This window comes from Ascaphus truei, chromosome 3 (assembly GCF_040206685.1).
Source record: "Ascaphus truei isolate aAscTru1 chromosome 3, aAscTru1.hap1, whole genome shotgun sequence".
Taxonomy (NCBI): domain Eukaryota; kingdom Metazoa; phylum Chordata; class Amphibia; order Anura; family Ascaphidae; genus Ascaphus; species Ascaphus truei.
The window spans coordinates 325,966,240-326,110,418 of NC_134485.1; the positions used below are offsets into that span (position 1 = coordinate 325,966,240).

The window sequence follows — 144,179 nt, forward strand, 5'->3', positions numbered from 1 at the left end:
GAACAAAGGGAGCAGACGCGAACCCCGGAGACTATCCCTACCAGAGAATTTATGCAGGACCTGATGACAGGCATGCTGGATAAACTACACATCTCTATCCAGCGAGACCTGAAGGCTGCAGTGTCGGAGCTGAGGACCGAAATAGCGGGCCTAGTGGAACGAACGACGACGCTGGAAACCAAGATGGAGGAATCCCTCCAAACACAAACGGCCTCAGATAATGAAATTTTCCGGCTGGGAAGGGAAATCAGCTACCTGAAAGATAACCTGGAGGACCAGGAAAACCGCGAGAGAAGGCAAAACCTGCGGATCCGCGGTATCCCAGAAGCAGTCCAACCAGCCCAACTTCAACCATACCTCCTAGGGCTCTTCTCATCACTGTGCCCAGATCTGGACAATAAGGACTTCGAAATGGATAGACCCCATCGCGCCCTTGGGCCCAGATCGGATGACCCAAATAAGTCCAGGGACACCATAGTCCGGCTGCACCATTACCTCACTAAAGAGAAGCTGATGGCAGCCTGTAGGAAAAGAGACCCCTCACATACCAGGAAGATCAGCTGCAAGTATACAACGACTTAGCTAAACAAACCATTAACAAAAGAATGGAACTTAAACCCCTGACCACCCTCCTCAGAGACAATGAGATTAAGTACTGTATAAATGGGGGTTCCCATTTAAGCTTATTGTCACCAGGAATGGGAGGACCCATATTGTCAGGCACCCCACTGAGATGCCAAGAATGGTGAGGGCAGTGGGCCTATCCCCCCCTCCATCGTGGAGTGCTGACCCAGATGACAACCAGGAGCAGGAGAATGAAGGCCCCGCAGTGAGGGCCTCCGAGCGCCTTGCAGGCCGCAAACACAGAAAATAAAGATTTAAAAACGAACCTCTCTGTTCTCCCAGTTCCAGCACCACACCGTCACGAAGCACCTTATGAAGCCTCGGCAAGCTACCGGCACATAAATCAAAACGACCCCCGAGCAGCCAGATGCAGCGAGATCCACACCAAAACAGACAGAGGGGGGCTCCATACCAACCTGAGTCAGCGAACCTGGGAGACCGGCCGTCGGGCTGGAACGACCAGCACGGAAGGCCACATACGCGTCCGGGAAGAGCCAACTGTGAGACCGGCACACAGCTTTTCGTCAGAGCCGCAGCACGGCGTCCTTTTGGTTGGGAGGGGGGGAGGGGCTCACTGTTGCGGGAGGGGGAGGGAAAGGATACTCGCTTACGGAGCACAGTCCGATGGAGACCCCCTTGGATCCCCCTGCCCATGCCGCCCCCCACTCCCCCCCACCAACCCCCAAGCACTGGCCATCGACGGCCCTAGGAGCTCGGCCCTATGAGGGGCTGGCAACCTGTTCCGCCTCAGGTATGAGATCGACCCCCCCCCCCAAACAAGAGAAAACTGTGAGTACAATTCCGCAATGAGTGTGGCCTCTCCGCTCACTGGAACTGCCCCCAACTGCGCTGGCGATCACAGAACCCTCTGAGCCCCCACAAATCGCTATAAGCCACTAGGCCAGGCGCAAAGACAGCAACGAAAGTGACAAGTGCTAATCCTTATCCCTAAAAGTTTAGAGTTTAAAGTTATTAGGAGTTAATAGTAATGCTTCCCTTACCCCACCCCAACCCCTTCGCTCCCCACCCCCACTCCCCCCACCCATCCCCCAGCGTCTCCCCTTCCTCCCCCCCCCCAATCCACCTATAACCCCCCCTCCCCTCCCCTGTTCCCCAACCCCCCTGTCCCCTCCCCACCCCCCTCTGCCCCCCTATCCCCTCCCAACCCGTCCCTTACTAACCCAAAAGCAGGCGCTCCTGGGCTCGCTGAACCTGGAGCTCACCTTCATCACCGAGGGCACCAGCCAGCAGACCGAGGAAAGAGCTGATGCAAAGAAGCTAACGCTAGACCCACTGACGTCAGTGAGACTGACAGCAACTTGCTTAACGATAGACCAAACCGCAGCCACATATACACAATGTGCTCTCTACACAAGACATCAGCAATGCCGACATAACTGCCCCCGCCGTTAGTCTTCCACCTGAATGGCAGACTCCTTCCCCCCCCCTATCCCTTCCCCCCCCCTCGTTCCCCCCCTGCCTACCCCCCCTCTTCTTACCCCCCCTGCCCACCCCCCCCTCTCCTTACCCCCTCCCCTCCTAAACCCCCCCCCCTTTTTTTTGTCCCCAGTAGGCTTCTCCCCTCTCCAACCTACCTCAAAACATACCCCGCCGAGAGACTCCCCCCCCCCTTTTCCTCGTTCTATCCAGCCCCCCCCTCTCCCCCCCTCCTAACCCCTAACCCTTGAAGTGTGCGACCCTAAATATCACAAATGAGGCAACATCAGAGAAATAATACGATTCCACAGGTATACCCCAAAAGTGTCCCACTGTTCCCACATTGAAGAAATACATGTAATGCCTAAGTGTACACCCTGCATATTAATAACCGCAAATACAGTGCCGCAGCACTGCAATGTGTAATGTAAAATGTACTATGACTGGGTTTGAAACTGCTTACAGATGTACTACTGTGTGACGGGATTTGAGCCTGCCTAAACATAGAATACTGGGTGACTGAATTGAGCTTCCCTAAACATGTACAATGTATAAACCTCCACACCCAGGATGCTGAAACACCTATAAGAAAATTACCTAAAACCCACACACAACTCACCAACTCACACAGATAAGCGACACAAGCCAAACCACAATAAACGTGTAATAACAGCATACTTTGTACTATTCCCCGGTTACCACTAAAGAAACGCAACATAGATGTATGCTGATTAATACCACACCAAACACAGACCCAGACCTTCTTAACACATAAGAACTAAAACACAGGATGTATACACCACGATCGATGCAATGTAAAAGAAACACCGTATTACCAAATGTACAATTGAATGGTTGGTCCTCACACCTATTTCAACTGTATTGAATGTACTACTGTATTCAAAAAATGTTCCATGTTTTATATTTATACAAAAAACGTAGTAACAGCGTCCTAAGGTCCACCGCTGACCAACTACAGACCTTGATCTGTCTCTCCCTTTTCCCTCTTACTTGGTCCCCCCCCCCTTCTTTTTTTTTTTTTTTTTTCTTTTCTCTTCTTTTTTTTTTTTTTTTCCCTTTCTTCTTCTTTCTTCTTCTTCTCTCTCCCCCCCCACCCCGGCCCACCTCGTCCCCCCCCCGCCCTACCAAGCACCCCCCCTCCCTCCTTCCCCCCCCCACCCCCCCTCCCCTTTCAAAAAAAAAAAAAAAACCCGAAGGTCGAAGGGTTGAAGGGTAACATCAGCGACAGTGGGCCAGGGCCTCACTGTTGCACCCAGACCTCAGGCCCCGGACCCACCCCCCGAACAGGTAAATTTACCCCAATGCCGGTCTCTAGGAGACAAGGCAAAACCACATTAGGACCTTTACAAGGCCTACTCTCACTTCTTCTCCATCTGCTGAACCTGTCCCAGCAGACCTACTCCCCCCCCCCCCCTACCCCAGCCCCCCCCCCTCGCCTGACCAGCTCGGAAATAGGCCCCCAAAGATTAATACAGAAGCCACACCTCCTACTCCACAAAACTGCAAACCCTTGCACATCACCCCACCAAAAAATAGGAGCAAGGTCTCAGCTAGTGGGAAAGATGAGACCCCGAGTCCACACTCCACAAGATTAAAATATTAAAATGGCAACTGTAGCCCCGATTAGAGTCAGGTCTTTAAATGTAAAAGGGCTACAAAATAACAGAAAACGAAGATTGGCCCTTCAGGATATGAAACGATCAGGGGGGGACATCATATTCTTACAGGAGACGCACTTCACATCCCAGGACCCCCCAAATTTATTCAAAAAAATGTTCCCAATAAGCTTTTTTGCTTCATTCAGTAGTAAGAAAAGGGGCGTAGCTGTCCTAATCAGACAGGGCACCCCATTCAATCACGTCAAAACAACAGCGGACCCAGAGGGTAGATTTCTTGTGGTATATGGCTCCTTAGCGGGCTCGGCAATTGCCCTGATCAACGTATACGCCCCAAACGAAAATCAAAATGAATTTCTACAGACTGTTCTCGAGGGCGTAGACCCGGGATATCTGTCCTCGATGATAGTGGGGGGAGACCTAAATATGGTGCTAAACCCTACCGAGGACAGATCAACCACGAAGGGTCCCCCCCCGCACAACCCACTCCCAGATCAAGGGGAAAAGGTTTAGGGGAATTCTAAACGAATTTTCACTAGTGGACGTGTGGAGATCCCAACATCAGGGCCAGAGAGACTATACTTTTTTCTCAGCTCCTCACCAGACTTACTCTCGAATAGATTATTTCCTGACCACAAAAAACGTGATGGCGGCAACCATTGAATCAGACATTGGCTCAATCACCTGGTCAGATCACGCCCCAATCACCTTGACACTATCACTCCCCTTTGAAAAAACAACAAATTATTCTTGGAGACTCAACGATTCGCTATTAAACCACCCAGAGATAGAAAGAGAAATTAGAGCCTCACTTAAGGACTATTTCTTTTTCAACACAGGAACAGTCTCCTCTCCAGCAATCCTATGGGAAGCCCATAAGGCAAATATCAGAGGGAAATTCATTTCCATCGCCTCCCATAGGAAAAAAGCCCGCCTAACACAAATCAAAGAACTTACAGATAGCATTAAAACCATAGAACAAGCCCATAAGGCCAATCCAACAAAGAAATTATACAAAACGCTGGTCACAGCTAGAACAAAACTTAGGCAGATTCAGCTGGAGGATGTGGAAAAAGCCCTCAAATGGACAAACCAACTCTATTATGACAAAGGGAACAAGGCTGATAGACTCTTAGCAAGTAAACTAAGAGGGGTACAAAAGAGATCCCAAATAACAGCTATCAAAAGTAAATCTGGTGAGATACAATATAGTGACAACAAAATCGCAGAGGAATTTACCAAATACTACACGGAGTTATATAACCTAAGATCTAAAAATGACCGCCCCACACCAATAACTATAGAGAATATAACACAATATTTGAATAAATGCCAACTCCCCACCCTAACGGAGGAGGAAAACACAGTCCTCAACGTTGAGATTACAAAAAAGGAACTGGAGGAGGCGGTCAAATCACTAAAGATTACTAAGTCTCCTGGCCCTGATGGTTTCACCAACGTTTACTATAAAAGATTCTTGCCCACACTATCCAAACATCTTCTAAATGCATTTAATTATTTTATGGAAGGGAACCAGATTCCCACATCAATGTCTCTAGCTAACCTAGCCATTATACATAAGGAAGGCAGAGACCCGATGCAGTGTGGAAGCTATCGTCCAATCTCCCTCCTCAATAGTAACCTCAAATTATATAGTAAAATCCTGGCAAACAGATTAAATCCCATCTTACCGAGGCTAATTAATATAGATCAAGTTGGATTCGTCACGGGCAGACAAGCCTCAGATAATACTCGGAAGATAATTAACATCATTGAACATGTCCACCTCTCAGGGACCAAAGCACTACTGTTAAGCTTAGATGCAGAGAAGGCGTTCGATAGAATAAACTGGCAATTCCTGGACCAAACTATGCGTAAATTCGGCTTCAAAGACGCATACCTAGAGGGGGTCCGTAGATTATACCAAAACCCATCAGCAACGGTAAAATTACCAGGAGGCAATAACCAGAGGTTTGAGATTACAAATGGTACTCGACAGGGATGCCCCTTATCTCCTCTCCTCTTTGCATTAACCATAGAACCGCTGGCATCAGCAATACGACTCAATAGAGACATCCAGGGAATAGAAATTGGACAAAGGCAGCACAAAATATCCCTATTTCCGACGATGTCATCCTAACCCTCTCCAAACCCCAAATTTCCCTACCCAACCTCCATAAAGAACTCTCGGGATATAAGATAAATCAAGACAAATCAGAGGCCCTGAATCTCAGTCTGCCAGAGCCAGAGGTGAAACTCCTCAAATTAAACTTCAACTATCGTTGGAGCTCCTCTTGTATCAAATACTTGGGAGTTAAGATATCGAGGACCTACCAAACCCTATATCATTATAACTATCCGGCCCTGTTCAAAAAAATCAAACAGGATTTAGAAAAATGGGGAGGATATCAAATATCATGGATCGGGAGGATGGTCTCGGTCAAAATGAACATACTCCCTAGGTTACTATATTTCTTCCAGACCCTCCCGGTCCCCATCTCTGGTTCAGAACTAAAAAATATTAAAAAATCAATTTTCCACTTTATTTGGCAAGGTAAAAAACCTAGAGTCGCCAAAACGGTTCTCATGGCCTCAAGGGGGAGAGGAGGACTAGGAGTTCCAGACATGTCAAAATACTACCTGGCCGCACAACTACGGCAGGCAGTGGTCTGGAACGCTAACCCCAAAACAATACTGTTGGCTAGGTATAGAAACACACTATGCCGGGACGCCCTCACTACCAGCTTGCCTTTGGTCCATGAGTAAGGAAGACATGCCAAGTAATAAATTCCAACTAGGCCCGATGAGACACACTTGGGAGATTTGGACGAAATGCAGATATAAATTTAAGCTCACGACACCTCACTCTCAACTTACACCAATTCACAAAAACCCAAAATTTCCACCTGGATGTGAGCCCAGACAATTCGATCAATTTGAAACCAAAAATATCAGAGCAATTGTCGACCTCCTGAGCATTGGGCAGTTCCTGAGCTACCAAAATTTACGAACCAAATATGAGATACGAGAACTAAACGTTTTCAAATACCTACAAATTCGGCACTTTACCCAAACATTATCCCCAACGTTGGAATTTCCCCCTCTCACAGGCTTTGAAAGGCTCTGCAGGGAGTCCGGCCATCAGAAAGGTCTCATAACACAAATATGCGCAGAGCTAGAGAGAGCTTCAGAAGCCCCCACACATGACTATATGCTGCATTGGGCAGCAGAATTGGACATTGTTATAGACCGAGAGGACTGGGAAAGTATTTGGGAAACAGCCTCAGGAACTTCCATATGTACCACAATAAAAGAGAATATTTATAAAATCTTGTTTCGCTGGTATCTTACCCCAGCCAAAATTAACCAAATCTACCCCCTGGCCTCCGACCTGTGCTGGAGAGGCTGCGGTCAAAAGGGGGACATGTCCCACATCTGGTGGTCATGTCCAGAAATTCAAAAATACTGGGAATCTATACACAATCTTATAATAGAGGTCACAGACCTCACAATCCCTGTTGAACCGCTGACCTACCTATTGGCCAGGCCCCTAGAGACACTGGACCGACCAACAGGCAAATTGATCTCCTTTATTCTTACGGCGGCTAGATGTGCGGTGGCAGCCGCCTGGAAGAAGGTGTCCCCCCCCCTCCAGACAGACAGTGATAAACAGAATCAATGAAGTAAAAGAAATGGAGAGACTGTCAGCATTCCTGAAACGATCCACTACCTCCTTCTATAAGACTTGGGACCCGTGGTTCACACGAATGGCCCAGACCTAAAGAACCATCACATGAGAATGGACGTGGGAGTCCCAATGGGAGGTGGAAACTGACCGAGCGGTCCAGGGCAGGAGGGTGGTACACCCACTCCCCCCCACCCCCCTTCCTTCCCTCTTCCCTCTCTCTTCCCCTCCTCCCCTTCTCTTTTTCTGCTTCAACCTTCACGTTACCCCGACTGACCCTGGAGGAACAGGGGGACGTGGAGATTCTTTCTTTCATTTGTTGAAAACTGTATTAGGCCACAAACGAACTGTTTTCGGAAATGTGTTGACTATTACTACTGCCTAATAAAAAAAATTGAAACAAAAAAAAAAGAACCCATGATGGGGGATACCGAGCAGAGCACCCCGCCTAACGCCCACTGGGAGGCAAACTCCGAAACCGTCCCAGCGGACTCGGCGTACGTGAACTCTGCCCGAATACGGGAGTGCACCAGCGCCCGGAATACTGCCACGATGTTCGTTGGGACCCCCCTCTCCAAACACTGCTTCCTGGTCTTGTAAATGGCTACCTTAGCCACTGCCAGGAGCAGGTTGACTAGGAGATCCCTAGGCTTATTGTCTCGGGACACTGGGCACCCAAAAATAAAATGATGAGGAGAGAAGTTTAACAAGAACTTCAGGAGAAGGCTCCTCAAGGTGGATAAGAGGGGCTGCAGTCTGGCGCAGCTCAGATAAATGTGGAATACGGACTCCCGCTCGCCACAGAAGGGACAGGCGGCGGGGGAGTCCGTGAAGTGTGCCAAGTACTCTCCTGTGCTCAGTGCACCGTGGAGGACCCTCCAACTCAAATCCCCAGCGGGACGGGGAACCAAAGCTGAATAGAGCTCTCCACCGGGGTCTCTCGCCCTCGTTCCCAAGAAATAACCGCCTCCAGATGGTATCTGGGCGGGTGACAAGGACGAGGTAGTGCACTATATGGAGCACCAGAGAATACAGGACTTTCCTCGGCATGCCGCGAAAACATGCCGGGGACATATCCCCCAACCTGCTGAGGTTGGGGGAGATAGGAGCCGATGGGGTTGCCGTGGTTTGGGTTCCACGCAAAGATCCGGAGAGCTGAAGTTGATAGGTTGACAAGGCTCTCCGGTCTGCAAAACCCCCTCGATGAAGGTGCGTGAGTCGGGGTGGATTGCATCTTTAATCTCCTGGATCAAACGACGAGGGACACGGGCAGTAAGCATACCCATACGGGGCGCAAGCACCTCTGCTCTTACCCAGTCCCGCCGCTCATAGTCCAGGAGATCCCCGACTCTGGTCACCTGTGCCAGGATTAGCCGGCGACAAATAGAGGGTGAATTCAACATCCGAGCCCCCACTGCCGGATTATACAGCAGGGGCTCGGCGAGGAAATCAACCCCCACCGCCTGTTCCTTCCTGGTCGCGGAGACCAGTTTCCAGGCCTTTAATAAGTCCCGGTAGTATGCCGGCTGCTCCGAGAGGTTTCTACCTAAACCCTCGAGCCTGATGATATACAGTTGCCGGTCATACCTCATACTGCGCAGCTGGCGAAAGAAATTGGTCGCCAGTTGGCACCACTGCGGAGACAGATCCGCGAATAGGTATCTCTGCAGGTATTGGAGGCGGAAAGTGTGTAACTGGGAGCGGACACACACCACTCCCTGTCCACCCTCCTCCAAAGGAAGGCACGCAACCCCTGCAGAGACCCAATGCTTCCCCATCCAGAGAAAATCCATTAATCTCCTCTGGATCTTGTTGATAAATTCGGGGGGCGGACCCATGGCTATCAGCCGGTGCCAAAGCTGACTGGCCACCAGCTGGTTCATCACCAGGGTTCTTCCCCTAAGGGAAAGCATTCTCGACAGATACAACCATGACCCCAGACGAGCAATGACTCGTTCTTCAAGTTCACTGAAGTTTTCTGGGGCTGGGTCCTCCGCAGAAGACAGGTAGACTCCCAGATATTTGAGAGTATCGCTCCCCCATGAGATATTACGAAACGCGGGGGGCAAAGAGTCCACCTGTAAGGGACCCACCAAAATGCCGGAGCACTTGGACCAGTTGATCCGAGCAGAAGAGGCCGCGATGTAGACCTCTTGGCACGCTTGTGCCCGCTCCAGATCATCTAGGTCCTGGGCCACGAGGAGCACATCATCGGCATAAGCCGACAGGACTACCCGCATGCTGGGCTCCCGCAGCACCAGCCCGGTGAGCCTCCTCCTCAGTAGGCAGAGGAAGGGCTCGATGGCCAGCGCGTATAGTTACCCAGACAGGGGACACCCCTGACGTACTCCCCGACCAAACACAAAAGGTGCCATCAGGGACCAATTAATTTTTACCAGACACTCTGCAGAGGCGTACAGCATCTGGAGAAAGCCCACAAATTGTGGGCCAAAGCCAAACTCCCTCAGGGTCTGCATGAGGTAACGGTGATCCACCCTGTCAAATGCCTTCTCCTGATCTAGGGACAGGAGGGCGAGTGACAGACCAGTCCTCTGCACGTGGTGTAGCAGGTCCCGGACCAGAAAAATGTTGTCATGAATGCTCCGGCCCGGGACAGTATAGGACTGGTCGGGGTGAATCACCTCTGCCAGCACGGACTTGAGCCTCAGCGAGAGCGCTTTGGCTACGATCTTATAATCCGTGCTGAGCAGTGAGACCGGTCGCCAGTTAGAGATCTGGCGGAGATCCCCCTTCTTCGGCAGCAGAGACAGTATTGCCCGCCGACATGAAAGGGGCATCTCACCAGTCTCCAAGGCTTCGGCCAGGACCTCGGTGAAATCAGGTCCCAGCATCTCCCAAAAAAACCGGAAGAACTCCACAGTCAGCCCGTCTAGCACCGGCGCTTTTCCGTGGGACATGAGATTAAGAGCTTCAGAGAGCTCAGCCAGAGTCAAAGGTAACTCAAGCCGTTCTCTTCCACCCTCGCCGACCGTGGGAAGCCCCTCCCATAAGACCCGGCACGCATCCGGCTGGATGGACTCCGGAGTGAAAAGATCTACGTAAAACCTCCGGGTTCTGTCCCGGATGCTCTCCGGGTCAGTCAGAGGGGTACCGTCCTCTGCTAGCAAGCAGGTGATATGTTTACGGTTTCCCCTCTTTTTCTCCAGCGCATAGAAGAGGCGCGACCAGCGACCCTCTTCCCGAAGGAAGTGGATGCGGGATCGCACATACGCCCCCCGAGCTCTCCGATCTTCCAAGTCTCGGAGAGCGCACTTCCTCTCCACGTACGCACACTGCAGGAATTGGTCTCCTGCCACAGACAGCCGCCTCTCGAGATCGAGTACCTCTTCCCTAAGGGTCTCGATCTCAGCATCGCACCGCCTGCTGGCACCTTTAGTGTGCTCTTGACAAACGAGGCGCAGATGAACCTTGCCAACGTCCCACCACTGCTCTAACGTGGCAAAGTCTGACCTGCAACCTCTCCAGGCCATCCAAAAGTCTCGGACCAACGTCGCAAACCCCTTGTCCTCCAACAACGTATTGTTGAAATGCCAATAGGCGGCCGAGGGCGCTGCTGGTATTAGCGCCACCGTCACGGGAGGGCCCTCACCATCCGCGGGAGGGCCCTCACCATCCGCGGGAGGGCACTTACCAATAGACCAATAGAGGGCCTTCACTACCAATAAAGTGCCTGCCCAAAACTCCGCACTAAGAGGGTTCAGTTCAGACAACTCCCAGATGTAATCGGAAGTGCTCACCAAAACACCCTCCAAACCCCCACCCACGGGGGTCAGCCCTAACCCATCTCCTTCCTCTGGTGACGCAAACTGGGGCCTTTTATTCCTATGTGCGTCACCCGAAGGTGGTACAACCAGAAGGGGATCCCGGTCGCCCCCGGGTCCCCAAAGACAGGTATCTTTTTTGTGTCCGGTGGGGTAAATTCACCGAAACACAAGTCTCCGGGGGATGCTCTCCAACCCAGAGGGGCGTTGGGAGGCTCCCCAATGTCTATCTCTAGGGGTAAGGCCTCATGCTGTTGAGCACTTTGGCCTTCCACCCCAGAGACGTCGGGTACCTCCTCTTGCATTCCCTCCAGATCTTCGAGGGGGGGGGCTGTTCATTTATGGGATCCGGCTCACACTGATTAATCTCAACCAGTGGGCCGGATGGAGCCACCTTGTGCGGAAATGATGTTGCGTTCCCTTTTGAAGACATCCGTTGGTGAACGTAATCCATTTCACCCTTCTCGACCTCCTCAAACGCCCTCTTGTTTTTATTTTTAAATTTGCTCTTCCTGGGGATTGATTCCCCAGGAGAGGGTGCCGCTGCCTCCCCAGCAGGAGCTTCCTCCTGCTCCCCCGCACCCTGTGCGGTGCTTACAATGGGGGTAAGCTGTTCTTGTGGGGGTACAGCGACAACAGAGGGTGACTGTTGTGGGGTGGCTTTTACATTCTCTCTCTGATCTTTAGGTAGAGGTGCAGATGTCGCCGCCCGAGATGGGGCAGCGACATCTTCTGTGGTCCCAGGGGGGACCTGGGCCCTCGAGGGCTTTACCTTCTCCCTCTGTTCTTTTGGGAGAGGTGCAGACGTCACCGCCCGAGATGGGGCAGCGACATCTCCTATGGTCCCAGGGGGGACCTGGGCTCTCGAGGGCCCCGCTGTGGTAGGCACAGTGGTACCGGGTGTCTTGGCAGAGGGAGGGGCGGGTGCAGGAGCTGAGGTGGGATTCCTGTTCCCTTTGGGTCAACTCCTACGAGTGTGCCCCAGCTCCTTGCACAGATAACACCTAACCCCCTCCGTGCCATAGAAAAAAATATATTGAATGCCCTCGTAGGGCACCCTAAAGGAACCCTCCACAGATTCTGTGCTCCCCGGCAGCAGCAGTTGTACCTGCCGCCTAAATCAGAGCACATGCCTCAGCGCCCTATCCCTGCACCCCAAAGGCAATTTTGTTATAGGAGACTTAATGTCTCCCAGGGTTTGCAGGTGCGGCCGCAAGAGGCTGTCTGGGATGAAGGGGGGCACATTTGAAAGGATGACCTTTGTGCCTAACCCCTCCATGGGTTCTATAGGGATGTAGATCCCCCCTACATTGATGCCTTTCTGCACCAGGGTGTGGGTGGCAGCCAGCGTACGGAGGAAGAAAATGCCCCTCCCATACATCTTGCTGGCCGCCACCACAGCAGAGGGACCCACAACGTCTGCCACAGCCCTTACATAGATCTCCATGTTCAGGCCAGGTGACATTGGGCATCTCACCCCAAGCTTCCTGCTCACACCGGGCGTGGCCCCAGCATTGTTGTTGCTGGGGTCGACGCCTGCAGCTGTTATCTGCGCCCATGTTTGAACTGGGGCCACAGGGGCCACGCTGCTAACATGCGCTGGGGGAGGCGTGGCCAGGGCACTGGAAGGACCAGGCCTAGGGCTGTGACTAATAGTGTTGCTCCTAGGGGCCACAGTTTTTGGTGTCCTGTATCCGGGTGTGGTCCCCGTTGCTACACTACTCCTACCGCCTTTAGGCATGATAATATTAAGTCTTTTAGTCAGGGGAGGAGGTAATATTTAAAGAGAAAGGTGCAAAGAGGAACTGTCCTTTTAAGAACCAATTAACCTCTCTGCAAAGGGAGGGCGAAAAAAAGACAGCTTTTAAAACCTGCTGTAGTTTTCCTCCTTTTCCCCTTATTACTCTCTCTCTCTCTGTTGCAATAAGCCACACAATTTATAAGTCTTTAAAGAAAAGACACAGAGCCTTTAATTGCAGGTGAGAAAAGAGGAATCAAGCTTAAGAAGAAAAAAAAATGAAATTAGAAGTAAAACAACCAGTAAAACAACCAGTGTTTGGGGAGGGGAGAGGGGTTGAAAGCTACAGTTTCCAGCCAGCCAAAGTGCAGCTTGTGCTGGGTTGAAAAACCACTGCAGTCCCTGGGTGAAAAAACAAAAACCGGTTTTTTAAAACCCCAAAAACAACCTTTAAACCTCTACAAAACACACAATCCCCCACAGTTTCACTCCAAAATAACACAAATGAAAAGAAGAATACAACCTGATTCCACAATGCCTAGGAGCTCTGTACATACACTTTTGAGTGACGCAGCAGAAGGTGATAGTGCTGTGGTGAGTGAAGCGGCAGCAGGTGATAGTGCTGAGGTGAGTGAAGCGGCAGGTGATAGTGCTGAGGTGAGTGATGCGGCAGCAGGTGATAGTGCTGAGGTGAGTGAAGCAGACGAACAGTGCGTGTGGTTTTAAATGTTCGAATGAGCGACCTAATGTCTCAATTTTTACATGGTGTGGCGATTTCACTTCTCATTCGCCACACCCGTGGCTACATTGACAAATAGGTTGCCCACCTCTGCTATAAGCTCTCACGAGCAGGGGCCCCATCACCTATTTGTATCTGTTTGTGCATATCTGTCCTCACTTGTATGTAACTGTTTATGTAATATACACCCGCACAGGAGTGAGGAGAAAGGTGTGTGTGTGTGTGTGTGTGTGTGTGTGTGTGTGTGTGTGGGGGGGGGGGGGGGGGGGGGGGGGGGGCCTTCCGACCCACGTGCAACCTCGGACTCAGCCTTACACACATACATACGTCTTATTAATTAATACATAAAAAACGTAATCATTTTCCACAGGACGTTCACTCTAAGGGTGACTGATTTTTTTCCTAAAGAAGTGGATTATATATATGGATGGATGTATTTATTTATATAGCGCCATCTATGTATATATCACAGCAGTATTACACGTGACATAATATAACACATAATGGGAATAAGCACTTCAGACATAAAAGTGACATTTCGGAAAAGGAGTCCCTGTCCCGAAGAGCTTACAATCTAAGTGGTAAGTAGGAAGAACGTACAGAGACAGTAGGAGTGTGTTATGGGAAATGTGTCTGCAAGAGGCCATGGTCGATGTATGAGGCGTAAATAGTTTCAGCCATGCAGCTACCCATACGATTTGTTTAAAGAGGTGTAGGATGGGTCTTAAAGGTGGATAGAGAGGGTGCTAATCGGATAGCAGTTGCATTATTAAGTTTACATTTTTGCCGGCCTGTAATATCGGACGGTCTCTCTCCTCTCCATGAACAACATTCCTGTCCCCTACCTACACGTCCTGCCCCCCCCCCCCCCCTGAACCTGCTTTGCCCCCAATACAGCAAGCTGTTGTGTGCTCCTCCTTCTCATGCAGATAGAACACATGGTTCCCTGTACAGCCAGAGGCCCTTCTCCCCCTCCTTGTCTCACGCCTTCCCCTCTCAGGTTATTTACCTTGCTCTCCTGGGTGATGTCTTGTATGGACAGCTGCACCATGGGGTTTGGTTCCTTTATTACTTTCTTTAACTGATGGGACAAAAAACAATACATCATGCCACATTTCTAAACTGCTTGATCCGATCTGACTGTATGAGTCTCAGTTATAATAGACTATGGAGTTTGTATATCCTCTGTATGTAAAGTAATATCACTGAAATACTTGGAGTTGGAAATCTGTAAATGTGTAAGTTTGTTTTGTGATCATATTTTCTTTAACTGTGAAGTTCCCCCAAAATATGACCAAAATCTTGAAAATGAGCTCAATGTGATTCCTTTTACATCAGATTGTCAACGTCATTTTTACGAGCGTTTTTTTTAATTTGATTTAAATGAAAAGGCGCAATGCCTGCAGTAAGGTTTTCTCACGGCAACCTCTGCTGTTTATTCTCATTTGCTCAACCATAGCAGGCATCACAGAGCTATTATCCATGCAGACCTCAGAGAAACTCATCACAGAAACAGTCTTATGCTGTTTAGCGGTGTCACAAAACAGGAGGAGTTTAGCAGCCATGTCAACTTCCGTCCTGGGCTCACTGTTTTTCTTCTTTTAATACAACATTGAGCTTAGAAATTGGTGAGCAGATGAAAAACTAGAGGACAAAACAGACACCTTCTGTATATTATGGTGCAGAAATATTCTGAAAAATTAAAAAGTGCACCTTTAAATGAACCTTTACATCTTTAAATGAGTGTCTCCTTGAAGCTCTCATAGGACTCGCCCTTTTTTCTTCTGTATGACTTTCCTTCCTATTCTGATATTAAAAAAGTTAAATAAAGTTCACGTAATATTATATATCTATATTAAGCAGGTAAAGGGACAGGTCAACGTCAGTCAACGTAAACATGTCTGTGCAGTACACATCTTTTAGTCAGGGGGATCTTCCGATCAACAGGACTAGTGCAACAATTAACCAGCTGGGTGACCATTCTATAGAAGGACCTATTCTATGTATGGTTACCCAACTACTGTAGTGCTCATCTGCATTGGCTGCCACTTCCTAAATTTTAAAAACCTTCCATTTTCAGTTTGCCATCACGGATCAGGTGCAAATTGTGCATATATTTGAATGACCTATGATGTACTTACAGGGAGGTCCTGTGCCCGGTCTAGGTAGACGATCAGGATAGCAGCAGAGGGCTCCTCTTGCGTCTTTGCAGTTATCTCTCTATTGACCTTCATAATCTGTGTAGAATCAAGGGTGAGGGTAATATGGCAGCCAGAACTTTCTCTTCTCTAACTCACATTGACCAAAGCAGCATGGATCTGTATTAACTCTTTCACATTCTTTTGCATTGCAGGCTTCTCTGGTTACAAAGGAGTTAAGTATAACTATTCAACACCTATCACTATAAACATGGAGCCAACCTGGAAGGGACTCACCTCGGTTTACCTGTCACTATTTTGATTGTAAGATCTTACGTGTAAGGCGGACCAGAAGCAAGCTTTTGTCTAAAGGTCTGATCTCTGAAGTGCCGTTGAGACTCAGTATCACCTACACCTTGTTGTATAAGTAGTAGGCATTGTAGATTATAATGAAGAGGAAGAAAAATAATAAGATGACAAGGGTGACAACGGTGATAAGAAATGCCATCGGAGAGAGAATCGATTTAGCAGGGTGCTTCTAATTGAGTGGGGTTGAGAGATGGGACTTTGAAAGGTTCCTGTAGCTAGTAATTGGTCTGAACTTTTCTCCTTTGGGGGTTGGTACCCTGTGTGCATTCCTGTTGACAAGTATGACTGCTGGACTGCACTGCCGAGTGCTGGATGTTACACTGACAATCACTTTCTGCCCCCTATATCCACATGTGAAGATTCAGTTCAGGGAAAGAGATATTGTGGTGACCTGCGATGACATCACAAATATAAAATAAACTACATCATCCTTGTCACGAGAGACCAGGCAATTGACACCTTTTTACCAAGATCATGCATTGAGCAAAACGAGTTAATGAAATAAATTGTACATTTATTCACAGGAAAAGGCAAACACACCATGTTACACAAACTACAGCAAAAAGACACACTTACTTGGGAATTGGGGTAACACCCTAGCCTCTCCTAATTGCAGGAAATCCTCACCCTGATAACAGTTGCAAAAACAGGACAGAAAATATTCCAGGCAGCTTTCGCTGAAGCGGCCCTTTTCTTGCTGGAGACTTGAATCTGGACACTTAGAATCTGAGAATCTTAGAGGACTGGAAAACTATGAGAGACCTTGGAGAACACCTTGGAGAACTTCCTATCTGATGGGTGCAAGGGGTTATAATACCTCTGACTTTCATTCACAGAATACTGCCCCTATCAGAAGTGAGAGAAATTTCTCCGCATCCAATCCGAGACAAGCTAGTAGAAACAACAGGGTTACCTGGAAATCTAAATGAACAAAGGGTCATGTGCAATTTGGCATCTCTGGCCCTTGGTTCCCTCAATGCCACCCACGGAGACAGGCTCCGGACAGTGTGGTGGCCCAAATGGAAATGCAAAGGGCGTCCACTCATCTGAGGACTTGGGTACTTGACTTCTTCCCTCCTGTCCAAATGGTTTTGACACCTCAGAATTCCTCTATGGCTTTTGATCCCCACTGTATGAGTAGACACAGTGGCATTGTATTTGTAAACATGTATTATTTGTCTTAACTCTGTGCTCAGGACATACTTGAAAACGAGAGGTAACTCTCAATATATTTCTTCCTGGTAAAATATTTTATAAATAAATAAATAAAATTGTCTCAAAGTCGCAGCTCATAGTACTGTGCACAAGCATATGTTTTAAAACACACTGTTCCATAAAATAAACACTTTAAAATTATCTGAAGTCTTTTGGTTATGGGAAATAGAATAAGAAGCTGCACATTATTTCTTACTTGCACTACTCACTGGTGTCCTATGACCCCTTGCTCTTCCTGGTTGCCCATCCTTCTTACAAAATCTTTATTCTCCCCTGATCCTCCTCTCTTTCCTCTGCCTCTGGATCCCGTTCTCCTGTCCCACTTGTCTAATATCCTCTTTTGTTTCTGTCCACTACGGTGAGGTTACACAACGAGCCCATGCAGGGTATTGTACCTCCACTGTCGGTCATGGACTTGAATGGCATGTAATGCTGATCGGGCAGCAATGCCCTGAGTGGGAGCTTAGTGATTCCCGCCCTTAGCTTTCCACTAGGGTTGTGCAATATACCGGTATTATAGTAATATCGCGATAACATCAGACAGTGTGCCGATATGGGAGATGCGTTGTTATCGCAGTATTACCATCACCCCTTAAGTGTCCATTTGACTACATTCAACTTGTAACACCTAGACAGGACTACAGGGCCTTTTTTGATGCTTGAGGCCACTGTACCCAATCTTCTGAGAAGCCCTGATTGGAAGGAGACTGCTGCGACGGCCGTGACGCGGCAGAGTGCCCCCACTGCGGATGAGAGACGTTGGCAGAGGCAATTGCGGTCTGTTCCTGACTGAAGTGGAACGGTCGCATCGGGTGCTGTTATCTAAGGAGAAGGGTTGAAGTGCGTCCGAAGTCACTTCTTGTTTACTTACCAGCGGGGAGAGTGTGAGTGTGTTACCATCCCCTCTGTGTTGTTTGTCATCTTAAAGTAAATGTTAATGCACTATATCCTTGCATTTGTGTTTCTTCATATGAGGGTCTACAAAGAGTCTGCTGATCTGGAGAATCTTCTACTTGGAGTTACAGTATTATGTGTTTTTCAGTGCTAACACTGGGTTCATTTGCACATATTAACTGTTTTATCACTTTACGCCATGAACACTGTTTTGTTTAGACAGGACTACACCCTGCTTAAAGATTTACAAATAGTTTAAATGGGCGTCACATGTGCTAATTGAGCTGAATTTAATTCAGTCAGGTGACTTGTAAGACCTATATAGCTAGATCCATACTGGGGAAGCAGCAATGCAGGGGCAAGCAGCATTCATGTAAAGTAGCATGTTTTAAGAAGAATACAGTGTGGAGTTGAACAGGGAGATCAACAGGAGTGAAACAAGTGGACAACACCTACTGGCCCTGATTCCTGGATTTTGAACGGCACTGGAAAGGAGGACATTATCTATCCCAGACTCTATTTCTTGGCACTAAACTATTGCTGCCATGTCGCCACTACTGTTTTTATTTGCTTTGACCTCACTTCTTTTCAAAATACGCACCTCCTTCTACCAGCCTCATGTCTCTAACTCTATTCATATATCTCCATCTCTCCTTCCTTCGCCACTTCTCCGTTCACATGAACTCCTTTCTTACCTGTGCCCTCTAACACCACACAGCTATATCCCCTGCACTAAAACACACCCCTACAAATCAGCCTCACACATTCTCTTTCTATCCATGCTTCTCCTCGCTTCTGGGGATATCTCTCCCAATCCTGTTCCCTGCCTTATTTCTGTGTGCTCCTGTCCTCGCCTTCCACATACAACTCCTACTCCTTCGGATGTTAATCCCTCTAACCTCATACCCATCCCGTCACCCTCCCTCCCCTCTTCCTTTCTCCTGTGCCCTTTGGAATGCACGCTCTCTTTCCAACAAGTTCCTCTCTGTACATGACTTCTTTTTCTCTCACTCTCTGCTTCTATTTGCTTTAACTGAGACCTGGCCCACTCAGTCTGACTCTGCTCTGGAAGCTGCCCTCTCTTATGGTGGCCTTTCCTTCTCCCACACTCCGCACCCTGATGGCAGGGGTGGAGGCGTGGGGCTCCTGCTCTCCTCTATCTGCCGCTACCGTACCCTTCCTATTCCACTCTCTCGTTTTTCCTCCTTAGGGGCTCACACTGCCCAGATCCCTGCCCCCCACCTAACATGTATTTCTCTCCCCTACACCCTCTTTTCCTCTCCCCCCTCCCCCTCCGTCAATTACACCACTCACTCAATTCCCTCCCCCCTCACATAATTCAACCCACAAAATATATACAGAAAACTTCCCACCCCCAAATACAAGAGGGTGGTTGGTGTACTGCACCGACACACTTTATTCGAGCAAATACCCAGTATGTACCTGGCAGATACCTGGAATGCGCCGCTCCTCACCTCTGACAAGCCCCGTTGCGTTTGCCTTCCCAGCCTGGGTTCATGCCTGGCTGACGGGCGGCTGATCTGTTAAATGATAATGATTAGGATTTAATAGGCTGCAATGCTTCGCGTGTCTACCAGATGGCATAAATTCATGAATTGTAATGCAGTATATATATATATACTGTGCAGTATTGCAGCCAGGGGGAATAAAATGCTTCAATCCCTGAATGGAAAATACCTCAATGCACTCGGGCAGAAAACAGTCACAAACCTCAATACACCCGGGTATACCCGAATTCGTGGGACTAGCCGAGCTCGAATAAAGTGTGTCGCCAGTGTAGATAGAGCACAGCTCCAGACGCCCTGCAATATGAAGCAGGGAAAACAAAACCAGGCCACTCCGCAGTAGTATCAAATTTGTATTTTGCCAACTAACACATACAGGGAACAAAAATAGGACAGATAGAACGCACCTACGCGTTTCGTACAGGGGTACTTTATCAAGGTGAAGCAAGAATAAAATAACAGCCTATTTATACCCACCTTTAGCGCTTCTAATCCAATGGGTTGCGGCGTCATTCGCCGGCAGCTGCGAGCAGTCGCGGCTGTATGACGCACACTCCCAGGGAATAGGGTGCATCAGGTAGTACATGGGGACTGCCACGAGACCTCCGTCGAAACGCATAGGTGCGTTCTATCTGTCCCATTTTTGTTCCCTGTATGTGTTAGTTGGAAAAATACAAATTTGATACTACTGCGGAGTGGCCTGGTTTTGTTTTCCCTGCTTCACATTGCAGGGCGTCTGGAGCTGTGCTCTATCTACACCAACCACCCTCTTGGACTCATCAACGGATGGATTGCACGCTACTGATCCTGAGAGTGCCCCCTGGATGAGCAGGTAAAGTGCCAATGTGCCTTATCTAAATCCTGCTGTTAATGGACATAGTTCCTTCCTCATTATACTGTCAGGGTGATTATTGTGTACATCCCGGTGGTTGTCTCAACTGACTCCACTTGTCACTTCCCCTACAGTTATTACGCAGTTTCATTGCATTATTGAGGGGCACTCCATCATCGCCGGACCACCAAATTAATGGTCTCATTACCAAATATGTCTCATGAAGTTACCTGTTCAATTTTGAGCACCACATATACCACATTCTTCTGAACACCCCCAAATACATACAGAAGAATCCGCAACCCCCAAATACATACAACCCCCACCTCCCAAATATATACAACCCCCACCCACCTCCCCAAATATATACAACCCCTCACCTCCCCAAATATATACAACCCCCCCACCTCCCCAATTATATACAACCCCACCACCTCCCCAAATATATACAACCCCCCCACCTCCCCAATTATATACAACTCCCCCACCTACCCAAATATATACAACTCCCCCACCTACCCAAATATATATAACTCCCCCCACCTACCCAAATATATACAAACCTCTCAAAATACATTAAAAAAAAAAACACCTCCCCAATACATATAACAAAAAAAACAATCCATATATAAAAAGTCCCAATGCATATAAAACCTATTTAATGCATATAAAAAAAGCCCCAAGACATATAAATAAGCCCCCACTCCCTCCCAATATGTATAAAGAGACCCGCCAATACATATAAAAAGACCCCCACTCCCAATACATATAAAAAGACCCCCACTCTCAATACATATAAAAAGACACGCACTCCCCCACTCCCTATACATGTAAAAAAAAGTAGACATACCTTGGGGATGGTCGGGACCTGTGGCTGGTTGGGGGTCTAAGGAGCCGCCTGTCTGGGAAGAGTGTTGGGCGCAGCCCCAGGTCACATGGGCCCACCTGGAACTGGAGCCGGTGGTAGGACTCAGGCGGTGGGCCGCAGAGGATGGTGGATGCCGGTTAGGGGAGGGGGAGAGGAGGGGAAAGTATCCTAGTAGGGACTGAGGGGTGGGGAAGGATGCCGTGTGGTAGGGCCTGGCTGGGGGAAAGCTAGGGGTCTCTGGACAATGGGAGGGGTCTGGGGACAGTGGGGGGGCTGAGGAGCATGGCTGGGGACTCGGGGAGAGACCCGGCCACCCGGGCCCCTACTGCAGGCGGAGCAGCCACTTTTTTTATTTTCTGACGGGCCTGGGACGCTAACCCCGGCAGACCCACCCTGTTGGCGTCCCTGAGGGGGTCCCGAGCTGAAATTAATGGAGTGCGCCCGAAGTCACTTCGAAACCCCCAACTCAAAACCCCCAACTTTAATCCTATGTTAAAAAAATTAATTTACACACTACAAAAATAACACGTCTGGATTGCTCCTTTAATAGCAAAGTCCTTCCCCCGTGTACTATACATACAGATGTGTGTACTATGTGTGTATTGCTATTTGATTTTACAGATGTAGCCAAACTCATCTCCTCCTCCCCCGGCCGATACCCTCCATATACCCAGGCATGCCTCAGTCTCCATAGTAATGTTGCTGCAGAATGCCTGGGCATACTGCCAAGCAAAGTAACGTTAGTCTGGATACATTTTGTGTATGTGCTCCACGGGCACTATATCAGGGCCGGCCTTACCTTTGCTGGGGCCCACGGTGGCATGCCGTCAGCGGGGCCCCATCTTCTGCAGCGTCATGATGTCACAGTGTAATTATGTTGTATTGTCATGGCAATGTGGCGAGACGCCATGACAACACGACAGTGTCAAAGGCCGCTCCGCATGAGGTAAGACCTCCCCCAGCTATATACACATGCGCACACACACCTCCCCCAGATACAGACACACAATCCCCACCTTGGGGTGAGCAGCGGTGAGGTCCTGTGGCAGCTCAGGGACTCCCCTGCTCCCTCCTCCTGCTCTCCCCTCTCCTGCCGGGCAGAATTTGGATCCTGGCACCGAGGAAGGAGAGGAGCGCACGGCCCACAAAGGCGCGGGCCCATGGGAACTGCCCTGCCCTACAGCCGGCCCTGCTTTCTGATACCATAAAATAATTCCAGATAGAGAGAGAGAAACACCTTTATTGAATAATATGGCATTTTGGTCCAGGACACTTAAGGTTGATTCCCGACACCTCACTGCTTAAAGCATAAAAAAAATCTAAACACAAATGGATACAATGTTAAAACAAAACACTTTTGGCTTCTCTTCATTTCCCATTGGAGTTGCAGAGACAGGGAGGATACCGGGGACTGCCCAGCTCCAGGTTACCAGTGAGAGTTTCAGCCAGTTGGATGTTAGACTCATTCTTTATAGCAGGAGATGCACGAAGCGCCAAAGCGGGGTATGGCTCCCCAACCCAACACGTTAACTGCCACTCAAGTCAAGGGCAGGTCGCGCCTGATCGGGGGGGGATACCCCACATCGACGCCTAGTGAATCGGATGAGTGCTTCAGTCCCCAGAGTCTCTGTATGGCGAACTCATATTTCTTTTAGCAATTTGGTGTGTGTTGGATGACTTCACGTTCTTTGACATTTTCCCCAGGGTAAAAGCCAGGACTGCCAGACCCCATCACTGATAAGCTTCTGTCAGAAGGTCACGTTGCAGCAATTAAAAAAGAAAGTCCAACTCTCTGACCTAAAAACACTTATATTTAACCCCGAGGGCCACGTGACGCTGCAACACATTGCTTGGCATGCATGTGTGGTACTGCTGGGTGTCTGTGAACTCATACTTTGCTTGGACATCTTGCCCCATTCCAGTGCAACCATCGCGTCGCTGACACCTCTGCCAGCAAAAGGGGTGAAATGTGCTTAGGCCGAGGCAAGCGCTTCTCAGGAATGTCCTCGCTCTGCTTTGCAGTGTGTTTGCTGACCCTCCCAGCACTGGAGGGGTTAAGGAATGTTTAACACTTTGCATCTTTCTGGCGTGATTTCTGCGCCCTTACAGCCCGGATAGGAAGGTTCCCTCCAACCGGACATCGCCAGCTAACAGCTGGGACACAAACCGATAAAGAACGTGCAAGCTCTATACATAACACTGAAACGTTTAAAAAATACTGTGACAATTCAACTGTTCACCTTTGCTTAGCAGGGATTTCCCCATTGAAAATAATGGGATATTGTTGATTATGGTTTTTTTTGTTTTTTTTTAAACCTCTTCTAGATCTCTCTTAAGGCAAGAAGCAAGGAACACATTTTCACACAATTATAAAATGACAAACAAGCATAGAACGTGTAAATAAAAAAGGAAGATAAAAAAAAACTTGCTAAAATTGAAAATGTTAAAGACGTTTTTAAGGGTGGGTATGTTGATGTGTATATTGTCTATGCATATGTACGAGTAGTAGTGTGTGTGTATATAGATGATTGCATGCGTGTTTGATAATGTATATGTAAATTCATGTGTATGTATATATTTATGTGTAGCAATGCCCATGCATACTTAGGTGCGACAGTGTATGTATATGAGTGTTTGTGCGTATGCACATGAACGCACATACATATGTTTGATAGTGTGTATAGATCAGGTGTGGGCAACTCCAGTCCTCAAGGGCCACCAACAGGTCAGGTTTTCAGGATATCCCGGCTCCAGCACAGGTGGCTCGATCAATGGCACAGTCTTTCATCTCTGCTGAAGCAGGGATATCCTGTAAACCTGACCTGTTGGTGGCCTTTGAGGACTGGAGTTGCTCACACCTGGTGTAGTTGAATGTCTAAGCAAAATTATTTGCAATAGTTGAAGTATACACGTGAACTTGTCAACACGTGTGTGTGCGTGTGCGTGTGCGTGTGTGTGCGTGTGTATAAAGCAGTGCTGGAGGCTGTGGCTGAACATCACACACTGATAAAGCGCTAAGGTGTGAAACATAGGATTACATCATCATGTCACGTGACACTGGCTCTACCCTGCAGCTGCGTGGACGGCACTAGAGATGCAAGCGGCTGCAAATTTAAATAAACCAAAGATCACAAGCTGTACTTGTCCACAGTGGGACCACTGGCAGCAGCTCAAACCTTTGCCCAGCTCTGCTGCCTCTTGGTGACTGTTCTATACACACACGTGTACGTATAAATATGCATATATATGCCTCTGTACATGCAGGTGTATATATGTGTGTGTGGTGTAGAAATCAGTACTAGGGGCAGCACTGAGTGGCTTTGCCTGGACATTTTGCTCCCGTCCACTGCAACCTTTCTGGGAGATTAACCACTTTGCTGCCAGGAGTGCCACCAATCTGGCAGCAAAGGGGTGAAAACATGTTACAGCAGAGGCAGGCAGGTCCCAGATATGTCTCCACTCGGCTCTTTATTAACCGTTTCTCTGCTAGAGACGACTGCTTCACACCATCCCTGGTTAGGATCCTGGGTCCAGCAGGTAGCATTGCTGGGAGGGGGAGAGCTCGCCCACACGGTTACGTCCCTGGGAAAGGCCATTACATGCTGGTCTTCTCATCCTTCAGATTGTACCTGTCAGAAAACCAATGTGAGAGAAAGCGGCGCGGTCACAAGAGGTACATGGCTTTTCCAGGCGTTCATTGCAAGCTGAAGAAGTAGCGCAGGTAAAACGCGGGAACAGCAGTCAAATCCCAGTGTCAGCAACTTGTGAGCCTAGGGAAGTGTCCTTATCTCATTGTGCTCCAAACACCAACATTAGAGTGTAAGCTCATCAGGTGAGGGACGCATTGTGCCTGTGAAATGAGATGTGCACGCTGTGTGCATCGTCAGCACGGAATAAGAAAAGTATTATGCCATCAAAAGCAAAGCTATCTACTACTAAAACATGGACGTGTTAGAGGCTTCAAATGCAAACCTTACATTATAAATTTGAACTGATACAATGACGGGGATGTCACCCTCTTGTAAAATAGGCAACACCTTGTTTTCCCCAATCCTAGCTGGCATTAGACTCTTCATTGCCACTGGGGTCTGTAACACACTATGTCTATCTATGCTTCCCTTTACCTAAGGGGATAAATAGGAAGTACCAAACATCATGACTGCAGATGAAGGTACATCAATATTTAGTTTATGTGCTAGGCTGATTATTTCTCAGTGTGAGAGCATATCTGTGCCGGGGCAGCTGTGTGAATGTGTGCGTGCTTAGCAGTGTTCGGCGTGTATGGCCGGGTAACCGTGTCTGTGCCAGTGGATGGCTATCCGCTTGTGCATGTGGGCACGTGACTGTGAATAACTGCGTGTGCGCAGAGAGACACAAGCACAGGTGCTACAAAACTCACCACTGAGTCAGTCCAACTGACAGATCCACCTGGGAAAGATCAATGTGAACCTGAAAGAGAGAGGGACACCCAAGTCATCAGCATGACAGAGGAACAGTATGTCCCAGAGAGGGTAACGGGGTGGCAGAGAGAAGCCACATTATTGTATGTTACATGTTCAGTGCGAGAGAGAGAGATCGGTAATATGTTGTGCATATGACAATTCAGCATGAAGTTAGCGGGTCGGTGCAGTTGATAGGTGTAGAAATTGGGAAGGGGCTGCGCCTCACCTTTCCAAGCAGCTCCCGTTCCCTTGATATAAAGGACACACTGTTTTTCACCGAGATATCCATCTTCCTTTTTGCTGCTTCCTCCAATGGCAGATCCCACTCAAATCTGTAAGGACAATAAACAGGTGTAATGTATATTGTACACATTCCCCGTCATCCATGAGATGTACCGCAGCTTTGGGATCATTGCCAAGTCATGTGCACTAACCTGTGACTAAAACACTGCGGCCCATATTTACCAACGGGTTGGCAGCCGTCTTCCGGTGCTGGCCAGTGTCCTATGGAATCGCTTCGTAAATATGGGCCCAACACCGAGATTAGCTAAGCCGTGATGCAGCGTACCACACCCCGATCTGGCATTAACTGCCGCTCAAGTCAATGGCAGTAAATGACAGATTGGGAGCGAGGTCCCGCATTGCGGCTTAGTGAATTCTAGCTTAGGTGCCTTATTGCCTTGGCCAGATCACTGAAGGAGTGGCTCAGTGAGAAATTGTGACGCGCTTTGAGTCCCATTGGGAGAAAAGCGCTATATGACATAAAGTTATTATCATTACAGGTAGTCCTCGCTTTATCACGTTATGTTTTCCGACAGCGGCTAATGCAATAAAAAACTGCATTATTCGCCGCAAATGTCACGGATCCGATGGAAATCGCCAACGGTTACAATTGGTTCCGCTTTCCGACAATCTGTTATCCGACAGGGATTTGCGGGACGCATTGTGTCCGATAAGCGAGGACTCACTGTATTATCTCTACGATCTAGAAGTGTCCGCTTTGTATGGGGCCTTGATTAAAAGTTGATGAATCTCAAGGCTCTCCACGTTGGGTGATTGGAGATTAACCCACATTTGTCTACAGGTGGCGCTCTTGTGTTCTGCGGAGCACCTGGTAACCCTTTCCTATGACTTTTGGCATTGATAATGTTTTTTGGTGTGCAGTACCATACCTTGAGTAATAGTACAGGTTCGTTATTCTATAGTGTTGTATCAGGCTGACAGGCAGGACAGAAACCCCTCAGTATGGCACAGAGTGATGTGGGTAAGGTTGGACATTTCATTAGATGCGTGTTAGGAGCAGTGTGGGACTCACTTCTCATTGAACTCCGGGTTGCTGGTCCGCTTCTTCACAGCGGTTTTCCTTTTGGTCCACCGGTTTTTGTCCGGCAGTAAAATCAGAGACACGTAAGGGTCGGGAGGCTCCCCGGAGGAGAGGCACAGTTTACTGACAGGAGAGAAAGCAAAGGAAGATCTAGTTATGCAGAAAATATAGGGCATTTTAATGAATACATCTGACGTTTGTTAAACCTCATCGACATGTGTGTGCCTGTGTTTACAATATGTACATGTGCGTTAGCATGCATGTATGTTTGTGTGAACGCCTGTGTCTACGTGTCATTTGGTCGTAGAGGCACCTTTTAATGGGCTAATACAAACATTTCACGCATGCAGACTGGCACTTCACACTGTGTAAATTGTGGATTTCTGTGTATTAAGTTAGTACAGTGACAGTGACCCAGCAATGCCAGAGTTTATGCTGTATGTTTTTGCACATGAGAAAATGAAATCTAATTTGCGGGGAAACCGGCTTACAAAGTGGCACTATTGCAAAATAGTCAACTCCAATTGCCATCGACAGCCCATTTTAAAGGTGCGATCCAACAGACCAAATAGCACCGCAATGTAATAATGGCACTGATACATTCAATGGGTCTGGAGGAGAGATGTCTTTTATAATAAATACATTAAATCAAGGAAAAACAAGCATCAAATCTTACATATTTAACCCATTAATGTTTCACCCATTAAATATTTACTGCTCACTGTAGGGATAGTTTGACTTTATCTTTAAGGAAAAACGGATTTATTTACCCAAGACTGTTTATATATCGCTTGCTATATAAATAGCTCTTCTTTCACATGAGCTAATACTGTAATTGGACATTTTCTATACTCCAAATTCTAAGTGCAAACCAGTGTGATGGTGGTGCAATAAAACAGAAAAGGCAAAAACATTTGGTATTTATATCCATTGTTCTCCCGCGCAGGCTGAACACACCCACGTGTATATATGTATATTAAACTAAACAACTTACATTTTATTTGCCAAATATACAACAAATATGTAGTCCTCTATAACCCACTTTTTACTTTACCCTTGGAGACTGATATCAAAGGCTTCAGTACGTTGTGAGTGCAATGTGCTGTATGTACACATCTGTATGTAAGTTACCTGCAGCTGTGTATCACGGCCACAAGCTTGCCCTCCTTTGCAGGGTAATACAGGGTCAGACGCAACTGTCCAAGCGGTGAGTCAGTCATCTGCAAATCACTGCGGGAGGAGAGGGCAAACATCTGTACACTCAAAGAAACTTTGAAAAAAACAGGCAGCACTTCCATAAAGAAGGTCCCTGTGATCCCACATCTCCTCATCACATGGTCCCTGTTATCCCACATCTCCTCATCACATGGTCCCTGTTATCCCACATCTCCTCATCACATGGTCCCTGTTATCCCACATCTCCTCATCACATGGTCCCTGTTATCCCACATCTCCTCATCACATGGTCCCTGTGATCCCACATCTCCTCGTCACATGGTCCCTGTTATCCCACATCTCCTCATCACATTGTCCCTGTTATCCCACATCTCCTCATCACATGGTCCCTGTTATCCCACATCTCCTCATCACATTGTCCCTGTTATCCCACATCTCCTCATCACATGGTCCCTGTTATCCCACATCTCCTCATCACATGGTCCCTGTTATCCCACATCTCCTCATCACATGGCCCCTGTTATCCCACATCTCATCACATGGTCCCTGTTATCCCACATCTCATCACATAGTCCCTGTTATCCCACATCTCCTCATCACATAGTCCCTGTTATCCCACATCTCATCACATGGTCCCTGTTATCCCACATCTCATCACATAGTCCCTGTTATCCCACATCTCCTCATCACATGGTCCCTGTTATCCCACATCTCCTCATCACATGGTCCCTGTTATCCCACATCTCCTCATCACATGGCCCCTGTTATCCCACATCTCCTCATCACATGGCCCCTGTTATCCCACATCTCATCACATGGCCCCTGTTAGCCCACATCTCATCACATGGTTCCTGTGATCCCACATCTCCTCATCACATGGTCCCTGTTATCCCACATCTCCTCATCACATGGCCCCTGTTATCCCACATCTCATCACATGGTCCCTGTTATCCCACATCTCATCACATGGTTCCTGTTACCCCACATCTCATCACATGGTCCCTGTTATCCCACATCTCCTCATCACATGGCCCCTGTTATCCCACATCTCATCACATGGCCCCTGTTAGCCCACATCTCCTCATCACATGGTCCCTGTTATCCCACATCTCCTCATCACATGTTCCCTGTTATCCCACATCTCCTCATCACATGGTCCCTGTTATCCCACATCTCCTCATCACATGTTCCCTGTTATCCCACATCTCCTCATCACATGGTCCCTGTTATCCCACATCTCATCACATGGTTCCTGTGATCCCACATCTCCTCATCACATGGTCCCTGTTATCCCACATCTCATCACATGGTCCCTGTTATCCCACATCTCATCACATGGTCCCTGTTATCCCACATCTCATCACATGGCCCCTGTTATCCCACATCTCCTCATCACATGGCCCCTGTTATCCCACATCTCCTCATCACATGGTCCCTGTTATCCCACATCTCATCACATGGCCCCTGTTATCCCACATCTCCTCATCACATGGTCCCTGTTATCCCACATCTCCTCATCACATGTTCCCTGTTATCCCACATCTCCTCATCACATGGCCCATGTGAGGAGGGAGAGAGTATTTGTAGCTGCAAAATAAGCGTCTGTCTGCAGAGTTTGTTTGTAGCTGCAATTTCTGCCTATCGTGTGTGTGTCTGCTGCAGAGTTTGTGTGTGTGTATGTGGCTGCTGCAGAGTGTGTGTCTGTCGGCAAAGTTTGTGTGTATGTGTGTTTGCTGCAGTTTGTGTGTGTCTGCTGCAGAGTTTGTGTGTATAGCTGCAGAATTTGTGTGTGTGTGTGTGTAGCTGCAGAGTTTGTGTGTGTGGCTGCGCTTAAAGTGCTGTCGACACGACGGATACGGTGACGTCACGCTGTGGTCGCTGGAAAAATCAAATTGACGACTTCCAGTGATCGCGACCAAGCCGTCGTGACGCTTCTACTATAAGCGCATGTGACGGCAGCAATACATTTGTTTTGCCGCAATGTCGAGTCAGCGGCACTATAAGCGCATGTGTGTGTGTATGTGTAGCTGCAGAGTGTCTGAAGCTGCAGAGTTCCTGTGCGTATGTGTAGCTGCAGTTTGTTTGTATCTGCATTTTCTGTCTATCGTGTGTGTGTCTGCTGCAGAGTTTGTGTATGTGTGTGTCTGCAGCAGAGTTTGTGTGTGTGTAGCTGCATAATTTGCTGCAGAATTTGTGTGTGTGTGTGTGTAGCTGCAGAATTTGTGTGTGTGTGTGTGTGTGTAGCTGCAGAGTTTGTGTGTGTAGCTGCAGAGTTTGTGTGTGTGTAGCTGCAGAATTTGTGTGTGTGTAGCTGCAGAATTTGTGTGTGTGTGTGTGTGTGTGTGTGTGTGTGTGTGTGTGTGTGTGTGTGTGTGTGTGTGTGTGTGTGTGTGTGTGTAGCTGCAGAGTTTGTGTGTGTGTGTAGCTGCAGAGTGTGTGTGTAGCTGCAGAGTGTGTGTGTAGCTGCAGAGTTTGTGTGTGTGTGTGTGTAGCTGCAGTTTGTTTGTGTGCCTGTGTGTAGCTGAAGAGTTTGTTTGTGTGCGTGCAAGCATGTAGCTGCAGAGTTTGTGTGTGTGTGTGTGTAGAGCGAAAGTGTGTGTGGTGCTGCTGTGTTGTATGTGTGTGTAGCAGCAGAGTTTGGATGTAGCTACAGATTTTGTGTAGCAGCAGTTTATGTGTTTGGAGCTGGTGTGTGTGTGTGGAGCTGCAGTGTGCTGTGTGTGTGCAGCTGTTTGTGTGTAGAGCTGCAGTGTGTTGTGTGTGTGTGTGTAGAGCTGGTGTGTGTGTCTGTGTGTGCGTGTGTGTGGATATAGATAGCTGCAGTGTAAGAGTACATAGAGGTTCTTTAATGTATTTACCATTTTATTTTAATAAAAAAATCTATATAACTATACAAAAGTGTCAATGGAGAAAGAGTGGCTCAGTGAGTAAAGACACTGACTGGCACTGAGAGTTTGAAGCAGGGGAGCCTGGTTCAATTCCCGGTGTCGGCTCCTTGTGACCTTGGGCAAGTCACTTTATCTCCCTGTGCCTCAGGCACCAAAAAATAGATTGTAAGCTCCACGGGGCAGGGACCTGTGCCTGCAAAATGTCTCTGTAAAGCGCTGCGTAAAACTAGCAGCGTTATACAAGAACATGCTATTATTATTATTATTATTATTATTATTAAAGAAAAAAGCCTACATTCAGCCTATAATAGTAATAATCCCCTCAGAACAGGGCATTAGTGGCCAATAATGCCCTGGCTGGGTTAAAGTCCATCGGCTTCACTTCAGGCTATCAACTCTTCCAGCCAGGGCATTATTGGCCAGTAATGCCCTGTTCTTCGGGGATTATTACTTAATAAAACATAATAAGACAGACAATGAATTGCATTAACATACAATGATGAACCCTACTACCTAGACATTAACACAAACAGATACAGTATAGAAACATTCAGTTATGATTTTATCTTCTGTGTCATGGAACAAGAATCACATCTCTGTTTCACCCCCCCCCCCCCCTTTCCTTTGCAGCTTCTGCTTGTCAGGTTCTCATGTGTGTGCATGTATATGTGTGCATGTTTGTGTGCGTGTGCGCATGTTTGTGTGCGTGTGCGCATGTATGTGTGCGTGTGTATATGTGTGCGTGTGCGCATGTATATGTGTGCATGTACGCATGTATACGTGTGTGCATGTTTGTGTGTGTATATATGTGCGCTTGCGCATTTTTATGTGCGTGTGTGCGCATGTTTGTGTGTGCGCATGTATACGTGTGTGCATGTTTATGTGTGCGTGTGCGCATGTTTGTGTGCGTGTATATGTGTGCATGTATGTGTGTGTGTGCGCATGTATGTGTGCGTGAGCGCATGTATGTGTGTATGTGTGCGTGTGCGCATGTATACGTGTGTGCATGTATATGTGTGCGTGTGCACGTGTATGTGTGCGCGTGCGCATGTATATGCGTGCGTGTGCATATATATCTATATCATACAAACACATACATACACACCTAAGCTCTGCAGGGCCCTGTGCCTGCAAAATGTCTCTGTAAAGTGCTATGTAAAACTAGCAGCGCTATACAAGAACAAGCCATTATTAATTTTAATAACACATTGAATTGTACACATTCACACAAAATTAAATATACATATTGTTTACAGTATTATATATACAGATTTGATTTTAAATGAGTTGTTAATATTTAACATTAACTACACACGTGCAATGGAATAAGGTTTAATTAATTAATTCTGAGCTACTCCTTTTCTGCTGCTGCTCTGTCAGTTCTGGGGGAAGATCATGTGACCAGGCAATGACTGATACATTTGTGCTCATGCACGTGCACGGCTGTGGAGGGGGCAGGACTCACAAAGGGGTGTGCCAGAGCCTGTTACATTAAAGGAAGGGGTTGTGCCTTTCTAAAGGGTTGCTATAGAAACAAAAATGCTCGTTACATTAGAATACATAAAAAATTGTCTTTCAAAGTTGTTGTTTTTTAAAAAAGAAAATGCTACAAGTATTTTCTCACAGTACAGAACTGATTTATTAAAAAAAACACACATGCAGGATATTGACTGAACTGCAGCTTTAATAAAACATAATAAGACAGACAATGAATTGCATTAACATACAATGATGAACCTTACTACCTAGACATTAACACAAACAGATACAGTATAGAAACATTCAGTTATGATTTTATCTTCTGTCATGGAACAAGAATCACAACTCTGTTTCACCCCCCCCCCCCCCCCTTTCCTTTGCAGCTTCTGCTTGTCAGGTTCTCATTCCAGCTGCATGTATTTTGCTCTGTACACACACAGTGCCTGTGTGTTAGACACAGTGTTGCGATCCCTGTCTCTGCATTATGCCAGTGAATTGCTACAGCAACCTCAGCCTTTCTATCAGAATGGGCTAGTCTGCTTTCTCCCCCTCTGCCTTGCTGACAGATGGTATGTCCCCAGGCTATCTTGTTACCCAGAATACACTGGCACTTCCTTTTCACATTCAACACTGGCTGAGTGAGTACGTTTCTGTGTACTCTCTACTGGCAAGGCCTCATCCTTTTCACCTGCTCTTAACTACAAAGCATCCATAAAGAAGCACTCTCCCAACACAACATTACATCCACAAGTGCCTGTATTTACTGTTGCTTTTCTAATAAAGTGAAGAAAATATAACAGGACTTGGTGTGCTTTGAAAAGAGGGCTGAGTTGAACCTATCTGGGCTATTCATACCAACATGACTCTGGCCTCATAATATTCTGTATTGGGAGACGCCTGGGGCTCCCTTTCCTCATTTCTTCTATATCCTCCCCCCTTTCCGCTACCTCCTCCCTATTTCTATTGCAGTGTATTGTTCTTTCCTTCATGTTTCTGCCACCAACTGACTTCTAGGCTTTGGGGACATATTATTTACTGACTGGCAGAGTCTGAGAGGCTCCTACCCAAAACAGTATGAGATTAGATTTATGATATTTTAAATTACATATTGTGTGTGTACAGTTCCATTAAATAGCTGTGTTAGCCCACCTATGTCTGGAATGAATGACCTTATTGTTTTATACCCTTGGTTGGTCTTTGTGTTATGGCTCAGAACTGGGTGAGATGGAAGTCTGATCTTCTATAAGTAATAATCCCCAAAGAACAGTTATTATTATGATAGGCTAAATACATATTTTTCTTGTGTATTTTTCAATAAGAACACCGACCTGTCCTGTATCTCCCCCTCACCCCCTTGGATAAGGAGCCAGAGGATAGGAGGGGACGGTATGCGAGAGACCTGCGAGTCGCTGGTGAGTGCGTGACTAGAATTTGACATTTGGTGAGGTGCCAACATTTCTAAGCATTACTGGGCAATTAAAGCCCAGAATTTTAACCTTTTTAACCTTTTATACAGGTTACAACTGGAAACACGGTTTTGAAATCAGGAGTTCAGAAATGCTCCAATCTCAACATATAAACATCCACACATATTTATATATAAATCAAGAGAATTGAGATATCGCACAAGCAATAAAACATCTGGTAACACCCCTATCTGCTCATAACGTCCTCTCTTATCCCCTATCTGCTCATCACATGCCCTCTCTTATCCCCCTATCTGCTCATCACGTGCCCTCTTATCCCCTATCTGCTCATCACGTGCCCTCTTATCCCCCATCTGCTCATCACGTGCCCTCTCTTATCCCCTATCTGCTCATCACGTGCCCTCTTATCCCCCATCTGCTCACCACGTGCCCTCTCTTATCCCCTATCTACTCATCACGTGCCCTCTTATCACCCATCTGCTCATCACGTGCCCTCTTATCCCCCATCTGCTCATCACGTGCCCTCTTATCCCCTATCTGCTCATCACGTACCCTCTCTTATCCCCCTATCTGCTCATCACTTCGTCTCTTATCCACCTATCTGCTCATCGCATGCCCTCTCTTATCCCCCTATCTGCTCACCACGTGCCCTCTCTTATCCCCCATCTGCTCATCACTTCCTCTCTTATCCCCCTATCTGCTCATCACGTGCCCTCTCTTATCCCCCTATCTGCTCATCACGTCCCCTCTTATCCCCCTATCTGCTCATCACGTGCCCTCTCTTATCCCCCTATCTGCTCATCACGTCCTCTCTTATCCCCCCATCTGCTCATCATGTCCCCTCTCTTATCCCCCCATCTGCTCATCATGTGCCCTCTCTTATCCCCCTATCTGCTCATCACGTGCCCTCTCTTATCCCCCATATGGTCATCACGTACCCTCTTATCCCCCTATCTGCTCATCACGTGCCCTCTCTTATCCCCCTATCTGCTCATCACGTCCTCTCTTATCCCCCCATCTGCTCATCACGTCCCCTCTCTTATCCCCCCATCTGCTCATCATGTGCCCTCTCTTATCCCCCTATCTGCTCATCACGTCCCCTCTCTTATCCCCCTATCTGCTCATCACGTCCCCTCTCTTATCCCCCTATCTGCTCACCACGTGCCCTCTCTTATCCCCCTATCTGCTCATCACGTGCCCTCTCTTATCCCCCTATCTGCTCATCACGTGCCCTCTCTTATCCCCCTATCTGCTCATCACTTCCTCGCTTATCCCCCTATCTGCTCATCACGTCCTCTCTTATTCCCCTATCTGCTCATCACGTCCCCTCACTTATCCCCCTATCTGCTCATCACGTCCCCTCTCTTATCCCCCTATCTGCTCACCAGGTACCCTCTCTTATCCCCCTATCTGCTCATCACGTGCCCTCTCTTATCCCCCTATCTGCTCATCACGTGCCCTCTCTTATCCCCCTATCTGCTCATCACATGCCCTCTCTTATCCCCCTATCTGCTCATCACGTGCCCTCTCTTATCCCCCTATCTGCTCATCACTTCCTCTCTTATCCCCCTATCTGCTCATCACATGCCCTCTCTTATCCCCCTATCTGCTCATCACGTGCCCTCTCTTATCCCCCTATCTGCTCGTCACTTCCTCTCTTATCCCCCTATCTGCTCATCACATGCCCTCTCTTATCCCCCTATCTGCTCATCACGTGCCCTCTCTTATCCCCCTATCTGCTCATCACTTCCTCTCTTATCCCCCTATCTGCTCATTACATGCCCTCTCTTATCCCCCTATCTGCTCATTACATGCCCTCTCTTATCCCCCTATCTGCTCATCACGTGCCCTCTCTAATCCCCCTATCTGCTCATCACGTGCCCTCTCTTATCCCCATCTGCTCATCACGTGCCCTCTCTAATCCCCCTATCTGCTCATCACGTGCCCTCTCTTATCCCCATCTGCTCATCACGTGCCCTCTCTTATCCCCATCTGCTCATCATGTGACCTCTCTTATCCCCCTATCAGCTCAACATGTGCCCTCTCTTATCCCCCATCTGCTCATCACGTCCTCTCTTATCCCCCTCATGGTCATCACGTCCTCTCTTATCCCCCTATCTGCTTATCACGTCATCTCTTATCCGCCATCTGCTCCTCACGTCCTCTCTTATCCCCCAAATTGTCATCACTTCCTCTCTTATCCCCCCATCTGCTCATCACATGCCCTCTCATTCTGACACACACGGACCCTGCTCACAACAGCTCCTTGCAGCACTGCCTACCTCTATCATCATGAACCTGCTATGTATTTTAACTTTTTTCTTTCTCCTGGCCTCATGGAGATGTTACTTCCTCTATCCACTACAAACTCCTCCATCCTGGCCCACACCCAACATCACCATACACCCTGGACTACTCAAAAGCCTTTCACTATCTACTGAATGTTGGTGGAGAACTCTAAAAACCAGCACACCAACCACCTCTCACTCAAATGGCAAACATAACAAATCTACAACTTGCAAACAACTACCCAAATTTCTACTCATACTATTACTCTCTTTAGCAGGTGATATTGAACCTAACCCAGGTCCTCCCATTTCAGCTCTGTCCCATGCCCCTGAGAATTCCACCTTTAAATTCCAAAAAGGGCTATCTGTCGCCCATATAAACATCCGGAGCCTGCTGCCCAAACTGGACGAACTAAGGGCATGGTGCCTTATGCATAAACCCAAAGCCATCGTTCTTACAGAAACATGGCTATCCCCTAAAACCCCTGATGCAAATATCGCCATCCAGGGATACTCCATTTTTAGGAGAGATAGGTCAAAGAGCGGAGGAGGGGTGTTATTTTATATTGCAGACACATTACAATTTACACTGCTAAATTGGCCACCAAGCCCACCCTCTTTTGAAATTCTAGTTGGCAAAATCTGCCTCTCCTTTTCTAAGCAAATCTTGCTTGCTGGCATCTACCGCCCCCCTAAAGCCCCTCTACATTCCCTGACTGATATCACCCAATTTCTTGGCTCCATTTCCTCTCTGAATGAGAAGAGTGAGCTGCTAGTTCTTGGGGATTTCAACTTCAATTGGCTTGACCCTAAAAACCACAAAATCCAGATACAACTCAAGTCACTTAACCTATCCCAACTCATTTCCCAACCCACACGGATAAACCTGAAATCGCATAACCATTCCTTGCTAGACTGGATTCTCTCCTCAAACCCCAGCAGAATCCAATCCTCTGGCATCCTTCCTGACATTTTCAGTGACCATGCAATAGTGTACTGTGTAAGGAAAATTAAACCGCACCATTCAAGCCCTAAAGTTCTCCTCACTAGAACATTTAAAAACTTTAACCCACAACAGTTTCTGGATGACCTTACCAACTGCCCATGGCACAGAATCGATTTAATTCCCGACCCTGATTCTGCGCTCGACTATTTCCAATCTGAGTTCTTAAAACTCTGCGATACCCATGCTCCACTACGCAAAATAAGGGTACGGGGGGCCCACCTTCCATGGGTTACACCTGACCTTATAGCACTCTACCAGTTCAGGGATGCCTTGTGGAAAAGCTACAAAGTAACTGGCACTACCAAGGATCTCAATCACTACAGATGCATGAGGAACATGTGCACAAGGCAAACAAGGCATGCAAAAGCACAATATTACTCTGACAATCTCCACCAAAATACATCAAACCCAGCTAACTTCTGGAAGGTTATCAACAATATATTCCAGCCTCCTAACCATCAACAGCCAAGTAATATCACTAAGGGGGATATTACTCTGACAAACCCCACTGACATTGCAAATGCATTCAATGATTACTTTGTGGGGTGTGCCACTAACTTATTAGCGAAACACAGCCCAAACCACAAACCTGAATCTCATCCTAGGAGTACCCCTATAATCCCACCCCCTCCCAACACTGCCCACAATTTTCAATTTGGCCCAGTATCTGAAGAGGAGATTATACAAGCGCTCCTCAAACTAAAACTAAGCAGCCAATGTGGACCTGACTTACTACAATCTAGGTTCCTACGACTTGGTGCCCCAGCCATTGCCAAACCAATTGCTTCCATAGTCAATTCTATCCTGTCTGCAGGCCATATCCCTAAGACCTGGAAAACTGCCAGAGTTGTCCCAATCTTCAAAAGTGGGGACAAAAACACTGTCTCAAACTACAGGCCAATCTCACTTCTCCCAATTCTATCCAAAGTCATGGAAAAATGTGTCCACTCCCAACTAAGCGATTTCTATACCAAAACAAATTTCCCTTGCCAATTCCAATCTGGCTTTCGTCCCAAACACTCCACCGTAACTACCCTGCTAAAAGTTTGCAATGAGATCCAGTGTGGAATGGAACGGGGACAACTCACTGGTGCAGTATTCCTAGATTTTGCAAAGGCTTTTGACACAGTTGATCATGCTATCCTGCTTAACAAACTCCAGAGCTCTGGAATAGAGAAACATGCTTTAAACTGGTTTCAGTCCTACCTATCAGGAAGATCCCAACATGTGTCCATCTCAGGCTCTAACTCCAACCCCCTGGATATCACCTGTGGTGTCCCGCAAGGCTCTGTTCTGGGGCCCCTACTTTTCTCAGTGTTCATTAATGATCTTCCCACAGCTTGTAAGGAAGCCTCAATACACATGTATGCAGATGACACAATCCTATATGCACACAGCCATAGCCTCTCTGACCTTCAACACATACTTCAGTCTAACTTTTTGAGACTCGAAAACTGGATTTCTCAAAACAAACTGTTTTTAAACACTGACAAGACTGTAACAATGGTATTTGGGACCAAGACTAAATTTGTAAAGCTTCCAGTGACTGAGCTCCTGATTAGAACCAATGCTAACACCACCCTAACACCTGTCACTAGTTTTAAATACCTGGGCTTATGGTTTGACTCCCAAATAACATTCGGGATGCACATTAATACCCTGACAACCAAGACCTACGCCAAACTAGGGGTACTTTACAGGAACAAATCCTCCCTAAGTCTCCTGGTCAGAAAGCGTATCGCACAGCAGATGCTAATGCCAATTATTGATTATGGAGACATAGTATATGGCTCGGCACCTGAAACCCACCTTAGCAAACTTGACACCCTCTACAATTTAATTTGTCGTTTTGTTCTCCAATGCAACTACAACACACATCACTGCGAAATGCTCAAAGAACTAGATTGGTCAACACTAGAGTCTAGACGCAAAGTTCACCTTTCCTGTCTTGCCTTTAAATTCTTCATGGGCAAGCTACCCAGCTACCTGAACAAGCTCCTCACCCCTACCACTTGCAGCACTTATCACCTGAGATCAGACTCCAAAAGACTGTTCATGGTCCCAAGGCTCAACAAAGTATCCGGACGTTCCTCCTTCTCCTACTGTGCACCCCAAAACTGGAACAACCTACCAGAGACTCTCACATCCACCACCAGTCTAAATTCTTTCAAATCTAAGGCTGTCTCACATTTTAACCTGGTCTGTAACTGTTTCATACGCTCATAATATATATTTTCTTTACTGTGCATGCAATGTCTTGTATATAATATATACCCTGTTCATTTATGTAACTGTACTTGTAACCATGTATTATTTGTTTTACTCTGTGCCCAGGACATACTTGAAAACGAGAGGTAACTCTCAATGTATTACTTCCTGGTAAAATATTTTATAAATAAATAAATAAATAAATAAATTCCCCATCTACTCATCACGGTCTCTTTTATCCAGTCTCCTGTCCTCTCATATCACCCACCTTCCAGTCTCCCTATGTCCCATATGGCTCTCACCTGTCTGAGTTGGGCAGCCGGTTGCGAAGGTCATATGTGGATGGGTTGACAGGAAAAAGGTCCCCCAACGCAGGCAGGAAGGGGTCTGAGCCCGAATTTTTCAGAGGGCTGGGGGGTCTCGGTGGGAGGGAAGAAGATACAGAGGCGAGGCCAAGAGCGTGGAGCTCAGAGCTGACATTCGGAGAGGCCAAGATCTGAGGGACAGAGGAACGGGATCAGGCAAGGAGATGCGGGATGAAACGTTCTGTTAACTCCTTAAGTAGCAGAAAGCGTCAATATGCCTCTTACCCCACTAGCATTGTAGGGTTTAATGTTAAAGGAAGAGGACAGGGAGGATTTGGAGGCATGATTGAGGAAGGGCAGTAAGGAGCCCCAAGAAGGAACAAGGGAGGAATGGAGGCCACACTACTCTTGGGAAACCCTAGCTCAGGGTGTGTAAGCATTACCGCTCGTCTCTTAAGAAGGGCAGTGATGTATGTGTGTTTATATACTGAAAATAGAGGAACAACAGCGAGGCATGGGGTTTATATGAGAGAAGGGGCAGAGAGGCATGGGGTTTATATGAGATAAGGGGCAGAGAGGCATGGGGTTTATATGTGAGACGGGACAGAGAGGCATGGGGTTTATATGAGAGAAGGGGCAGAGAGGCATGGAGTTTATATGAGAGATGGGGCAGAGAGGCATGGGGTTTATATGAGGGAAGAGGCAGGGAGGCATGGGATTTATATGAGAGAAGGGGCAGAGAGGCATGGGGTTTATATGAGAGAAGGGGCAGAGAGGCATGGGGTTTATATGAGGGAAGAGGCAGAGAGGCATGGGGTTTATATGAGAGAAGGGGCAGAGAGGCATGGGGTTTATATGAGGGAAGAGGCAGAGAGGCATGGGGTTTATATGAGAGAAGGGGCAATGGAGCATGAGAATATCTAAGCAAATAATTAAATGGTGGTTGTGAGTCACTCACCCTCATCTGGGCTCTTAGCATAACCTGGCTTTGGGGTCCAGACGAACTCAGAGGGAACCAGCCATCGAGGGTCAGTGATTCCGCGGTCAGGAGGTCCCAGAGGGGGATCGTAAGAGACCCCAGAGGGTTCTGACTCTCATCTCGAAGCTAAAAATGAAGAGAGATACAGAAACAAACAGGTAGAGAGCGGTAGCAAGAGAAGAGATGGAAAGATGACAGACCCCAGATCTAGGGGTGCACATGAGGACTAAAGAGACAAGAGGACTCTATTTCAGCTCCCACACTTACCTGGAGCTGCAGTGTCTCGCTGTTGGGGTTCTTGATGAAGAATGAAAAGCTTTCATCCCACTCAGGAGAGTTGCTCTTTGTAGTGATCTGTGAACAAAACGCAGAGAAACCTGTTTAACATTCAGACTAAACTCTTTTGGCATCATTTAGGAAAGGGGTTTATGCACTAAAGGAGAGAGGGAGAAATGTTTAAAAAGAAATACCTTCTTTCTTTATAACGCATGTGAAATGGCGACTAGTGAATAAAAAAAAGTAGTGGTACTTCTGCCTGGTAAATAAAGACGTAGTATTGTTACAGTGATCCATAATGAGATACTTTAGCCACATCCTCTTGATGCGTGGAGGTGAGACACATAACAGCACAGCTATACTGTAACTCCACTATCGAGAGCAACACCTCAATCTGCAAAAGGTCACTGAGCAATGACAGAGGACAGAATAGGTAGCACAGCTAACTCTCTATACCAGGGCTGCACAACATGCGGCCCGTCTGGCCTCTCTGTGCGGCCCGCGATGACTCTGGCCGGGCGCCAGTTAATTAAATAAATTTAAAAAAAAAAAAAGTTTTTAAAAAATGGCAGCGATTTATCCCTCCTCCCTCCTTGTCCCTCCCAGCCCCCTTCCTCTCCCTCTCCCTCCCAGCCCCCTCCCTCTCCCTCCCAGCCCCCTCCCTCTCCCTCCCAGCCCCAAGGTTTTGCGGTGCGCGGGGGCAGCAGCAGCCGTGTGTCTTTTTTTTTTTCAATAGCAGGAGATGCCGGGGAGGTCAGAGCATGCAGGGGGCGGGGCTTAGTACCGGGGAGAGAGAGGATGTGCTGAGCTGATCTAGGAGAGAGTGTGAGTGAGTGCGAGTGCGAGTGCGTGTGCGTGTGTGTGAAAAACGGGCTGGTGGGGGGTGGGTGTGTGTGAAAAACGGGCTGGTGGGGGGTGGGTGGGTGGGTGTGAAAAACGGGCTGGTGGGGGGTGGGTGGGTGGTTGTGAAAAACGGGCTGGTGGGGGGTGGGTGGGTGTGAAAAACGGGCTGGTGGGGGGTGGGTGGGTGTGAAAAACGGGCTGGTGGGGGGTGGGTGGGTGTGAAAAACGGGCTGGTGGGGGGTGGGTGGTTGTGAAAAACGGGCTGGTGGGGGGGTTGGGTGTGAAAAATGGGCTGGTGGGGGGGTGGGCTGCTGACAAGTGAGGGGGGGTGGGCTGCTGACAAGTGAGGGGGGGAGGGCTGCTGACAAGTGAGGGGGGGTGGGCTGCTGACATGTGAGGGGGGGTGGGCTGCTGACAAGTGAGGGGGGGTGGGCTGCTGACAAGTGAGGGGGGGTGGGCTGCTGACATGTGAGGGGGGGTGGGCTGCTCACATGTGGGGGGGGGGGTGGGCTGCTGACATGTGAGGGGGGGGTGGGCTGCTGACATGTGAGGGGGGGTGGGCTGCTGACATGTGAGGGGGGGGTGGGCTGCTGACGTGTGAGGGGCAGTGGGGGGGAAGTGATGTGAGGTGCAGGGGTGGGAGAGAGTGATGTGAGGTGCAGGGGTGGGAGAGAGTGATGTGAGGTGCAGGGGGGGGGGAGAGAGTGATGTGAGGTGCAGGGGGGGGAGAGAGTGATGTGAGGTGCAGGGGGGGGAGATACTGATGTGAGTTGCAGGGGGAGGGTGTGATGTGAGGTGCAGGGGGGGGAGAGTGATGTGAGGTGCAGGGGTGGGAGAGAGTGATGTGAGGTGCAGGGGGGGGGGAGAGAGTGATGTGAGGTGCAGGGGGGGGAGAGAGTGATGTGAGGTGCAGGGGGGGGAGATACTGATGTGAGTTGCAGGGGGAGGGTGTGATGTGAGGTGCAGGGGGGGGAGAGAGTGATGTGAGGTGCAGGGGGGGAGAGTGATGTGAGGTGCAGGGGTGGGAGAGAGTGATGTGAGGTGCAGGAGGGGAGAGAGTGATGCGAGGTGCAGGGGGGGGAGAGAGTGATGTGAGGTGCAGGGGGGGGAGAGAGTGATGTGAGGTGCAGGGGGGGGGGAGTGATGTGAGGTGCAGGGGGTGGGGAGATACTGATGTGAGTTGCAGGGGGAGGGTGTGATGTGAGTTGCAGGGGGGGGAGAGAGTGTCATATTGAGGGGAGGGGGAAAGAGTGTCACATTGAGGGGAGGGGGAGAGTGTCACATTGAGGGGAGGGGGAGAGTGTCATATTGAGGGGAGGGGGAGAGTCATATTGAGGGGAGGGGGAGAGAGTGTCACATTGAGGGGAGGGGGAGAGTGTCACATTGAGGGGAGGGGGAGAGTGTCATATTGAGGGGAGGGGGAGAGTCATATTGAGGGGAGGGGGAGAGAGTGTCATATTGAGGGGAGGGGGAGAGAGTGTCATTAAGGGGAGGGGGAGAGAGTGTCATATTGAGGGAAGAGAGACATGGGGGGATTCTGACTTGTGGGGGGGATGCTGACATGGAATGGGCTGGGGGGATGTGGAGGGGGGTATTGTGTGTTTGATGTGGAGGGGGGTATTGTGTGTTTGATGTGGAGGGGGGTATTGTGTGGGAGAGGGGGAGAGATGGGGGTATGAGAGATAGATGGGGAGTATCGTAAAGATTGATAGTGAGGGGTTCTGGGGGAGATATGAGGATGATGATGATGATGATGAGAGGTGCTGGAGGAGAGATGATGATGATGATGAAACCCGTGCGGCCCAAATTTTTTTTCCTTGGAGAAGTTCGGCCCTTCTCGCTTTACGAGTTGGGCAGGCCTGCTCTATACAATGGAACCACTATGTTTCCAATAGCCATAGATACGGCAGGGGATACATCAGCAGAACACCGCTATGTCTCCATACAGGAGAGCAGAGCTCTCCACTTCAGGCTCTTACAGCGGTCAGGGACATGTCAAGCAGCAGACCTATTGCCAGGTAACTACCTTGGTCTTGTAAGTGACTTTCCTCACGGTTATCTCTGCGTTTGCTATTGGGTGTTTGTTTCCTTTCCGCATCTGTTTTTTGGGGGGACATTAAAAAAATGTTAAAAAGACACTGAGGAATTAGAGAGAGAGACTGAGGAATTAGAGAGAGACACTGAGGAATTAGAGAGAGACGCTGAGGAATTAGAGAGAGACACTGAGGAATTAGAGAGAGACACTGAGGAATTAGAAAGAGACGCTGAGGAATTAGAGAGAGACGCTGAGGAATTAGAGAGAGATGCTGAGGAATTAGAGAGAGGCGCTGAGGAATTAGAGAGAGACATTGGACATGATGAACAGAGAGTTGTAAAAAACATATAAGATTGATGAACAGACAAAGAAAAGTTAGAGACAAAGTAAAGAAAAACAATGTAAGACAGAACGAGATCAGAGATCTACAGAGTGGAAAGTTAGAGGACAAGATAGAATGCAGAGGAGTTAGTGACAGGGGCAGCAGTATGTCTGGGAGGGGGATCGGGGAGGATCCAAGAGTGAAAGAGAGACAGAGAACAGCAAGAGAGAGAAAGTAAGAAAATAGAGTCAAAGAAAGTGACTAAGAGAGACACTGGTGGGAGTCAGAGACATACAGCAGCACTGGGAGGTTCTCACCGGCAACTCGCTGGCTCTTTCTAGGTAGACCCAGAGGAGGGCAGTAGAGAACTCCTCGCTGTTTGCTGGCTGCGACAGGCTGTTCATCATCAGCACCTGAAAAGCACACAGCTCTGATCACCACATCCCGGGGATACAGAGCAATACTCATAGCACACGGAGGGGGGCAGCACATACCTGCTCCAGCTCTGCAGCATCCGTAAGGAGACACAGGCACTCGACCCTGACATGCAGCCGCCCAGACTTTACTTCCTCCAAGGGAAGCCACTGAGGTAAGAGGTGTGTAAGGGAATGAGAGAGAACAATAACTCAGTGCAAAGTGACTGCCACTTTCAGGAGGAAATAATGACTAGTTAAAATGACACAGGCACACACACACACACACACACACACACACACACACACACACACACACATATATATATTAGCATGGCACACATTATAGCTTGACTTCGCTGCATTTGTCTTTTTTCTCCTTGTAATCATGATTTCCACAGCTGGTTTGTCTTTTTTCTCCTTGTAATCATGTTTTCTACAACTGGTTCGTCTTTTGCATCCTTGAATAACTATTATGCACCATTATGATGTGATCAGTCAATGAATTACTAGTTAAAGTTTGCTTGCACTAAGTCGCTGAAATCCCTAATGGTCACATGACCCGTGACAAAACGCGTTGGGACTGTTCTCACTGCGTGTTACGTCACCACGCAAGCGCTGGTTGCAGATCTTGGAGGAAGTCTGCAGCTGTTTGTATGCTGTAGTTAGGAGACTTTGCTGGACCTTGGCTGCCAGTCTCCTCACTCTTTCTCCAGATCCATATTGCCTGCACCAAGACCCCTTTCTGCCTCGGGAGCATCGCAGATGACTGCAGCTTGGTGCCGTTTGCCCTGTGATGGACTCATTCCTCACTACCTTTGTGAGTTTTAACATTTTGTTTTTGTTTTAATAAATTTTTATACACAGATTTACGCTATGTGGTACACGCTTTTTGAAGTGAAACTTCTCTGCTGGGACCTAGAACATTTCATGGCTCAAATCTCCTTCACGGAGACGGAAGTGTGTAACGGAAGTGACGTCATTGGACTGTGTTGGCCGTGCATGCGCAGATGATCACTGCACGCACATGCGCAGAAGCGTCCAGCGCTGCACGCACATGCGCAGAAGCGTCCATCGCTGCACGCACATGCGCAGAAGCGTCCATCGCTGCACGCACATGCGCAGAAGCGTCCATCGCTGCACGCACATGCGCAGAAGGCACAGAGTTGAAACTGGCAGTGAACAACGTGCTGTATTATAGTGTATTGGTGTTTTGTCCCCAAACACCCCTCTCTCACACAGGCATAGTTACACAGACCGATAGCAAGGAATCTCCAGCACACACTAATATGAACAAAACCCAAACACTGAAAAAAGTACCCAAGTAATACTACAAAAAAAGCAACATAAGAAATATACACAAAGATAACAAATAAGTGGAACATTTATTCTATCTTGTTCATACCCGGACTCGGTACTAAGATATCAAAAAGCAAGAAAATTCGTCAAAACAAACGGAAAAATGATCAAATAGTGGGCCTGTTATTGGTTTATGGTTGGGAAGCTGGGGGTTCTCCCCCTCCTTGCACCATTGTTTTCATTATTATTATTAGGTGCGGATCCATACCATCATTTGTATAGTTACTAACACACTGACACAGCCACTTATTTCAGAAAGCTCTGCACAGATCAGGAGTTTCCCACCATTAGTACTACAAATAAATAATAATACTATACACTGCTGTGATTTTGAGCGCACATGTTGCTGTGGAAGCGAGTAAGACAGAGACAAAGAAAGCCACTACAGGTATAATAAGCTTCTCCCAAAGGGAGAAGCGCAGGGATTCACTTTCTGTTTTGCACATTTGTATGGCCATTTCCTTCACTAGCTGCATGCTCTTTACATGGAGAAGCGCAGTGATTATCTTATACTATATTAGTGAAAGCACTGTATGTTTGTTTGCCTGCCTGCCTGCCTGCATGCATGCCTGCCTGCTGGATGTCCGGTGTCCCTAGCGGCAATCTCATTGGTCCCTTGGCCCGCCCGCCCCCGCACACCTCTCATTGGCCTCACACACTCACACCACCCCCTTGGCCCGCCCCCCACACCTCTCATTGGCCTGAGGCGGAGTGACGGGCCAAAGGTCCAAAAAAATAAAAAACACACACACACACACACACACACACACACACACACACACACACACACACCTCTCTCCCCTCTCCAAATCACCTTTTCCCCCTCCCCAGCGGCATCACCTCTTCCCCCTCCCCAGCGGCATCACCTCTTCCCCCTCCCCAGCGGCATCACCTCTTCCCCCTCCCCAGCGGCATCACCTCTTCCCCCTCCCCAGCGGCATCACCTCTTCCCCCTCCCCAGCGGCATCACCTCTTCCCCCTCCCCAGCGGCATCACCTCTTCCCCCTCCCCAGCGGCATCACCTCTTCCCCCTCCCCAGCGGCATCACCTCTTCCCCCTCCCCAGCGGCATCACCTCTCCCCGCTCCAAATCACCTCTCCCCGCTCCAAATCACCTCTCCCCGCTCCAAATCACCTCTCCCCGCTCCAAATCACCCCTCCCCGCTCCAAATCACCCCTCCCCGCTCCAAATCACCTCGCTTCCCGCCTCCCCGCTCCAAATCACCTCGCTTCCCGCAGCTGCCACGCGGCGCGTAAGATGGCGGACCCCCTTCCTCCCTCGCGGCGCCGAGTCAGACGGTGGCGGCGCCCGGAAGTACAGGTAGGTGTCGCTCCCCACCTCCGGCGCCAAACGGAACTGAGAAAGGGCGCATCAACTGAGGTGTGTGTGTGTGTGTGTGTGTGTGTGTGTGTGTCACTGTCCACTGCCCCCCCCTCCTGTCCACTGCGTCCCCCCTCCTGTCCACTGCGTCCCCCCTCCTGTCCCCCCTCCTGTCCACTGCCCCCCCCCTCCTGTCCACTGCCCCCCCTCCTGTCCACTGCCCCCCCCTCCTGTCCACTGCCCCCCCTCCTGTCCACTGCCCCCCCTCCTGTCCACTGCCCCCCCCTCCTGTCCACTGCCCCCCCCCTCCTGTCCACTGCCCCCCCCCCTCCTGTCCACTGCCCCCTCCCTCCTGTCCACTGCCCCCCCCCCTCCTGTCCACTGCCCCCCCCCTCCTGTCCACTGCCCCCCCCCTCCTGTCCACTGCCCCCCCCCTCCTGTCCACTGCCCCCCCCCTCCTGTCCACTGCCCCCCCCCCCTCCTGTCCACTGCCCCCCCCCCTCCTGTCCACTGCCCCCCCCCTCCTGTCCACTGCCCCCCCCCTCCTGTCCACTGCCCCCCCCCTCCTGTCCACTGCCCCCCCCCTCCTGTCCACTGCCCCCCCCCCTCCTGTCCACTGCCCCCCCCTCCTGTCCACTGCCCCCCCCTCCTGTCCACTGCCCCCCCCTCCTGTCCACTGCCCCCCCCCTCCTGTCCACTGCCCCCCCCCCTCCTGTCCACTGCCCCCCCCCCTCCTGTCCACTGCCCCCCCCTCCTGTCCACTGCCCCCTCCCTCCTGTCCACTGCCCCCTCCCTCCTGTCCACTGCCCCCTCCCTCCTGTCCACTGCCCCCCCCTCCTGTCCACTGCCCCCCCCTCCTGTCCACTGCCCCCCCCCTCCTGTCCACTGCAGGAAATGCAGGGGGAGGAATCCATGCCTTTGAGGCGCCCCCCCCCTCCCTTTGACGCCCCCCCCCTCCCTTTGACGCCCCCCCCCTCCCTTTGACGCCCCCCCCTCCCTTTGACGCACGCACGCACACACTGACTGACGCGCACACAAAGCCTGACTGACGCACGCACACACTGACTGAGGCACACACTGACTGTGTGTGCGTCAGTCAGTCTGTGTGTGTTTGTGTTTCTGCCTCAGACTCACTGACGCGCGAGCAAACACACAGTGACTGACGCACACACGCTACATGAAGCTGTAAAGGAGGGAGGGGGGGGACTGGATTGATGTGAATGGGGGACAAACAGAGAGAGGGGGGAGGAGAGAGAGGAACGGGAACATTACATCCCGGGCAACGCCGGGTCTCTCAGCTAGTATATTTATAATAAGCGTCACCCTCCTCCCTCTCACCTCATCAACGGTTTTCATTTTAAGGACTTTCTTCACACCGATGTTACAGCTAGAGACGTCGGGAGACATGAAGAGAATAAGGGAGAGACAAGAGATGGGAGCAAAATGGTTCATTTTAAGGCACTATATTCAGCTAACACTGTAAGGCTCTGGCTAAGACCCTAATACAATGCTGTGAAGTGTCTTCCCTGGACAAGGTAAGATTTTAGTCCTATTCATTTAAATGAAGATGAACTTCTCTTCAGTGCTGGGAAGTACAGATGGGCCACGATTCAAATTCCCCCTGTGCGGTACTTGGAGCGGGTGCACTGCGACCCAAGTGCGGCCAAGTGCAGTGCAGGGGGAATTTCCCATAAGGATTAACACAGTGGGGTGCCGCAGTTGGATGAGGAGGATGAGCCTTCATCCTTGCAAAGGTAAAATACACATTGATTGACTATAGGGTGCCCATTGATAGCCACATTGGCAATCTGTGCCCCTGTTGAGTACCTTTAAAACCAGAGACATAACATAAAACACAGACAAAGCTCAGTGCACATCCAGAAAAACTTATATACGGTACAGTGCCTAAATATACATGTATAAATAACTAATAAATAAAATGGTCTTTTAGTTTAACATTTTGGCCAAATTGTTGTAAGCCCTTGAGCCAACTGCACGGCAGACCATGTTTCAAGGGTCCCTACACTAATATAAATTCTTAATAACCTGTGCATTGCCAGGAAGAATGATTTATAATAAATCTGTCATTATTAGTTGCAAAAGTTCTAAGTCTGATTGAAGCTTTTATTAACCTGTACATTACCAGGAAAAGCACTCTGTAATAGATTTGTCACAATCACACTGCATGCAGGCAAGTTCCCCTGAGAGTGGGAGATGCCATGGAGTGAGCTTTTAACCATTTAAATGTGGGAGGGAGTGGGCTTCAATTAGGTAGGAGGTTGCCACCCTCCAATCAGCTAAGACTAGCTGAACAAGAATTATAAAATATACAGAACACCTACAAGCTCATATTGAACCCCCAAAATACCCACAACATATATAAGCATATAAGTTTCACAGAGGAGTGCTACTGAGCATGGCAATATATATATTTAAAACCAGAGACATAACATAAAACACAGACAAAGCTCAGTGCACATCCAGAAAAACTTATATACGGTACAGTGCCCTGTTGAGTACCACAGTGACAATCAATGGATTTATTGGCTAGTGTTTGTTTTTATTGTATTGTAATATGTACAGTATTTTATTTACTTTGTGTTACTTTTTTTTATGCAACACAAATGCGCAAAAGCGTTCTTATCCATATTTGGCTAATAGAACTATTGCCCATTACTGTGTGTGGGGTGGGTTGTTGGGGGTAGAGGGGGTGCCCAGTGGTTGCCAATGTGGCTATCAATGGATTAAATGGCTTGTGTTTGTTTTGATTTGTATTGTCATTTGCATTTTATTGTAATGTGCGGTACTGTATATTTGAATGGGTAAAAGTGTTATTAACAATATTTGGCTAATAGGGCTATTGCCCATTCCTGTGTGTGGTGTTGTGGGTAGAGAGGAGGCGGGGGGATGCAGCTCCGGAGATCACATGCTTAAATCCTAAATATAAAACCAGCACAATCGCCTATAAGAGCTGTGCAAAAAGAAGGACCTCTTCTCTCTGCTCAGCTCTCCCAGACTGGTGCAGCCCGGTAGGATTAACGCAGCAGGAGTCCCATTCAAAAGCATTGACCCCCGCTGTGGTAATCCTTATGGGAAATTAGGCTACTGAGTTTTTGGGCATGGGGAAGCCGCGATCGGGCTACGGTCAGCTTCAGGTTCCTTGCCGCCAAATGAATAATACTCCATCTGTAGCTTCACAGCATTTTGGATCATGGACGACTTCCAAGCAGCAGAGGCTTGAGTTACGCATTAGCAGAATTACAGAGCCTAAGGATAAATCCTAACAAGTGTCAGCAGGCCGGAGGTTAAGCAGATACTGACCTTCCCAAGAAATCATCCTTGTCCAGATCCTTATCAAAAACTTTAAACTCAATGTCTTGTCCTGGAACATCAGTGACCAAAACCTGGGGATAAGACATGCTGTTCTGAGATTACCTACAGTGATATGAGCCTCTGCCTGTGACATACATGACTTGTATATTTATCACGCGATAAAGTGAAAATAAAAAAGTTGTGTATGCTATGTATGCGTCACCTGTTTATGTCAGTATATTATATATACGATAATTTATCTGTATGGAAACCTTTTGGCATCAAAGTTGGGTTGGAATTCACAGACATGTGTATGTGTTACTGGTACTCTGCTTTCCGAGAGGATGTATGTATCTGTTTATATGTGAATCCTCCAAGCTCAGTGTGCATACAAGTGCAGTTTATAAATCTGTGTGACTTATGTTGTGAGTGCTTGTGATTACATAGGTTTATGTGTTATACCTCAAAGGCCTGCTCCCAACGTGGGTTCAGGTTTTCCTTCACCACTCTGCTGTGCATGCTTTTGCCTCCAGCTCGTATCACGGTGTAAGGGTCTGACTTCCCTTTCATCATCCCACCAAGGAAGTTATCTTTAGCAATCAGGTTCTCTGCCTCCAGCAGGAACACACGGAGCACGCTCTGCAGAGATACAGTGTCACTATACACACAGGATGTCGAACAAAGCAAACACTTGTAGATATAGGGGTCTGTCTACAAAGGTAATTTTGGAGAAAAACTGGAGCATTTTCATCCCGCGTCAATTTATCAAAATACGTTGCTCTGATATTACCCCGTCTGGCCCAGCTTGTGACTTTAGCAGTGTCAGTAGGAGGATTACATGGTGCACTTATTATAATGAGATGCATCACATTCTGCATCTCTCTGTGCCGTTCTTCTCTCATTATGTCAATAATCCACCAGCAGAGCCGTGATGTACTGCACCAGATGTAAGAAACGGTTCCAACACCACGCACTGTGCTCCATAAAATGGAGCAGCGCATCAAAACATACTTTTCTCTGCGTTGACACAAACGGCGTACAGAGTATATAACAGGGCTGAGTTCACATTGATCTCAGTCTTGAGAAAGGTCAAACTGGGGACTAAAACGCGGACAATAAATTTACATTATTATTGACGTGTGCCTCTTCCAGAGTTAGCCAGAGAAGTTTATATGCCTCTCCGGTTTAACGTAACACAGAAAACATGAAGGAAAAAATAAGGGCATGAAGAGCAAAACGTGATGCAACCCACTAAGAAAATATGAGCAAAGTAATGCCTATTTCTCCATATGACCATTCCCATGTCATCAGGTAGAGTGTAAAAGAACCATGGCCCATGTGATTCTCTAAATGTTTATATAACAGAGAGAACACCATCTTGGAGCTTGACTTATGGTCACATTTGAACTTCGAGAGTACAATTAAAATCACAAGCGCATGGATAAACAGACTATGTGGTACTAGGACAATGTACAGACACATCTCGTTTTGGTGTCCTTTTGGCCCTATACATTGTGACAAAAACACTGTACATAAAAACAATGGGGGTCTTTCGGATCATGTAACATGCATGTTCCCCCCTCCCCCCCCCCCGAAACAATACAATGTCAATAAACATAATGTATGTTACTCTTCAGTAGTGTAGTTGGTAGGGGAGTATTAGTTATGGATTATTTTGCAGGCAGTGATATCTCTTAATGGACCATCAAGAATTCGGGGGACCTCACGTGTCCCTTCGTCTGGGTGACTTCACTAGTTCCCTCTTTCAGGAGATCCCACAAGTCTATTTTAAGAGTCCGTTCTTGAAATTTTATGTACAACTTATATACATTCACACGAATGTATTAAGAACTCTCCTGACGGATGCCACTACCTGCAAAATTATCCATATGATTAAATCTCCAGGGTTACCTCACTAGCAAACTTCTCAGTAGGGCTGGTTCTCTTGGGCTTGGGTGGCATGTCCACACTGGATCCGACTGTAGTTTCCTCAACCATGGGGCTCTCTGGATCCGGGGTCCCAATCGGGCAAGTGGGGTCCAGATACAGAATCTGTGGGTAATAGGAAAATGGAAAGCTCTCAGATCCTTGGCAGAAAAGTGATGTCTTGCTAGTACCAGATGTAGGCAAGTTAACATTTTGACTGCCTTCTTCCAGGCACAAAAGCCTGCCATGGGGCATCTGGGAGAGGAATCATGATAAAGCACCATAACAGCGATCACATAACCCTCTCTCAAAATGCTTGAGGGACTTTGTGTAACTTTATACATTTCGGTGTTTATTAAAGTGTCAATAGTGTAATGCCCTGCACGTCTGGTGGGAGAGGAACACATTCTGGGGTGCTCGGATGGCCTCTGATAGACTAGTAGTGCACTGCTCTAGAAGTCTTTGTCAGAAGGTGCATTAACTGTGTTGCACAATTAAGGGAAGTGATTAATGGGGTTGGTCTCTGGCGTGGGCTGGTAATTAATGGTGCAAGTTTGTTGCATGGCAAAATGGTTCGATGCTCTGCAGATTTCAAGCTGAGGAGGGCATAACATTGCTGGTCTCTCATTCGGAGGTGTTTAATGGTACAATCCTCTGCAGGTGTCTGTTGGGAGGTGTTAACACTGTTACCCGCATGACGAGTTTCATGTAGATTCGGCTGCTGGATCCGGATTTCTCCAGCTGAAACCACTGGTCTAATATCAGGTGGTCAGCAGACAGGAGGCGGCCCAGCGGGAGGGACAGAGAGCCCAAAGAGTGCTGGCGGTCATCATCTTTCACCTATGAGAGGGGACAGAATTCTGTATGAGGAAACCAGGAGTCCCGCTCACCCAGCACAGTATACAGAGGGAGAGACGAAAAGAGTCAATATTGCTCGCCTCGTAACCCATCTCACCTGGATATCTAGGTCTTGCAGGCTGGGATCTCGCAGGAAGAAGCGGAACGGCTCCTCCCAAACAGGGGAGCTAGTATTGTATACAGTCTGTGGGAAGAGAGAGAAGACGTCTGTATACATTTACTGAGCTGTCAACGGGCAAAGCAGCTGCGGACTACATTGGAATTCAACAGCTGCTCTATGCTGCACCCCACCGCAGTATGTACAGAAACCCTGGAGTGTGTCGTATTCAGACAGACAGAGGGAGAGGCGTAAGGAAGGGGAATGGAGAAAAAAAACAATGTGGGGGAAAAAAATGGGAGTGAGCATAGTAAAACCGCTATTCATCATCTGGAGACGAGAGAAGTTTACTGACCATATGGAAAAGAAAAAGAGGGGAACAAGATGTGTATAGAAAAAGAGATAGATGTACTCACCATATACAGGTAGATACAGGAAGAGAGAGATATAGGGGGCTATTCATTAAGTTGTGATTGTGCCAATCTGGGCTGTCATGGAACAGGATTCCATATTGTCTCCTTTTGCAGCGTATGGGATTCATCTCCCTAGTTTAAGCTGCCTGTTATTTCCCCTGTCTCAGCAGCTTGCTGCATGTGAAAAGGCAACATTTTTGATACACATGTTGTTTACTCAGACATGGCCAGTGAGTTGCTATAGCAACCTCAGCCTTTCTCTCAGAATGGGCTAGTCTGCTCTCTCCCCCTCTGCCTTGTTCACAGATGGTCTGTCCCCAGGCTATCCTGTTACCCAGAATTCCCTCACTGCTTCCTTTTACATTTAACACTGGCTGAGTGAGTATGTTTTCTGTTTACTCTCTACTGGCAAGGCCTCATCCTTTTCACCTTTCCCCACTATCAAGCGCACTCACCATAGAGACATTCTCCCACAACACCATCATCCACAAGTGCCTTTGTAAATCCATGCTTTTCCCAATAAAGTGAAGAAAGACAAAACTTGTTGTGCTTGTAAAAGGAACGAGTTGAACCTATCTGGGCTATTCATACCACACATGACTCTGGCCTCAGAATAGTGAAAAGGAGACCGTGTGTCTTGGAGATACACAGGAGCTGCTACTCAAAGACTTTATGCTAACACAGAGCAGTCTCTGCAGACTGACAAGCAGCAGCCTTACTAACAACAATCAGCTTGCACTGCACACAGCCTGCAGCAGTACAGCTATCAGCTTACACTGCACACAGCCAGCAAACAACCTTGCACACAAGGCAGCAGCTTTGCAGACAGACAGTGCATCTTACACAGGACTTGATTGCCTTTCTCTGTCTGAGTTCACCCACTGCACAGCTCTATAGTGAGGGATTACCATCTCACCTTAGGCTGGGGCCATATAGGGGGTAGCAGGGCTGAGGCGAGCTGACGCTGAGGCGAGCCTGCTGAAATATGCGCGATTTCATGCCCATGCAGGCGAGCCAGCGGGCGCGATCGGGAGGTGGGGGGAGACTGAGGGAGGCGGGGCAGTGACGTCGCTGGGCCAATCACCCGCGACGCATTGACGTCAACATCACGGCGCCGTGACGTTGACACTGCTCCGCGCTGATTGGATGTTTTCAGCTGACAGCGCTCTGAAAAACAGCTTGGCTGTCGGCTGAAAAATCCAGCGCCTCAGCACGCCTGCGGACGCTTGCATGAGCTCCCTCTAAAGACATCCTCATGGAGAATGCAGGGGCTCAGCGCGGAGCGTCCGCACGGCTCAGCGCGGCCTCCCCTGCTATGGACTCGGCCTTACCCTGCGCACGTCCCCACGGCCAGCGCCACCAAGGGCCACGCCAGAGGACGCTCGCCAGGACACGGGTCAGAGCCACCAGACACCTGTGAGTACAGCTACCCCTACGCTGAACGCTGCAGGACACCGCTCGGCATCATCTGAGACAGTCGCCCACCGCTGACGCAGGTAAAAGACCGCATGCCACGCACTGGCTAAAGGCTTACACACACCTACAGCATGGCAGAACTCAGAGCCTCACCAGACATCACGCAGGAGAGTGACCACTCAGACACAGAGACCGCTGCGCATCTGCAACAGGCGCACGCAGATGCAAGGCCTAAACGGACAGTCACACTGACACAAAAGGTACGCGAAAAATATGAGACTGACATTGAAGCGCACCACGCTAAATTAGAGTTGGCCTGGGAAACAACCACACTTGGGATATGCAATGTCGCCGGCGCTGGTAACTATGTACAACAGCTCGAGCAGGCAATAACTCAATTGAAGATAGATCACTCGCGCTACCAAGCACTGTCACAGGCATATTTCACCTATCTAACAAGAACTAACACGGAAGATAGCCTGCGAGAACGCAACCTGCAAAAGGTGATTGACCTAGAACGTGATGGTATCATGTAGACCGCCATCACGGACGCCCAAAGCGAGAGAAAAGAGCTCCTCTTGGAGACCGCGTCACATCGCTCTAGCACATCTAGACACTCGTCTGCCGCCACTGCTACCGCCGCTGCCGCCGCGCGGAGGAAAGCCGAATTTGATGCGGAACTAGAGGCCCTAAATCAAGAGAAGGAAGCCGCTGCCTCCATAGCCCAAGCTGAAGTCCTAGAAGCAGCCGCGAGACAGGACGGCGGGGAGCAACCGTACAGACGGATAGCCTCAGAGGATCCAGCCCAACGCACTGAAGACTACGTAAGGAGCCTCTTCAGTGTAAGTGTAAACACCAGCGCACCATCTCAACACGACGGGAGCGATACCACAGACACCGAAGACTTGCTAGGTTCACGTGGAGAAGACGCCGTTCCTTTAAGGGTACACGCTACCTGGGATAGCCACAGCCGCAACAGTGATCCACATGCCAGCGCGCACACGGATGCACTACAACAGGCTCGCAATCCAGGTACACCCACACGGGAAAGTACAGTCCCTCACACTGACCGGCAGTCATCACACGTCCACGCCAAGAAAGAGGTGACCGCACGGACCCTCCCAGCAACTACCTCAGAATGCGACCAACACGCCGATGTCTCAGGCCTGACAGACCTGGCCAAGTACATGATCCGGCGTGACCTGGTGCAAACAGGACTAACCAACTTTGACGACCGTCCCGAAAACTACTGTATGTGGAAGTTCGCGTTCAAGGACGCAGTCAAGAGCCTGGACATCTCAGTTAGGGAAGAACTCAGGCTGTTAGCCAAATGGCTGGGAAAAGAATCCATGGAACACGCAAGGAGACTTGGTGCAGCAAATGCGAACCACCCCCAAGTAGGTCTTGACCTAGTATGGGAAAGGCTAGAAGAGTGCTACGGCAGCCCCGAAGCAGTCGAAGATTCGCTCTTCAAAAGAGTCGACAGCTTTCCCAGGATCACAACTAAAGACTACTCGAAGTTACGAGAGCTCGGGGACCTGCTGCAAGAGCTGGAGTTTGCAAGAAAAGACCATTCCTTAACAGGTCTCAACGTCCTAGACTCAGCTCGCGGAGTGAGACCCATCTTGGAAAAGCTACCCTACAACCTTCAAGAAAGATGGATTTCACAAGGCTCCAAATACAAAAGGGAGAAGCAAGTCGCCTTCCCCCCATTCTCATTCTTCTTGAGCTTCATCCGTGAAGCGGCAAGGACAAGGAACGATCCCAGTTTCATCTTGGGTGCGCAAACCACACACAGTGCAAGCAGCCTGAGGAATAAGAGACCAGTGGCGAGAAACGGTAACACTCAAACACCCATCTCGGCCCACGATCCAAACTACTCCCGATCACTCGGTCGCCGGAGACGAGGAACCAAGGGACCCAAACAGGGAATGTCCCATACACAAGAAGCCACACTCACTTAACAGGTGCTTTGGGTTCAGGATGAAGTCCTTAGAGGAACGCAAGAGGTTACTCAGAAAATTCAGAGTTTGCTTCAGGTGCTGCGGTTCCACGACTCACCTAGCCAGAGACTGTAAAGAAGAAATCATATGTGCAGTGTGCAAAAGTGACAAGCACGTAACATCTTTACATCCAGAGGCGCTGTCACCCCACCAACTCAACAACCCAGCCTCCATAGCGGAGCATGGCAGGGAGGAAGGAGAAGGACAGCCAACATCTGTCATGTCTCAGCGCACCAAGTTTTGCGGAAAAGGAAGTGACAAAATGTCCTGCTCCAAAATATGCCTTGTCGCAGTGCACCCCCAGGGACAACCTGAGAAGGCTATTCGGATGTATGCAATCCTCGACGATCAAAGCAACAGATCATTGGCGAAGACGGAGTTAACTTATTCAACTCACAGGACAATGCCTCACCCTACACCCTCAGAACCTGTGCAGGGTCAACTGAGACAACAGGGAGAAGAGCAAGCGGTTACGTCATACGTTCAGTGGATAACAGCGTGAAGATAGCTCTCCCCACACTCATCGAGTGCAACCACATGGCCACAAACAGGGACGAGATTCCCACACCAGACATGGCACGCCATCACCCGCACCTCAGAGGAATAGCCAACTACATCCCACCGGTAGAACAAGGCGCCAAGATCTTGCTGCTGCTCGGTAGGGACATCTTGAGGGTAAATAAAGTCCGTAAACAGCGTAACGGACCCCACAATGCACCATACGCCCAAAGACTTGACTTAGGATGGGTGATAGTGGGCAACGCGTGCACTGACAAAGGGCACGGACAAGACTATGTTGACGCCCGCAGAACGGTGATAACAGAATGTGGACACATCCCTCTCTGAACCATGTCTTGGCCATCTCCAAGTGACAGGAGGGCCAAGTGAAGAGAAGAGAAGGTCATACCCCTGAGATCGACAAGAACATCCTCACATCAGGGGGATGTGACAATGGCCTAGGATGCTTAGTGGTTAAGACAACCAAGGATAACGAGTCGACTCCACCGAAGGAAGAAAGTAACCTCCCGAAGGTGACCGACAAAAGGATCTCCCAAAAGAAAAGAAACAATCAGACAGTTCCCTTGAGAGCAATGACACAGCTGAGACGTATAGCCATTCCTCTCCACAGAGTATCAAGCGACAAGGCAGCCAGCTGGCATAGCCGCAAAAGATTGCGCCCTGCAGGTGAAGCCACAGTGGCAAAAAGACTGTCCTCTCGCATGTCAAAAAAGAGACAGTCGCAGAGACATTTCACAAAGGGATTTACAAGGACAAAAGAGACTGTTCTTCATTCTGTCCAAGGAGGAAACAACCTCCTGACGGCAGTCAACAAAGAGACACAAAGGAGTAACACCAAGATACGTGGAGACGTAAACTTCCACTAAACCCAAGAAAACTAGTATTACATCTAACTGGGCAATTGGGCCCAACAATGATCAGACAGAACAGTGCCACCTAAACACACGAGTTCCCTCTCCTAGTTTTATAAACAGACTGCATTAGTATTTTCCCTGGAATTCCCTACCATGCAACATCAGACTCTCACCCAGCTTTCAGACATTTAAAAACTCACTGATAATTCACCTTTTCAAGGAACCCTACTCGCCATACCTCTAACATCCAACTCCAGGTGATAGTGCTGAGGTGAGTGAAGCAGCCTATTTTGATCTGGTTTAATACTGATTGGCCAATTTAGTTAAACAGCAATTCTACTTGTTGCCAAGTAGAATAAAGAAAAACCAGTCAAACAAATATATAAAGGGAACCAACAAGTGCACTGTAAAAAATGCACTTAAAAAAGAAGGGTTAACTCAAAAGAACCCATGATGGGGGATACCGAGCAGAGCACCCCGCCTAACGCCTACTAGGAGGCAAACTCCGAAACCGTCCCAGCGAACTCGGCGTACGTGAACTCTGCCCGAATACGGGAGTGCACCAGCGCCCGGAATACTGCCACGATGTTCGTTGGGACCCCCCTCTCCAAACACTGCTTCCTGGTCTTGTAAATGGCTACCTTAGCCACTGCCAGGAGCAGGTTGACTAGGAGATCCCTAGGCTTATTGTCTCGAGAAAAACATAGGTGCAGGGATGCACCAATATAGGTGCTCAGAAATGTATAAAAGTTGCTGGAGAAATATCTCTTCCAAATATGAGTTGTAGGCATAAGGCAAAGCTGACAGGGCGCCAGGGTCTCTAGTAATGATGTGGCTCCCCAAGAGCACTATAATAACATGTTATGAGACTCACCCTTGACCAGCTGTAGATGCCGTGCCCGTGATGGATGTCCCGGTGTGTAGCACCGCCAACCCTCGAACGACTCGTCCGTCGTGAGGGCGGTCAATGACCGGCGGTGTGTTGAGTGGCCTCTGCTCCAGCAACCCGGCGTGCGACCGCAAATGGCAGATAAGAGGCGTCTTCTCTTATCTGCCATTATTGTCTCGAGACACTGGGCACCCAAAAATAAAAAGACGAGGGGAAAAAAAACAGCCAGAACTGCAGAAGAAGGCTCCTCAAGGTGGATAAGAGGGGCTGCAGTCTGGCGCAGCTCAGATAAATGTGGAATACGGACTCCCGCTCGCCACAGAAGGGACAGGTGGCGGGGGAGTCCGTGAAGTGTGCCAAGTACTCTCCTGTGCTCAGTGCACCGTGGAGGACCCTCCAACTCAAATCCCCGGCGGGGCGGGGAACCAAAGCTGAATAGAGCTCTCTCCACCGGGGTCTCTCGCCCTCGTTCCCAAGAAATACCCACCTCCAGATGGTATCTGGGCGGGTGACAAGGGCGAGGTAGTGCACTATATGGAGCACCAGAGAATACAGGACTTTCCTCGGCATGCCGCGGAAACATGCCGGGGACATATCCCCCAACCTGCTGAGGTTGGGGGAGATAGGAGGCCGAGGGGGTTGCCGTGGTTTGGGTTCCACGCAAAGAACCGGAGAGCTGAAGTTGATAGGTTGACAATGCTCTCCGATCTGCAAAACCCCCTCGATGAAGGTGCGTGAGTCGGGGTGGATTGCATCTTTAATCTCCCGGATCAAACGACGAGGGACACGGGCAGTAAGCATACCCATACGGGGCGCAAGCACCTCTGCGCTTACCCAGTCTCGCCGCTCATAGTCCAGGAGATCCCCGATTCTGGTCACTTGCGCCAGGATTAGCCGGCGGCAAATAGAGGGTGAATCCAACATCCGAGCCCCCACTGCCGGATTATACAGCAGGGGCTCGGCGAGGAAATCAACCCCCACCGCCTGTTCCTTCCTGGTCGCCGAGACCAGTTTCCAGGCCTTTAATAAGTCCCGGTAGTATGCCGGCAGCTCCGAGAGGTTTCTTCCTAAACCCTCGGGCCTGATGATAAACAGTTGCCGGTCATACCTCATACTGCGCAGCTGGCGAAAAAAACTGGTCGCCAGCTGGCACCACTGCGGAGACGGATCCGAGAATAGGTATCTCTGCAGGTATTGGAGGCAGAAAGTGTGTAACTGGGAGCGGACACACACCACTCCCTGTCCACCCTCCTCCAAAGGAAGGCACGCAACCCCCACAGAGACCCAATGCTTCCCCATCCAGAGAAAATCCATCAATCTCCTCTGGATCTTGTTGATAAATTCGGGGGGCGGACCCATGGCTATCAGCCAGTGCCAAAGCTGACTGGCCACCAGCTGGTTGATCACCAGGGTTCTTCCCCTAAGGGAAAGCATTCTCGACAGATACACCCATGACCCCAGATGAGCAATGACTCGTTCGTCAAGTTCACTGAAGTTTTCTGGGGCTGGGTCCTCCGCAGCAGACAGGTAGACTCCCAGATATTTGAGAGTATCGCTCCCCCACGAGATTTTACGAAACGCGGGGGGCAAAGAGTCCAGCTGTAAGGGACCCACCAAAATGCCGGAGCACTTGGACCAGTTGATCCGAGCAGAAGAGGCCGCGGTGTAGACCTCTTGGCACGCTTGTGCCCGCTCCAGATCATCTAGGTCCTGGGCCACGAGGAGCACGTCATCGGCATAAGCCGACAGGACTACCCGCATGCTGGGCTCTCGCAGCACCAGCCCGGTGAGCCTCCTCCTCACTAGGCAGAGGAAGGGCTCGATGGCCAGCGCGTATAGTTGCCCAGACAGGGGACACCCCTGACGTACTCCCCGACCAAACACAAAAGGTGATATGTACAGCCTATTGATCCGGGACCAGGATATCCGTCCACCTCTAAACACTCTAACATAGATGAACTCAGTGGATACCCCGGGATGTTGTTCTCGCCAGACGTCTACCAAGGAGTAGCGGGTGATGACCTCCCGCAAGGCCGACGTAGAACCTGGGTGTGGCTCCGGACCATTCCGGTCCCTCAGAGCCTCGAGGGTGCAGTTAAAATCACCCCCGAGCACCACGTGTTCGTCCGCGTCGACTGTCTCCAGGTATTCGGACAATCTGACAAAGAACTGCCTTCTCAGGGGTCCGGTGGCAGGAGCATACACGTTCAAGAAATTAAACGTGTAGTCCTCGTGCCGGACCCTGAGATGCAACAGACGACCTGGAACAACAGTTTTGGCAAACAGCAGCTCCGGTTGAAAGGATTCAGAGAACAGGGTCACCACCCCACAAGATGTCGAAGTGAGGTGGCTGAAAAAGACCTTGCCTCGCCACTCCAGATGCCAGCTGGCTTCAGCCTCTGGTGTGGTATGGGTTTCCTGCAGGAAACTCACAGAATACTTTCCCTTTTGTAAAAAGGAGAGTACCTGGAACCTGCGAAACCCGTCCTTACATCCATTTACGTTTAGCGTACAGATGCTCAAAGCCATTGGTAATCAAGAGTCTTGCTTCCCATAGGCGCTCAGGGTACTATACCCTGAGAAGCCCTTACGTGCTCTCGCAACACTTTGTTAAACTTTAGGACCCGAACATGTTCAATAGTCCCGGAAAGTTTGGCCTTGTGGTTAGCCTTGATATATACTCTGAGAGAGTGGAGAATGACCGAAACATCCTTCCACCTCTCAAGGGCCAACTGCACCTTCGTATGTCCGTGTCTACATAGGGTAGCATCCAGGAAACTATCTAGCTCCCGGGCAGGGATAACGGGGATCGAGGAGTCCACCGACTCCATGGTGCCAGAGGACTCCACACTGAGCCTCAACTCCTCAGGCTCCTCTTGGCTGGAGAATTCAAGACCCCCGTCCTTCTCTGCGGGGGCCTCTCTCAGCCTTAGATTGGATCCCCTCCTCGGTGTTTCCACGAGGGGGTCCACTGTGCTCTCCACCTCCATCCCCGAGTCAGGATGTTCAGGGGCAGCTGGTGGCGACATGGCAGAGGCAGTGGTCTCCCGAGAGTCCTTGGGGGCCACAGAAGCACACATGCCACGGGTGTTCGCATCACCTGCGGGAGGGCCCTCACCATCCGCGGGAGGGCCCTCACCATCCGCGGGAGGGCCCTCACCATCCGCGGGAGGGCACTCACCCACCATGGGAGGGCACTCATTAGCAAGGACCTCAAAGGGAGGGTCTATCCCAGCATTCACTCCCAATAAAGTGCCCGCCCAAAACTCCGCACTAAGAGGGTTCAGGTCAGACAACTCCCAGATGTAATCGGAAGTGCTCACCAAAACACCCTCCAAACCCCCACCCACGGGGGTCAGTCCTAGCCCATCTCCTTCCTCAGGTGATGCAAACCGGGGCTTTTTTTCCTTCGTTGCGTCATCCGAAGGCGGTACAACCGGAAGGGGATCCTGGTCGACCCCCGGGTTCCCGAAGACAGGTATCTTTTTTGTGTCCGGTGGGGTAAATTCACCGAAACACAAGTCTCCGGGGGATTCTCTCCAACCCAGAGGGGCGTTGGGAGGCTCCCCAACATCTATTTCTAGGGGTAAGGCCTCATGCTGTTGAGCACCTTGGCCTTCCACCCCAGAGATGTCGGGTACCTCCTCTTGCATGCCCTCCAGATCTTTGAGGGGGGGGGGGGCTGTTCATTTATGAGATCCGGCTCACACTGGTCAATCCCAACCAGTGGGCCGGATGGAGCCACCTCGTGCGGAACTGATGTTCCGTTCCCTTTAGGAGACATCCGCGGGTGAACGTAATCCGGTTCACCCACCTCGACCTCCTCAAACGCCCTCTTGTTTTTATTTTTAAATTTGCTCTTCCTGGGGATTGATTCCCCAGGAGAGGGTGCCGCTGCCTCCCCAGCAGGAGCTTCCTCTTGCTCCCTCGCACCCTGTACGGTGCTTACAATGGGAGTAAGGTGTTCTTGGGGGGGGACAGCGACAACAGAGGGTGACTGTTGTGGGGTGGCTTTAACCTTCTCCCTCTGATCTTTAGGGAGAGGTTCAGATGTCACCGCCCGAGATGGGGCAGCGACATCTTCTGCGGTCCCAGGGGGGACCTGGGCCCTCGAGGGCTTTACCTTCTCCCTCTGTTCTTTTGGGAGAGGTGCAGATGCCACCGCCCGAGATGGGGCAGCGACATCTCCTACGGTCCCAGGGGGGACCTGGGCTCTCGAGGGCCCCGCTGTGGTAGGCACAACGGTACCGGGTGTCTTGGCAGAGGGAGGGGCGGGTGCAGGAGCTGAGGTGGGATTCCTGTTCCCTTTGGGGCAACTCCTACGAGTGTGCCCCAGCTCCTTGCACAGATAACACCTAACCCCCTCCGTGCCATAGAAAAAAATATATTGAATGCCCTCGTAGGGCACCCTAAAGGAACCCTCCACAGATTCTGTGCTCCCCGGCAGCAGCAGTTGTACCTGCCGCCTAAATGAGAGCACATGCCTCAGCGCACTATCCCTGCAGCCCAAAGGCAATTTTGTTATAGGAGACTTAATGTCTCCCAGGGTTTGCAGGTGCGGCCGCAAGAGGCTGTCTGGGATGAAGGGGGGCACATTTGAAAGGATGACCTTTGTGCCTAACCCCTCCATGGGTTCTATAGGGATGTAGATCCCCCCTACATTGATGCCTTTCTGCACCAGGGTGTGGGTGGCAGCCAGCGTACGGAGGAAGAAAATGCCCCTCCCATACATATTGCTGGCCGCCACCACAGCAGAGGGACCCACAACGTCTGCCACAGCCCTTACATAAATCTCCATGTTCAGGCCAGGTGACATTGGGCATCTCACCCCAAGCTTCCTGCTCATACCGGGCGTGGCCCCAGCATTGTTGTCGCAGGGTTCGACGCCTGCAGCTGTTATTTGTGCCCATGTTTGAACTTGGGCTGCAGGGGCCACGCTGCTAACAGGCGCTGGGGGAGGCGTGGCCAGGGCACTGGAAGGACCAGGCCTAGGGCTGTGACTAAGAGTGTTGCTCCTAGGGGCCACAGTTTTTGGTGTCCTGTATCCGGGTGTGGTCCCCGTTGCCACACTACTCCTACCTCCTTTAGGCATGATAATATTAAGCCTTTTAGTCAGGGGAGGAGGTAATGTTTAGAGAGAAAGGTGCAAAGAGGAACTGTCCTTTTAAGAACCAATTAACCTCTCTGCCAAGGGAGGGGGGAAAAAGACAGCTTTTAAACCCTGCTGTAGTTTCCTCTTTTTTCCCCTTATTACTCTCTCTCTGTTGCAATAAGCCACACAATTTATAAGTCTTTAAAGAAAAGACACAGAGCCTTTAATTGCAGGTGAGAAAGGAGGAATCAGGCTTAAGAAAAAAAAAAAGTGAAATTAGAAGTAAAACAACCAGTAAAACAACCAGTGTTTGGGGAGGGGAGAGGGGTTGAAAGCTACAGTTTCCAGCCAGCCAAAGTGCAGCTTGTGCTGGGTTGAAAAACCACTGCAGTCCCTGGGTGAAAAACCAAAAACGGTTTTTAAAACCCCAAAAACAACCTTTAAACCTCTACAAAACACACAATCCCCCACAGTTTCACTCCAAAATAACACAAATGAAAAGAAGAAGACAACCTGATTCCACAATGCCTAGGAGCTCTGTACATACACTTTTGAGTGACGCAGCAGAAGGTGATAGTGCTGTGGTGAGTGAAGCGGCAGCAGGTGATAGTGCTGAGGTGAGTGAAGCGGCAGGTGATAGTGCTGAGGTGAGTGAAGCGGCAGCAGGTGATAGTGCTGAGGTGAGTGAAGCAGACAAACAGTGCGTGTGGTTTTAAATGTTCGATTGACCTAATGTCTCAATTTTTACATGGTGTGGCGATTTCACTTCTCATTCGCCACACCCGTGGCTACATTGAAAAATAGGTTGCCCACCTCTGCTATAAGCTCTCACGAGCAGGGGCCCCATCACCTATTTGTATCTGTTTGTGCATATCTGTCCTCACTTGTATGTAACTGTTTATGTAATATACATCACTCTGTTCCCCATTGTGCCGCACTGCGGAATATGTTGGTGCTTCACAAATAAACTATAATAATAATAATTTTCACAATGTAGCAAATGGTCACGCTCGACAAACAATCCAAGGTGCCAGACACACTGACAAACCTTTCCTTGCCAGCAGCAAGTAGCTAGGAAATAACCGTACTTCTAATCCCTAGAAGGTCCGTCAGACCCCAACTAGGAATTATAACTAACACAGCGTGCACAAACATTGTACATTTGCCAAAACCCTTGGACCAGTCCTGACTGAAGGAAGTACTTTTAGTACCTATTAATTTACTTAAATACACAGGAAAAAAAGTCAGTATGATGTATGCAGTAAATTGGAGTAGTGAATACTGACAAATGTATGGAGACAACTGCAGATTGTGAAGCATAATTATAGGCTAAAGCTGTTCAATTCCGGGCATTATTGAAATCCCTGCTCGCACCCTGACACGTTTTTCAGCCAATCAGCTTTCAGTTCTCATCCCCACAGAGTGGGAGCAGCTCTCAGTCAGGGGAGGTGATTGGACAGGAGGCAGCAGCAAGGCACTGACTCCTACCCCACCCTGCGTCTAGAGAGTTCCGCACAGGAGTGAGGAGAAAGGTGTGCGCGTGTGTGTGTGTGTGTGTGTGTGTGTGTGTGTGTGTGTGTGTGTGTGTGTGTGTGTGTGTGTGTGTGTGTGTGTGTGTGTGTGTGTGTGTGTGTGTGTGTGTGTGTGTGTAAAGGGGGCCAGCAGAGTGTTTTATTAGTGTGTGTGTCTGCAGTGTGTGTTCTGTTGGTGTGTATTTTGTGGGTGCAGAGGGGGGCAGCAGAGTCTGCTTTGTTGTTGTTGTGTGTGTGTGTCTGAACTGTGTTTTTTTGTGGGTGGAGGAGGGCTGCAGAGTTTTTGTTGGTGTGTGTCTGCAGTGTGTAGGTTTACAGGCGGCTGCAGTGTGTTTGTGGGTGTAGAGGGGGGCTGCTAGTGTGTGTTTGTGGGTGTAGAGGGGGCAGCAGTCTGTTTTGTTGTGGTGTATGGGTGTGTCTGTCTGCAGTGTGTTTTGAGTTTGTAGAGGGGGCCTGCAGTGTGTGTGTCTTCAGTGGGTGTAGAGCAGCGGTGTGCCAAGTGCGGGGCGCAATATTTTTCCGGGGGGGGGGCGCAGCATTGCGGAGGCCCGCACTCTTCCCCAAGGCATTTAAATTAAATGCCGGGGGATTGCGTGAGGTCTCTGCGACTCTAAACTTACCTTGACTCTGCCAGCGTCAGGACTCGTGTCCATGGCAACGCGGTGGCAAATGACGCCCAGGGTCATGTGACGTCACACACGTCAAATGTCGATGCGGGTCATGTGACGTCACATGACCCAGCGGCATCATTTGACGCCGCATCAAAGTAGGGAGGAGGGGGCGTGAGCACCAGAGGAGAAAAGCAGGGGGTGTTTGTGGGTTTAGAGGGGGGGCTGAAGTGTGTGTGTGTCTTCTGTGTCTGTTTTGTGAGTGTAGAGGGTGGAGGAGGGCTCTAGAGTGTGTTTTGTGGGTGTAGAGGAGGAGGGGGGCTGCAGAGTGTGTTTGTGTATATAGATTTTAACAAATACGTGCAGTAAAAGCAAAAGTGTATGTAGACAATCATGCTGAAAAAAAATCAATATGACTACAAAAGTGTCTATCTTTCTTATGAAAAATGTAAAAAAATAAGCCTACATTTAGCCTATAATAGTAATAACCCCCTCAGAACAGGGCATTACTGGCCAATAATGCCCTGGCTGGGTTAAAGACCCTCGGCTTCGCCTAAGGCCTTCAACTCTTCCAGCCAGGGCATTATTGGCCAGGAATGCCCTGGTCTTCTGGGATTATTACTTAACTATTGTAGGAATATTCAAGGGTTTTAGGACGATGACGAATTATATTGAGACACTACATCATAAAAGTATTACCTTGAGGAAAAATTGCTATTTGAGGTAGCTAATGACCGTCTGGCTTTAGGAAAAAAAACATACCCAAAATGGCACACTTCATTTCGGGGTGCCAAAAAAGGAAACATTTCCTTAATGGATTAACATGTCTATACCATTACTTTGTTAGTTGATTGGATGGGTTAGAGGCCACTTTCCCCTTTAGTTCTGCACAAACAGTCCATACAGGACCAAACCAACCTAGTGACATTGTGGGGCTTATTCATTACAGTGCATCAATGCAGTTTCCGAGCAAATATCAGCAAAGTGTTTCACAGGCACATTTCACAATATTGATCAGACCATTTTTTAGTTACTGGATTTGTGTGCAAATTTGGATATGTCGCCAAATTAAGTATCTGTGTGCTAAATATTTAATAAAATGTGAGCTAGATTAGCAACCAATGGTAGCGCCCCCCGTCATTGCTGCCCCCCCCGGTCATGGCCGCGTTCCCCCTCGCGTCCCATCAGATCGCGGCTTTTACTGGTGCACGTGCCGCCAGGCGTTCCGACCCACGTGCAACCTCGGACTCAGCCTTACACAACTACGTCTTATTAATTAATACATAAAAACGTAATCATTTTCCACAGGACGTTCACTCTAAGGGTGATTGATTTTTTCCTAAAGAAGTGGATTATATATATGGATGCATGTATTTATTTATATAGCGCCATCTATGTATATATCACAGCAGTATTACACGTGATATAATATAACACATAATGGGAATAAGCACTTCAGACATAAAAGTGACATTTCGGAAAAGGAGTCCCTGTCCCGAAGAGCTTACAATCTAAGTGGTAAGTAGGAAGAACGTACAGAGACAGTAGGAGTGTGTTATGGGAAGTGTGTCTGCAAGAGGCCATGGTCGATGTATGAGGCGTAAATAGTTTCAGCCATGCAGCTACCCATACGATTTGTTAAAGAGGTGTAGGATGGGTCTTAAAGGTGGATAGAGAGGGTGCTAATCGGATAGCAATTGCATTATTAAGTTTACATTTTTGCCGGCCTGTAATATGGGACGGTCTCTCTCCTCTCCATGAACAACATTCCTGTCCCCTACCTACACGTCCTGCCCCCTCCCCCCTGAACCTGCTTTGCCCCCAATACAGCAAGCTGTTGTGTGCTCCTCCTTCTCATGCAGATAGAACACATGGTCCCTGTACAGCCAGAGGCCCTTCTCCCCCTCCTTGTCTCACGCCTTCCCCTCTCAGGTTATTTACCTTGCTCTCCTTGGTGATGTCTTGTATGGACAGCTGCACCATGGGGTTTGGTTCCTTTATTACTTTCTTTAACTGATGGGACAAAAACAATACATCATGCCACATTTCTAAACTGCTTGATCCGATCTGACTGTATGAGTCTCAGTTATAATAGACTATGGAGTTTGTATATCCTCTGTATGTAAAGTAATATCACTGAAATACTTGGAGTTGGAAATCTGTCAATGTGTTAGTTTGTTTTGTGATCATATTTTCTTTAACTGTGAAGTTCCCCCAAAATATGACCAAAATCTTGAAAATGAGCTCAATGTGATTCCTTTTACATCAGATTGTCAACGTCATTTTTACGAGCGTTTTTTAATTTGATTTAAATGAAAAGGCGCAATGCCTGCAGTAAGGTTTTCTCACGGCAACCTCTGCTGTTTATTCTCATTTGCTCAACCATAGCAGGCATCACAGAGCTATTATCCATGCAGACCTCAGAGAAACTCATCACAGAAACAGTCTTATGCTGTTTAGCGGTGTCACAAAACAGGAGGAGTTTAGCAGCCATGTCAACTTCCGTCCTGGGCTCACTGTTTTTCTTCTTTTTTAAATACAACATTGAGCTTAGAAATTGGTGAGCAGATTAAAAACTAGAGGACAAAACAGACACCTTCTGTATATTATGGTGCAGAAATATTCTCAAAAATTAAAAAGTGCACCTTTAAATGAACCTTTACATCTTTAAATGCATGTCTCCTTGAAGCTTTCATAGGACTCGCCCTTTTTTCTTCTGTATGACTTTCGTTCCTATTCTGATATTAAAAAAGTTAAATAAAGTTCACGTAATATTATATATCTATATTAAGCAGGTAAAGGGACAGCTCAACGTCAGTCAACGTAAACATGTCTGTGCAGTACACATCTTTTAGTCAGGGGGATCTTCCGATCAACAGGACTAGTGCAACAATTAACCAGCTGGGTGACCATTCTATAGAAGGACCTATTCTATGTATGGTCACCCAACTACTGTAGTGCTCATCTGCATTGGCTGCCACTTCCTAAATCTTAAAAACCTTCCATTTTCAGGTTGCCATCACGGATCAGGTGCAAATTGTGCATATATTTGAATGACCTATGATGTACTTACAGGGAGGTCCTGTGCCCGGTCTAGGTAGACGATCAGGATAGCAGCAGAGGGCTCCTCTTGCGTCTTTGCAGTTATCTCTCTATTGACCTTCATAATCTGTGTAGAATCAAGGATGAGGGTAATATGGCAGCCAGAACTTTCTCTTCTCTAACTCACATTGACCAAAGCAGCATGGATCTGTATTAACTCTTTCACATTCTTTTGCATTGCAGGCTTCTCTAGTTACAAAGAAGTTAAGTATAACTATTCAACACCTATAGTACTAATCACTATAAACATGGAGCCAACCTGGAAGGGACTCACCTCGGTTTACCTGTCACTATTTCGATTGTAAGATCTTAAGTGATACAAAAGTGCAATCTGCGCTCATAAATGGTATTAATAGTGATTTGTGATAGTGTGACCCTTATGGGAAATAAAACAACCTGATTAGGATGAGGTTTGTGCCGCTGTTCTTGTGAGATGGTTCAGCAGTCCAAAGTAGTACAAAACGAAAAGAAAAACAGCGCAAAAAAACCTCCTAGTGTAGTATATTAAAAGATAATATTTTATAACAAAGGTGAGTATTGCATGTACATCAAGATAAAAAATACACAGCATGACATGTTAGGGACATGTTACCACTCGGCGGGACAGCAACACAGGAACACGGTGTGCAGGCTTGGGTTTCCTTCCTCTGGTAGCAGGGACCCAGGATCGAAGAGACCAGCTCGAAATCGAAGTTCCTTCCTTTACAATGGGGATGCCACTTCCGTCGGTTCAGAGGAGGTGATTCTCCTAGCCGTTCCGGGTTAATCCGCGTGTGCGTGTGACGTCATCAAGTGGCGTCTCTCTGTCTGCGTCGCGCCGGATAGTGAAGCAACCAGCGAATGTCCCAAACACAACTGCTCAATAGGGAAATGCCTCAATGGGTAAAAGAGATAAAGAAACGCGTAGGAGAGGGCGCGTTCCTTTATCTCTTTTACCCATTGAGGCATTTCCCTATTGAGCAGTTGTGTTTGGGAGATTCGCTGGTTGCTTCACTATCCGGCGCGACGCGGACAGTAGAGAGACGCCACTTGATGACGTCACACGCACACGCGGATTAACCCGGAACCGGCTAGGAGAATCACCTCCTCTGAACCGACGGCAGTGGCATCCCCATTGTAAAGGAAGGAACTTCGATTTCGAGCTGGTCTCTTCGATCCTGGGTCCCTGCTACCAGAGGAAGGAAACCCAAGCCTGCACACAGTGTTCCTGTGTTGCTGTCCCACCGAGTGGTAACATGTCCCTAACATGTCATGCTGTGTATTTTTTATCTTGATGTACATGCAATACTCACCTTTGTTATAAAATATTATCTTTTAATATACTACACTAGGAGGTTTTTTTGCGCTGTTTTTCTTTATGTTTTGTATAAGATCTTAAGTGTAAGGCGGACCAGGAGCAAGCTTTTGTCTAAAGGTCTGATCTCTGAAGTGCCGTTGAGACTCAGTATCACCTACAGACTGTGCTCGTGGGATAAGCGGTAGGCTTGGTAGATTAAAAGGAAGAGGATGAGGAAGAAGAGGACGAGGGTGGTAAGAATTGCCATCGGAGAGAGAATAGATTTAGCAGGGTGTTTCTAGTTGAGCAGGGTTGAGAGATTGGACTTTGAAAGGTTCCTGTAGCTAGTTATAGGTCTGAACGTTTCTCCTTTGGGGGTTGGTCCCCTGTGTGCATTCCTATTGACAAGTATGACTGCTGGACTGCACTGCAGAGTGCTGGATGTTACACTGACAATCACTTTCTGCCCCCTATATCCACGTGTAAAAATTCAGTTCAGGGAGAGAGATATTGTGGTGACTTGCGATGACATCACAAATATAAAATAAACTACATCATCCTTGTCACGGGAGACCAGGCAATTTAAACCTTTTACCAAGATCATGCATTGAGCAAAACGAGTTAATAAAATAAATTGTAAATTTATTCACAGGAAAAGACAAACACACCATGTTACACAAACTACAGCAAAAAGACACACTTACTTGGGAATTGGGGTAACAACCTAGCCTCTCCTAATTGCAGGGAATCCTCACCCTGATAACAGTTGCAAAACCAGGACAGAAAATATTCCAGGCAGCTTTCGCTGAAGCGGCCCTTTTCTTGCTGGAGACTTGAATCTGGACATTTAGAATCTGAGAATCTTAGAGGACTGGAGAACTATGAGAGACCTTGGAGAACACCTTGGAGAACTTCCTATCTGATGGGTGCAAGGGGTTATAATACCTCTGACTTTCATTCACAGAATACTGCCCCTATCAGAAGCGTGAGAAATTTCTCCCCAGCCAATCTGAGACAAGCTGGTAGAAACAACAGGGTTACCTGGAAATTTAAATGAACCAAGGGGCATGTGCAATTTGGCATCTCTGGCCCTTGGTTCCCTCAATGCCACCCACGGAGACTGGCTCCGGACAGCCTGGTGGCCCAAATGGAAGTGCAAAGAGCGTCCACTGATCTGAGGACTTGGGTACTTGACTTCTTCCCTCCTGTCCAAATGGTTTTGACACCTCAGAATTCCTCTATGGCTTTTGATCCCCACTGTATGAGTAGACACAGTGGCACTGTCTGAAAGTCCCAGCTCATAGTACTGTGCACAAGCATATGTTTTAAAACACACTGTTCCATAAAATAAACACTTTAAAAATATCCAAAGTCTTTTGGTTATGGGAAATAGAATAAGAAGCTGCACATTATTTCTTACTAGCCATATCCCTCACACTCTATACAATAAACTTTGGTCTGGACTTTTAAAAGTCCCCTCACAGTCTTGTAGTTGATTGGAGTAGCCCTTAGAACCCCTATACCGGTTCTGGGTGACCTGGGCATTAAATGAGTATCCCCCTTGACCTAGGGGCCTCTAGACTGTGTCAGGGACACCTCACATCCCTATGCCCCCTTTACCTTTCTGGTCTGTGCTGACGCAGGGAACCTGGCGGTGAGTCACGGAACTGTTTTCCAGGGAGGATTTGGACCGGAAGTCTGTGCCTATATGTCCCCGGGAATCTGACTTGATTCCCGGATACATTTTTGGGGTAGCCAGCAACTCTGGGCCCCGTCTACCTAGACACAATCCGACAACACTTTTACCGCAAAAACCCCCTTAAAACTCATAGCCTGAGAATCGCCACTGGTTGGCACTCCTGGAAAGGTAAAACACACATACATTCTTTATGGTTGCACAATCACATATATTTCATGTACAGCCAATGGGTCCAAGAGCTGACACTCTAAACCCACAAATATGGCTCAGAGGTAACCAGCCGGACATAATACCTTTATTGATGGCCTGGTTACCCCATCACTGTCACAATCATGTAATGCTGGATGATAGAAGAATATAAGTGATGTTGTTTGTGACGTAACGTGAAATGTGATCATTATTTGCTAGTGGTGGCACAAGGAAACAGTGATTTGCCAGGAGCTGCCACTGGGTCTCAGACATGCTTAAAAAAAAAAGGTGACGCCACTAGTGCACGTGTTCTATGCAAATAAAGAGGATTTCATGTGCTAGGTCTCTGCTTACAGTTTCTCAACTTGCACTACTCACTGGTGTCCTATGACCCCTTCCTCCTCCTGGTTGCCCATCCTTCTTACAAAATCTTTATTCTCCCCTGATCCTCCTCTCTTTTCTCTGCCTCTGGATCCAGTTCTCCTCTCCCACTTGTCTAATATCCTCTTTTGTTTCTGTCCACTACGGTGAGGTTACACAACGAGCCCATGCAGGGTATTGTACCTCCACTGTCAGTCATGGACTTGAATGGCATGTAACGCTGATCGGGCAGCAATGCCCTGAGTGGGAGCTTAGTGATTCCCCCCCTTAGCTTTCCACTAGGGTTGCGCAATATACCGGTATTATAGTAATATCGCGATAACATCAGACAGTGTGCCGATATGGGAGCTGCGTTGTTATCGCAGTATTACCATGGTATGGGGTGAGAGGAGCACCTTTGAACTTGCTGCGCTGTGGCGTCTCTCACGGAGCTGCAGACTGACATACTGTTCTCACTCCCTCCTCCCTTTTGGCCCTGCTTCTCACTGCAGGGAGGGATGGGGGAGAAGCGTCTGGCAGCTCCGGGTGAGACAGAGTGAGAGAAGTCAGCGCCTGCAGCATGAAAGGTCACAACCTCTCCTCACTAGCTCCTAACCCCCCCTCCCTGAGACTCTTAAGACCCCCCCCAGCTCCCCTTCCTCTCTGGGACTCTTAACCCTCACCCCCTGGGATTCTTAACTCCATCCTCCCCTTGGGACTCTTAGGCCGCGGTTCCAGTGTACACTGTAGCACGCGCGCTCGGCGGGGGGCGGCGCGTGCACAGCGCTTCACCGTGATCTACGGTCTGGGAGAAGATGGAGGAGTTTGCGACGGGGGGCGTGGCTGGGGTTTTCCAGGGGCGTGGCCATGACCTCACGCGGCTGGTTCGCCCTCATTGGCTGAACCGCTGGCAGGGGCGTGCCCACCCTTCTGTCGCAACTTGTAATTACAATTTTGTTGTATTTAGAAAAACTAGTCGTAGAGCGCGGCTGCTAAATGCGTGCCAAGGCGTACTGGGCCCGGTCTGATTGGGGGGGCGGTGCTGGCGTGCGCTGTAGAAGGTACTGGGGCCACAGCCTTAGAACCTCATACTTCCTCTCCCCTGGGATTCTTAACCCTCCTTTCTCACTTCCCTCCCCCTGGAACCTTTCAGCTCTTGCTCCCTAGAACTCTTACCGTCCCCCTTCTTCCTCCCCCCTGGGACTCCTACTCCCCCTCTGGGACTCTTACCCCCACTCCCTCTCCCCTGGGATCCTTAACCCCACATTCTCTCCCCCCCCCCCTCATTTACAAACCCTTTTCATGTCTGCACTTCACCTTCTCACCACTCTCATTCCTTCACCCCTTGTCCCATCGCTCTCACCCTTACATACTTCCCCTGTTTAACAACACATTTAATTTATAACATGTTTAAAATATATAAGAATTGACAAAAAATATGTTTTATGTATTTTTAACATTTTATAAATTACATGTGTTTTAAATGCAGGGAGAACCTCAGGGTGAGAGTGATTGGATGAGGGTGGATAGATGAGGGGGTTTTAGGGAGATGGGAGTAGTGTAGGTGAGAAAATGTGAAGTGCAGACATGGAAAGGGTCCCTTATTTCCATTGGGCATGATCTTGGTATCATTGTTACCTGTTCAAGTTGTGAAGTATCGGACATAAGACTGAGCCACTCCAGTCTGAGATGTAGTGAGCCTGTCTTAACACTCTTTAGAGGGAACCACTGTAAAGAGAGAAACCAGTCACTCGGGGTTCCTATTACACCGATAAATGTAATATATTGTACACACACACACACACTCAACCTCCCCCTCTAACCTTGTCCAGAACATGTGCTTTCTTCACCTCACCTAGATCCAACTTCATTCTAATACGGAAAAGGAAGAAAATATGATTACATTGAAGAAGAGACAGACTCCTTGGGACTCGGGTTCCTATTGTATTTGTGTCACATGAAGGAATAGATTCACAGACGGGTAATGTATCACTGGTCTGTGTCACCCTGTGGCTGCAACGATATGCTCAGTTTGTATGTCAGTCTGTCGTTAGGGGGACAGTTTTGACAGGCCAAAGCTCATCAGTCTCTGTATCACCACGTCCCTCTGCAGATGGAGGGAAATACTGGGCAGATCCTGGGTCCCTAAGGAGAGGATTTGTCTTTTGTCATTGTGATCCATCTGTGTTATATAGTGAGGATGTAGGAAGGATACACCACAACTCTATAACCTAGCAGACATTTCCAACCAACCTTCCCAATAAATCATCCTGGTCGGGATCCTTGTCAAACAGCTCCACCTCCAGTTCTTGACCAGGCACCTCATTGACAATAACCTGGATAAGGGACAAACATCGGAGATTAAAAGAAGCCTACCAGTGGTTTCAAAAAGACCTTCATTATATACACGTATGTTCCTGTATGAAGTTACAACAGCAAAGATCTACTAGTCACATTGGTCCTGGACAAAGCTACAGGTGTTTTACATTTTTATTGAACAACCCTAACATTGCCTTAACCAGACTCCAAAGGTGGGTATGAAGAATGGAAATATGTTACTAATTTCAGCAATATAACTTGCTACATAGAGTAAAAGGCAGATAATTTGATTTGCCCAATGTCACACTAAGTCTCGGTGGCAAAGATGAGCATTGAACCCTGAACCTTCTCTTTACCTACTGACCTATCCAATACATTACCATTAACCACTACATATGAGAACCTACCGATTCTGAATGTGTGTACTGTAAAGGCAATGTCCTGGCCTATGACTCATACCTCGTACATCTCTCGCCAGACAGGGTTGAGATTCTTATTAACAACACGGCTGGTGAAGACCTGTGTCCCTACACGCACAATGGCATATGGGTCAGACTTCCCTGACATCAGCCCCTTCAGCTGTATATCCATAGCAGACAGGTCTCGAGCTTCCAACAGGTGAATGCGTACAATGCCCTGAAAGAAGGTAGAGTGAGGGGGACTCTGAAACAGAGCAAGTGGGAGAAAGGAAGACAGACCAAAAGGCACTAAAAGGAGGGAAAAGGGATTAAGACTGAGAGAGACCGTTAGAAACATGGAAGCAGGGAGAGTGAGAAAGGGAGGTATAAATACTCTGTAGCATGGACTAACAGATGGGCAACAAGAGAGAAATGCTGGCTTATACCCTGGGTAGGGGGGACCGCAGCTCTGCCATGTGTAGATCGGGTGCTAAAGGGATGGCCAGGCGATTTGGCAGCACCAGGAACGAGGAGATGATATCCATGATCATTGTGTCCGACATTACGCTGCAGATGTGAAAGGGAGGATACAAAGGAAGGGAAGAATTCAAGGCAGCAGAGAAATAAAAGAGGAGAAGGGAAGGGGGGGTAACAGCATTGAAAGAGTGAGAGAGAAAGCAGGGAATGTGGAGGAGAGGGCACAAGGGTAGAAGGAAGAAAAACATGAACACAGAATAGGGATAGAGAGGGGCAGATACAGGGGAGAGAAACCAAAGTGCAGGGTGAGAGGAGAAGGATCATTACAAGAGAAGGGCTGGTATAGACGTAAGAAAATAAGCATTAGGGGAGAAAGGACGGTTATACAGCACAAATAGGGTGATGTTCACTTACTTGAGTCCAGGGATGTCCAGCAGGTTTGTGAGTCCGGTCCAGTTCAGGTCCAACAACTGCCAGGAAAGGGAAGTATTCCGAGTAGAGCAGTGAGAGGGGAAGTCAGGGGAGACATGTGCTAAGAATGGTACATGGAGGTATGGAGGCAGGAGGACACTGGGAAGGTTTACGGGGAACATCCAAAGCCCAATGAACCATTTTGTTCTATTGACAAGATTTTTGGGCGAGTTTTTTAATCATCAGAAAAGTGCATCATTAGAATTTATTTTCGTTCTTCAACATATTCTTTAGTGAAGTCCAATGAAGGGGACGAGGGGGGAATAATAATCATCAAAACTACAACGGTAACACATTGGTACAGTACGGGGGCCACTGCCGTATTTACCACTTCAGCTGAATAACATGGTGAGACAGAGTGGGACACGGCCAGTGTTCGTGGTGGGATTGTACTAGTACTTTGTATTTATTTTTTTACATTTAGAAATACCGCTACTTTTGTATTTAAAATCCTTAATTTCCACATCCCTTTCTTTTGAGGAAACAAATATACAGTGAAGTGACACATTGTGCTGCAGACACAGCTCCCGCGCCCACGGTGTCACTGCGCTATTCCTCTAACCCAGGGGTGGCCAACGGAAGTCCTCAAGGGCCACCAACAGCTCAGCTTTTCAGGCTATCCCTGCTTCAGCACAGGTGTGGCAGTCTTCGTCTGAGCCACAGTGCTGAAACTGGGATATCCTGAAAACCTGACCTGTTGATGGCCTTGAGGACTCGAGTTGGTCACCGCTGCTCTAACCCCTCAGCCGGCCAGAGAGGCCAGCAAAGTATTGCAAAGCAGCTGTATATAGCCGAGGCAATTTCCACAGGACCCAGTCTTTTCTTATAATCGATTGGTAAGGTTATATTGCAGGTCTGTTGCTTTTAATGATTGTGCTACTTTATCTTTGGCTGGACTCACAGCTGCGTCTGTACGACGCCAAAACCCATGGATTGTGAGAGTGCCTGCATAGAGTTATCTTCATGTACACCCACTGAAATCACAGGGATTAATGAAAGCACGGGGGAAATCTTCAGGATTTCAAACATGATTTGTTAATAGTATATTTAGGGGGTAATTCTATAGTGTTCGAAGCTGCGATCGCACGAAAACACCCATTGACGTAAATTGGGGTCTAGGCAAATTGTGGTGTGATTGGCTGCTATGAACAATATAGAATTACCCAGTCTCAGATTTCCCATTAGGTCCGTTAGGCCTGGGCCTAAGGCGGCAAAATTTTGGGGCGGCAAAAATGTCCGCCCCTATTTGCATTTGCCACGCTCTCGGCCCGAACGGGAAGGATTTACTTGTCTGTGCCGGCCGCCTCCGTTCTGCCACTCTGCCTTCTCCTTCAAAATTCGAGCGTCAAATGACGCCACAACCGGCGTCACACGGCGTCCCGTTGCCATGGCAACCATGACGTTATGCCGTCGAGTTACAATGGTAACGAGACGCCGCACGACGTCACGTTGGTGACGTCCGCGGCGTAATTTGACGCTGGATTCTGAATGAGAAGGCAGGGCGGCAGACACAGGCAAGTGCCTAAGGGCGGCAGATATGTAAATTGGCCGCTGGAATTACCCCACTAGAGTTGGAAAGCCATTAGTTTAATTTGGTCCTATGTGGAACTACAGCTTTAAACAAGCAGATGGACACAGCAGGGACACAGCCTGCCTCGAGTAAAATAAGCAATGCTTGTGAAAAAGAGGTGTTGTCTAATAGCGCTCAGGTCTAGAGTGTGATCTTTCAAATAAAAGATCTTAGTGAACAATATAATAAAGCGAATTTACAGTGATTTAAATAAATCTTATAGTATTCAGTGACTACACACAGAAAGAAATATATTTTGTGAATAATTATCTTTGTACGATGCTGCTCAACCTCAATCCAGGATTTCTTTCTTAATCCTCATGATATAGCGATGTCCAAGGTGGTTAGGGAACGCAATGACATGGAAAAGAAGAAACATATACAAAATAGTGCAATATGTCTACAACTTCAGGTAAAGAATCCAAATCTCATTCATCCAATGAATTGAATACTCACAGATTGAACTGTGGCAACATGTATATAAAGGTATCTTTAAAGTTGCAAGTTTTGTTTCTTTACGTCAACCCCAATGGTGTGCGGTTCAGGGAGGTTTCTTTAACGCTTGCAGTGATAAGAGAAAAGAGCAGACATAGTGTAGACTGTATAAAAGTTTATATCTGATTAAAATAATGCCAGATTCACTCACATGGTTCCCAAGTAAATAAAGCAGTTTGATCTCAATGATCTATGCCGCCGACAGAGGCTACGAAGCAGTCTCCTCACTCGATACACTGGAGGGTTCCCGTCTCGCGTCTCTCACGGCTCACGTACTTCCGGGTTGCAGGGAAATCCCGCGGTGGTTTGGAGTCAGTCGGTGATAGCTTTGTTTCTCCTCAAGAAACCTCGGATGAGGAGAAACGCGTAGAGTGTCACCACAGCTATCACCGACTGACTCCAAACCACCGCGGGATTTCCCTGCAACCCGGAAGTACGTGAGCCGTGAGAGACGCGAGACGGGAACCCTCCAGTGTATCGAGTGAGGAGACTGCTTCGTAGCCTCTGTCGGCGGCATAGATCATTGAGATCAAACTGCTTTATTTACTTGGGAACCATGTGAGTGAATCTGGCATTATTTTAATCAGATATAAACTTTTATACAGTCTACACTATGTCTGCTCTTTTCTCTTATCACTGCAAGCGTTAAAGAAACCTCCCTGAGCCGCACACCATTGGGGTTGACGTAAAGAAACAAAACTTGCAACTTTAAAGATACCTTTATATACATGTTGCCACAGTTCAATCTGTGAGTATTCAATTCATTGGATGAATGAGATTTGGATTCTTTACCTGAAGTTGTAGACATATTGCACTATTTTGTATATGTTTCTTCTTTTTCATATTATTGCGTTCCCTAACCACCTTGGACATCATCAAGTAAAATAAGGCCAGAAAAGATACAATGGGGCATAAGACAGGGAGGGTACAGATATTGGAGCACTAATTCTCCCACAGAGTCCTGCTGACTCCCCCTCCCAATCCCCTCTGTCAGCTCTTCGCCTCAGAGGAAGAGTTCCTTGCTGCTCTTCCCTTTAGCAGCGTTAGTCGTTCGCCTCTGACTTACCGGCCGACGGATGAAGAATAAGGTGATGGCTCCGATGAGGGGGATGTCACCCATCAGAGGCTCCAAGATAACACGGAGCATCCCATGCAGCTGTGAGAGGATATTATAGTCATTTATTGTTATATGCAGTAGGTGCAGTGTATCCAGAGATGGACATACAGTAGTACAATTTATAGGCTGTGTGAAAAAGGGAAAGAGAGTTCAAACGAGCAAGAGAGAGAGAGAGAGAGAAATAAACAAAAATAGAGCAATAGCCGAAGTAAGAGAAAGGAGATAAAGCGAGCTAATGGGAGAGAGAGAGAAAAAGCAGATAAACAACATCATTTTTCATCTCATCCAAACGTCCTCTTTCGCCCGCCATGTGCTCCCCTCTGACACAGTATCTCCCTGGCTCACTCACCTGCACCCCCTTAACTCCAGCTTTACAGAAATATTTCTTCACCTCCACATCCACTTCCATGTCCCCAACATAACTAAGTAAAGAACATCTCATGTCAGAGTGCTGCAGGGAGCAGTATAGGAGTGGGGAGAGGAGAGCTGGCCTTGGATGGGAAGGAGGGGCAGTTAAGAGTCAAGGTTATGGAGGGAGTGAAGCAGTTTAAGAGAGCTGGCTATGGAGGGAACAGTGTATACAGAGCTGGCTGCTGAGGCGGCAAACATATGAGCTTCATCTACGGGAGAGCTGTGGAAGGGCCCTATCTATGGGGAGGAGGTGAGAAATCCCATTGGCTGTGGGGAGGTGTATGAGCCTCCGGTATGAAGTAAGAAGTATATGAGTGCTGGCTTATGGATGAACAGTTAAGGCATCATTCTATATACGCTGAAGTGGCCGCCAGGGCTGGTAAATCCGAAAATCCCCATTAAAGTCTATAAGGCTTTTCAGGCAAAAAAAAGCCAAAAAGGTCACACCGGCGTATATATTGAATAAGGCCTAAGAGTCAAGGAAACTGAATTACAGCGCTGACTGGGAGGATGAGAAGTGAAAATGCCCTGGCTACAGGAGGAACAATGTGACAGATTTGGATACAAGGGGATAGAGGTGTGAAAGTGTTAGCTTTGGGGAACACTTCTAAAAAGCACTTGCAGTTACCTGATGTGCAGGTCCAGGATTATCTGCTTCTTGTCCATCTCTGTATGAGCCTTCACTCCAATCACCTTTGGGGGCTGCATAGCACAGGGGGGAGTTACAGAGAGTTTGGGAGCAGATCCAGGGAGAAGAGATATTTTTAAGGCTTCTGTTAATATAATAATTGGATATATTTGTGCCCACGTCATATAACGAAAGATGGGATAAAGTATGCCACAGGCCTGGTTATCTTCCCCAAAATAAAGGCAGTCCATTTATATCACATTCTCAATATATAAAGGGGAAGAGGGAGAGCACTTCAGAGGTTATGTTCTCTTCCCAACACTGCTTTATAACCTCCATTGCCAATCGACTGTACAATTGAATGTAGGGCCCTATAGCACTGAGAGATTTAGAAGCAGAGCAACGTTTTCTAGGTCTCAACCGCATTGAAATAATGAATACTCATCTTGAACAAGGAGATGGAAGGAACGGGAGTTTAGTTACCTTCTCGCCAATGCTGATTTTGGTGAAGTAGAAGGTTGACAGGTGGGTGTTGCTTGAGCGGATTAAAGGCGCTATAGTATCGATGAGCATCTTCTCCAGGTACTGACCGATAAACGGCCAGAGCTGTGCCAAGATCTGAAGGGGATCCAACAGTCAGCGGATTCACATGCCTCACAGATACACAAACTCACACACAGCAGGTCTGCAGGCAGGTTATACAGATAAACAAGTGAAGTATTTGTGGCGCTACTCTACAGGAATCTAAGTGCCTAACATTCCATACAACAATATAAGTGACAACATCTCAGTGTATCTACATCTAAACAAAAACACCACTGGTGCAGCACTCCAATATGCCCTCCAAATTAGCAAAAAGTCCAAAGTCCAAGAGAGTGTGATAAACTACAGCAGTACTGGCCGTACAAGACACGTCTCTTGGGTTCAAATATCACATCGATGCTGATGACACACAAATTTACTTTTCAACCCCTGACCTTACACCTGCTGTATAGACCAAAGTTTCTGAGTGTCTCTCCGCTATATCATCCTGGATGGCCCTCCGCCGTCTTAAACTTAACATGTCAAAAACCGCCTCATATTTCCTCCCAATCCCGGCCCTACTACATTACCGTTGGAAGCACTACTATTATACACGCTGCTTAGGGGTCACATGTGACTCCTCCCTCACATTCTCCTCTCACATTTAAAATGTAGCATTAACCTGTTGCTTTTTCCTCCGCAATATTACAAAGATACGCCCTTTCCTCTGTTGCTCTACTGCTAAAACTCTGACTCAAGCCCTCATTCTCTCCTGTCTCGACTATTGTAACCTCCCGCTGTCCGTCCTTCCTGCCTCTCACCTGTCTCCCCTACATCCTATCCTAAATGTTGCTGCCAGAATCCCTTTACTCTTTCCTAAATTTGCTCAGCGTCTGTCCTGCTGAAATCCCTCTCCTGGCTGCCGATCAAATCTCATAACACATACACACGCAATTACGTAATTACTTTCAACGCTATACACTCGTCTGCCCCTCCTTACATCTCAGCCCTAATTTCTCGTTATACACCATCCCGATTCTTGCGTTCTGCTCAAGGATGTCTTCTCTCTACCCCTTTTGTATCTAAAATCCTCTCCCGCCTTAAACCTTTTCATTCACTGCCCCACACCTGTGGCATGCCCTTCTCCTCAATATCCTACTAGCACCCTCTCTATCCACCTTTAAGACCTATATTAAAACCCACCTCCTTAACAAAGCATATGGGTAGCTCCGTGGCAGATACTACACACCTCATACATCGACCTTAGCTCCTGGCAGACACACTTACCAGAACGCCATCCTACTATCTCTCTGTATTCCTCCCACATACCACTTAGATTGTAAGCTCTTTGTGGTGGGAGTGGGAGCATGGTGATTTCCAGTGATTTGGACTCCATGCACCTATTGCTATTCATCTTCATTTGGTGATGTATATGGGATAACTCCTTTTGCATGATAACTCCTTTTGCATGCTCTGGACATTCATTTGCTTTTCTATGGACTGTTCACGTTTTGTATCTGTGCCGCTTTTCATATGAACTTATTACCAGGACTGTTTTTTTCATTCCAACATTCAAGCGTGCCATACAACATTAACTCATTTATTTGCAGTGAATGTCAATACTTTTCACACAGTGTGTAGTGGGCCCACTCACCTGTGTGTTATGCCTTGTACACCTTCAGATACAGCTTGAGAAACCATCATTAGAATCAGCTGTCTGGTGTACTTATCTTCAAACCACTCTGTTCACCATTTATTATTATTTTTTCATTTGGAGATGATCCCATCCCAGTTGTGTTAGCAATAAACTTGCATTTGTGCTGTTGTCCACTGTGATAGTATTGAGGAACCCTCCACCTCTTTTTAAATTTCTCCCCTGTTTTAATATTACAATAAACGTTGTTACACATTTGGTTATACCCGTGTGCTCCTCTTTGGGATTCTTTCTGTTGCTTTCTATATTCCCTATCCCTGGAGCACCGCTGACTTTCTTGACATGTTTAGAATTATATGTCAGCTTTTTGGGGTACCATCATATTTTTTGGCGTGCATGCGTCAGTCCCTGTGTACTAATATATATCCAATGCACAGCCGGCACACCATTTGCAAGTAAATAAGTTTTGTTGCTTATCCCATAAAGCAATAGCAGACCATACGATACCGGTTGCAACACGACATCAAGGGACAGCACGCAGGTAAGTAAATCATACTTAGCACCACCTTGAGAAAGGTCCCACTGGGGGACTGAAACGTCGGTTTTTGTGTCTACCAAATATAGAAAATTTTGATTTACATACCTGCGTGCTGTCCCTTGATGTCATGTTGCAACCAGTATCGTAAGGTCTATATATATATATATATATATATATATATATATATATATATATATATATATATATATATAATCCCGTTTTTTTAATTCCTGTCCCGGTTGCCGGTCCGTCCCGGTAACGGCCCGGTTTTTGGCCCTGGTCCCGGTTCTTGTAGCAGGATGCAGTGGCGCACGATGCGGGGGCGCTGCGTGATGCGGCGGGGGCAACGCGCGGGCGGTGAGGAGAAGATGTGGTAGCAGGTGAGGATTTGCAGAATGCCGGGGGGTTGGGCTTTTGGAGAATGCCGGCCGGGCCGCAGGGCATTGGTTGAAGGTCGGAGGAAGCCGGGGGTGAGTCTTTGTAGGATGCCGGGCCGCAGGGGATTGGTTGAAGGTTGCCGGGGGTGAGTCTGGTGGTTGGAGAAAGCCGGGGCAGGGCTTTGCAGGATGCTGGGCCGCAGGGGACTGGTTGGAGGTCGGAGGAAGCCGGGGCGGGGCTTTGCAGGATGCTGGGCCGCAGGGGACTGGTTGGAGGTCGGAGGAAGCCGGGGCGGGGCTTTGTAGGATGCCGGGCCACAGGGGACTGGTTGGAGGTTGGAGGAAGCCGGGGCGGGGCTTTGCAGGATGCCGGGCCGCAGGGGACTGGTTGGAGGTTGAAGGAAGCCGGGGCGGGGCTTTGCAGGATGCCGGCCCGCAGGGGACTGGTTGGAGGTCGGAGGAAGCCGGGGCGGGGCTTTGCAGGATGCCGGGCAGCAGGAGACTGGTTGGAGGTCGGAGGAAGCCGGGGCGGGGCTTTGCAGGATGCCGGGCCGCAGGGGACTGGTTGGAGGTCGGAGGAAGCCGGGGCGGGGCTTTGCAGGATGCCGGGCCGCAGGGGACTGGTTGGAGGGAAGAGCACACTGAGCTGTTTCCTTTGTGTGTGTGTCTCTCTCTCTGTGAGTGTGTGTGTATGTGTGTGGCTCTATGTGTGTGGCTCTGTGTGTGTGTGTGGCTCTATGTGTGTGGCTGTGTGTGTGTGTGTGTGTGTGTGTGTGTGTGTGTGTGTGTGTGTGTGTGTGTGTGTGTGTGTGTGTGTGTGTGTGTGTGTGTGTGTGTGGCTCAGTGTGTGTGTGTGTGTGTGTGTGTGTGTGGCTCAGTGTGTGTGTGTGTGTGTGTGTGTGTGTGGCTCAGTGTGTGTGTGTGTGTGTGTGTGTGTGTCTCTGTGTGTGTGTGGCTGTGTGTGTGTGTGGCTGTGTGTGTGTGTGGCTGTGTGTGTGTGGCTCTGTGTGTGTGTGGCTGTGTGTGTGTGGCTCTGTGTGTGTGTGTGGCTCTGTGTGTGTCTGTGGCTCTGTGTGTGTGTGTGTCTCAGTGTGTGTGTGTGTGTGTGGCTCATTGTGTGTGTGTGTGTGTGTGTGTGTGTGTGTGGCTCTGTGTGTGTGGCTCTGTGTGTGGGTGTGGGTGTGTTTGTGTGTGTGTGTGTGTGGCTCTGTGTGTGTGTGGCTCTGTGTGTGTGTGGCTCTGTGTGTGTGTGGCTCTGTGTGTGTGGCTGTGTGAGTGTGTGTGTGGCTTTCCGAGTGTGTGTGTGTGTGGCTCTGTGAGTGTGTGTGGCTGTGTGGCTGTGTGTGTGTGTGTGTGTGTGTGTGTGTGTGTGTGTGTGTGTGTGTGTGTGTGTGTGTGTGTGTGTGTGTGTGTGTGTGTGTGTGTGTGTGTGTGTGTGTGTGTGTGGCTCTGTGTGTGTGTGGCTCTGTGTGTGTGTGTGTGTGTGTGTGTGTGTGGCTCTGTGTGTGTGTGTCAGTGGCTAAGTGTGTGGGTCAGTGGCTAGGTGTGTTGGTCAGTGGCTAGGTGTGTGGGTCAGTGGCTAGGTGTGGGGGTCAGTGGCTAGGTGTGGGTGTGTGGGTCAGTGGCTCTGGGTGTGTGTGGGTCATGACAACGGGACGCATTATGGCGCCGAGGCATCACGTGATGCCACACTGTCATGGCAACTTGTCACCGCCTGACGTCAGTGTCTCGTTGTCATGGCAACGGGGTGCGTCACGTGATGTAATTTGTTTTGTAAAAAAAAAATTTAATGTGTCCCAGTGTCCCAGTTTTTTATTTTGAAAATCTGGTCACCCTATATATATAGCAAATGGAAATATTACTGTGTGCTCATTTGCATGTTTTAGACAGGTTTGCAACTCTGCCTTACACCATTATCGCCCAACTTACAGTGCTTCCACTGCACGGTGGAGGGTTTGTGTCACTTAACATAACTATATATATATATATATAGTTATGTTAAGTGACACATATATATACACACACACATACACACACATACCTACCTGGCCAAAATAAAGGGTGAGACAGAGAATCGCATATTGCTTCTTTATTTACACAATCTCACCAAACTTTGCAAAACAAATATCAATTCAGTGTGAATGCAAACCCATCCACGCTGCATCTGACTTGTTATTTCACAAGAGGAAGCCTGTGGTTAGCAGTGAATGGATCTGTGCTCCATACATTGTTGAAGTGCAGAAGCGATATTATATTATATGACTACTTAATGCCCGAAGGCCTACGACTATAATTAACAGGTTCACACTGTGATGAGTCTTAATTTCTTAAAACAAGGCTGATGCCGTTTAATAGATACAGAAACTGAAGTGGTTCAAAAATAAAGTAGTGGCAGTTTACATCTGTAATGTCCTGGGGAGGTAAAGCTGGGACACAAATCATGACATTTAGTTTACATATGCTTGTATTTACTGAAATGTACTGAATTGTGTGATTTGGGGGTTTTCAATGCATTCTCGGCCTCACCCATTTACTAATGGATTAGAGAAGTGTGTTTTATCAGCTTGTACTGACTAGCTCTCAAGGCCAGGACAGTGCGGCTCCATGTACATTGTACACATAAGGACTCCCACAAGCACAGATCAACAATGGCCTAGGCATACACAGACCCCCACAGCAATGGCCTGGGCATACACAGACCCCCACAGCAATGGCCTGGGCATACACAGACCCCCACAGCAATGGCCTGGGCATACACAGACCCCCACAGCAATGGCCTGGGCATACACAGACCCCCACAGCAATGGCCTGGGCATACACAGACCCCCACAGCAATGGCATGGGCATACACAGACCCCCACAGCAATGGCCTGGGCATACACAGACCCCCACAGCAATGGCCTGGGCATACACAGACCCCCACAGCAATGGCCTGGGCATACACAGACCCCCACAGCAATGGCCTGGGCATACACAGACCCCCACAGCAATGGCCTGGGCATACACAGACCCCCACAGCAATGGCCTGGGCATACACAGACCCCCACAGCAATGGCCTGGGCATACACAGACCCCCACAGCAATGGCCTGGGCATACATAGACCCCCACAGCAATGGCCTGGGCATACACAGACCCCCACAACAATGGCATGGTCATACACAGACCCCCACAACAATGGCATGGGCATACACAGACCCCCACAACAATGGCATGGTCATACACAGACCCCCACAGCAATGGCCTGGGCATACACAGACCCCCACAGCAATGGCCTGGGCATACACAGACCCCCACAGCAATGGCCTGGGCATACACAGACCCCCACAGCAATGGCCTGGGCATACACAGACCCCCACAGCAATGGCATGGGCATACACAGACCCCCACAGCAATGGCCTGGGCATACACAGACCCCCACAGCAATGGCCTGGGCATACACAGACCCCCACAGCAATGGCCTGGGCATACACAGACCCCCACAGCAATGGCCTGGGCATACACAGACCCCCACAGCAATGGCCTGGGCATACACAGACCCCCACAGCAATGGCCTGGGCATACATAGACCCCCACAGCAATGGCCTGGGCATACACAGACCCCCACAGCAATGGCCTGGGCATACACAGACCCCCACAGCAATGGCATGGGCATACACAGACTCCCACAGCAATGGCATGGGCATACACAGACTCCCACAGCAATGGCCTGGGCATACACAGACCCCCACAGCAATGGCCTGACATATACAGACCCCCACAGCAATGGCCTGGGCATACACAGACCCCCACAGCAATGGCATGGGCATACACAGACCCCCACAGCAATGGCCTGGGCATACACAGACTCCCACAGCAATGGCCTGACATATACAGACCCCCACAGCAATGGCCTGGGCATACACAGACCCCCACAGCAATGGCCTGGGCATAACAGACCCCCACAGCAATGGCCTGGGCATACACAGACCCCCACAGCAATGGCCTGGCATACACAGACCCCCACAGCAATGGCCTGGGCATACACAGACCCTCACAGCAATGGCCTGGGCATACACAGACCCCCACAACAATGGCCTGGGCATACACAGACCCCCACAGCAATGGCCTGGCATACACAGACCCTCACAGCAATGGCCTGGGCATACACAGACCCCCACAACAATGGCCTGGGCATACACAGACCCCCACAGCAATGGCCTAGGCATACACAGACTCCCACAGCAATGGCCTGGGCATACACAGACCCCCACAGCAATGGCCTGGGCATACACAGACCCTCACAGCAATGGCCTGGGCATACACAGACCCTCACAGCAATGGCCTGGCATACACAGACCCCCACAGAACTGGCCTGGTCCTACACAGACCCCCAAAGCACTGGCCTGGTCCTACACAGACCCCCACAACAATGGCACGGGCATACACAGACCCCCACAACAATGGCATGGGCATACACAGACCCCCACAACAATGGCCTGGGCATACACAGACCCCCACAGCAATGGCCTGGGCATACACAGACCCCCACAACAATGGCCTGGGCATACACAGACTCCCCACTCGCGCGCCCCCCCCCCCCCCAACCACCCCCCCACACACACACACACACACACAATAGCCTGGGCATACACAGACTCCCCCCCCCCCCCCCCCCCACACACACACACACACAATAGCCTGGGCATACACAGACTCCCCGACAATGGCCTGGAAATATACACATACACAATGACATAGACATACATAAACAAGGACATGCGCAGAAACACAATGCCCTGCACATTCACATGCAAACAATGACACAATATCTCCCTTACCTTGTTGACCCATTCAGCTTTCTCCACGTCAGGGAACGTGACCTGCAGAATTAGAGGCAGGCAGAAGCATTAATGCCAAATCGGAGCTCACGCTTCTCACTGCGTGCACGTCAATCCAGTACAGAAGTGTAACAAAACAGGGGCATTTGAGCGTTCAAGACGAAAAATACTGTTATTTAGTAAGCAATGCTATACTACAAGACACCTTTTGGAGCCAGAAGACATATTGAACTGGTTTTAAAGGTGTCTTATGGAATAACATCACTTACCGTAGTAAATATGTTCCTTTATCTCGCTCAGCCGCAGGAACTAAAATAAGGTCAAAAGCTCCCCAGAGAAGGGACTAATTGTGCCAGCAGAGATCAAGTACAGTTATACACACAATGCAGAAATACAGAAGAAAATTATCCCTATTATACAGTCAACAACCGCTTAGTGCAACATCTATATGTATTTAAAGTTCCTTTATTTTGCTGATCACATACTTGGCGTTATGTACAACCACACGAGATGGCTGCTGCTGCTGCCCTGTGAATTTGCTCAGAGCTGCTCTATGATTGTTCTCTCTGCAGACTACTTTGCTTAGTTACCAGTGCAGCCCGCTGTGTATCTCCCTCTGTGTCTCTCAGTGCAACCCTAACACCAGCCTGGTATCTTCCTCTGTGTCTCCCAGTGCAACCCTAACACCAGCCTGGTATCTCCCTCTGTGTCTCCCAGTGGTGACAGCGGCACGTGCCGTAAACCAGACACTAACCGCAATCAGGCAGGCCCCAGTGTGTTCTCGCGTGTAGACTCACCGAGTGCGTTAGGCGTCAGCCAGCAGGGGAGACAAGAAATGTGTCTTCCCATGCGGCGACACGGTCACGTGGCAGCACGCAGCCAATGGCAGGGCAGATATGCCCCGTTATAGCCGTGTCCCCCCCCCCAGTTCTCCCCTACAGACCGCCAATTGCAGATGTAGTCGCTGCACGCACCGCCATGCCACCAGGCACGCGTGCAGCCGGGAGGACCGGGGCCGCAGCCATAGCATACAGTGCATCTAGGGATTCTGGGTAATGACATGCAAATGAGCAAACATTTTAAAATAGTAATGCAACTCTACTTTAATCTTGATTGTAGTAAGGCACTTAGAAGTGGGTTCAACACTAGTTACTATCACATTAACCCTCTTTGTACCAGAGATGCTCCTTTGGCACTGAAAGGGTTAAAGAGCCCTTGACAATACCCGATAATAACCGAAGCTCAGAGTGCCTTATTGAAATTGGTAACATAAGATATTTTGATATATGAATGGTCTAGCTGCCCTTGGCTACACAATGCCCATGATATATCAGACTTACAGAGTGCCTGTTATGAAAATACAGTATATGCAGAACAGTAGTGAGGCACAAAGAGAGCACATACCAGTGAAAAAAAACTTATATTGTGTTTACTTTGTCTTTATCATCCTAATAACACACTTCTTAGCGAGATTTTCCATTAATAATCGATGTTGGCAAATATTAATGTAAAACCATTTTTTTTTATGGAACGCTTAATAACGGCCCCCATGGGGATTTTGTAATGACTGCTTCAGGGCACCAATGCAGCTTCTGAATCATTCCACCTTAGTAAGATATAATCCTCTAAGGCGGATATTATAGTAGGCGCGCGCCTGTCGCCCGAGCGATGGGTGAACTGAGCTGGAGGCGATTGGGGAGGCGTGGCGGCCGCGTCACCAGGCTGGTTTGCCCTCATTGGCTGAACCGCTCACGCGACGCGAAAAAAACAACATAGTTTGTCGGTGGAAAAATCTGCTGCGCGGTCGCTCTGCATCGCACCCGTGCGCACACTATGGCCGGCCCATATCAGCTGCTGCACTTTGTTCTCGCAGCGCGCAAAATCACACGCACCCTCGCGCCTACTATAATCGCAGCCTAAGAAAATGAGTGGATTCTGCGTATGCTGTGATATGTTATAATCTTTGGTACACTTAGGCCTGGTGGCCCCAAAACTAAACACCACTTTATTGCAGATCTATGTGTTAGCTAGGACTGCGGGGGGCAGGAAGGAAGCCAGAGACGCAGCAGAGAGGCGCTCTCTCCCAGGATGAGTCAGCCCACAAAAGGCAGCGGGCCCCGGAACGGCCAGCAACACATTGCTATAACACACACAATAGATAGCTGATAGCTGAAGTGCAGTGGTAGTTTAGCAGTGAGGACACTTCAAAGAGGGAGAGTGAGCCCCAGAACACTTGTGACAATAAGCACGCCACTTGGGCCCATATTTACTAAATGGTGCAACACCATAAAACACCTTACCGCCTCGAATAGGCAGTGGGGGGTCTTCCAGGACCAGGTGTCTTATGGAAGAGGCCTGCCTAGTAAATATGGGTCTCTATCTCGTGGTGCTGCAGAACAGGGACTCCTGTGCCTGCAGAATTGTATGAACACTGCAATCTTGGCTATGCTGTAAAAAACATAATTGAAAATAGCTTGTGTGCTGCCTCACTCTGCTCTGCAGACCCATCATCCCCCCCCCCCCCTTTGTTGGCTTCCTGTTGTTTCTTTGCAGATGAGAGACGGGTGTGACGCTCGTGCCCATGATACCATGAGTGTGTGGGCTGAGGTTACCCATTTCAACAGGGGGGGAGAAGAGATGGTATCAGAAAGATGATGCAGGAGGACAAAGAGGAACATTGCAGCAGCTGCTCAGCATGTTTGTGAAGATATACATGGGCAGATAGCAGTCTCAGTGTGTGAAGAACAGGCTAACCCCTTCACTGCCAGAGGGATCTTCAATGCCCAATGCAGTAATTTTCAACCTTCTTTTGGTTAAGGAACCCTATGTAAAATTCTGAGGAACCCCAACCCTCTCTAATAGCGCGTCTGAGATCAGATGCATTGTAATCAACCCTAACCCTCTCTAATAGCGTGTCTGAGATCAGATGCATTGTAATCAACCCTAACCCTCTCTAATAGCGTGTCTGAGATCAGATGCATTGTAAGGAACCCTAATTGTAAATTCTTCTGTATTTGGTATCATTTTAAAATTACCTGTAAATTACAGGAAACCCTTTAGGGATGTCTCATTCGTTGCTGGCCCTTGTGGCAGCAAATGGGTTAATCTGTTCCTTCTCGCAAAACACCAACAGCTGTAGAATTATGTTGTACAAACTCAGTGAGCACTCAGCTTTTTCTGCCAGCGGCCGAGTAATGCTCAGTAATAGTATAGCAACTCCTGCTGTTTTGGCACTAGACCACCATGAACACTTATTTTAATCTAATACCTCTTTCTCCCCCCAAAGCGTTTTCATTGGGGTAGGGGGGGGGGGTGAGTTATCATTGATTCAAGTTGGGGACGTATAAAACAAGAGGAAAGAGGAGAAACAAATACCATTGTTATGGTTACACCAGCTCACAGAATGTACAGGTAGTCCTCGCTATCCAACGTTTCACTTTACAACGAATGGCATATCCAATGCTTTACAATGCAACCCTGCAACCCTGTCGAGCTGTTTCTCGACTCCGGAATGCGTAAACCAACACTCACCGCCACTGATTAACATGGGACTCACTTTACAACGGTTTCACTACCCAACGCTACTTCCAGAACGGATTCCGTTGGATAACCGAGGACTGCCTGTAGTTACACACCACTTACATGTTGTGAGATTAGAAAATAAACTCACTGCCGTCTCAGCTCTACTTCGTCTCCCGCTCGGTTATTCGAGCAGGATAACCTGTTTCGGGGGGTTGTCCCCCCCTCCACGTTCCCTGTTGGTGTAGGATCTCTGTTGGGCGCCTGTGAGCAGACTCGTTAGCTTCGCAATAAACATATTTGCCACCTGTTTCATGGAGGGGGCTTCTTCTACGTGTCGCCAGTCTTCAGCAATTACGCATGTTGTCGCTGAACGTATATGTACCATTCATTTGCCCGTATTTCTGTCTATGTTTTCGATGGGGTTAAATAGGAGATATACCCACGGTTCCAATGGGATGTGTCTACCTGCAACGTTACTAATTAGCCCTTTTATCTTATCCCGTAGGTTTTGTACTTTGGGACAGGAACCCCAAATGTGCAGGAAAGTGCCTCTGCCTCCTCTCCAGCAGCCTGGAGACGTGGAGCAAGGTGCCAAATCTAGTACCTTTTTTTTTATTTCAAACACTTTTATTGTTTTTCCTGAAAGGGGCACATACATAGCACAAGGCCGTTTGTAGACCGTGTACATATTCTTCGCATACATATAACAACCAGTAACATCCAAAAGTCGATGAATCGGATTCGATCGGCCTGCACCTTGCCGTTTGAGACCTCCTATGCTTTCAGAGTGTGCTATATTGTCTCAATGTGCTTCCGTCCGGGAGAGTTAACATTTTAGGGGGATCTCCGACCTGACCCCTTGGTCTAGAAGTGTAAAGGACAGGGAGAGATAGAGGGGGAAGAGAGAAGAAAGCAGGGAAAGGGAGAGTGGGGATAGAGGGGGTGGGAACGGGGGAGAGTCGAGAGGAGGGGGGGGGGTAGTGTCTCCCCCTCCACCCTGTCGGCGACCCCTCCACAGATAAAAACCTCGACCTAGAGAGACCAGGGTCAGGATGCAGTGCCCAACGAGGTCATACACGCCCCATTTTTAACAGCTTTAATTATAGGGCCACAGTACCCAAACTTTATGGAACTGTTCAGTTTTCTGTTTCAGGAGTGCCGATAGGTATTCCATTAGCATGACCTCATTCACCATCTGCTGAGTTGGGGGTTTGATCTTTTTCCAATTAGCTGCTATTGAGCAGCGAGCCGCAGTCAGGATGAACGAGGCCAGAGGGGCTGAAATATAAATCTAGTACCTTTTTTAATGAAATATGTTACGCGATTGTTTGATGGCTGCACAAAACCAAGAAATGAAGTCAAATCAAAACAAGCCACACTTTGAGCAGTTTATAATATGTGGTCTATTACCACATCCTCTTGAAGGTGCGGCCCTGTGTAGCAGCATACAGGAAATGTGCATTATACAGTAAAAGGCACTTTGCCATGTAACAGTGCTAACTCTGGGTGCTTATTTTTCTTCTCCCATTCCCAGTGTACAGTCTGTAATGTAGCGCGTGCTGTTGCGCTACCGTGTGCGCGTGCGTCAATGATAATTGACCATGGGAGCCTGACGTTGATACAGTTGAGACGTGCGCGTGCGCGGCCATGAGCAGTGGTGCGGCAGATCAGAGCAAATGCAAGAAATTTGTATTTTCCTGCTGCTGTCGCGTCACATGACGCCGCAAGCCAATCGCAGCCGCGCGCTTCACCGCTGATAACATACAAACGAAACGTGCGTGCAGCGCCGTTCGCGCGCCTGCACGGGCACCAGCGCGCACTATATTGCAGACCTAAGGAGAGAGGGAGTTATAGGGACAGAGGAGAGAGAGCACGCGACAGAGGAGAAAGAGCGTGCGACAGAGAAGAGAGAGCGTGCGACAGAGAGAGAGTGTGCAACGGAGAGAGAGAGCAAGCGAAAGGAGAGAGCTCGACAGAGGAGAGCGCGAGAGCGCTCAATAGAGGAGAGCGCTTCCTCGACAGAGGCACGAGCACGACAGAGGAGAGAGAAAGAGAGTGCGACAGAGAAGAGAGAGCGTGCAAAAGAGAGAAAGCAAGCGAAAGGAGAGAGCTCGACAGAGGAGAGAGCGCTCAATAGAGGAGAGCGCGTGCTCGATAGAGGCACGAGCACGACAGAGGAGAGAGAAAGAGCGTGCGACAGAGAAGAGAGAGCGTGCAAAAGAGAGAAAGCAAGCGAAAGGAGAGAGCTCGACAGAGGAGAGAGCGCTCGACAGAGGCGCGAGCACGACAGGGGAGAGGGCACAAGCGTGACAGAGGAGAGAGAGAGTGCGACAGAAGAGAGAAAACGAGAGCGCGACAGAGGAGAGAGAGCAAGCACAACAGAGGAGAGAGCGAACGCGACATGAGAGAAAGATAGCACGAGAGACAGAGCATGGCAGAGGAGAGAGAGTAACAGGGACAGAGAAGGAGATGGAGGGAGAGCGACAGGGACAGAGAAGGAGAGAGAGTGACAGGGAAAGAGAAGGAGAGTGACAGGAACAGAGGAGAGAGAGCAGAAAAGAGAGAGTGGGAGAGCGGCAGGGAAAGAGAAGGAGATAGAGCGACAGGAGCAGAGAAGGAGAGAGCGAGACAGGGACAGAGGAGAGAGAGGGAGTGAGCACGACAGAGACAGAGGAGAGAGAAAGTGTTTTATTGGTAAAATCATCTTTGCATACTGTCCAATAAATGACGTGTCCTTAGGTTACGGCCCCAGTCCTCACTGCTGTCTGCACGCCTAGCGGCGCGTGCACAGACTACAGCTGTGATCGGCGGTCTGTAGGGGAGCGATGGGATGCGCGGAGGGCGGGGCCATGACGGGGGGCGCAGCCATGGCAGGGCATATCTGCCCTTCCATTGGCTGCCCGCCGAGCACGTGACCGCGACGCGGCACGAGAAGACAAGATTCTTGTCTTTCCTAAGAACTGCTCACACTTGCTTGTGCAAGCTCCTGTATCCCCTCATTGACCAAGGAACACAAGTGCTCATCAAAACAAGATGTTATTGTTACGTTACTGGTTTTTTTAATTTGATTTATTTAAATAGAAAATGGTTATATAATTTCTCAACGAAGGATGTGATCAGGTTGAAAATTAAAAAGTAAAGCCTAATTGTACAGAAAAAAAAATTGGACAGCGAGTAGGGACTGCAGTTTTACTGCACAAATTAAATGGATCCAGTATAATAACAGATTATGTACTATATACACACCTCAATATATATTATTTTATTAAAAAAGTGATTAAAACAGCAATATCTCAAACACAGGTTCCAGTACAAACTGGCCCCCCAACATTGTCCTGTAAGTGACCATTTGTTTTTTTTAAACGAAAGAAGAAATTCAAGCAAAATATCAGGAGTGGTAATGATTATAAAAAGGCGAGGATCATGTGCTGAGTATTAAAAGACTTTTTAAAATGAAGATGTAGCAAACTTATTTTAGTTACACTATTACGACACGAGTGGCAACTTTAAGAGCCTGTGTTATGTGCCGACTGCATCGGCTAATCTCTGCTGTTTGCCAGTAACCCTGCCACCGACAGAAACATTTTACCCGGCAAACTAAGCCACTGACCACAAAGGTTTTCTATACAATTTAACTGCAAGTTATCAAGACACAATGGTTAATGGTGCATGTGTGGGTGATTAAGGGGTTATCATGTCAGGAGGCAGCAGGGTGTGCATGAGGGGACCTAAGGGCGTGGTTCTGCTATCTGTTATAGGACTATGAAGCAACAAACCTGGCTTCAAAACTAGTTCCTTGTGACTAAGGCCGTGACTTCCCTCTCTCTGTACCACAAGTACCACAATTGCACTCTAAGCTTATCTGAACATGGACAAAACTTAAAAGAGTCTCAATCGTTTCTGTTAACCCCTGTCCCAATTTTTACATGTGGGATTCGGTTGACGGTTTGACTTTTGTGATCTTAAACTGGAAGCCACTCTAGTCAAGAAAAATGATATAACTTCCAACAGGGACACATTGCAGCTTCTTAGCCGTCCTTCCAATCAGTAATGTCATCAAATCTCATGCATGCTACTGATTGGCTCACAGGCAGAACCCTGTTGGACAGTTTCAATCCAGAGGTAAAAATCTCCTCCTAAAATTCCCTACAAATGCTGGGTGTACCGAATGAAACCTGTGCAGAACGGGAACTCTCTCTGGGGCAAGAAATTAACATGAAATTCCAAGCAGAATGGATTGCTGCTCGTGCACGTAATACTGCATCAAACTCCTCACCCCTCGTGGACACAGCACCTCTTCCGTGACACACACCCAGTGACAAGAGAAGTAACACGAGTGACGGGTTCCTATTAAAGCAGCAATCCCTTCCAAGATGAAGGGGGAGAGTGAAAGAGAAGGGATTGGGGGGGGGGGTGGAGGGAGGAGGAGAGAGGGCATGGGGGTGGGAGAGAGAGAAGGGATAGGGGAGAGAGAGAGAGAGTGAAGGGATAGGGGAGAGAGAGAGAGCGAAAGAGAAGGGATGGGAGAGAGAGAAGGGATGGGGAGAGAGAGAGAAGGGATGGGGAGAGAGAGAGAATGGATGGGGAGAGAGAGCAAGAGAGAAGGGATGGGGGAGAGAGAGAGAAGGGATGGGGGAGAGAGAGAGAAGGGATGGGGAGAGAGAGAGAAGGGATGGGGAGAGAGAGAAGGGATGGGGAGAGAGAGCGAGAGAGAAGGGATAGGGAGAGAGAGAGAGAAAGAAGTGATGAGGAGAGAGAGGGCGAGAGAAGGGATGGGGAGAGAGGTAGAGAGAAGGGATGGGGGAGATAGAGAAGGGATGGGGAGAGAGAGCAAGAGAGAAGGGATGGGAGAGAGAGCAAGAGAGAAGGGATGGGAGAGAGAGAAGGGATGGGGAGCAAGAGAGAGAGAAGGGATGGAGAGAGCGAGAGAGAAGGGATGGAGAGAGAGTGAGATAGAAGGGATGGAGAGCAAGAGAGAAGGGATGGGGAGAGAGAGTGAGAGAAGGGATGGAGGGACAGTGAGAGAGAAGAGATGGGGGAGCTAGAGCGAGAGAGAAGTGATGTGGGAGTGAGAGCGAGCGAGAGAGAAAGGATGGGGGAGCGAGAGAGAAGGGATTGGGAAGTGAGATCGAGAGAGAAGGGATGGGGGAGTGAAAGCGAGAGAGAAGGGATGGGGGAGTGAGAGCGAGAGAGAAGGGATGGGGGAGTGAGAGCGAGAGAGAAGGGATGGATGGAGAGAGAAAAAAAGGATGTGATAGAAAGAGAGAAGGAGTGGGGAGAGAGAAGGGATGGGGGAGTGAGAGAAGGGATGGGGAGAGAGTGAGAGAGAATGGATGGGGAGAGAGAGAAGGGATGGGGGAGAGAGAAGGGATGGGGAGAGAGAGAAGGGATGGGGAAGGAGAGAGAAGGGTTAGGGAGAGAGAGGGAAGGGATTGGGAGAGAGAGAGCGAGAGAAGGGATGGAGACTGAGCGTGAGAGAGAAGGGATGGAGAGTGTGAGAGAGATCAGATGGTGATAGAGAGAAGGGATGGAGAGAGAGAAGGGATGGAGAGAGAGAGGTAGATAGAGGGCGGATATCAGCGACGTTTACGTATTTTTACTAAGGAAAATACAAGAAACAAAGTGTATGCGTAGGTTATAGTGACAGTTTATTTTTAAAAATTCTTGTGCGGCCTGAGTCTTGCAGTTGGACTTAAGAATTGGCCGCTAGACTATTCCAAGTGTGATGGGCTTGCTATACAGCCTCTGGAGGTCAGGGGAAGAAACATGTGCAGAGGGCATCAGAATTAGGGGCATGTAAGAGATGTATGCAGAAGTAAATATAATGGAGACCGATTTGGGTGCAATTATATCTTGGCTTTATTGAGCCTGTTCCTTTTATCCAGGCAAACATACAAAAACAACAAAATAACAAAACCCCTATCCCTTTGTAAGGGCTAACTTACTTCCCCGGACCCTATCTGCAGGACTGGAGGGTTATTCCCATTACCAGCCTATCACCCCAAAGTCTCAGTAGGTACCTTAAGCAGGTAGCCCTCCATGTCAGTCTCTGGCAGGTTCCTGTGTCCTCTGTGGCCAGGAAATATAGGTCTCTGGGTGTCTTGATCTCAGCACAGCCTTTGTGCTCAAGACAGTGTCTGTGTGCAGGCTTCTCTGCTCTCCTTCTGTCAGCCCAAATGTGAGCTAAGGAATCTTTCTCCTGTTTCTCACATCAGGCTTTTCTCAGAGTTGTAAACAGCCAGATGGGGTATGGTTGATTGCCTGTGAGCAATTAACCAGCTCGCTGCTGGATTTAGTCAGTTTCTCTCAAACAGTGATAAGTCCCTGTTACAGGGCCACAAATACAGGCAGAAAAACAGGGTACACTCGCTGGATAAAGCAACAAACCCTACAGTCTGTCTGGGGGGACTCATACAGACTGTGACCCACCGGGGTATAGAGTCTGGGAGTAATGTCTTTCTCACTACATGTGCAAAAAAAGGGAGTTTTCAAAGTGGTTGCGTAGCAGGAGTGAAAATTCCCCCCCAAAAAACATGTAAAATGTAACTAAAATGTCGATGTTTTGTCTGTGGTGAGCCTCACCAAAACAGGTCAGTTCCCTAGGACCGTAAATTTGAACCGTGGCGACAAGAGCAGCACCAGCAGAACAACATTATCGCCAGCAACCGTAACCAAAGCATGGTGGACGCAGTGAAAGTGCAGAAGTTTCAAGCAATCATGGGGAGCTCGGTACTACTGATGCATCAATGTCGGGCAAGGTAAAGCGGAATAGAAATACAAAGAAAAGAGGTTCTGAGCGTAACCGTGGAAGTTGAAGAAACATTCGCAGATGACCTTACGATATTAGAAGGGAGCCGAGACGTTCTGTGGCCTAGAACGATAGCCGGATGCGTCCCAAGAATGGAAATTCCACCAGAGGGGCCAAGGCAGAAAAGGTGTAACCCGAAGAAGGGTCTATCCGGTGCTAACAATGAGAAGCCGTAGCAGGGAAATGGAGCAAGAACAAATAACTGACGATCCCTTGACTCACACTGAAAATGCACCGTAACATGCACGACATGACTGTGATATCCTTCGGATAAAGAGCAAGAATCGAAGGTCGAATTACAGAGGTCTCTGTTTGCAGCTTACCTGGAGGGTGTAATTTTGAAGATAACAGATAATTGATTGTGCAGTGAGTTGGACAACACCATGGGTGATCTTGAGACAACAAACACTACTGTTACCACCATGGAGCAGAAGCAGAATAATTGACAAAATGATTGCTAAACTGAAACAGAAGTATGAGGAAGCACAGACAGAGACTAGAGTCTCTCACAAGGCCGTAGTAGACCCAGCACAGAGCTGGGAGTCTCAGGGAGGAGGTCTGCAGCCTCCATACAAAGCTGGAAGTCTCTCAGAAAGCGGTTCGCACTCAGCACAGAAGTGGAAGTCTCTCACCAGGAGCTTCGTGGTCAAAGCACAAAAGTGTGTAAATTCAAAGAATAGGGGTAAATGGCGAAATGGGTGCTCCAAAGCTGGTGGAGCTTCAAGCATAAATGTCCATAATGATTAATCAGGACTAACGGACAAAGTGAATAACGGAGTGGGTCACCAAAACACCTGCATCCTGAAGGTAACAAAAAGAGATGCCAATAAGCACCCTAGTGTGACCTCATTGGAGACATAGCAGTGCTAGTAACGGTACTCATCCATAAAACTCACAAATTCAATAAAGAAATAAATCTTACCCACTCCGTCTGTCCTTACGTATCCTGCATGGTCCATCCAAATGGCGTGCAATCTGTGAGAGATAGTCCAGCAACAGAAGAAGAGAGCAAAAACAGTGCACTGCTAGGGAGCCAGGTGGAGGAAAAAATAAATTCTATTTATTCAGTAACACTCAGTAACATCACCCCAGAGGGTGAGACAAAAGCTTCTACGCGTTTCGGACCATAGGGGTCCTTTATCCTTATCCTATGCAATATCCCCTAGCATAGAAACAAATAGCCCACGACCTCATAAAGCGGGAGCTATGTCATAGCCTACTGTATATGGCTAAACCTGTCCTGCAACATCCACTGAGCAGTTCTTTGCAGATTATAATCTCCCCGGGGCAGAAACCGCCTTATCTTTTGTGAAAGCCTGAGTAGCTTTGGCAATATTTGTGTATATTATCTCTCACTCCACTTGGCTGCAGAATGTTGGCATTTTCCCTGAATAATACTTCTGCACAGATCAGATCCCCACTATATACTATTGCACCCTGATTCTGGTCTGCAGCACCATCATCACCGTTGCGGTGATCAGGATATTGATTTTGGGCAACTTGTAAAGAAAAAAAATCGCAATGATTGCCACTTCTGAAGACTCCCTGTAAAAAATGTTTTAACATTAAAAATAATAGATTTTCTCATATAAATTCGCTCAGGTGTGGGAACCCTGGCTGACAGAAGAAGGTAGCGCTATTGCAAAAATAGTACAAGGTGAAACAATAAGATCAAAATCTGTTTTCGTGTGTGTGTGTGTGTGTGTGTGTGTGTGTGTGTGTGTGTGTGTGTGTGTGTGTGTGTGTGTGTGTGTGTGTGTGTGTGTGTGTGTGTGTGTGTGTGTGTGTGTGTCCTTCTAAACTGTTGTGTTTATGTCCCATTGTTCTTTTCCCTCCCCAGTTGGTTGGTTGGTTGACCTATAGAATTTCTGTCAAAACTATGTTTCCGAATATATGTTATGTAACGTTCTCTGTTTTATTAAATTACTGTCGATATAATGTAGTGATTAAAGGCTTCCCCTACCCCCTTTTCCCTTCTGCATCCCAAGTAATTTAATAAAAATGTTATTTTTAAAAAAAATGATACTTTTTCTAATACAATATAATCTGTGGTAAACAAATGACGTTATTGAACTCCCCCAAACCAATCTAATCCAGCAACTGTTTGAACAGATTGACCCAGTTTATTATTTATTTCCCAACCCTTTCCAGAATGTGCAGATGTTTCTCCTTTTTCAAAAAGGGGGTGAAAAGCAGGTCTACTTCTCACAATTTGTCACAGTAATATGCTGCCATTTGGCAGTTTAACAGTTGGTGCTGACTAACAGACATTTTTTCCTCTTCTCTCTGAATCTCAACTCTTAATACAGACAGTACATACTACAGCCTTGTTTGGTCTGTTTCCTTGCTCTGTGCACCGTCACAGTCTGGGAGCTGGAACAGTTGTGCTGGAGGAATGGGGGTGGGAGTTTAGAGACTGGTTTCAAAAAAGAAAGTAGGTAATGTATGAGATAAACATGTGTGCTCACTCCCAGAATCCTTTGCACATCCCGTCTCACACTATGTAATGTACGTCAGATTAGGCATATGGCTTCTAAATAAATAATGACTATATGCTGTGAAAAGACCACCGCCACCAGTCTAAATTCCTTGAAAACTAAGGCTGTCTCACATTTTAAGCTGGTCTGTAACTGTTACATACGCCTATAACATATTTAATCTTGAACTGTTCATGCAATGTCTTTAAATATAATGTAGAACAGGGGTGCCAAACTGGGGGGCGCGTGATTTTGTTGGGGGGGGGGGCAGCGGTTGCAGCGGCCCCGTGCTCTTCCCCGAGGCATTTAAGTTAAATGCCGGGTGTCCGCGCGAGGCTTCTGCAATCTCAATTTACCGGGATTCTGTAGTCTTCTGGATGTGACGCCATGGCAACGCGGCGTCAAATTACGCAGTGGGGTCATGTGATGTACGCATCACCATGGTAAAGCGCGTCAAATGAAGCTGCAGGGTCACGTGATGTCACATGACCCGCGGCGTCATTTTACGCCAGGTCACAGAGAATGGGGGGCACGAGCGCTGGGGCTGTCGCATGTGAGGGGGGGGGGGCAGCTCCAAAACTTTGCACACCCCTGATGTTGAACCCTGTTCACCTAATGTAACTATGTATTTGTAACCATGTATTTGTCATTACAACTCTATGCCCAAGACATATACGTGAAAACGAGAGGTAAGTCTCAATGTATTACTTCCTGGTAAAACACTTTATAAATAAATAAACAAGCAGAAATCTCAGAGAGAAGAGACAGACCGAGAAAGGAGCATATAATCGGGTCCATGGATGCCATGCTTAACATACCATCTCTATGACTGTGCTAGTACTCAGAACAAGACTGAGATAAGAGGGGTTTTTTTTTTAGTTTATTTTTAATATGAGGTTGTGAGTAACAATTTCCTGTGGCTAGCTGAGTCCTCTGCACAATATATAAGAAGGCTAACTTAACAGCTTCACAGCCAGAGCCCTCCCAGCTCCTCCCCTCGCACATCTGCAGTGCAGGGAAATAAATATGACTGAAACTTTATCCTAGGGAGCTGGGTACAGCCTGGAAGGAAGATGAATGGAGGACTAGGAGAGGGGGAGAGGAACTGCATTACGGGAGGAGAGAGGAACTGCATTACAGGAGGAGAGAGGAACTGCATAACAGGAGGAGAGGGAGGAGTGAGGGATTGCATGGAGGAGGTAGCTGCGCAGAGATGGAAAAGCATACATTGTATCCCAAAATAGACAAAACAAGAAAGCCATCCCACACACATTACTTTCCCTCCCTCATTTTAGTAGGATGCGGCTGTTTGAGAGATTAGTTCTCTCCATAGACTTCTAATAAGAGCACAATGCAGTGAGATCTTAAAGTAGCAGCACCCACCAATATGATATGATAAATAGCCAAGTAGGTACTGAAGCATTCTTAACACCCATTAGAATGTAATAACAAATAATGACTTTATTTAACATAGCGCTTTTCTCCAAATGAGACTAAAAGCGTTTCACAATTACAGGATAGTGCACAGTATGTAAGAATAATTACAGACACAAGCCCTGCCCAGTTGACCTTACAATCTATGTTTTTGGTGCTGGAGGCAGAGAGATAAAGTGACTTACCCAAGGTCACAAGGAGCTGACACAGGGATTTGAACCAGGGTCCCCTGATTCAAATGCTGTGTCATTGTTTAAAGTCAGTGTCATTTACTCTGTATGTCACTCCTTCTCCCCATATATACCCCCTTAGGCCAAGTTCAGGGTGGCTCCTACAGACGCTTGCGTCTGTGCTCGCCTCCCCCATGTGCTCCTGCAGCCCGGCAATCTTTTTGCAGGCTGCAGGAGTTGGGTCGCGGCATTTGGGGGAGTGGCGGGGGGCGGGGCGAACGTGTCACGGAGCTGAATCAGCTCACGTGACGCGACTGCCGCCCCAAATATAATTTTGGGTTGTAGCGGCAAAGTGTAGCAGCGTCAACTCTGCACTTTGCTGCCGGTGGAGTTTTCAGTTTGAACACTCCCACCGAACAACCTGAAATTGCGACGGACGTGCACACGCTTAGAAGTCACCCTGAACTCGGCCTTAGGCCACAGTACTCACTGGTGGTTGAAGGTCTATCTGTAGAAAGCAGAATACACATGGATCTCAGTGGTCAGTGATATAGTACAGTTCCTGAGTACCACTTCTTTTTACTTACTGTACACACCAAGAGTACAACTACTTTTTATATAACAGTTCGGGGGGAAAAAAACGGTCCCTTTCAGTTTTAGGTACGTAAATATTGTATAGAACAAAAGACAAAAAAGCCCAATGCTACATCCAATGTGACAAAATATATAGTAATTAGTATATAGTTAAATACTTCAATAATAATATTCTCATGAGTAAGGGTCAAAGCGTTATAAGCCTGCAAGCCGCATCAAGGCATAACCAAATTTGCAGGTCCTAACACTAAACTGTTGAAACTTTTCTTTTACCTTTGTTGGAGGGAGAATGACTGCGGGGTTGTGTGTTTGTTAACATAAATATTGTATAAACCTATTTAAAAATGACTTGAAAGTGTTTTGCCCCAATATTTAACAGGTTTCTAATTTAATATAATAAGGCACGGTGCAACTACTCAGGCACTTCTACCGCTGCTAATACTTGGAGACTTCTTGAGTGCCTCCACTGGTAGATGTGTCCACAGCAAAAATGGCACGGCAAGTCTACGCCCCAATGAATTAAATCCAACATGGCTTTATCTGCAGACACTGGTAATTACACGGAATCAAACGCAGCATAGTTCTGATAGGCCTTTGGGCAGTATCTTTTGGTTTACGATTTATCAAGGATAATGGTGCTGAACAACACAACTTACACAACCATATATCTGACATGGACATTAATTTTATTGCCATGAGGTTATACCAATTTAAAGGCAAAGCTGCTTAAACACCCTTCTTTGCTACAACCACCAAATGTGGAAACCTGTGTGTTGTAGTCCCCCTAATGTTAGGAATAATAAGGTCCAACCCCTTCCCCTGCTACGTAGACTTTCAGAACTCTGCAATGCTGTGCAACTGGTTAGGACTGCAGGCACTGCTGATGCAAGGGGATATCTTTATGTTCCTTGACAACTAACCTGGGGGGTGGGAGCAGGATTGGGCAGTTTCTTTAGCTAATGTGACAAATTACAGAAGAAGAAAAAAATGTCTCAAATGCCAGCACAAACAGAGTCTAAAGATGTCCAAGCGATGCAGAGAAAAAGGTGGTTGTGCATAAATGAAACGCTAGGGAAATTCATAACAGCCACCAACTATGGATTACCACCCTATGCCAAACGAAGTCTAATCAGCACTGACTCTCCAGTCCTAATAATCTGGGAGAAAATAATTGCTGGCTACATAAGGGAAAGGTAGGAAGTCAGAGAAAGTAAAACAGTGCTGTGAATTAGAGGTGACTACTGGTATCATGTACAGACAATGCCAAAGGCATTTTACAGAAACATTTGTGCGCAGTAGAACATGAGCGGGACTATTGTATTTTTGAAAGCAGGTAAACAATAGGTCTAAAAAAAGTTATTGCAATCTGCCAAGAAACTGGAGCTTGTGAAGAAGTTATTTGATTACAGGGACGTCTTTTGAGTGTGCTCTCTGTGGGGTACAGTCCAAGATATACCAAAGAGGAGAAGAAGAGATAGACACATGTTCGAGGCACAGTCCATGAGATGCACTAAGATATTAGAGAAATGTCAAAAGATTAATAGCTCTTGACTGCAAAATTGAGACAAAAATGTGTTGCATCTACTTTTTAGCTATGCATGAGTGTTGTTACTGTGCAGTCATTACCATTTGATACTCCAAGTATAGAAGATATGGAGGGGTTATCCAACCTCACTATGTTCACATTAAAAATGCCTAAGAGAACCACAACTGCACTGAAATGTGAAGACATCCCCAATGAAACAGGATTCTTAAGACACTAGCGCTATAAGGGGAAAAAATATATGGATAATATACTTTACAAAATATTTGTGGATGTGCAGTCTTCGCCTTCTCAAGGAGTAACCAAGATGTCTAATGGTTGGAATAGTACCTGAAGTGACGATTGTGACGTGTACCTAGCTAGCGTTGGTGAAGAACTATTATGAAGGTCTTTAAAATGTTATCAACCAAAAGAGAGATACATCCTAAAATGGGATAGTGGGTGTATGAAACTATCTCCCTTCAGGGGTGGTGGAGGGTAAATGCAGTAATTAATTGAAAGCATTTGGAAAGGCACAGAGGAAACTTTATGAAAAATGGATTACTAGATCAAGCAGTCTAAGCTATTTGGGGTAACATAGGCATGGTACAGGTAGCGTGGGTGGTACTTATCGGATGTCATTAGTATTTATTTTCTGCCTGTACATCACAAAGACTCAATGAGGCAATCACTAAAAGATGAATATTAACCCTTTTGCTGCCAGAGGGACCAGTCCTCTGGCAGCAAAATAGTTTTAAGGCCCACCCTTTAAACCCAGGCTATCAGTGTGATGCTGTGTGTCTCACCCATGATGGTAACTCTTTCTTGTTCATGAAGATGGTGCTAGCAGTGATGGACTCTTCCTTCAGCAAGGTTTCCATTGCAGACTTGAAATTCTTCTCCTTGTTCTGACGGGAACCCTTCCAGCCCAGGTAAACAGCCAGTCCAAGTATCATGAAGACAACGCTCAGGCCAAAGTACCCGCACAGGTACACGGGCAACAGGAGCAGCACTGTCCGGCCTAGGGTCAGCAAACTAGACACCAGCTCTGATCCAGAAGGAGGGGCTCTTACCTCCTCTATGTCTGACATGGTCAGGGCAATAGGTTTAAGCACTCAAGAAGTTATGTTGGTGCCAAGAAGGCGCTACTATGTGATTAAACTAATGCTACTGGTGCCAGGACACAATCCTTATGTGCCTGATGTATGGGGTCTCAATCTTCCCAGTGAAGTGGTGTCATGGAAACCAAGTGTGCCCAGGGGTCCTACTCCTGCGACCAGCCCAGGACTCCGCATGTGCCCAATATATGGACGCTCAATATGCCCAGCCTGGGTCTCAATAGAAGGTATCTCAAAGTGGGGACCCCTTGTGCTGTTTATATGTGCCCGTGTCACCAGTGCCAAATGTACCCAGTCGTAGCGGAGCTTGGGGTGCACGATGCAGGGGCTCCCCGGGTGCCAGATTAGGACAGAGTCTGCAAATCAGAGGTCTCGATTAATGTTGTGAATGGTGTCCATGTACCATCTATTCACGGGGTAGCAGTATCACTGGTGCAGGGCGGGTCCCTGTGTGCTCGGTGCCCCTGGGTAACCTATGCAGGACGTCTCTACACCCGTTGCGCCCGATTCGGGGGTCCTTGTATACCCACTGCTGTCCTGTACGGGTCCGTCTTAGTTCCGGTCGTGCTGGACAGATGGAGACAGTGTACGCCCGTGTCTTCTCCTGTCCTCCCTCCGGTGTCTCTGATCTTTACCGTTAATCACAAGGACTAGCCAGTAGTCCAGTGGGCGGGGTGCTCAGGTCCTGGTTCCATCTGATTGGTGGAGGGGGCGGTCCCTCAGGAGGCGCCGCTGAGTGGATTGGCTAGGACGCAGATAGAGGGGCGGAGCCACTTAGCCCCGAGCTCATCCTGCCAAGGAGCATCAGCTCAGCTAGTGACTGGGAGGAGGCAGAGACTGGGGACAATTTATGGACCAGGGAGAGGGTAAATAATTGGGACACGGAGGGCAAATGATTGGTTTGTAAGTGAGCGAGTGATGGAAGAAGTGGAGACTGGCAACATGGGAGAGAAAGGCAAGTAACTGATGGCATTAATCACGAGTGCCTGTGTGTAAGACTGAGGTTGAAGTGTGGCTGTGCTAGGGACTGAGGCTGTGACATTGTGACCGGTGACTGTGGGGAAAGGCGGCAGAAACAATCAGACTAGTAATCAAACTGGAAGGCAGGGTAATGTCCCTTATTAGAACAGGGATAGGGTTAAAGGCTGACAACAGGTTTAAGGTACCATACATGGAGAAGCAGATAGAGTACATGTTGTCCTATTATTTGTAATATTGTAAACTAGTAACCTCTATTTAACTTGTCCCTTCATGTCTAATGGATGTGGACTTAACTTTATATTGGAATATTCATGATTATTTTTTTTAACGTTTTCCCAAATTGTACAAGAATACATTGATTCCGTAACAGAAGCAGACACAGCTTGAGACTTTGAGGGACTCTGACAATCTATCTCAGTTTCTAATACACTGACAACGATCCCTGGTTTTTTTTTAAACCTTAGTTCAGTTAAACTGGAGTCTCACTCATTCACTTACTCACTCACCTCCAATCTCTAAATCCATGACTAGTACAGGCACAGTAGCAGAGTGAGCAACATGTTGGTTAGGACTGTGAATTGGCCTATTTGTTCATTAACTGTGCATTGTCCGGCTTGGATCAGGCACTATGGGAAATCAAGTGGAATCTCTAGGTCAAGACTAGCCAAGTGCCCCACAATTATTCTGATCTCTTACTGTGGCTGCAGGGTGAGTCTGTTTGCTCATGCCTATGAGTACATGTATCAGTATAAACATACAGTATGTTTCTAGCAGTACATGTATGTGTGAGTATATAAAGGTTTGCACAAGTGAATTCTCAGATAAGACTTTGGATGTATACATAAACCCTATTATAACTGTTGTGCGTTGTGACTCCATGGTGGACCACTACAATCTGTTTCCCCCTGCAGGCCCTTGATATCCCAGTCCAACATTGAGCATTGTGAAATAGCAATCTTTGCATGCCAAAAGTTCAAAACAAATCATCATTTCTTTTTAAACATGGTGGGAATTATTACCATTGCCGGTTCCTTGGGTTCCAGCTTTTCGGGCTCATGTGAATGACTCTAAAACCTCAGCCATGCCAGCTTCTCTGCACTACTTTGCTTTCTGTTTCCACATTTATTCAGTTGGGTTATAAACCTCATTCTTGTTTGTTAGATTATTCAAAATGTACCTGACAGTATTTCAACATTCTTATTGTTAGGTGCAGTGAAATATGTTGGCATCAGAGTACCCATTGTAACAATCTTAAAGGTACAATCCTACATCACAGATACGCATTGTAAACAGTATAGGGGATCTCCATAGAAATGTTCAGTCATTCTTAATGTAAATGGTGTACTCATTTATTTGCAGCAGCTAATATCAATTGACTTGAGTCTCTGCTTATCTCCTTGAATCCCTCTCCTGACTTCTCATCAAATACTGTATCACTTATCAAGTTCTCCTCAACATCAAGGCTCTAGACTGCTCTGATCTTAGCCTTGATTTCACATTGTAGCCCTACTCTAGCCCTTGCCCCATGCTCCTGACTGTCTCCTTTCCACCCCTTTTACCTCTACTGCACTCCCTCCGCCAAAATCTTCTCCACTCAATTCCCCCTGTGTACTCCCTTGCCATCACTATATGCCACACACATTTTTTCACCCTCTATTTGATTTAATCGAAAAACACAACTTTTGAATATAGCATTTCAATAGCCTGGACTCGACTCCACCACCCACAGAGGAACTAACCAATAGGCTTTCCCACCCACTGCCACGCACTACACTCCTTCCCCTACTGTCTCTCGAAGCCTCCAACATACTGTACCCCTTCAATTATATGTTTCCTAGGGCATTGTTCACATTCTTATCATGTGCATTTATGTTTGATCCACCTATTGTACTACATTCTAATGTTCATGTCTCTGTAAAACATGGCATACATTGTTTCAGCCATATAAATGAAAATATACATACATATTTATTTATAAAATATTTTACCAGGAAGTAATACATTGAGAGTTACCTCTCATTTTCAAGTATGTCCTGGGCACAGAGTAAAACAAATAATACATGGTTACAAGTACAGTTACATAAATGAACAGGGTATACATTATATACAAGACATTGCGTGCATAGTTAAAGAAAATATATATTATGGGCGTATGAAACAGTTACAGACCAGATTAAAGTGTGAGACAGCCTTAGATTTGAAAGAACTTAGACTGGTGGTGGATGTGAGAGTCTCTGGTAGGTTGTTCCAGTTTTGGGGTGCACGGTAGGAGAAGGAGGAACGTCCGGATACTTTGTTGAGCCTTGGGACCATGAACAGTCTTTTGGAGTCTGATCTCAGATGATAAGTGCTGCATGTGGTAGGGGTGAGGAGCTTGTTCAGATAGACGGGTAGCTTGCCCATGAAGAATTTAAAGGTAAGACAGGAAAGGTGAACTTTGCGCCTAGACTCAAGTGATGACCAATCTAGTTATAGATGTGTGTGGCATATAAGAGCGGGTTGAAAAAAAAAAAAAAAAAACCTCTTGTGAGGATATCATATTTATGTTCACTCGAAAAGCCTGATATTTTATGGATTAAAAAAATGCATCCAAGTACTTCATGGTGCACGGGTTTTGAAAACACCAGGGAACATCCGTAAAGAATAGATAGATTCAATCCTGCTCCAATTGATTTTCTTCAGTTCACTTTGCTGTTGCTGTAATTTTTCCTCAGTACAAGGTCATTACCCGACTCCTCCCCCTCCAACATCTACTGCAGAGTGCGCAGTTTCATCACCATGTGGCTGCTTTCTCACAGTGTCAGGATTGCAAATGACACGGGTGTATCCGTTGCATGGCTGGCACCAGCATCTTTGGGGGCTTCGCTCCTTGACCGCCACCACACAGCCAAGTCTATAACATCCTTTTTCCTCTCAACTGCTACATGAACTGGAGAAGGGAAACGATTTAATAGGATAAAAGGACATGTCTCCCGTAGCATCAAAGTGACCTAATGATAGTAAGATGCTATGAGGTCAGTCGCAGCTGGGACCAACAATGAATGATTTTGACATTAAAAAGTGACCGAATTAACGGGATCCCCCAAAGTTAAAGGGAGGACCAGAAAATACTGTCAAGTCTTAGGGCCCTATTCCACACGAAACACCAAATGATGCATGTATGTATAGCCCTGGTAGGTTTGGGCTATTATTCCGTCCTCCTGTGCAATAATCCCTGGTAAGGGCAGTTTTGCCAGGAGTTAAAATGGGTTTGCCCCAACCACTGTAATTCAGTTGGTCAGAGAAGGTAGTGCTCATGCCTTGTGTCAGTTAAGGGCACAGGGGTGGGACTACTGAATCTGTACTAAAGGAATTACCATTTCATGTTTTAGTGTGTTCCTCTCTAGCTTTGAGAGAGGAGAGTCAGATCTCAGTAGGCTGCCAGGGCTCTGGTAAACTGAAGGCCCTCCCTTAGGGGAGAGGGGAGAAATATTCCTCTTGCTCCACAAAGGAGTAAGAGAAGAGCAAGAGACAGCTCATAGTGTACTGACTAGGAGTGGTGGCTAGGAACATCCTGGACTTGAACATATTTGAGAGTGCTGTGTGCTGTACTAAAGACTTTGCTGCTAAAAAGGAAGGACAATAAAGAACCATTTGGTTTTATCTCCTGCCTGAGAGTGGAGTATATTGGGAGGAGAGGGAGACAACTCTTTTGCAGGTACTCCACCCTGCATAGCTGGGGGCTGCACAAGATGGAGGCGCTGCACCAGTAAGAAGAATTCGGGCACAGCCCCAGAAGCCTGTCCTGTTATCCCCCATGTCATCGCAGGAGTCTCAGGGCCCCCTGTTACCAGCAGGTATGCACCAACAAGACTCATGTAACCAGAGATCTAGTTCCCTTAGGAGACCCTATGTGAGATTGGGTGGGGGAAACACCGTTACATATGTATGCCCATATAATGCATGTATGGTGTGTGTGTGTGTGTGTTTATGAATATATATATATATATTTATATATATATATATATATATATATATATATATATATATATACATATATATATATATATATATATATATATATACCAGAAGAATGACCTAGGCGCAAAAAAATAGGGAAGAGAAGACCAAAGGAGAACAATCATAGGGTAATATGTTCAAACAAATGCACCTAGTTGATGGTAAAAAATGGGGCTGACGAAGCCACAAATAATTTTTTATATTGGTTTAGATAATTGTTTAAAGTTGCGCTGTTTGTTTCTTGTATTAAATATATATATATATTGTGTGTATGATGCATTCATGGTGTGCTTGCGTGCATGCATGTGTATAGAGATAGAGAGCGACAGCGCTAAGGATGTCTGCAACTCATGATGTCTCAGTATGATGTTATGTGCCAGATATATAGCCTACCAGGTACAACACCCAGTGGCTGCAAAAAATTATAATTATATATGTAACAGTGTTTCCCCCACCCAGTGGGAGATTTGGCCAGTACTACATATGTGGTGCATGGTACCTGCTGGTAACAGGAGGGCTGAGCTGTCCACCGATGGTAGTGGGGACACAGGATCAGGTTTCTGGGTTACATTACCCACGTGGTTCTTTAGCAGTGCAGCGCCTCCATCTGTCATAGGCTCCAGATGTATGGAGGCGATCTCCCACAGTAGAATTACTCCCTCTCCTCCCAGTAAGATCACACACCAGGCAGGAGGTATATGCAAACAGGAACAGTCTTTTTTGGGTCAGCACTCACAGCACGGAAGTGGTCAGCCCAATACAGTCTCTCTGGATCAGGTCCCTGGACAACCAATACGGCCAAGGCCACCGCAGCTGTCCTACCTCTTCCCACCCCCCTACCAGGAGTCAGGGTATAGGTGCACACTCACTCTCCCCCAAGGGGAAGAGGAACAGAGAAGGCCCCAATCTCAGGCTCTCTGATGTGTGACATGCCTCTATCAGTGGGGAGAGGAACACCTGCAGAATTTGGGCAGCAATCCCCTTAAGTACCAACAGGAGGAGGGTACTAGGTCTGACCCCTAATTGGGTATGGTCAGGCCTAGAGACACCTCCACCCGTCACTCAAGGGCACTGCAGGCAGCTTGGAATGTTATCTGTGGGGGAAGCCTCCCCCTCCACCTCTGCAGTATGTGTTTTATGGCATTTGGTGTTAAATGATCCCTGAATGTTTGTGATGTTAGAGTATACATATGTGTGTGTGTGTGTGTGTGTGTGTGTGTGTGTGTGTGTGTGTGTGTGTATGCGTGTAAATCTTAATTAATAACATGTCCACAGTGTATACGGTGCTTTACAAAAGGTGTGTGTGGAGGGAGTGTATAACAATGGTGTGGGTAGGTGTAAAAATGTAAGAGGGTGTTGCATTCCTATTCATGTGTGTGGCTAAAATATATATATATATATACAGACATAACCCGCATTAACGTACGCAATGGGTCCAGAGCATGTATGTAATGCGAAAATGTACTTAAAGTGAAGCAATACTTTTTCCCACTTAACGATGCTTCGGTGCAGGTAGGGAGCCGGTATTGCTGTTCAGGACGTGCTAACAGGCGCATGCACGAGCTGCCGTTTGCCTATTGGGCGAGGGTAATCAGCACGTCACTACTACGGTGGTCTGTAGGGCAGAATAAGTGTCCGTACACGCGAAGCGAGCATACAGACATAGGTGTATGGTGCTATTGAAAATATGTCCTTCAGTTCAGGTTGAGGCTTCCCAGGGAGATAAACAAGGGGTTAGTACAGTGGTTCCCAAACTTTTTTGGTTCAAGGCTCCCCAAGGCAATCAGGATTTTTCTGCGGCGCACAAAGTAAAAACAAAGGTGTATATACATACCTAACAGTTGCAGTGCGCAGTTGGTGTCTCTCTCAGGCACACACTCTCTCACTCTCTCACTCACACACGCTCTCTCTCTCAGACACGCTCTCTCTCTCAGACACAGAGACACACATTCTCTCTCAGACGCACGCTCTCTCTCAGACGCACGCTCTCTCTCAGACGCACGCTCTCTCAGACGCACGCTCTCAGACGCACGCTCTCTCCCAGACGCACTCTCTCTCTCAGACACACGCGCTCTCTCAGACACACACTCTCTCAGACACACACTCTCTCTCAGACACACACCCTCTCTCAGACACACACCCTCTCTCAGACACACACTCTCTCTCAGACACACACTCTCTCTCTCTCAGACACACTCTCTCAGACACACTCTCTCACACTCTCAGACACTCTCTCACACTCTCAGACACACTCTCACACTCAGACACACTCTCACACTCTCAGACACACTCTCACACTCTCAGACACACTCTCAATCTCTCAGACACACTCTCAATCTCTCAGACACACTCTCAATCTCTCAGACACTCTCTCAATCACACTCTCAATCTCTCAGACACACTCTCAATCTCTCACACACTCTCAATCACACTCAATTTCTCAGACACTTTCAATCACACTCAATCTCTCAGACACACTCTCTCTCTCAGACTCTCTCACTCTCAGACTCTCTCACTCTCAGACACACCATTTCTCTCTCAGACACACCCTCTCTCTCTCTCTCGGACACAATCACTCTCTGTGACACACTCTCTCACTCTCTCAGACACACTCTCACTCTCTCAGACACACTCTCTCTCACACATACTCTCTCACTCTCTCACACTCTCTCACTCTCTCAGACACACTCTCTCAATCTCTCAGACACAGTCTCTCTCACTAGCAGACACACACTCTTTCACTCTCACTCTCTCAGACACCCTCTCAGACTCTCTCTCAGACACACTCTCTCAGACTCTCTCACTCTCAGACACACACTCTCTCTCACTCTCTCAGACACATTCTCTCTCTCAGACACACTCTCACTCTCTCAGACACACACTCTCTCTCTCACTCTCTGACACACACTCTCTCTCTCACTCTCTGACACACTCTGTCAGAGACACACTCTCAGAGACACTCTCTCAGAGACACACTCTCTCAGAGACACACTCTCTCACTCTCTCAGACACACACTCTCTCTCATTCTCTCAGACACACACACTCTCTCACTCTCTCAGACACACACACTCTCTCTCTCACTCTCAGACACACTCTCACTCTCTCAGACACACACACACTCTCTCACTCTCTCAGACACACACTCTCTCAGACACACTCTCTCAGACACACTCTCACTCTCTCAGATACACTCTCACTCTCTCAGACACACTCTCACTCTCTCAGACACACACTCTCTCTCACTCTCTCAGACACACACTCTCTCTCTCACACTCTCAGACACACTCTCTCTCAGACACACTCTCACTCTATCAGACACACACTCTCTCTCACTCTCTCAGTCACACTGTCTCTCACTCTCTCAGAAACACTCTCACTCACTCTCTCAGACACACTCTCACTCTCTCAGACACAGGAAAGAGGAAAGGCAGGAGATCCGTGCAGGCGGCTCCCTGCACACAGTCACTGATACACACACACACAGTCACTGATACACACACACACAGTCACTGATACACACAGACAGTCACTGATACACACACACACACACAGTCACTGATACACACACACAGTCACTGATACACACACACACAGTAACTGATACACACACAGTCACTGATACACACACACACACACACAGATACACACACACAGTGGAGAGCAGAGGCAGCGACGGATGTGAGTGACTGGGGGGGAGGGAGGGAGGGGGGGGAGGAAAGGCAGGAGATCCGTGCAGGCAGCTCCTTCCACACAGTCACTGATACACACACACATACACACAGATACAGATACACACACACACAGATACACACACACAGTGGAGAGCAGAGGCAGCGACGGATATGAGTGACTGGGGGGTGGGGTGGAGGAAAGGCAGGAGATCCGTGCAGGCGGCTCCTTGCCCCCCCTGCACCCACCGCCAGGACAGGCAAATGTACAACTCCTCCCCCCCCCTACCTACCTTCTCCTATCACCCGGGGCAGAAGGGGATGGGACACTGCGCAGCCACCAGCAGACAGAGGAGCCAGGAGCGGGATGGCAGACACACACACTCACCGTGTACTCTGCACAAAGCGGCAGCCCCGCCCCCGGCTTCCTCTGACCTGCAGCCAATCCCCTGCGGCCTGGCCAGCATTAAGGAGGGATGGTGGGGAGGGATGATCGGAGGGATGGTGGGGAGGATAATCGCGGCGCCCTTGTAGGCAAGCCACGGCACACCAGGGCGCCGCGGCGCACAGATTGGGAACCACTGGGTTAGTACATATTTATTTATTTATATAATGTTTTACCAGGAAGTAATACATTGAGAGTTACCTCTCGTTTTCAAGTATGTCCTGGGCATAGAGTTAATATGACAAATAATACATGGTTACAAATACAGTTACATAAATGAACAGGGTATACATTATATACAAGACATTGCATGCACAGTTAGAGAAGATGTATATTATAGGCGTATGTAACAGTTACAGACCAGATAAAAATGTGAGACAGCCTTAGTTTTGAAAGAACTTAAACTGGTGGTGGATGTGAGAGTCTCTGGTAGGTTGTTCCAGTTTTGGGGTGCACGGTAAGAGAAGGAGGAGCGGCCGGATACTTTGTTGAGCCATGGGACTATGAACAGTCTTTTGGAGCTTGTTCAGGTAGCTGGGTAGCTTGCCCAGAAAGTATTTGAAGGCAAGACAGGAAAGGTGAATTTTGCGCCTAGACTCGAGTGATGACCAATCTAGTTCTTTGAGCATTTCGCAGTGATGTGTGTTGTAGTTGCACTGGAGAACGAAACGACAAATTGAGTTGTAGAGGGTGTCAACTTTGCCAAGGTGGGTTTGGGGTGCCGAGCCATATACTATGTCTTCATAGTCGATAATTGGCATTAGCATCTGCTGTGCAATACGCTTTCTGACCAGCAACCTTAGGGAGGATTTGGTCCTGTAAAGTACACCTAGTTTGGCATAGGTTTTGGATGTCAGGGTATCAATGTGCATTCCGAATGTTACGTGGGAGTCAAACCATATGCCCAGGTATTTAAAACTAGTAACAGGAGTTAGGGTGGTGTTAGCGTTGGTTCTGATCTGGAGCTTAGTCACTGAAGGCTTTAAAAATTTAGTCTTGGTCCCAAATACCATTGTTACAGTCTTGTCAGGGTTTAAAAACAGTTTGTTTTGGGAAATCTAGTTTTCAAGTCTCAAAAAGTCAGACTGAAGTATGTGTTCAATGTCAGAGGCTATGGCTGTTTGCATATAGGATTGTGTCATCTGCATACATGTGTATTGAGGCTTCCTGACAAGCTGTGGGAAGATCATTGATGAACACTGAGAAGAGTAGGGGCCCCAGAACAGAGCCTTGCGGGACGCCACAGGTGATATCCAACATAGGGTTGGGTTTAGTCATTAAGCCAGGGGTTACACCAGAGTAACCATCAATTGGAAGAAGACAAAGAGCAGTGTCCACCAAGGAACCAGAAATGGAGAAACTAGCGGCTCTCCCCCTCCACTACCCCCCTTATTTTTTCCCACCACTTAACCTAATATTGTCTTATGTGTTTATGTGACAAGAGGCTTAGTCGTGGCACTTACAAATGACAGCGAAGGTGACAGAATGTACCTGTTATGCCTTTTGAAAAAACGAGTAAAATCTGAAGTTGAAAATATGTCCTTACTCGCAAGTGTACTTAAAGTGAGTGTCCTTAAACTGGGGTATGCCTGTATATAAACACTGACAAGACTGTAACAATGGTATTTGGGACCAAGACTAAATTTTTAAAGCCTTCATATATATATATATATATATATATATATATATATATATATATATATATATATATTTAAAACCAGAGACAGAACATAAAACACAGACAGAGCTCAGTGCACATCCAGTGAAACTCATACACGGTACAGTGCCTAAATATATATGTATAAATATCTATTAAATAAAATGGTCTTTTAGTTTAACATTTTTGGCCAAAATTGTTGTAAGCCCCCTGAGCCACTGCACTTAGAACTTTGCAACTAATATTGACAGATTTATTATAAATCATTCTTCCTGGTATTGCACAGGTTATTAAGAATTTATATTAGTGTTAGGGACCCCTGGAAATGTGGTCTGCCGTGCAGTGGCTCGACAAATAATAATAACTACTCGCCCATGGCGAGTGGATTTAGGCCGCTGGCGAGCCGTGCTGCAGCTCTATCAATTACCCTGCTCGCGCCAAAATTTTCAATTTTTTTTTTTTTTTAATAAATAAATAATGCCTCTCCCTGATTTGTCTGACGCGGGGAAGAGGGCAGGCTGGCAGCTCTGGGTCAGCCTCTCTCTCCCCCCTCCCCTGCCCCCGATCGCTGCCAGGGGCTCTGACTTCTGTCCCCATGGATGCAGCCGGTGGGGGCACGCGCGCTAGCAAAGTTAGCTGCTAGATCCAGCCCGTCCCCTTCCGGCCACGTTTCCCATCGGGGAGGATGTCCCCCGCATGCCCCCACATACTCAATTTCCCCCCCAATGCCCCCGCAGGCCCCTCGATGTTCCCCGCAGGCCCCCCAATGTCACCCACAGACCTCGATGTTCCCGCAGGCCCCCCAATGTCACCCGCAGACCTCGATGTCGCCCGCAGGCCCCAGATACCCACCTTCCTCTTGTGAGTGGGACTCCCGGCTCCACTTCTTGTAGTGTCTGTGTGTGTGTGTGTGTGTGTGTGTGTGTTCGTTCCGTTCCTTGTAGTGTGTGTGTGTGTGTGTGTGTTCGTTCCGTTCCTTGTAGTGTGTGTGTGTGTGTGTGTGTGTGTGTGTGTGTGTGTGTGTGTGTGTGTGTGTGTGTGTGTGTGTGTTAGTGAGCTGGGGCTGCAATTCCACGGGAGGCTGATCAGGTACCGGGGGAAGGGGGGACGCTCACGCACACTCACACCATCCCCTGCAGAGCTGGGGCCGCTATTCCGGGAGGCTGCAGTGGGCCAGGCCCGAACAGGTACCGGGGGGGGGGGGGACTCCCACTACCCACTGCAGAGCTGGAGCGGGAGGCTGCGGTGGACCGGCGCCGCCAGCGCCATGTCGGGCTGCCGGGTCCCAGATCTATTCCCCCCTGCAGCAGGCGCCTCGCTCCGCTCTTGCTGCGGCCTCCCGTTTAGGCCCCGCGGGGCGGTCGACATGCAGGGAGAGTGAACGGAGGTAAGGGGGGTGGTGAACAGAGATGGAGGGGGGTGTACAGAGGTGGGGGGGGGTGAACAGAGGTGGAGGGGGGGGTGTGAACAGAGGTGGAGGCGGGGGGTGAACGGACGTAGGGGGGGAACAGATGCAAGGGGGGACAGGCTGGACTGGGGAGAGAGCAGAGAGAGACTGGGGGGGAGAGGAGAGAGACAGGCTGGGGGGGCTGAATGCTCACAGGCAGTCAGTCACCCACCCACCCATCCAGTCACCCACCCAGTCACCCAGTCACCCACCCAGTCACCAAGTCACCCACCCACCCAGTCACCCAAGGTCACCCACCCAGTCACCCACCCACCCACCCACCCAGTCACCCAGTCACCCACCCAGTCAGTCAGTCAGTCACCCAGTCAGTCAGTCAGTCAGTCACCCAGTCAGTCAGTCACCCACCCAGTCAGTCACCCAGTCAGTAGGTCAGTCACCCACCCAAGGTCAGTCACCCACACAGTCAGTCACCCACCCAGTCAGTCAGTCAGTCACCCACCCAAGTCAGTTAGTCAGTCACCCACCCACCCATCCAGTCACCCACCCAGTCACCCACCCAGTCACCAAGTCACCCACCCAGTCACCAAGTCACCCACCCACCCACCCAGTCACCCAAGGTCACCCACCCAGTCACCCACCCAGTCACCCACCCAGTCACCCACCCAGTCAGTCAGTCACCCAGTCACCCAGTCAGTCAGTCACCCACCCAGTCAGTCACCCAGTCAGTAGGTCAGTCACCCACCCAAGGTCAGTCACCCACAGTCAGTCACCCACCCAGTCAGTCAGTCAGTCACCCACCCAAGTCAGTCAGTCAGTCACCCACCCAGTCAGTAAGTCAGTCACCCATCCACCCACCCAGTCAGTCAGTCAACCACCCACCCAGTCAGCCAGTCACCCACCCACCCACCCAGTCAGTCAGTCAGTCAGTCAGCCAACCCACCCACCCAGTCAGTCAGTCACCCACCCAGTCAGTCACCTACCTACCCACCCACCCTGTCAGTCACCTACCCACCCACCCAGTCAGTCACCTACCCACCCAGTCAGTCACCTACCCAAGTCACCCACCCACCCTGTCAGTCAGTCACCCCCCCACCCAGTTAGTCATAAAGTCAGTCATACCCTCCTCCCCCACCCAGTCAGTCAAAAGTCAGTCATCCCACCCATTGCCCCATCGCCAAGTCACCCCACCCAGTCAGACAGTCAGTAATCCCCACCCAGTCAGACACCCGTCACCCCACCCAATCACCCAGTCAGTCACCCCACACCCCCAATCACCCCACCTAGTCAACCCATCCCCCCAAAGTCACCCTCTCTCCGTCTCTCACCCTCTCTCCGTCTCTCAGTCTCTCATCCTCTCTCCGTCTCTCATCCTCTCTCCGTCTCTCACCCTCTCTCCGTCTCTCACCTTCTCTCACCCTCTCTCTCCGTATCTCACCCTCTCTCTCTCTCCGTCTCTCACCCTCTCTCCGTCTCTCACCTCTCTCTGTCTCTCACCCTCTCTCCCACCCTCTTTCCGTCTCTCCCTCCATCTCTCTCTCCGTCTCTCTCTCCGTCTCTCTCCGTCTCTCACCCTCTCTCCGTCTTTCTCACCCTCTCTCACACGCTCTCTCCGTCTCTCTCACCCTCTCCCTGTCTCACCCTCTCCCTGTCTCACCCTCTCCCTGTCTCAACCTCTCCCTGTCTCACCCTCTCCCTGTCTCAACCTCTCCCTGTCTCAACCTCTCCCTGTCTCACCCTCTCCCTGTCTCACCCTCTCCCTGTCTCACCCTCTCTCTGTCTCACCCTCTCTGTGTCTCACCCTCTCTGTGTCTCACCCTCTCTGTGTCTCACCCTCTCTGTGTCTCACCCTCTCGGTGTCTCACCCTCTCTGTGTCTCACCCTCTCTCTGTCTCACCCACTCTCTGTCTCACCCACTCTCTGTCTCACCCTCTCTGTGTCTCACCCTCTCTGTGTCTCACCCTCTCTCTGTCTCACCCTCTCTCTGTCTCACCCTCTCTCTGTCTCACAATCTGGATCTGGATATTTTATTTACCCTGTATATCTTAACTGCCCTATACTACACCAAAATAACTTATACTGCTTTCTTCTAGATCTGACTCAAGCTTTACACAGAAGACATCGGAATCCCCCGTAACCCAGAAGACAGGTAGGGAACACCTCCCTAATGTATAACATTGCGGGAATGAGGTACCTGGACATTGAGGGTCTGCGGATCAGGTAAGATCCCAGGCGGGATTGCTGCTTTAAATATTGTGTAGCGGGGCATCCAGGCACTAGTTAAGGGGTGCAGGAAACTAGTCATTCACATCTGGCTTTTTTTTCTAGATTCGACATTTATACACACACACACACACACACAAGGACTAATTGTAGTATAATGTAATACAATAAATAAACTTATGTCAAAAACGAATGTTCTTACTAGGAATTTATTCAATTTATTTAATTTATAGTTTTTTTAAATGCGGGGCTGGGGGCGGGATTAGGGGTGGGGTTTGGGGCGGGACTAGAGGCGGGGTTGGGGCGGGGCTAGGTGGCGAGTAGATTTTTTGGTTCGGCGAGTAGATTTTTGGGTGATTTGTCAAGCACTATATATATATATATATATATATATATATATATATATATATATATATATATATATATAGTGTTCGACAAACCTATACATTTGCATGCCCCGGGCGAGTGGATTTAACATCGTGGCGAGCTCCTATTAGCCCAAGCAGCACACGTGTGGTACTAGGTGGCGAGTAGATTTTTTGGTGATTTGTCGACCACTGTGTGTGTGTGTGTGTGTGTGTGTATGTGTGTGTGTATATATATATATATATATATATATATATATATATATATATATATATATATATATATATATATACAGTGGTTGACAAATCACCAAAAAATCTACTCGCCACCTAGTACCAAACGTGTGCTGCTTGGGCCAATATTTACTCGCCCGGGGGTTAAATCCACTCGCCCGGGGCGAGCAAATATATAGGTTTGTCGAACACTGTATATATATATAGTGCCTAGTGCCCCTGGCTATAGCCTTTCCACTGGCCTCAATACTATAAGTCCTGATAGGAACAGTCAGTGTTGTTGTTAAACTCCTGCATAGGGCCTAGCCTGCAGTTGCAGCCTGGATAGCTACAATGTTGTCATATCCAGGGGCATGTCTACTGTAGTTTGGAGTGTCATACCTGGGGAGGGTTCTGATTGGGTCACATGCAGATGGTGTGATGCCTGTCAGTACCTGGATTTGACCTGTTATGAGGCAGGGTTACAAGCCCATCCCCCGGGTATAAAAGCTGGCACGCCACCAAATTGTGTGTGTCTTCCCTCCCTCAGCGGAGTGGGAGTGATTCCCCTTGCCCCATCAGGGGGTGAGGGAGCTGAGGAGGGACTCCTGGGGCCTCAAGCCTCTGGGGTCTGCTCCAGGGAATGTGGAAGAGTAATAAAGACCAGTTGTACCATCAAGAGTCTCTGTGTCTTGCTGGAGAGAGTATGTGCCTGTGGGGTCCAATCGCGCCACACTTTTTGTGTGTATGCTGTGAGCGACAGTGAGGTATTGTGTTTGTGTGTGTGTATGTATATGTATGTGTTAAATACGTTTATAATAAATAAATAAGTTGGTAAATAAATTATTTATTAACATTGTACATATATACTGTTGCAGGGTACATGCAACCATACACTCGGGTTCTTTGGATAAGGCATATTTATTTGAGCCTTAAAACATACAGCACACCAAAAACAAATAGCTTCTCATCAGCAAACAAAAGAAAATAGCTTCTTCAGCAGGCAAAACAAAATAGCTTCTTTTTAGCAGGCAGAACAAAATAGCTTCTCTTTAGCAGACAAAACAAAAATAAGGCAGCTTCTCTTTTGTATGCAAAACAAAAATAAGGCAGCTTCTCTTTTGTATGCAGGAGACAGACAGTTCATCACACATGTACTTTGCAACACAGACCTTACAGCAGTAATCTCGTCAGCATTTTCAGTCCTGTCTTCTCACCAGCTCTCCTGCATGTGTGTACAGTCTGGGGTTTTAACACCTTGATTATGCAGCTGGGGTCAGACAAATTAAACAGCCCTTCTCAACTTAACCTCGCTGCACTGCCAGCCTAAACATTGGTTTTCCAGGCATATGGCTGGTGACGTTCATTCACCCTGTCACACATACATACATACATACATACATACATATATATATACACACATACATATACACATTCATTTCAGCGGCAGTAGTGGCGCGAAATCTTTATTTCCCCCATCTTCTCCCCTGTCGTCCGGTTCCACGTTCACTGCCGTGCACGCATGCAGTCCTATTATAGGAAGGCTGACTAACCACAGCCAACTACAACTGCCGCGCGCGCGCACAGTGCAGCAAGCGCACCCTCTATAGAACAGCCCTAAGAAGGAAAACTCTGTCCTGTTGCTGCTCCCATAAACCACCAGCGGAGCCCTCAGACCTCCTGTACCAGAGCACACCCATGTAGTTACCACATCTCCCGTTGGGGGGGGGGTTGAAAATGGTGCTACATTTGGAGGCGCTGCTGAGATTGAAACAACAGGGGTAGTTGAAATTGAATGGGATATATGCTGCAGGAGAAGTGAATGGGGGCACTCACCATATCCAGGCCAAATATTCCCAGTTGTTTGCAAGCTAGATACCCAGGGGTATTGCCAGGCATGGCGTGTGGGCAAAATCTTATGAAGAGTAGCCGTCCTGAGAGGGTCCTAGTACAGAGGTTCAGGTGCTCCCATGGGTATGACTACCCTTATCTCACTGAAGCGCTAATGAGAACTGCAGAAGCTCATAGGGATGCGTGAGTTAAGGAGCTGTGAGAGAATATATGGCCCCTAAATATAATACTACAGCTGTATTCAGGGAATGTCGCACTGAGTAGTTGGTTAAGGTCTGGCAGGTGGGATGCAACATTCACCTGGACAGAGTAGAGTATGTCAGCGAGTATGGCAAAAAGAGATGCTACTCTGTGACCGTACCACATAAGAAGGGTAAACTTGTCCGGAAGCCAGACCCTGATCATTATTATTGATTACAGCAAAAGTACTGCATATTGAGGCAGGAGGTAACATAGAGCAGGAACTGTACTGCACCGGGCAGAACCAGTTATGCCACTATTGTTAATGCATTTTATTGTTGTTGCTATGTTGGTCTTGTAATTCTGTGGGCCGGCACAATTTATTGGTGGTGCATAAATTATGCTCCTCATGCAGGGTCGTGAGGATGTTTTTCACCAGAGGGAGGATGCAGCCTAGTGCCCCTGGCTATAGCATTTCCACAGGCCTCAACGACATAAGTCCTGATAGGAAAAGGCAGTGTCTGGGTTAAACTCCTGCACAGAGCCTAGCCTGCAGTTGTAGCCTGGATAGCTACAATGTTGTCCTATCCAGGGGCACACCTACCGGCAGTTTGGAGTGTCATACCTGGAGAGGGTACTGATTGGGTCACATGCAGATGGTTTGATGCCTGTCAGTACCTGGACCTGTCCTGATGGGGGAGGGGAGGAACGGAACAGGTGCTATATATATGTGTGTATGTGTGTTAAACATTGAATGTTATATATATATTAAAAAAAAACCTAGATGTGGACGCAGCCTGATGAAACAGGGAGAGAGCTGCAGATGCCGGGAAGTCCTCGCGCGTCGGCCATTTCGCGATCCCAGTTATAATGCGGTCTCATTATGTGGACCCCAAGCACTGCGTTATAACGGGGTTCAGATAGATATATATTATATATACACCTGCAAAAAACAGAATGTCTCCTCAATGAGAAAAGCAAGGAGGGGAGGAGACAGAGAGAAAAACAGCAAGGATGAGAGGAGATAGAGAGACAGCAAGGAGAGGAGACAGGTGGGTGACAAGGATGGAATGGAGAGCAGTGTGCACATGGGGCAGGAGAGAGTGCAAAGAGACTGGTGGAGAAACAGCCAGGTTGGTAGGTGGAAACAGAAAGACAGCACGGAGGTAGATGAGTAGTAGAGAAGGGAGTGTAGTGCGCACAGGGAGTTGCAGACACAGTAAGGGAGGGAGTGCAAGAGAGTGCAAAGAGGAGCAGGCTATGATGGAGTAGAGAGTAAGGTAGGGAAGATGGGACAAGTGACAGCATGGCATTAGAGGGATGGGCAAAAATGTTTACGATCTTCTAGATCAGTGGTACACCTAGTGTGTGGTGTGTCCATGCGTATTAGATTGTGAGCTCTCCGGTGCAGGGATTTCCTTTCCTATTTGTCCTTGTTGCGCTTATTGTATTATAATTCCCTGTACTGTCTTTGTAAGGCACCAAGAACACTGTGGGCACTATGTAAAGGTATACATGCATGCAGATATACATACATCAGACGTGTATCTATATATATATATATATATATATATGGTGTGTGGGCCGCCTAGTACCTGGGCCAGTTGGTTGGTCTTGCCCTGGGACTAAAATTTGCCAGCCAGCCCTTGACCATAGCCAAGTCTATAACATCCCTTCCCCTGCTACATAATCTTGAGTAGGGCAACTGTTTAATAGGATAAAAGAACAGTCTCCCATAGCATCAAAGTGACCTAATGTTAGTGAGATGTTATGGGGTCAGTCGGAGGTAGGACCAAGGTGAATTAATGATTGACATTGAAAAGTGACTGAATTAACAGGATTCCCCAAGCAAAAGAGGGGGGGGGGGAAGGGCCTAGAAAAAACCTCAAGTCCTGGGGGCCTATTTCACACGAAACACCACTGGCAACTAACTGCCTGTGGTGACAAATTTATGAGCGACAGTTTAGGTAACATAGATTCTGGATCCCGCGTTAAAAACATATAGTCTGGGTCCACCTGGTCCCGTTTGTCCCTTTACCTTTCCATAGGCAGCAGAGGCTGGGGAGAGTGCGGGGGGGGGGGGGGGGGCAGTATGCGGAGTAGCAAGCGCAAGTGGCGGCCATTAGGAGTATAGCACAGCAGGGGAGCTACAAGTCCCAGCAGCATCAGGGGCTGCAGACCAGGGGCTGTGTTCAGTAAACTGTTATTAAATACAAGTGTGTGATCTTATTGCATTGGGTCCTGTGAAGGGGTTATCCAGCGCTGTCAGGATCCCTCAGAGGTGGAGGCGCTGTCACCAGACAGATCAGGTACACCACGGGCTTCCAGCAGCGGAGGTTCGGGCCTCCTGTGAGCCGCAGGTAAAGAACCACACACACAGTAGCCGCCACATTTCCCATAGGGTGGGGGAAAAAAGCGCTACAAACTAGTAACGGGCTACAAAGGCAGATTATCTATCACGCTCCGTTAGGCTACGGCCCCGCTGTCTGCGCTGCACGCGCGTCTGCCAGGCTTGCGGCGCGTGCAGCTCTGATCCCGGGTCTGCACTGAGCTGCAGGGGGAAAGACAGGGGGGGGGGACGTGGCAGGGGGTGCAGCCATGACGTCACCCGGCAGGTACACCCTCATTGGCTGAACCACCAGGGAGTGTGACCACCACGCTCTTCACCAGAATTGAGCTCAATTTTCCTATCTTCAGGTGAAAACTGCGGGCCCGGCCCCATTGACGGGTGGCTCTTGTCCCGGCAGCAGGGACCTGGCCTTAAGGTTCAAATCAATGGGAGCAAACACCCGTTCAGGTGTCTTAATCTGTACCGGAGCTTGAAGAATGTGGGGTTTAAAAGAGGTATTGTCCCATTGACCTGGGTCAATAGGGCTGATGGCTAACAGAAAGCAACTGATAAACAGCTCGGATTACAAACTGTTGCAGAGGAAACGGTCTTCATATCTTTTCTGTGTTTATAACATTTGCCTCCAGCTATTTCTGTTCGGGGCAGCTGTGTATAGGTCCCATTTAAAACATGAAACCATAATATGAATGACTTGCTTAAATTATTAAAATTAATGGGAGTACTCCACCCCTTGTGTCCGTAATCCTCAGGGCTTATTGTGCTGGAAGGTACATTTAGAATCCACATTTTCCTTCTGCAAGCACAACCTGTTATAAACACAAAACTCAGCCGGGTTAAGCAGATATTTTTCACCACCTAAAAATATGCCATTTATTTATTGAGCCTCAAAAGGGCAGTTCAAATAAAAAATGTTTTACAACAATCACTTTTAAAGAACCTGTCTTAGATCTTGTGAAAAACGTATATGAATGTTGCGGCTTTGATTTGTCAGCCATTTTGTTTCCCCTGGAGGGAGATTGAAACCCACTAACTTCACTGGTATCTCAGGAACTTGGGTTCCCCCAGAGCTGAAAATTTATTGAGTCAGCTCTGGGGACCCACTGCTTCCAATAATGTAAGTATAATATTATAACCTAGGGAGAATAGCTGCTTTAAATTTATTTAACTTGTCACGGTCCTTAGTAAAATGTCCTAGGTTACTGTCCCTTTAAGGGGACCTAAATCCAACATACATTATTTTTGTGCCATTTCCAATGAAATATCTGGCAGCACAATAATCAAAGTTCAGAATGAGATGTAAGGACAAAAAAAGACACACAGAGTAAACACACAGCAGGACTTGAGAAACAAGTTTACAGAAAAGGTAGCACACAATTACAGCATCAAGCAAAGCAGCAGGAGATCGAGAGGTAAGAGTACAAGGCCAGGGAGCGGAGTCTGCCAAACGATCAACGTGAGATGTGTAGGCCGAGAAACGGTGAGCCAGACCGCATCGCAGTCTGCTCTGGAAGTGAAGGGGTTATACCTTGAATGCAAAGAAAGCCTTGATTGAACACAACATTTGCTTGCTGCATTTTGACTACTTTGAAAACAAATAGGGGAGAGGCACAAGAAACTGTGAAGAAGTTGGAGAGTACCAGCTGCTTACCCTGCAAAGCTGCCAGGGGAACAAACATTCTATTGTATGTGCTAATAGAGCTGAACGGAGAAGCCATACCCATCCACTTTAACCCTTTCTGTGTGCGGCATAAGCCAGAAGCTGCCATCCCACTTACCTGAGTGAAAACTAAAATAAACACGTTGTTAGTACCCTGCCTCATTTTTATTTGCTCCAAAGGCTTTTAGACATTTATTATAGGTGAGGAAAACTATATTTGAGGGACTCTTAAACATGGCTGCGTTGTAAATTGCTCCGTTGATCTTTGATGCCACCATATTTGAGGATCACAGCAGCCTTCTTTCTTCAGTTCTGTGCTAAGTATATAGAGGAAGCAGTGCATGTTGGTTAGCATTTGCCTTATTCCCAGAACTGAAGTGTGTCACTTCAGGCTATGTTGACTGCCCGGTACCTGAGATATTTAACTTTCAAATTCCCTTACAAGAAATGTAGTCCTGCAGAAATATGGTCACTGGGAACAGCCCAGCCAATAGAAATTAGGTAATACTGGAGCTTTTCCAATTGGGTAACCCAGCAGACACTTTTCTTTGCAAACACTGAGAAATAAACCATTTAATATCTCATCGGTGCGTTTCCTGGAGCTTTCAAGACTGCAGTTAAGCTCCATGACACTCAAAGGTTAAACATTTTTTTACTTTTTTTCAGTAAACAAGAGAAACTAGTAAAGAATCTTTAGACTGCTCATACTTCCTGTTCCTGTGACTCGCTGGAGAACACAGCTTCCAATTCTTAACTGCCCTAGACAAATCCATATTTACTCAGTGGTGCCAAGTCATAAGGCACTTTTCACATAATTTATCTGAATGTTCCTATAAAGAGACTATGTATCAAACAGTTGCGTCTACAGGGGTTATTCGTTAAATTGCGATAGTGTAGACTGGGTCACTAACGCCAACTAAAGTCAAGGGAAATATGTATTTAAAAGGAGAGAGAAAATTTAGAAAGTCATGATTTGAGCAATCACAGTAGTCAATGTAGTCCTAAAAAAACGTGGAATACGCCATAAACCGTACAGTTTGGAAACAAAGCAAGTTCAATGGTTGTTCCCACCAGTGAATAGATTTTTTTTTGAAGTGAAACTTCTTTAGTGGCACCTCTGATGGGATAAAACTGGATGGATGTGGGGCGAAATGTGAAATGGAAGTGACGTCACGTAATGGACGCCGCTCCGCTCACACCGCCCGTCACATGTTGCGCCAGCGGCGATACCGGCGCCACTCCTAATCACCCCCCACACCACCCCCCCCCCCCCGAGCCCCACACCCCCCTATCGCCGCTCCTAACGGCCGCTGCCATGCCGCACAGCCTCTCTCCTCCCTACCTCCGCTTTCCTGCGTCCCGCTGACTGAGCGCCGCCGGGGTCGGAGGAGCCCAGGGATCATGGAGGGTAACCGGGAGGAAGCAGAGCGGTGTGTGCGGATCGGGCGGGCAGCGCTGGAGGCCGGAGATTGGAAGCCCGGCGCTTCCTGAGTGTGAGGGCATTTGTGGGTGAAGGGGGAGGGAGCTGCTTACCTTATGGCAGACCGCAGCAGCTCCCTCCCGCAGCCCGAGCCGAGGGGAAGGGGGGAGGAAGGGGAAGAGTAGCGTGTCCCGGGTCCCTTCGCTCAAGCCACGCCGTCCCGCTGACTGAGGGAGCGGGGCCTGATTAGCCTCACGGAGCAGAGCAGGAGGAGGCCGGCGTTCTGCTCTGCCGCCGTGATCTGATGTGCAGGGGTGAGAGGAGGTGATGTGAGGTGGTGCAGGGGGGGGATGTAAGGTGCACGGGGGGGGGGGGGGTGATGTAAGGTGCAGGGGGGGTGATGTAAGGTGCAGGGGGGGGATGTGTGATGTGCAGGGGGGATGTGTGATGTGCAAGGGGATATATAAGGTGGAGGAGGGGTGATGTGGAGGAGGGGTGATGTGCAGGGGGATATGCAAGGTGCAGGAGGGGTGATGTGCAAGGGGATATGTAAGGTCACAGTCAGTCAGTCACACGCAGTCGCACGCTCGGTCACACGCGCGCACTCGGTCACACGCGAACAATCAGTGCAAATAGCTAATACAGGGGATGTGTGCCGAGCACGCGCATTCTGTCTAATTTATTTGCGTTTTGTCAATGAAATTGTATTTTGATTTTTAATTAAAACATCACCAACACAAATACAATTTCTGTGACAAAAGTCAAAGAAGTTTCACTTACTATGCGCGTGCACAGCACACAGCTTTTTTTTTATCCATCACCAACATTGTGTTTTTTCATTATAAATGTAACATGGCCCAAAATTGCTCTGTGTATTTGGTCTACTTAATGCAGCCATCCGATTGCATTAGGGAGGTCACTGTCACCGTAGTAGATTTTGTAAGTGGAGAAGTACATTACAAGTGGTAGCAAGTACAAACTGACCAGTCCCCAGATGACTAGATTCTGCAAGGCCTTTATTTTGCTGGCCCTGCTATTTTCAATAAGTGATTGCATGTACTGATCAATATTGCATAATACATTTTGGCATGCGATTGTGGACAATGTTGACTGGCAAGTTCATATACTGTCCTCGTGGAATATGAATCACATTCCTTTTGTGGGTCACGAGGAAAAAGTGCCAGACAAAGCTTTGAATGATGTTTATTTGTGGGGGGGAAATAGCCTTCTGCAATAAACAAGACCAATGCCAATAAGCTTTCACAGCTGCAAAGGACAACACAGAAAGTGATTGCCCGCTACCATTACCAGTATTTGCAATACTTTGCAGTTTGCTGCAGTGGATAAAGCATTGAGGCCCATATTTGCTAAGCGGTGCTATTCCACAAGACACCTTCCAGACAATTCAAGTGAATGCACAAAATGGACCGAATGACCCGATTTACCACTACTGAATATGTCATTTTAACATAAGGATTGCATAGTGAACACCGTTTTGGCAATGAGTATTTTGTCTAATGGAATAAAAATGCTTGGTAAATATGGCCCTGTGTCAGCTCTAGGATAACCAATTGGTTGCTTCATCATTAGGTCAGGTCCCCAGTTGCCGCTGCGGCACGCACGCCACACACCACAGCCCTCTATGGGGCAGGCCCCAGTGGCTGTGTGTGGGCGCGCAAAGCTCTGTGACGCGTACGCTGGCAGAGAAGACAAGAATTTTGTCTTCCCGTGCCGCGACCATATGATCGGCACGCACCAATGGAAGGGCAGATATGCCCCCATCATGGCCACGCCCCCAGCGCTCTCCTTTAGGTCCCCCACAGGCCGCTAATCGTGGATGTAGTCTGTACATGCACCGCCATGCCACCAGGTATGCGTGCAGCGGTGAGGACTGGGGCTGTAGCCCAAGGATGGGGGTTGATTGAGCTCAATTAAAGAAAGCTCAACTTGGATGGGTGGATGGATGGTATAAATAACAAAGTGGCACCCTCTAATGGCCACTGACATGTAATGTGTTTTGGACTAGTTTACAAGGCATAAACAGAATGTGTGCAATTGTACCAGGTGAACATCTAATGTTACAATTAAGTTGTATCCTTACGACAGTAGTTCTCAATCCTATTTGGACATTAACACCCTTATTTCATTTGATGGCATGGTTATCTCTGCAAGAGCAATGCTAAATAATGTTACTGTAAATTCAACTAAAGTTCCATTTCTGTGTAACCTAAAATGTGTAGTTTCTCTAGTTTTGAAATCTGTGACAATGAGCAGAATCCACAATTGAGTATCTAGGTTCTAGAAAATGCAAATAGATCTTTGTTCTTCAACCCCATTCCGTACTGAGAACAGAGCGCTAATGCAGAGAATAGGATAGTGTTTGACAAACCCAGTGCCTACTGATGACAAGGGTTAAAAGCCACCTGCTGTTTGGAATACACAATTCAGATATAACATTTGGTACTAGAGGCCTGCACCAAAACCAGGATTAAATATGAATTGCTCTTTCCAAACATGAAAAAGTCAATTAAACAATGGACCAAAAATGAATGTACTAAAAACATCAGCTCAACATCATCTGATACAGATCAGCAGCATACAACTGATCTAAAAATGGTTAACTTTATTTGCGGTTATGGAAACTTGCAAGCTATATACACTTACCCCTCCAGGAAGAATTTTTTTTATTGCACTGACCATGTTTACATCTGAAAAATCCCAGTGGCAGGAGTATTCCATTAATGGCTAAACCCTTTTAATTCATGAATAATTTAACCTGCGAGAGTCTTCCTATTAAAAATAAATGTATAGTCTAAACTAGAATAGCTAGCCTCATTGGAGCTGAAAAGTTCAGCAGAGAACCTCAGTGCTGGAAGCCTCTTCAGTCATCATAAAGTGGATGTATTCCAGTGCACACCTATAAATCCTCCAATTGGTCTTCTCCAGCACATCATTTTGTATCAAATGACTTTCCTTTTATATTTGAGCACATGAACACCAGAGGTTTTTAAAAATGTAAGAGTGTCAACTTCTTAAACCTAGGCTGTGCTGAAAAGCTGCATTATACAGCAGGCATAAGCTGCAAAAGTTCAGAGAACGCCCATAGCGTAACAATTACATATATAGGTTTTTTTTGTTGCCTTTTTCACTCACCATAACTTAAAATGTGTATGGTATATCTATATATAATAAAGAATATCGCTTGTGAGCACATTCACATGTGTTAGACAGGTCTGCAACCTTGCCTTTCAACCATTATCACCTAGCATAGTGCTTCCGCTGCAGCAAGGGATTCTGGGAAATGACATGCAAATGAGCACACGTGTCACCTTTTGCCTGAAATCTATATAAATGGAACCCATAAGAGGAAATGCTCTGCTGTTCACACAGCTTTTAAAGCACCACACGGAATTAGCTGCAAAGCCAGTCAAACCACTCAGACATATTTCAACCTTAAATGGGTCTGTGAGGTTGGTTGCACTAGCTTTGCAATTTGTCACCTTTTTCACCCACCATATATGAGAAAAAGACATCCAGCTACCGTCAAAATGGCTGTGCGACGTCAAATTGTGCCGTGTTGCCATGACGACAGTATGTGGCGTCTGACTCGGTAGGAGGGGAGTGTGCGTGCGCTGGATGGCCTTGAAGTGGGAGCAGGACGACCCCCATGCATACCCCAGATGGGGAGGTATGGCGGAGTGACCGACCAGGACATAATGGGCCTGCTTTACCTCTGCTCTGCCACCCCCTCAGCCTCCGGCCTCCTCCCTGACACCTATTCCCTGAACTCTGCGGTCAGAGGCCTCTCCACGGGGTTTCCCAACTTCCTTTTTATCCAACCACCACAGCAGACACCTGGCAATGTTCCCCCAGTGGCTGTCACTCCATCTGATCCGAGATGCCACACCTCACCGCCGCACCCTCTGCTCTCCCGCCACAGCTCCGGTTCGTTCTGAGGTGGCGAGCATCCGGCAGCTGGGTCGAGTGAGCGGGCCAGGTGTTGGGAGGAGCAAGGCGGGTGGGCGAGAGTGGCTCATGCCCAGGCCAGATCCGGGGTCTGCCAGCCTTTCCTGACAACCAGTGGAGGGGGGGGGGGGAATACTGATTAACAAAAGGAATCTATGGCTAAAACAGGGTTGGGAGAGCAGAAAAGAGCAGAAAAAACAAGGATGTACTGTAGATAAGGTAGGGTGAGAAAGTGTTTGAAGACATTGGAAGGGTAATAAAATAGTGACAAGGAACAGCATGGAGGAACTTGTGGTTTCTTGTCAGTTTTATTACCCTTCTAATGTCTTCAAAACACTTTATCACCCTACCTTATCTACAGTACATCCTTGTTTTGTTTTTTTCTGCTCTCCAACCAGTTTTAGCCATAGATTCTTTTGTGAATCAGTATTGAGACCTGATGAAGAGAACTCTCGAAAGCTTGTCCTATGACAAATTGTTAGTCCAAATAACAGAGGTATCACCTAATACTGAAGTACATATAAGGCCATCTGCACATCCCTGTGACAAACTGAACGACCTGTCACTCACCCACAGCCAGCGAGGATGCACATCCCTCCCCCTTTTAGACTGAATGGCCTGTCACTCACTCAACCAGGCAGTGGGGTAGAGGAAGTGTGTTAAAGTCCTAATTAATGTAATCTATATATTTCTAAGGATGGCTGCACATCCCTGTGATAGACTGAACAGCCTATAACTCACCCAGCAACAGCCAATGTGACTGCACTCATCAAAGTCGAAGCCCTGATGAAGTTATCAAAATCACAGAATGTGTAGGGCTATTCACTTTTAGCTGAACAACAAGAACTGCGGAGGAACTTCAGTCTCTCCTCTGGCCTCCTCAAAACAAGCTACCGGGACAGAGTACCACCAGAGTGCACCGCTCGAGCCCAGACCCAGAGTTTGATACAACTCGTTTTATAAATAAATTGTGTTACGCTGCAGGCATTCTCTGCACTTGCTGAAAAAGGAGTATTTATTTTTATCAAGATAAGAACTTTATATACCATGGACTGTTACTTTCTAAATTTATAGTTTAATACAGTATTGTTTTTCCACTATTATCTTTACGGGGATGAGGTAATCTTTTAAATTGTTAAGATTTACTTATTTTTATTCCTCAATTGAATAATTTCCAACTTTTTTTTTTAGTTAAAGAGCGACTCAGAGTGCTCATTTGCATGTCATTACCCAGAATCCCATTGTATGCCAAGAGATAATAGAGAAAAGCAGGGTTGCAGACGTGAATGTGCTCACAAGTGATATTTTTATCTGTTATGCACTGTATTGGTGGAGGGTTTGTCACTTTTCTTTTACCCATAACTTTTTTAATAAAGTTAAATAATTCCTTGCCGATGTATTTTTTAATAACAATAACCTGATCTTGTCAAAGTACAAAAAAAAAAAACAACCACTTACCTAATCCGGAGAGTGCAACGGGCTCATCTGTAGCCCCCAATGTTCGGTGACAGAGCTGTGAGTGTTACCTATAGGGGTCCAACCAGCAATTGCAAGTGAGCAATATGATCACCTGGGTTAGGCCTCGGCCTTGCAACACGGCTTTCAATTGATAACCCCGGTGGCCATATTTCTAGTCTGCGACAGAGCCAGCATACACACAAAATGTCTGGAAGGAGCAGGGGGTGGGTTTTTTTTTTTTTTTTTAACTACCCCAAGCAGAAATGCTTCTATAAAATGTTATTTTATATGCTACTAGCTGAGAGACCCGGCGTTGCCCGTGAGTTAAATTTGCAGCTAGGAAAAGGTGGGGGGAGGGACAGTGGACAGGAGGGGGTTGGCGGGGGACAGTGGACAGGAGGGGGGTGGCGGGGGCCAGGAGGGGGGTGGCGGGGGCCAGGAGGGGGGTGACTGTGGACAGGAGGGGGGTGGAGAGTGGACAGGAGGGGGGTGGAGAGTGGACAGGAGGGGGGTGGAGAGTGGACAGGAGGGGGGTGGAGAGTGGACAGGAGGGGGGTGGAGAGTGGACAGGAGGGGGGTGGAGAGTGGACAGGAGGGGGGTGGAGAGTGGACAGGAGGGGGAGAGTGAACAGGAGGGGGAGGAGAGTGGACAGGAGGGGGCGGGCACACACTGTGTCCCACACAAACACACACGTCACCTCTCCTTCCGGCCGCCGCCATGTTACTTAGTCCGCGAGGGAGGAAGGGGGGTCCTTCCGTCCGCCGCCATCTTAGGTGCCGCGTGGCAGCGGCAGGCTGCCCTGCCCACTGCCTGTCCCCGCGCCGGGGAGGGAGGTGAGTGGAGCGGGGAGGTGAGTGGAGCAGGACCTCTCCTTCCGGCCGCCGCCATGTTACTTAGTCCGCGAGGGAGGAAGGGGGTCCTTCCGTCCGCCGCCATCTTAGGTGCCGCGTGGCAGCGGCAGGCTGCCCTGCCCACTGCCTGTCCCCGCGCCTGGGAGGGGAGTTGAGTGGGAGGTGAGTGGAGCGGAGGCGGGGAGTGGAGCACCAGGGAGGGGGGGAGGTGAGTGCGATGGGGGGGGGGGAGAGGACAGAGAGAGAGGTGCGAGTGTGTGGTTTTTTTTGGACCTTTGGCCAGTCACTCCGCCTCAAGCCAATGAGAGGTGTGGGGGGCGGGCCATGGCGGGGGGTTGAGTGTGTGAGGCCAATGAGAGGTGTGCGGGGGCGGGCGGGCCAAGGGACCAATGAGATTGCCGCTAGGGACAGGGAACACAGTGAAACATACATACAATGCTTTCAGAAAAATATAGTAGCTAAAATGTGATGTTATTTTATGAATTAATTGCTTTCCTCCTTTTGTTTTTAAATCATGTTTGTGTAGTCATGGTGGCAAATAATCTGCAGTTCAGGAATCTCTGCAAGTGAAAGGATTATAAATGCAGCTATGAAATGTATTGGAGGGATTGGCAATGTAAAGGTACAATCTTGTGTAGCTGTCCAGAAAATAAAGTTTTGTAAAGGGAAAGGCTTGCCTGCCCCAACGATGGAGCTGGTACAGCACAGGACCTAGCATGCCAGTGTACTAGCTATGTTATTAAAATGATAGTTTTGTATGGGGTGATCTGGCTGGGAGGGGTACATGCATGGTTATGTCTACCCCCAAACTCGCCTTAAAAAAAATAAATTAAAAAAAATTATATATATATATATTTTTTTAAACAAATAGGAGGCAGGGGGGTCTCTGGGGCTTAATCACATTCATTTCAAGATACTTACTGGGGAATGTGTAGCCAGTTGTATCCCCTCATAGGGAAACAATGGCGTTGAAATCTCCTGCGTTGCATGGGCTAAAAAGGAACCGGGGAGCAGAATTTAACGTGGTTCAGTTCTGAGAACCACCTTTAAAAAAGGTGTGTGGAAGTAGAGAATAGGCAGATGGTTCTCGAGTCTAATTTGCTTCCCTAGATAAATCTTACCGTGTGAATAGCAAACATATAGATATTGTATTTTTTTAAATTAAACTATAAACAGAATTTCTTAGTAGTCACTGAAAGTGGGATTGTTTGTCAATCATCTGTTTTCTTTAGCCTGATCAGCAGGACAATAAAAATACGGAGTGAAGGCACGGTCTGTGGAGAGTGCGCTGAACACCCAGTGTTATCAGGCAAGAGCAGCCAGAGGAAATTAAACCCTTCCCAAAATTCAGAGCACCATGTTTACATAACTTACAGGTGTCAGATTTGGGTAAAAAAAAATAAAAAAAAGGCCTCAATGATGCAGCTGTAACCCCTTACATGTTACTGGCATCTGAATTTGTATTGGACATATATTGGTTTTATGTTAGGTGTTAAATTAGAACATTGATGTGATATCACTGCGATTGTGTCAACACCTCTTTTATATTACGTTCCCTTGTAATAAAGGGTAAGGGGGTGTGTACGTAGTGTTACCGACATTCACACTTTGGTCCTAGGAGAGACTGCAGCTTGAAATCTTTTGTGAAGTGAACAATATCTAACATTCCAGCCCTAACCTGCTAAGAAGCCATTGTGGGCCATTCCCCTGTATAGAAACAGAAAACAAACAGAGCTCAGGCAGAGTGGTGTTCAAAAATGTTTATAACAGGAAACTGAATACATTTTGTCTTTGAAACCTCTACACTTAAGATCTCTAACAAGCTTCACATATGCTATAGCACAAGAACAGATCAAGGCGTTGAAATTAAAACAAGATCTGGGAAGAAAGGAAACCAACTGGCTTTCAGCATGCAAAGGAGGAAATTAACGTTCCACAAACAGATTTGAACTCTTTAGTAAAATCTAAGTCATTTTTTATTATTAATTACCTACTTAGCCACTGATGGGGATATACAACAGGCTGCAGATCAGCTCTGGCGGGCAACTGGTTAATGATTGGTCCATGGTGACCCTCACCTTAAAAGCAACATTTCTACCTTCATAGGAAAAAAAAAAAAAAAAGCTGTACTGCAGGACTGGGTGCGAAAGGATTAGCAGCCTGCTTGTGTTATCCCACACGTGTACATCTAGAAAAAATACAGAAAAACTACAATATCTCACTAAGCGGCATTTTTAAACAGCACAGAACACAAAAATAGAGAAATTTCTAGCGCGATTAAGCTGCGTGCGCCTTGACCAAAATGAGTGGTCCCAAGGTGCAATCCCCACGTGCATACATGGCACACTATCCATACACAAACTAACCATGGGGAGAATCAGGTAAGACATTTACTTAAAACACAGAACTATGGGGGGAAAAAAACTGGAGGGGGGAAAAAACAAAATTGTATGTGGCATTACCTTAAAAAAATTAAACAAATTTTTTTTCTCGATAGGGTGGGGTCAGGGTTCACTTTTACTTACAATGAACAGAGGAGCATTTTCTAATTTGACTCAACAATATAGGGCAACTGGTACATGGCGTTGCAGTGGTTTAAAGCATCAGGCTGCAACCTCTGCAAAGCAATTTTTTGGGATGGGGGGGAGTACGTTGATTTCAAAGATGGTTTCTATAAAGATGAGGCATTAGAAGGGAAAGCTGCACATAACTGCTCACCTTCATTAATATACAGCACGAAATGCAAGTGTTCACTTTTAATGCCTTGTTCTTGTGCCCTAGGATCTTCTTTGACAACCCACTTTAGAGAGTTACCTTTAGTTTGACTTTCAATGCAAAGGATGCAAGAGCATTTTTAAACAAAATTAAACAGCTTTAGTAAAATCGAATTGTGGATACCCAACACTAAACACCAATTATGCATGTATGTTAACAACTCCTTCAAATATTTTACCCAATCTCTGCTTGTGGTTAGGAATTTGTTTTCGTTCTGCACTAAAACAGACATTTATATGGGTTTATGTCCACAAGAAGAATACACTCTGATGCTGGCGTCCCCATTGCTGCAGATCAGGGACCATGAGGAGAAATTGTAGCCACACTAAAAGCAGAGGGGTTTAGATGAAACTAATCAGTGAGACATGTGCATGCCCTGCGAGGCCATAGGATAGGTTACCATTGGTGCAGTGGCATGACTCATGGTGATGCCAGGTAAGGCCTGAGCCATTGACACAGCCACTGGTGCCACGGAGACTGGAGGGGCCATGCTTTGAGCAATGGTTTGTGCCAGTGCAGCAGAGAGTGGGGTGATTTCTTGGTTTAGCTGAGAAGCTGCGTTGGTCTGGACAGAAGGTGCACCGGTGGAGGCCACTAGCTCCTGCTGTGTGACTACTCTGGGCTGCATTGCTTGGTTGCTCAGTGTGGTGTGTGTCTGGGCGATGCTATGGTTGTAGTTGGAGACTATTCCCACAGCCTGCTCACTGGTTGGGGCAGTGGTGCTCAGCGTGCTAAGAGTAACCACCTTAGCCTGGCTGCGAAACTGGGCATTCTGGTCCAACAGGACCTCATTCGTTGCTGAGAGGACGGACACTTGTTTCTTCAGCTCCTCAACGCGTCTGCGCAACATTACATTCTCTTCCTCCAGGAGCCGGTACTCCACTGGGGTGGTGGTGGTGGTGGTGGGGGGGGCACTGTAGTACCCCTCATAGCCTAAACGCCTCCTCTTCAGGGCGGGATCATCATAGCGTTCGCCATAGCGATAGTAGGGGCTATAGGGCTCTGTTTCGGACAGGCCCTCATATGCCCCATAATGCTGATCATAGGCACGGGATGTAGCTGTAGCCAGGCTTCCTGTTGGGGTCACCCCTGGAGGATTCAATAGCCCTCCACGCATATCACATGGATACTCATACTGGTACTCATACTCCCGCTGTAAGTGGCGGAACTTGCATCTGTCCCCACGCTGGCAGTCACCCTTTAGGAAGTCGCGGCAGATGGGAACCTCATCCTTACTGTTGGGCAGGTCGGTGGGAGAGAGGCCCAGGCCGGCGGCTACTTTCTGCCTCAAGCGAAGAGGAAGCTCTCCCATTTTTTTGTAGTGCTCCTCATCATCCTTGGTGCCATGAATGAAGCGGCAGTTGATCCGAACACACTCCTTGTTCTGGAAGTCATGGCAGAAGACAAATTCGTTCTTCTGCACCCCAAGGTCAGGCACATCTTCAGAGTCTGGGTGCTTGAAGCGGCAGCGCTTGCCTCGCTTGCAGACGTTGCGCAGATAGTCACGACACACAAAATCCACAGTCGCCGCTGCTTCTTCGCTGCCACTACCGCTGCCGCTGCCATTCGCATAATTTGGCATTGCTTTAGTAGCGCTTGGTTTTTGCTAAAATAGGACTATATTTTTTATCCCCACGCTTGCGCCGCGCCTTAGTATCTGCGCTGCACCGGGCAAAGAGTAGCGCTCTGCGTAAAAGCTGCAAGAGAGAACATGGTGTTCAGCAAATGGCAAACAGAACTAGCACTTGAAGCAATATATGCTAAAGAGCTGCCAGACAGAGGCAACAAAGCCAAGGCCGTGCGCAATTCAAATTCAACCCTGCCCATATGAGCATTGTAGGGGGCAAAAACATTAACCCATTCACCACCCATTATATCAGACCACACCATTAACCCCTTCACTGGGCTTTATGTGGAGCAGCACGTAACTATGAAAAAATACAGCACACTATAGACCAGTAATATTAACCCCTCACTGCCCATTCAGTGGAGCCCATGCAATTAACCCCTTCACTGTCCATTATATGGACCTGTACCATTACCCATTCAGAGAACACTTTAGGGACCTGGATCATTAACCCCTCCACTGCCCATTATACAGCCCTGCTCTATTAATCCCTTTCACTTCCCGTATGGGCCCAGCATTTTTTAAACCCCATTTACTGCCCATTATATGGTCTGTAGCGATTAACCCCTTCACTACAAACTATTAACCGCCCATTATACAGCCCTGCTCTGTTACCTCCCTCACAGTCCCATTATACGGCCCCATGCTTTTAACCCCTTCACTACTCATAGAAGGCACATCTCTATTAACAGTAACTGCCCTATTATATGGACCTGAGCGATTAACCCCTACCCGGCCCTGTGCGATTAACCCTTTCACAGGCCCATTATACGGCCATGTGCGATTAACCCCTTCACTGCCCATTATATGGCCCGTGGTATTAAGACCTTTTCAAAAGGGAAGACCAGCAACACTTTGTAAAGTGCAGATGGCCTCTTCAACAAACAAAATAATGGCCGACATAGTTTTACCCCCAAATCTCTACGTGGAAAACTAAGGGACAACAAAACCTAAAGGATATGGGCGACTATTGGTCCCCGTTTCCACAAAAGCTGTAGAAAAAAAAAAAAAGGAAAAAAAAAAAAGGGAGCGAAATAGAGGCCTACCTGCCACCCTGGCCTTAAGGCACGGGTAGTTACACCAGCCGAGGGTGGAGGAAGCCATAATATACCTGGGACGCAACTAAGTGGCAATTTACCCCCCCAATCCCTCCCCCTATATATCCCTTACCGTAACATCACCCCCCCCCCCGTAAATATCCCTTACCGTAACATCACCCCCTCCCCCCCCCCCCGTGAGATCTGTACACTGACCTGTGCCTCGCGGTCGGTGACTCCGGGCCGGATACGGATTACTCCCGCTGAGAGCGGCCGCACAGCGCACACGTTTGTTGTGTCACCGCTGAAAGCGAGAATAAAGAGAAAAGGCGCGAGCTCACACCGGGGACGTTCGGAGCTCGGATTCGGTCAGCAGCGCGTGCTAGGCCCACATCAGTCGCACTACGCAACGAACAATGTCCTCCGAGTGCAGCGCCACACCTATTTCCGGATCCGGAGGGGGAGGTGTAGCGTGGAACATACAGGGCTGGATGGGCGGAGCCGCCACACGGATTTATAGACCTCACTAAGCGGCCATGTTGTGATTGTTCCGGAAGCAGAGGGTATCCATCTTTGATGAAGGAATTTTCCCGCGGCCGGAACTTGATCTCCTAATGGGAGCTTGTATAATAACCCAGCACCTCAAAGCGCATGTGAGGGGTAGCAAGATGGCAGGCTCTGTTTATAAATAAAATAACATTTCACAAGTCGATATGGAATCAATAAATGTTTTACGGCGTGGTTCTTGTTTTTTTTTTTTTTTTACAATGTTTATAACAATACCTACACACACTTATTAAGGTTATGGTGAGTAAAAAAAAAGTGACAAAAACCCTCCACAGTAAAGCATATAGCAAATGGAAATATTACTGTATGTTCATTTGCATGTCTTAAACAGGTCTGCAACCCTTTCTTTCACCATTATCGCCCAGCACACAGCACAGCACTTCCACTGCAGAATCCCTTGCTGCAGTAGAAGTGCTGTGCTGGGCGATAATGGTGAACGACAGGGTTGCAGACCTGTTTAAGACATGCAAATGAACATACAGTAATATTTCCATTTGCTATATATATATATCTATATGTATATATATATATATATATGTAAGGATGTCTCAGTTTTGCTTTTACCTTCGCTGCAGCGTGTCTGGGAGGAAGTGTTTGGAAGGTTCCGCAGCGGCCCGGCAGCACAGGGCGCCGCCATGTTGTTGCGCAATAGTTAGGAGCGGCTGTCATAGCGGAGAGGGCTGCGCATGCGCAATGCAAAGCGCGCGAACGGGCGACCAATCAAAAGAGGCTCGGCAATTAAACTACAACTCCCAGGAGCCTCTGCGAAGTCACCTGATGCCAGGGAGCGAATAGGATGCCAGAGATCGCGGGAGGCAAGAAAGGGAAGCGTGGGGGAGAGACCACGCTAGTCAGAGGGCACCGGAGGAGCAAGGGGAGAGGTAGTGTGTGTGTGCAGGGGGTCAGTGACCCACCTGTGTAGGCAGATTTCACCTCAGCCCCCAGTGTATTCCCTGAGTCTTCATAGCTTGTGGTGCTGCAGGGACGCCCTATATTGGTAGCGACACATGCCCCTTACTGCATAGACAGATAGGGACACAGATCGCGGAACTGCGGTTGGTGACAGACGTTTGGGCCCAGGCGGCTGTGCATCATCCCTTACTCGTGAGAGACTGCGCTGGATCGGCGGATCCTTTGTGAAGTTGTTGCCGGTCACCACAGTGACTGGAAGGTATTTACTAAAAGTGCACCAACACCGGTCAACAGGCGCTGATCCCGCCTTAGGGAACACTATTTGGGGACACTAAATGGAGTGGCCAAGGACTGAGCCTATATACATAAGTACAGTTACATGGACACGGTGTGGGGGCACGCAGTGACGGGACAGTGACATTTCTCCTTATGAGAGTGGCCGAGCCACTAGGGTTATATTATAAGAAGTTGGTTGATGTGTTATATGTGTGTTATTGCTATACCTATAAGATAAGGTTCTATCAGTACTACAGTAAACAGTTACAATCTGATGTGTGTTGCTATTGTTCTTACCCAGGGGAATCTTATGCGATGGGGATCCTGGGTAAGTGGAGGCGCTGCCAATAAGATAACTATTACCCCAAACTCCCAGCTAGCGGAGGCCCAGATCTCCTTGAGCCAACAGGTGTGTGCAGTACCCTTAGTCACTCTAGGGCATAGGAAAGAGGGCTACATTTGGAGGCGCTGCTGAGATCTCAGATCTGGGGTGCCCTATAATTTTTTTTCTCAATTGGGCTTCTAAGTTTTCGCCATGTTTGTGCCGTCACAGCCCGAGGTGCGTAAGTGGGCCCAGCGGCACCAGATCCCACTGGCCTGCGCAATTGCCATTGGACATGTCCCTGCCACCACCTCCCTGGGCACTGTGACTGATGCATCGGCTGCCACTACTGCCCGCAGATTCCCTGAGGTTGAGAGGGCTAAGCCATGAAGACTACCCTATCGATGGAGTGGTGAGAGTACACCTGGACATTTTGCAGTTGAATACCGGAAAGCACCATCCCATGGAGGTGGAAGCGCTGGTGTGCCCGGAACCCCAGGACCACCTCAGTGCCCCTATAATCATGGGGACCAATACGGACATTGTACAAGCGGTGATCCGTATGTATTTGCAGGAAGTGGGTGAGCTACCGTTGCTGGCTCTAGCTGCGTGCCCAGCATTACAAGAGGCTTGTGGTAAGATCGCGACCGAAGAAGAGCATGGGCGGCTGTATAATATGGAGCGTGGACTGACAGAGATTCCTACAGGAGAAGGAAGAATGATGACCGCCGTGTGTCACTATCCTGCAAGACATCCGGAGGACCGACTGTTCTCTCTAGAAAGTACGGTACTCGACGATCAGCGGTTCGGCTA

General features: G+C 48.1%; 2 protein-coding genes and 1 long non-coding RNA gene across 4 annotated transcripts; all 3 read right to left on the reverse strand.

Moving 5' to 3' along the window:
- Positions 1-14,632: 14,632 nt before the first annotated feature.
- LOC142489849 (uncharacterized) lies at positions 14,633-16,423 on the reverse strand. The gene is made up of 3 exons (XR_012799953.1): positions 16,078-16,423; positions 15,784-15,879; positions 14,633-14,723 (listed from the first exon to the last, which is right to left on the reverse strand). It is a non-coding gene; the product is annotated as an uncharacterized LOC142489849 (long non-coding RNA).
- Positions 16,424-22,704: 6,281 nt separating this feature from the next.
- On the reverse strand, positions 22,705-107,827 carry LOC142489844 (extended synaptotagmin-1-like). Of its 2 annotated transcripts, XM_075591343.1 has the most exons (32): positions 106,848-107,827; positions 89,515-89,556; positions 82,089-82,223; positions 81,606-81,679; positions 80,916-80,988; positions 80,516-80,605; positions 77,328-77,383; positions 76,883-77,003; positions 76,498-76,674; positions 75,973-76,055; positions 75,543-75,591; positions 75,358-75,447; positions 70,167-70,262; positions 69,739-69,831; positions 69,035-69,106; positions 53,768-53,854; positions 53,503-53,652; positions 52,798-52,938; positions 51,349-51,525; positions 50,896-50,978; positions 48,913-48,961; positions 44,977-45,066; positions 44,800-44,895; positions 44,152-44,223; positions 41,274-41,360; positions 40,986-41,132; positions 40,025-40,218; positions 28,382-28,480; positions 27,242-27,373; positions 26,153-26,258; positions 25,884-25,933; positions 22,705-25,113 (listed from the first exon to the last, which is right to left on the reverse strand). In XM_075591343.1, exons 1-32 carry the CDS (start codon positions 107,130-107,132, stop codon positions 25,080-25,082), a joined length of 3,330 nt encoding a protein of 1,109 aa, XP_075447458.1. In that variant the 5' UTR covers positions 107,133-107,827; the 3' UTR covers positions 22,705-25,079. The 2 variants fall into 2 exon arrangements, with proteins under 2 accessions (XP_075447458.1, XP_075447459.1); XM_075591344.1 differs by lacking the exon at positions 69,739-69,831.
- A 29,768-nt stretch (positions 107,828-137,595) lies between these two features.
- ZC3H10 (zinc finger CCCH-type containing 10) lies at positions 137,596-141,788 on the reverse strand. Its single transcript, XM_075591348.1, has 2 exons — positions 141,506-141,788; positions 137,596-140,322 (listed from the first exon to the last, which is right to left on the reverse strand). Exon 2 carries the CDS (start codon positions 140,205-140,207, stop codon positions 138,981-138,983), a length of 1,227 nt encoding a protein of 408 aa, XP_075447463.1. The 5' UTR covers positions 140,208-140,322; positions 141,506-141,788; the 3' UTR covers positions 137,596-138,980.
- Between the last annotated feature and the right edge of the window lie 2,391 nt (positions 141,789-144,179).

Bases quoted from the DNA above. Each gene is read 5' to 3' on its own strand.
- LOC142489844 (XM_075591343.1), bottom strand. From the start codon at position 107,132: ATGTCAGACATAGAGGAGGTAAGAGCCCCTCCTTCTGGATCAGAGCTG. The intron at 41,133-41,273 runs GTAAGTGTGGGA...CTTCATTTTTAG, and splicing joins GCGAGACACTGCAGCTCCAG to CTTCGAGATGAGAGTCAGAA. The intron at 26,259-27,241 runs GTGAGTCCCACA...TTGTCCTTACAG, and splicing joins AACCCGGAGTTCAATGAGAA to ATTTGAGTGGGATCTGCCAT.
- ZC3H10 (XM_075591348.1), bottom strand. From the start codon at position 140,207: ATGCCAAATTATGCGAATGGCAGCGGCAGCGGTAGTGGCAGCGAAGAA.